The 110024-nt window shown below is 39.8% G+C and overlaps 5 protein-coding genes across 5 annotated transcripts; 2 read left to right on the top strand and 3 right to left on the bottom strand.

The window, feature by feature from the left end:
- The first annotated feature begins 19606 nt into the window (after nucleotides 1-19606).
- Nucleotides 19607-44967, top strand: LOC128354329 (heparan-sulfate 6-O-sulfotransferase 3-B-like). Its single transcript, XM_053314566.1, has 2 exons — nucleotides 19607-20278; nucleotides 43610-44967. Exons 1-2 carry the CDS (start codon nucleotides 19734-19736, stop codon nucleotides 44379-44381), a joined length of 1317 nt encoding a protein of 438 aa, XP_053170541.1. The 5' UTR covers nucleotides 19607-19733; the 3' UTR covers nucleotides 44382-44967.
- Nucleotides 44968-47319: 2352 nt separating this feature from the next.
- On the bottom strand, nucleotides 47320-50563 carry LOC128354357 (2-oxoglutarate receptor 1-like). Its single transcript, XM_053314594.1, has 3 exons — nucleotides 50469-50563; nucleotides 49052-49126; nucleotides 47320-48842 (listed from the first exon to the last, which is right to left on the bottom strand). Exons 2-3 carry the CDS (start codon nucleotides 49088-49090, stop codon nucleotides 47838-47840), a joined length of 1044 nt encoding a protein of 347 aa, XP_053170569.1. The 5' UTR covers nucleotides 49091-49126; nucleotides 50469-50563; the 3' UTR covers nucleotides 47320-47837.
- A 2255-nt stretch (nucleotides 50564-52818) lies between these two features.
- Nucleotides 52819-58990, bottom strand: LOC128354192 (kelch-like protein 41b). Its single transcript, XM_053314458.1, has 6 exons — nucleotides 57802-58990; nucleotides 56732-56889; nucleotides 56229-56336; nucleotides 53734-53919; nucleotides 53065-53211; nucleotides 52819-52976 (listed from the first exon to the last, which is right to left on the bottom strand). Exons 1-6 carry the CDS (start codon nucleotides 58912-58914, stop codon nucleotides 52865-52867), a joined length of 1824 nt encoding a protein of 607 aa, XP_053170433.1. The 5' UTR covers nucleotides 58915-58990; the 3' UTR covers nucleotides 52819-52864.
- A 4019-nt stretch (nucleotides 58991-63009) lies between these two features.
- LOC128354319 (collagen alpha-1(XXVIII) chain-like) lies at nucleotides 63010-96540 on the bottom strand. The gene is made up of 36 exons (XM_053314556.1): nucleotides 96251-96540; nucleotides 95948-96105; nucleotides 93959-94533; nucleotides 92122-92142; nucleotides 91968-92030; nucleotides 89534-89587; nucleotides 89400-89444; nucleotides 89274-89300; nucleotides 88911-88955; nucleotides 88605-88649; nucleotides 87776-87829; nucleotides 86484-86552; nucleotides 86315-86383; nucleotides 84581-84649; nucleotides 78874-78942; nucleotides 78031-78099; nucleotides 76793-76861; nucleotides 76614-76682; nucleotides 76411-76482; nucleotides 76254-76322; nucleotides 76046-76117; nucleotides 75859-75927; nucleotides 74797-74865; nucleotides 74189-74257; nucleotides 73769-73837; nucleotides 72601-72669; nucleotides 69812-69880; nucleotides 69622-69690; nucleotides 69437-69517; nucleotides 69273-69308; nucleotides 69149-69185; nucleotides 68392-68949; nucleotides 67274-67470; nucleotides 66314-66533; nucleotides 63384-63578; nucleotides 63010-63217 (listed from the first exon to the last, which is right to left on the bottom strand). The coding sequence occupies exons 2-35, from the start codon at nucleotides 96096-96098 to the stop codon at nucleotides 63391-63393; spliced, it is 3576 nt and encodes a 1191-aa protein (XP_053170531.1). The 5' UTR covers nucleotides 96099-96105; nucleotides 96251-96540; the 3' UTR covers nucleotides 63010-63217; nucleotides 63384-63390.
- Nucleotides 96541-104279: 7739 nt separating this feature from the next.
- On the top strand, nucleotides 104280-108907 carry LOC128354092 (ATP synthase subunit beta, mitochondrial). The gene is made up of 10 exons (XM_053314340.1): nucleotides 104280-104430; nucleotides 105782-105955; nucleotides 106064-106238; nucleotides 106450-106571; nucleotides 106681-106865; nucleotides 106975-107133; nucleotides 107750-107872; nucleotides 108002-108214; nucleotides 108311-108512; nucleotides 108631-108907. Exons 1-10 carry the CDS (start codon nucleotides 104328-104330, stop codon nucleotides 108726-108728), a joined length of 1554 nt encoding a protein of 517 aa, XP_053170315.1. The 5' UTR covers nucleotides 104280-104327; the 3' UTR covers nucleotides 108729-108907.
- Nucleotides 108908-110024: the final 1117 nt, after the last annotated feature.

Here is a 110024-nt window from a genome sequence, read left to right as displayed (position 1 = left end):
GACATTTTCAATATTAAACTGCAAACCAGCATCATTAATAGAATATGTTTACTCAATGTACTAATAACATACTGATAAAACTAGTGGTAATTCTCTATATTGCCCATGTTATTTGAAGAGGTATATTTATATTTATAGTTGTTCACTAACATAAAGATAATTTTCTATTCAAGAATTGTACCATTAAAATTACATTTAGATTGTAGATGTAGATGTAGAAGATGTAGATGTAGATGTAGATGTAGAAGATGTAGATGTAGAAGATGTAGAAGATGTAGATGTAGATGTAGAAGATGTAGATGTAGATGTAGATGGCCTTTGGCAGATTTCTTATACAGGGTGTTCTTGTATCAATGTTTCATGCATGTGTATTTTATTTAAGAATGGACAATGCACATTAATAAACATGAGCACCTGGGTCCATAATGTAAATATGTCAGATTTATCCAGGCTAATCTTCATCTGCAGTCCCTGACAGGATGATTGCCTACACAGTGTTACATTTTCACAGTTCATACAGTACGTACTGGACTGAGCCTGCGAAGGTAGTTAGAGTTATTTAAAGCTTTGAACGGGTGGATTGGGTTCTGGAGGTGTGGTTACTGCAACTGCACAGGGTTGGAGTGACTTGTGACTTTGGGGCCAATGTGATATCTTTTAATGGGGCCTGCTGGGAACATAGAAGTTTGAGAGAGAGCACATGTGTAGAAATGGGGAACATCGGACCCTTTGTCACATTCACATTATGTTCCATATAAATCTGGGGAGTATAGCATGCTGGGAACAAAGGAATGACTCCATAAGCATCCTGAGATATTTTGAAGAATGGGATCATAGAAAGGTGAAAGTAGGTCTGCTTCTGTGCGAGTGTATACACGCAATTTATAAATCAGGGACAGATGCATTCAAATATAGTCGCTTTTATCCTTCAAAACAGTTTAAGGAGATGCAACTTCAGAGGAGGGGTGCAGAGTCAAAGGTTGCCGCTGCGTCTCGGATCACAAGAACAACTTTCTCAAAAGTGTTTTGAGCACGTCTGTAAGCAAAGCAAAGGTCTGACAGGCTGCTGTTTGTTGATGCTGGCAGATGTGGGTGCGTGGCAGTGCCAGCCTCGCTCCCTTTCACACGCCGAGAATCCAGACAAATGGAAGTGTCAGCTCGCTCGACACCGCTCGACCAACTTAGAGCCAGGCGGTGATTCTAGCCTACAACTGCCCGCTGGTTCTCATCTCGTCTTTGTTGTCTATTTTCAACGAAGCAGCCGCAGGGGTCACAAGTGGTGAATCAGCCTTGTGGGAAGGAGAGATGAAAGAGCGCCATGGTGGGGAGGGGAGAAAGAGAGAAGCATCCCACCGTTTGCTTTCATTGTCCCTTATGAATGTTGCTCAGGCCAGGTGAGGTAGCAACACTAAAGAATTTTATATATAGCAGACAAATGACGAGGTTTGCACTCTTTTTTTCTTCTTATCCTCCCACTGAGCGAGGAGGCCCAGGCTCTATAGGGCAAAACAGCAGCAGCAGAAGTAGCAGATCCTTTAGAGGTAACATAGGTAATGGAGATTGACTATATGGAGGGAGTAATGTGTGATGAATGTGCCTATGGGTATAAAACTAAACTCAGGCTTCATTGGAACACAGTATGAAATCCTGCCTGTGTCTGCTGCATTTCCAGACCCTGCACATTTCTTCCAATTACTCAGTATTTGTAATATATTTTTAAAACTTGAGACCAGGATATACGCTATATGCTGGAAACAAACTATTCCTGAAGGCGAAGATGATCATAAAAAACATCTTTTGAACCTTCTTTAGATGATCTTACAAGTGCCGTCTGCCCACTCACAGGTGGATTAGAGCATCTTAGGAACCAACAGGAGATACCAAAAACATATTTCATATAAGTTCTGATTGTTTTTGCTCATGATTTTGGTGATGATATTGCTTAAATTAGAAAGTCTAAAAGTTTAAAACATATATTTGTGTCCTAACCCTAACGCATGTATGATTTTTTCCCTCATTTTGACAAATCGATGGAATCAAACTGTGGACATTGTAGTCTCTGGAGGTAGAGTGAATCTTCAACTAAACAGAAGATTGGTTGCTTAAGGCTATGTCATCTGTCGCTGTGACTCTTAATTACTGCTTTGGTAAAGAAACTGTGGAGCATTCATGAAAACAATCATCACTCTATTATGTCTGCATCCTCTTATTTATTACCTTCGTAGCATAACTATTTCTTTCTTTGTTTTCCCCACACACATTTAATAAGTACAAACATGTTGTTACCTTGCACAACATATTTCCTACCACTGTAACTATTATTACTATTTTTTTATTAATTATTGGAGGAATGTGCCCTCATTTCTTTTGTTTTGTTATGCCAAGTTTTGACATATGGATCTCTGAGGTTTCTGGTATAACAAAAATACAATTATGAAATTCAACAGAATCATTGTAGCCTGCCAATTAGTCTTTGACACAACACAGACAACAAACCTTCAGCTCAATTTAGGTCTATACACATACAGAAATGTGCAACAAGTTATGTTTTATGGGGAGTTATGTTTCCTGCCCTGCTAATTGTTTCCAGCTGCTTCCAGTGTTTATGGTAAGCTAAGGTAATTGTCTCCTGGCTGATGTGTAGACGCCATATCCTGATTGTGATCAAATTGGGATAAGCCTCATAATTGATATACTCAAGTCCATGTAACGCACCCACCTTCTCAGCCTCACCTACCTCAAACTGGAACGTACCATCTACTCTGTTAAATTGACCTTTTTGGTCTTCCAACCATTTGAAGTGCTTTAACAACACAAACCACATCCAGCCATTAACACACACACACACACATTGATGGCGGCAAGCTACCGTGGAGGGTGTTTGCCATCAGCATCTGGTCTAAAGACACTTCCAACATGTGGCTAAGTGGACAACATGCTGTACCTCCTGAGCCACAGCCACCCTCAGCTACACTGATACCACGATTTGAAAACACAAAGGGCAACACTGACGTAGAATTTCTGCTACTACTGACAATCACAATTTCCAATGATTACACACATACATCTGTGAGTGCACCAAATTATACTGAGTGTCATTTATTACAGAACAGTTTTATCCTTCCTTTCTCAACCTGCCAGAGCCCAGTGACTCACTGCTGAGTGCAGTTGATGATGCACACCTGTTGTCACTATCACTGATTACGGATGATCTGCCCACCATCGCAACTCTAAAAGAACAAACTGGAACCTGTATTGCATTCGTACATCATGACTGATAATTTAACAGGAACACTGGACTGAAATCAGTGACTTAAAACAAACATACTAGTAATATTGGGAATTGGGACTTAGTGAAAGAGGAGAGAAGCAACCTTCTCCCTTCTTCCCTTTTGCTTTTTGTGATTATCTGTTATTTGTATACTGTTATGATGTCAGATTTATGTTAAACATGATCAAACCTTGAGGTGAATGGATATAAAATGTCCCTGCAAATCAAAAGCCAGAGCTTCAGCTGCTCTGATTGCTTTGTTTGTGAGGTTACTTCTCCCTTGTCCTCTTGATGACATCAGATTTTTCGTGCATGCCCACATGGGAAAAGGAAGTAAAATCGGACTACAACTATATTTCATTTCTGTAGCCTCCCAAACCACTGAAAGAGAGCAGGGTGGGTTAGATTATGTTTATATGGCATTAACATGTATTTTGGGTGATCCAATCATGGTAAATGGACTGTACTTATATAGCAAAGCGCTTTACATGACATGTCATTCACCCATTCACACACATTCATACACTGATGGCAGGAGCTACCACGCAGGTTGCCAACCTGCTCATCAGGGGAATTTTACCATTCATTCACATTCATATATCGTTTGCGCAGCAAATTGGGGTTAAGTGTCTTGCCCAAGGACACATCGACATGTGGACTGGAGGAGCCGGGAATCGAACCGATTCCAATTGGAGGACGACCGCTCTACCTCCTGAGCCACAGCCATCCCATCATAAGTGGACAGCAGAGACACATTGTGGTTTACACCTGTCTATATTACGTGTCTTGAGTGGTCTCGAGCTGATGACTTGTGTCCAGCCAGACAAGTGTGCCAGATTAGTTGTTAGTGTGAGCTAATAAAGAGCTAATAAAAGTGTTTCAAGAACTAATATACATGTACAAACTATTCCAATTGTTCAGATTACTCCACGTACATCTGTGCTCCTCTCCATTCTTTCCTTTTACCAAAATAACCACCATGTCCTGCATTGATGCATATTTTCCTGTTATGTCCTTGCCAGGGATGCAGGACACAAGTATTTACACTACAAAAGATGTGTGATCAGATGCGTTCCAGACCACCTCGGCAAGTGGTTAGAGCGATCGGATCATTGTGTGTCTCGGAGGTCGTTTACACTTGTATTTAGTCTTATCCACTTGTGATTGGATCAACCACCAAGGATGTTAACCCCGTGTGTAAACAGGGTTCTGGACAGAAAGAAGCTAAAAGGCCTGTTTCAGACAGTGGCTGAACTGAAGGGCTGCATAAAGAATCAGTAAGAGATAACTAAGGAGTTTTTTTGAACTGTAAATCATACAAAGATATAGCACAGTCCCAGAATATAATTATAGACCTGGAAACGTACATTACGTTTGTGTGCAACATCTTTGTGTTCTGTTAGGTCACCGCTTATAGTTTTAATTGCTGATTTTCAAGGTGCACTTTCCAACCTTTGTGTTCAAATTTGCCTGCAAGTGAATGAAGACAAAAACAGCACTGTGGAAGCTGCTATTATTAGGAAACCAACACTGAGAAATCCATTTTCTGTCTCACCTTGCCTTGTTCAGGCACAGCTCCAGGCAGCAAAAATTGCACCTTGTTATGACATTAACATTTCAAGGAGTCATAATTTCTACACCACTGCTTTTCCGATTTTATACCTGGAGGATCTAATTATGTTCTCCTTCGTAGTATTGAGTTACAGGACAATTAGTGCAATGCTTGTGCTCTTGCTGCTTTTAAACAGACCTGCACTACAGGATGGAGTGTATTAATTGGAGGTATATGGACTATAATGTTCATACCAACAATCCAAGCAGCCATGACTTGTGTTTTATGAATGTGGTGTAGCACTCTAATTTTGTTGGGATCATGAGTAAAAGTCTTTGCCGTCCTTTGGGTAGCCCTATTAGAGACTAAATGTTACTTTTGACAGTTTGAACAAATGAGGGAGAGAGCAGGAAAGAGGAGAGAAGATAACCGTCGCTCTCTTTGAGCTATGGCAGACATCCAGTATAGGCCTTCTTTGTATTCAGAAAGCACCTCGTTTTTGTGTCAGTGCGGGACAAGAGAAGCACTTAATGTGACATTTAGAGATGCTTAGAGATTCTCTCTGGAGGCCAGAGGGAGGGAGAAAAGAACCAATGATGTTATCGCAGACATGTGTTTTAAATGCCAGGAGGGGTGCTTTGCCAGAGAGCTTTGGCCACAAAGATAAGAGAATAACCCGGCCTCTGGTCTTGCACCTCGTGCACCGGTTCTGGGGCTCACGCTAAGCTTTGTCTGAAATGGTTTCATCTCTTTTCTATCAGATATGATCTTTTAAGGCTTAGAGAACAATCTTCTTAGATTGTACATTAGGGCTGCTGTTATCCTTAGAAGAAATCCACACATGCAGGGTGCATTTTAAATAGTCAGCCACAGGATAGGACACACAGAGCTTTATGAGTGGGCAACAGGAGCTCTCTGGGATTCTGAATCTTAACCAGATGGTCATAATACACATCTTAACTGTGAATCACAGTCATTTTTTAAAGACTCTCCATCCACTGAATAATGTAGAAAATCCCCTTTCAATTAATACCAAACTAAATATCTCTTATTGATGTGGCTTTATCCTGAAGGGACCTCCACAACAGGACAACATAAATATTTAACAGGTAAGGAAAGGTCGCTCTTCTGGTAAAGCTATTGAGATTGATCTAATCAATCATCATTCCTGTGTGAAATGTGTTCCAATTAAAGGAAACCTTGCGTATGCTGCTGGGCCACATGCCAGACATTTTTCTTCAGAGATGCCATCATAATTTTTTTTTAAAACAAACAAATCCATGTAAATCCTTCAAATGAGCATCTGAATATTTTTGCAATTCTAATGGACTCCCTTCATCTATCTCACAAATATACCTTTCTACAGTGTGCAAGCATTTATATTTGTGCACAAAATGCCTCAGAGTCTGATGCAAGGTCTAGCGACTCTGCTTTACTCTCCGATAAATCAGGCCTGGAGTTAGATGTATGAAGATAGAGCTGCATAGTGATGAAGCTGCAGCACAGGAACAGGAGTTTAGGAAACAAGGTTTGCTATTCATCACAAGACATCCTACCCCATACATCTGCTGCTCCAGAGAACTTCCACCGACTCATTTTTCCATTCGTCTCTGATATGGCGACTTGTTCCTGCGGGCTAGGGGTTTATGCTCCATCACAGCCTCACACGCCTTGTCGAGCAGAGTTTCCTTAGAGATGCCACCTGATGTAGGAGGAGGTCACAACAGAAGCGCCACAATATCAATACTGTCAGTGGTGACAGCCGGATATTGTGAGAAGCAGAATTGGTTTTAGTGGTATGAGCTGTTGAAAAAGGTTTTAGATTCTGTTTGATCTGTGATAATACAACCTCTTGTCTCGGAAACACGTTTGCCTTTTTTGATTTATTCTCATTACCATTTTCCATCATCTTGAACCACTGCAATTTGTCAAATATTCCCTTGCAGACCCCCTTTTCTCTCACTTCACCATTTGCTCATATCCTATGTGTGTTTACTCGAGGAGGAATAATCCATTTGTACATTTCTCGCCATCTCAGGGCTCCTTGAATATTTAAGGCTTTGATGTTTGGTTGTCTAATGCAGTTACCTAAGCAGCTTGCCATAACCAGCCTCTCGGAGATTCTCTCTGCACGCTTCTCCTATTTTCTGCAATGTCTGGATTGCGACAATAAAGTATCCTTTTGAAGCCTCTCCTAGCTGCCTCTCGGGAAGGTGTTTCTGTAGATAATGACTTATTTCAATTCACACCTCACCCGAAGAGTGCTGCACAAATCTGTTTTTTTTCGTCTCTTCTTACTTGCTAAAAGTACGTGAAAATGTTGTGGTATAAATTTAATCATGACCCACTGGCATGAGCACACATGGCACAGTTTGGCTAGACACTAATTATTCCATCTCTATGGTTAATACAAAAAAAAAAAAAAAGAGGTCCAGCTGCCAGGTAACTGGCATGGACACAATTTGGAAAAATGGACGCATAAACAAAAGCTCAAGAACGGGACAATTTCCAGGATATGTGTGCCTGGATTGTGTGATGATTCGAATTCATGCAGCATGCAGTCTTAAGCAATGTTGCTGTAAATTGGCAGTAAAAGTAGTGAACTGTTGACTGCCAGAGTTATTTGGCCCGTGGCCCAGAAAGTCCCTGACTCAGCTCAAAGGCATGGTCAACCTGGCACAGACACACACCAGCTGGATGGACCATTAACTGCCATAATCGGACAAAACCTCATCAGAGTGAACTGACATGCTTGTGTCTATATCCACTGTTCATCATCGTTATCATTTTTATTAATAAGGACATTAAATCTTAGGTTAGTGGGTTTACAAGAGTATAATCTGTATTTTTTAGCACAATAAATATAATAATATATATTAATTATATATTATATTATTATGATATTAATACTTTCACCTGTTGAGGGGAAACAATCTACCACAACTAAAACAATATGTTGTGTTAATATGCTTTTCATTCCGAGGTAAGGCCACACCAGATGCTAATACATTTAATTTAAAAAAGGGGCATATCATGTACTACGTATTTACAAGTCTATATTTTAAATCTGGGCTCTACTGGAATATCTGTATGTTTTACAGTTAAAAAAAAATCCATATTTAACTCATAATGATCCTTAATACAGCCACTCAGTTCAGCTTCTGTCTGAAACAGGCTGTTTTAGCGCCTGTCTCTTTATATTTACGTTAGCTAGGTGTTGAAAGCTGCCCTGGAGTTAGGGAGACAGGTAATATGGCCCCTGTGAAGTTAATATACATTTTGCATTTTGTAGCTATTATACAGGCAAGGCTAAACTGAGAAGATTGATACCACTCACTCATTTTGTGCACTAAATATGAAGCTCAAGCTAGTTTAGGTTAGCATAAAGAGAAGAATTAACAGGAAACCGTTAAAATTAAAAATCAACATGTTTACATTTAGATTTTGTACAAATTAAACAAACAAGATATAACATTTTAATTAGTGAGCTGTAGAGATGCTGGTTGATTTTTAATTTTTCTTTTATCTTTGAACAGAGCTAGGCTAGCCATTATCTTTCTGCTTAGGAGCTAACTGCCTGCTAGCTGTAGCTTTATATTATAGTGTACCGACATGAGAGTGGTGTAAATCTTGTCACTTACGCTCAGCAGGAAAGCATGTAAGTGTATTTCCTTAAACTATTCCCCCTTTAGGTAACAAGCACTTTCTACACTAATCACATTTAGTGTAGAAGGTTTTTTGGATAGTAAGCTGATAGGGTTGTGCCACAGCAGAAAAAAAGGACCTGAAAAGCAGAACTCACAAAAATGAAAACTCTATAAGAGCGATACCGTGACTACAATATTCTCAACTTTTCTTTTTCAATAATTGGGATTTCTCTCTTCCTTTCCTTTTCCTTCTTGCTTACTTTTCAATTTCAGCTCTGAATTTTTTTACTTCTAGCACAAGCTCTCATGTTGGTGTGTGTTACAGTGCTGGGTCCACTTTGACCAATTACTTTTGAAGGAACAGCTCAAGGGACTTAAATTATATTTCTTCACTAACTCTTTCTGTTTCTCATAACTGGCCCTGCTGGCTCTTCTTACCTTTTCTTAGGTTTTTATTAATAATTATAAATAACCACATAAATACATTAGCCTCTGCATTTATATGAATGTGATGCAATAACAGTACCGCAATTGGCTGCAGGCTGAAGATATGTACTATACAGCCAGTATTGCAGGAAACATGCTACCAGACAGAATGGCAAAGTAGGTTTGGCATTTCTGCTAGAAAAATGACTTGAATAATGAATCAATTATCACAATAGTTGCCAATTAGTTTTATGCCAATCATTACATTGGAGACTGTTTTTCGGGGGGGGGGGAGCTTATAAACTGTGTTGAGATTTAAATATGTAGGCCTGATTAGAGGTATGATTAGAGACAGCGTCAAGTTGCATTATGGGAAATGTAGTATCTAGTGTTTTTGGAGCTTGACCCATTCTAAAAGTCAGGATAGTCCTGCCTGTGCTACTCCGATATAGACCACTCTCTTTTAAATCTGCCTCTCACAAGTTGCCTTACATCATCAGAGTGCCATGCTAAAATATCTGAATGCTTCTTTAAGTCTAGATAGGACTCATCATACATACAATACATGACTGTTATTTCAGTGTTTCACACCAATAATATAATACTAATTAAATGGAAATATGCGCATACAACGAAGGGCTTAAAAGGTACATGCTCTGCTCAGAGTCAGAACACTGAATCCAGATGGTATTTCATAGAAACAGTGGTATTAATGTGACATTTAAACAAGCGCAAAAACACAATTTAAAAAAAAAAAAAATCTTCTAAAGAAGGCATCACACCACAGTCGCAGGATTAGGATTTTTAAGATGAAAAAGTGTTTTGACACAATTAAGTTCAAAGCGAAAAACACCATTCAAAGACATCCTCAGAACACATTGACCTAATTAAACTTTTTGATGCAGTATTACACGACTGTGTGGTAGATATGCAAGTTGTTGGAGAGGTACTATATTAGTTAACAAAGGCTGGAAGAAGCAATGAAGTTAAAAGTATTAGTATCTGTCATGTATGCCATATGATTTTTTTCTTTATTTGACCACAGCTCTACTTCACACACATCAATAATCACATTTCACTGCAGGGACTCACTTTGATCATAATTATATCACTCAACAAGAGAAACTTCTGTGGACTGTTTTTTCTAAGAAGGAATGAATGTTAATTAGAAGATTTTTACTGGTGAGCTCTTAATGGTTTGTTTATTCCATTATTTCAAATCTGATTATTTTCCCATTTGTTCCCCTTTTAAATCTAACGCGGTACATTTATTCCATCCTTGGGACAGTCAGCATTAAAGCCTCCTCCTGAATCAGCCGGTACATTTATTTTAATGGACGTGAGCAATGAATCACTTTCAATAAATGTCTCTAGTTGAGAAGGTAGAGCTGAAAAATGCTTTTGAATATTGTGTATCTTACTTTGAAATGTGTCAGGGCCTGCCAGCAATTCAAACATTTTGAAGACTAATTATTATCATTACCATTACCATTATATCTTCACTTGTTTGTTAACAGTGCAGCTTTTCATTGGACTGGCGCAATGGGAGTGTGAAATTAACCTTAGGTTTAGAGCCTGACCAATATATCGGTCAGCTGATATTGTCTGCCGATATTGACCCATCACAGATATATCAGTACCAGTGAATATGTTGTCCAATATATTTTGTTATTCATAGCCAATTATAATTATTAAATTCCCAATGAAATGTGCTATATCATGGGCTCCATTACATATCTTTGTGTAATAAATGTGTTTATCTATGTATTTTGTGCATAATATTGTCAGCCAATATATCAATATCAGAATTGTTTAAATCCCTAATATTAATATCGGCATCAGCCCCAAAAATCGAGTATGGTTCGGGCTCTACTTAGGTTTGACATCCATTGCACCGTGATCTGAAAGAAAAGTGTAAAAATGTGTTCCTCAGCCAGAGGACACTGCAAGTACAGATACACTAATGCTGCAATTTGACAGGAGGGTAGAAATGTACAACCAATTACTCTAACGTGTTCTCCAGTTGCTAATTAGCCATGAATATTAGAAGAAACCAAGAGACAATGTAAAGAAAGAAGCACCCTCGCAAGTAAAATCAAATGGCAGAGAAATTGTACAGCAGTGTCTAAACGAATCAGTGGAGCCAGAAAGAGGTGACCTTAATATTGGGGTGCATACTTCAATAAAAGCTTGATGAGTGAAATTACAGTAATTTTCCTCTGACATTCATTCAGCAGAGCGAATCATCTTCTGCAGGGAAGTGACATGCAGACCCTGTTTTTGAGGAGACGATAAACATCCATCAGCAGTGACGGTAAAGACAAGAAGGCTGATTAGGCCACGGCAGGACACATCACCATCAACCATGTCCCCAAAACCTCAATCACCTGCCAGAAAATGCAGATTGTATCCCAGGCCTCCCTCTCCAATGTCCTCGCAGTGTAGCGTAGTGTATAGTGGACCAATCTGGGTTATTTTCTGTCTGGCTGCCAAGCTACACAGCATGGGCCAACAGCTTCCTTTTCATGCGGGACCAAGTGGGGGAGAGTGTCCCTTTTGATTAAGCGTTTTGGATGAGTCTGTGGTGGGAGCCCGGTACAGATTGGCATGGTGCCGTCGCTGCGCTGCAGGTCTGCGGGCCTGCTGGTGGATCCCCGCGGTGGAGAATTCACACATCCTCAGTCACTCGTACCACATGCAGCTGAGGCAAACAGCCGCAGATGACAATCCACTGAAACCAAAGATGCTGTATTGCATCTCATAACATGATTTACAATCAAAATATCCAAATAAAGACAGTAGATTTCTTCCAAGAGTGCAGAGCAAATAACTGCCAAGATGTTACTTTTTAATATGCAGAATTACTGGATGAAGGTCAGTGACAAATACACAGCTGCTCTGCCCTGATGTATTTGCTGGATACACTATTTGTAAAAAGGAAAAAAAAGAAAGAACTTGAAAATAAGTTCTTCGAGAATTTATCTTTTTGGTTTTTTTAGGGATGTACTTATTTGGTCAAGATAAATATAGTAATATAGTATGCTGTTTAAATAATTTGCTTATATTAACCGAGTAGTCCACTGAGAGTGTTCGTTTTGGGTCTTTCCTTACAAGACACCATATGGAAAAAAGTTCCATCCATGGGTATTTTTTTCCTCCTACGTTAAACAGCTACCTCCAAGTTTATGACAATAAAAGAGGGGAGGGTCCACAGAAAGATCACCCCTCTCTTGGTCTGTTCTGCCACTGAGGAAAAGGCAATCAGATAGTATTCTACAATAAAAATAAAGAAATCAATGATAATAATCAGACATGATCACTGTACTTCACTGTATCCTTCTCCAGTTTCTTCATCTCCAAATGAAACTTCTGAATTTTTAACTTTCAATGATACAAAAATAGAACAGCTATCTTACAAAAGAGAAAATATGCCAAAGAGTAGCTGATTAGGTAGGCTGGTTGGTAATGGTAAATTGGTAAGTTGGTCCTTCTAAGCTTCCGACAATCAACCCAGTCTCAAAGCAGTTTGTGAAATCATTATAAAATTGAACCTATTGTTTAAATTGAGTCTGGTGAGCAGACCAGGAGACCCATCGCCCAAAGGTTGGCATCACCTTAACACAATCATTGTGTAATTAATATTACTACTAACTATTAACTATTACTTGTAGTTAGCTTTTCTTGTTTTTGTATTATGCTTCTGCTGAGTGGAACATGTTTTATGTTCTCTGAAACAATATACCAAGATCATTTGCTGATTCCGTTTTGGGTTAGAAATGATCTCAAATGATCTCAAAGACCTAATTATGTCATTTTAATTATTGTTTTATTGTATTATTTTTTATTTAGCAATTACAACCAAAATAAAAAAAAAAATTGAACAGAATGCACACAGCTACCATGGCAACCACAGTGAGCGATTCATGACATCATTCTTGGCTTCCATGTCTATGACATCACACATGACAGCTTTTGGAATCCCAAGGATTGATATAGGGGTAGTGATCCTGTTTTCTAGCCATCAAAACCATATTGTGAAGCTAAGCAAATGGATAGCAGAGCATACCAGAGAGATTCTCAACCAAACCCAACATACATCCCAGCCCAGCAAAACACCATGCAAAGGCAAGTTGGTAAACCAAATAAATATATAGAGGGCATGCAAAACGCCATGCAAGAGACCTGGGTACCAAGAGGACCACCGAACCCTTGGCATCTTAATCGCTTCAGACCACAGGAGAACGATGAACAGTGTGATCCATGGCAGAAGATTTCATACCTGAAACTCCAGCTACAGGACTGTCAAGCCAGGGAGCAAATGACTCAGGAGAAATATGTAGCTGCTGAGAAAAAGGTCTCTGACTTAAACAAACAGGTGTCAGACCTTCACAGCGAAAGCTCCAACGCTGCTGCAAAAGCCCAGAGTCACATCGAGGAGATCGGTGAACACTTACATTGGGCTGCCTGCCAGGAGACCAAGAACTTTTTGGAGCAGATTCAAGAGCTCAAAGGTCAGCTCAGTGAGGCCAACATCAAGCTGCAGCAGCAAGACAAGTCTGCTGCAGTAGCTCAGAGAACCATGAAGGATCTCCAAGACCAACTCGAGGTGGATGGCAGCATGGACAAGTCTTTGAAAGTCGAGGTCCACAAACTTAAAATTGAGCTGAGCAGGGCTAAAAAAGCTTGTCTTCTGAGCAAGTTAACAAAGAACAGTGCTGCTTGTAAGGAGCCTAAAGCCAAGGACCAGGAAGAGCTCCAGCAAAAACTAGAGAAGGCAGAAAAAGACTTAGAAGATGCGGTTGCTGAACACAGGGACATGCAAACGGCTCTCCACTGTGAGATTAAAGAACTCACAGCAAAAGTGAGCTCTGAGGAGACCCTCAGAGCACAGAGTCATGTAAAGGCTTTGGAGTTGGAGGTGCAGTTACAAACAGCTAAACTCCGCACAGAACAACTGGAGCAGGAGACGGAAAACAAAAAGGTCGAGGCTGCACTGACAAAAGCAGAAGAGGATAACACCTTACTTAAGAGTACTCTGCAAGAAAGGGAACAGGAGTGGGCTCAGAGGCAAGTTACCCTGGAAACCAGACTGGTTGACCTCGAGTCCGGGATACAAGAGGCCAAACTCCGCACACAACAACTGGAGCGGGAGGCCAAAGAAAACCAAAAGGTGAAGGCTGCATTAAAGATAGCAGAGGAAGAGAAGGCCATTCTTCAAAAGACTCTGCAACAAAAAGAGGAGGAGTGGGCTCAGAGGGAAGCTAACCTGGAGTCCAGGCTGGTAGACCTCGAGTCCAGAATGGTGGCAGTCTTTGAGCAGAAGTCCAAAAAGAAAAAGAGGAACTGGCTGGTCAGGCTATTTACCTGAGACGTGGAGGAGGAGGAGGAGCAGGAGGAGGAAGAGAGGAGGAGGAGGAGGAGGAGGAGGAAGAGGAGGAGAGGAGGAAATATATTTATACTAATTAATGTTAATAAGAAAACATAATATATTTATACCACATAATATAAATAAGAACTAAATAATATAAATAAGAAAATATATATTTATACTAAATAATGTAAATAAGAAAATATATATTTATACTAAATAATGTAAATAAGAAAATATATATATTAATAATAAATCATGTAAATAAAATCAAACTAAATATAAGGTGAAGTTTCAGTGTTTCATTGAGTATCTGTTGATAAGAGATGATTGATACAGAGGAGGTTGAAGGTCACACTGTTTCTGTACGTTTCCACTAAATCAATTCAAATACTGGATTGAATTATGAATTATTCTTTTTTCTTTTGGTCTCAACTGTTATTTTATTATTTCTAAGCATGTTTCCAGAGGTGTGAGAAACAAAGCAGGCCACATTTAGTCAATGAGTTAAACTATTGGTGCTATTTTAATGTATTACTGAATCTTTTAGTAGTTACTGTAGTTGTGAGTTCTAATAATAACTTGCATACATTCTTTTTATGGATCCAGCATATCATTTCTGCTTTTAATCTATTTTGAGAGAATATTAGAGGATTATGGCAGAAATGACCCCACTATAACAGCATGTAGTGGCTATAAAATGAAAGAATTTAAATGTGAACTAGATCATGTTTTTTTAATCTGACAATGTTCTTTAAATTTAAATAATAATAATAATGATAATTACATGAATATAGCAACAAAATGTGCCTGTTTATTCTTTATATTGTGACATAAGCGTCATGTTATCAATAATCCACAAATAAAATAGGAAATAGATTTTTTAAAAGTTGAAGTTATTTCAAGCATAACAAACTAATCCAGAAGTAAACAGCAAACCATTAAAAAACAGAAGGTAGTCACAACACATACATGAACCATCAGGCAGGTAACTGAAGCAACACCTTACAAACAACAGCAGGTAATCAGCCCATTATATACACAGGGACTAATGAGGTGATGCACAGCAGCTGAGCAGTCAGATGAGTGCATCAGGTGATCAGTGACAGCAGCTAGTGGGTATGTGAGACAAGACAGGGGGTCTGACATGACAGGATGGATGGGGAAGCACCCAAAAAACACAAGAGGAGCTGGAGGCAGGGGAGGCAGGGGAGGCAGGGGAGAACTGAGCAGCAGCTGTCGCCATGACAGCATACGCCATCTGTACATTTTCCAAAGTGACAGTTTACAGAACATTCGTGACTTCAGTTTTTGGCATATGCACAGACTCTACCTGTAGATCTGATAACATGAACAGATTAGGGTGCTGGTTTTTGTCACATTTCACATTTGTACACCTGGTAATATGAAAGGTGAGAGGTGAAGATGATGTAACTGCCTCTTTATTACATTACTTTCAGTATGCTTGTTAAAATGATACATCTTATTATCTTTCACACTTTCTCATTATATCCTGTTATATAACCAAGAGACTAGTTGCAAGGGGCAGATATTATTGTTGCTATGGGCTGTTCATAGATCAGGGGTATCAAACATGCGGCCCGTGGGCCAGATTCAGCCCGCCAAGGGGTCCAATCCGGCCCACTTTCCTTCCAGAGTTCTTTTCCTTCCTACCTTCCTTTATCCTTTTTTCGTTCCTTCCTTCCTTTTATCTGTCCTTCCTACCTTCCTGTTTTCTTTCTTCGTTCCTTCGTTCCTTTCTTTCTTCCTTCTGTCCTTCCTCCCTTTCTTCCTTCCTTCTTTCCTTCCATGTGTCTTTCCTACATTTCTTCCCTCCTTCCTTTTGCCTGTCTTTCCTTCCTTCCCTTCTTATTTCCTTCATTCCATCCTTCCTTCCCTCCATCTTTTTAATGATCCGGCCCACATGAGATCAAATTGGTCTGTATGTGGCCCTTTAATGAAAATGAGTTTGACACCTCTGTCATAGATTGTCCATAATTTTTCATACTTCTGGCAGCAGTCATACCCCACACTTCTTTTCTTTTATTCCCCCTTTTCCTGTGCAGCAGTTTTACATTCCATTTGCTCTCCATTAATAACGTCTCATGCTGCTCATCTGCCAGAAAAAGGGCCTGGAAGCAAGAGTCCAAAAGTGAACTTTCTCACTGCCTCGCTAACATCATTTTAAAATCAATACTAATTCCAGCGGATACAAAACACATACACATCTGTGGTTGCATCAGTGCGGCCTCGCTGAAAACGAAAAAGACACAAAAACCCCCCCCAGAAATCTAAAACCAATCCAATCATAATTTCCAGGAAGCTTCAGTTCCATTATTGGTGAGTCCTGTACATTGCTGCAGCCGGCTGAATCAGCACTTTCTGGGGGTTATTTCTCATAAGGCTCGGGTAGTGATCGTCAGGGAACCTCGTAAATATCCCAGCTGCACAGCCAGAACAACACAAGTCTCACTTCGCTGTGCAAAAAAACATGAATGCAGATTCCTTCCCCCATCAGCTATTCTGCTCAGATTTTAATCAGCATGCCATTTGTAGCGAAAAGGTTTCTTTTGCAGGATCTGGAAGAGGCCTACAGGTAAAGAGCATACTGACACAGGATGTTATCATCACTGAAGTGAAAAAAAGAAAAACCAATGTCCAGCAGTTCACTTCTGCATGACCTTTAGAAAATGAGATATTTCTTGTCTTGACACTTTCCATAACAGATTCCTTTCATTCCCTCCCTCCCTCCTTCCTCCTCCTCCACTCCTCCACTCCCTTAAACCATGTCTCTTTCTCTTGGGTTGAGGAATGATAGATTCTTCTCAGACACAAAGCAGAGTTAAACCACTGACTAAACTCTCATACAGATTAAGTCAATGTCAGAGCAAGAGTGCAAAGTGCATCCAGTGCGGGCAGAGGATTGAATAGACTACATACCAAAGTGCATCCTGGTTAAATCCTTTGATGGACAGCATCTTAGGCCAAATAACAAAAGCTTTTGATCAGTGTGGGCTTAAAGGAAATCCATTACTGAGGGTAAAATGCCTGTTGTGTCCATACATCGCTGTAAATGCAACTGTACTGCAGCACGTGTTCCTGTCAGTCGGTGATCAAGAGGTGAAACGTGGAGGGAAACCTATGTGGGATGATGATGAAAAGGCGGGCACACACACACACACACACACACAAACACACATACACACATTTCTCTCACACAAGTTGCCAATTATTGACTTGACATGTTGGAAACTGTCCATGGTGCTGAAACGCTCGCCTGAGGATTTAACTATTTCCTGTTGCCTGCACGGAAACGTGTATGATAGAAAAACCAGAGATGTGATTTTTATGTCAAATGCTTCAATTTACAATGTCTATATTAATCTTACTAACAAATATTAATATATCAAGACAGCAGCTTCTCTAACAGACCACAAACCTCACATCCTCAGTGAATATAATAATGTAATAATAGCATTATTAGTATATATAAATAAATAAAGATACCACTGAGTATTTATATTTATATTTTAAACTCACTATACCACAGGTTCACATAACTAAATATATTACAGTCAGTGAAATAAACTATTAAAATCACTATTGTGTGCATAATTTACACTGTTAGTTCCCACATGTATATTATTGGAATTCTAGTGATTTTTCCGCCAGCAGTTCTAGGCCACTCAGATTGCCTGTGCGTGTGTGTGTGCGCGCGCGTGTTTGATTAGAGATCGGTTGCGTCACCGGCTCGGCAGCCGGGACAGATGACTGGCGCAGATGTAGAGTCAAGACAGCCAGATCAAAACCGGAAAGGCCGCGTACTGGTCTTCAAAATAAAATCGACCCTGAATTTGGAGTGAATGACTAACTGTATAAACTTTTTCACTCAGTAAGTAGTTTGTCCGCTGTGGTTGGATGTCTTGTGATGATGGCCACAGTCCTGCCTATCCTTGGTATGTTACATGACAGTGATAAGGACATTTAAGATGGACAGTATGGAGCTGGAGTCTCATTCAAAATAATGAAGTCAATGCTGGATGTTATATTAGTTCCTGGGCATCAAGACTGCTCTCTACTCTTCCTCTGTCAAAAGTAGCAGCAATTTTTAATAAATCCCCCCAAAACTTGGCTGAGATCTAAAAGCATTCATAGAACCTTCAGATTAAGAGCTTTTTTACACTTACACAGTCCTGGCACATTCTAAAGTGGGCTAACCCCGACTTTAGCCCAGGGCTTGCTGGCCCTGCTATGGAGAATGATTAGGAATTCACGAGGTTATCCTCTGATAATTGACTTAACACAGGGCTCAAACAGCTTTAAGGTAAACAATGGAGTAGTCATGTGTCATTCTAGGATAACGTTTGCCACCTGTTTCTACAGACATTTAATCCAGAAGTAGAAGTGCAGTGTGAATTGTATAGTCCTGGGCTTTTTTTTTTTTTTTTAACCCTGACATAACCATGTGTGTGAAAAGGGGCCAAGTTATCCCAGGTTCAACTCTTTGCTTTTACATACTGTTCATATTCTGACTCATAATTAGTCTGTACACCAATTCACATTCATAATCCCCCATCCGTCATTAATAAATGTTTGATTAGTCCTTCTGTTTGATTAAAACACATTCACATTCACAATCACTATTTTATGATCCAGGAGAACATTTGACACAACATCAATACAACAACATGTTTGAATGCAGATTTTTGATTTTTTTTTAAAAACACACATTAAATTTGCACATTTGCATCCACAAATGTGTATCAGCTGCACAAAAACTTAAAACATGATGAATTGCATTTCAATTTTTTTTTTACACTGTGGGTCACATTAGGAAAAGTCTAACTAAAATAAATGTGTATGGTGTTTTTACAGCTCTTCTGGGTCACATTTGACCCTGAACAATAGGCTATGTAAGGGTTAATAATATGCTGTGTGAAAAGCCCATGACCAAAATAGTCATTTTATTACATATGAATTAAATTATAGTGAAAATAAATGATTCCCCTAAATACTAGTGTAATTAGACCTGCCCCTAATTGTTTTTTATATCACCTTTATTACGATTAAACGCTTGCCAATTAAGATTTTATTTTGAAAGTCCTAACCGGAAACGCTTATGTTAATTGTCTCTCGCTTGTCGCTCTTGCTCCTGGCTCAGATAGCGATCAGCAGTTGGCTTTGGCAGGACAGCCGGGACCGAGCACCGAGTTATACCCCACTGTGACACACTGACGGGAAACTGCGTGAATGTGAGAAGGATAGTGAAGGATAGTGTTAGTGTGAAGGCTTTAAGTTGGAGAAGTGGAGCCTCTCTTCTACCGGACAGTCCTAATGTTCTTACCTGCTGGCGGGACTTGAAACTCCAGCTTTATCTCACCACCGCGCAGGATGAGACGTGGAGAGGAGGAACACCACTCGGACATCACGTTACGGTTTGTGCCGTGATATTTAATTTTTGATTTGACCATGGAGGAGAAGTTCAACAGACTCATCTTCGTCCCCATCGCGGCAGTGCTGTTCTTAATGATCGGCTACCAGTACGTGTGCCCGGCGGACAGCAACACCTGCTACTTCTCAGGTGAAGAGAAAGAAGGGCTCTCCCAGCGGTACTCTGCGGGGTTCGAGTTACTTTACACGGAGCCGGAGGTGGATGAGGACCTTCCCTCCAAAATCACATCCAAATTTAACTTCACGGAGCGGGACCTTGACAGACACGCAGAGTTCAACATCCGAGGAGATGATGTGATGGTGTTCCTCCACATCCAGAAGACAGGCGGGACAACGTTTGGTCGCCACCTGGTTAAAAACATCCAACTGGAGCAGCCCTGTGATTGCATGCCCGGCCAGAGGAAATGCACCTGTCACCGGCCCGGGAAAGCTGAGTCGTGGCTCTTCTCTCGGTTCTCCACCGGCTGGAGTTGCGGCTTGCACGCGGACTGGACCGAGCTCACGAGCTGTGTACCTGTGGTGATGAACAAGAGGGACAAGAAGAGTGCGCCAAAGAGCAAAAGGTGAGATGTGCAGGACAGGTGTGGTCCATACATTAAAAAAAAAAAAAGGAGAGAGAAAAACAATAAAAGCATCACTAATTCACTCATTCATTTTCCCCCCACAGAGCCAGTCAGTTTCATCCTTTCATCCATATAACTCACTTCTTCATACAACCATTTATTAACTTATTCATTCACTCACTCACTCACTCATTCATATTAATAACTGGTTAAGTGGGTTGCTCACAGACTCACTTTCAGACTAATCTATTTGTTAATTTACTCATTTCCTCACTTATTAATTAATTAATTGATTGATCGTGTTGCTCACACTTATTTCTACATATAAAATCTAATGTATTGATTCACTCATTCATTTACTCATTCACTCACTCGCAGACTCACATTGCTATTTATTAAGAAGCCAGTAAGCCAGTAGATGCAGCAGACAGTTAATGAAGTGGATAAATGAATGAAAAGTGAATGAATGAGCAAATAAATGAATGAATGAGTGAGTGAGTGTGTGTGTGTGTGTGTGTGTGTGGGGGGGGGGGGGGCATATTAACTCACATTCTTCATTTCATTGATTCACTCTTTCATTTACTTAATATGATAATATGATGTCACTCATTCATTTACTCACTCGCTCCTTTAATAAGCCAATAAGTGAAATTAGCCCAAGGTAAAGGAATGAATGAATGAGAGAATGAATGAGTGATTCAATTATTCACTCACTCACTCACAATTTACATTTCACTAATTCACTCTTTTACTTAATATGGTTGCTCATTTCTTCACATAATGAATTCATTTATTAACTGACTCCTTCAATAAGCCAGTAAATGGAAGGGAATAAGGTTAAAGTGAATGAATGAATGAGCGAGTAAATGAGTGAGTGAATGAGTAAAGTAAACTAAGAGTAGAAATAACTCTCTCTCATATACTAATTCACCCATTCATTCATTCATTTCTACAAGTGTGTCAACTAAAGAACAGACACACAAGTTAATGAAGGAATAAAAGGAGTGAGTGAGTGACTTAGCATTGAGTGGGTGAGTGTAAATGTCTCATTCACTCACTCATTTCACTGATTCACTTGATCACACACTGATTTACTCAATATTGTCACTTGTTCACTTTCCTAACTCTTATATTCTAACTCATTGTGCCACTTGCTGCTTGAGACTGACACTGTTGAGCGAGGAGTGTATGAATGAATGAATGAATGAATAAATGAATGAACAAGCAAACCAGTCAAATGAGCCACATTAGCAAAAGAGCAAATTAAAAGTGAAAGAAAGTAACACACAAGTACAAAATACGTGTTAATCAATTAGAAACTCTTTAATTTATTTATGAATAAATTGTGAGAGTGAACAAACACAATGTTGTGTGTAATAGAAATGATGAGTTAATTCATTGATTAGTTAATTGGAAATTAATTGATAACAGACATTTTTTTAAGCATTGTGTGATTGTCTGAGCATTTATTGACCAAAAAAAAACCCAAAGCAAAAACAGTATTTTATAGTATTTATATAATTATAAATCAGTTTTGGCTATTGGTTGGATAAAACAAGCAATTTAAAGAAAGCACTCTGACAATGTAGAGCCAGCTTTTACTCAAAAATAATCATTATTAACCGCCTGATGGATGTTTTTGAGCCTGCATCAGTAGACTGAGGTTGCTTACCTAGAGGCACTAAGTCAAAGGTAATCACTTTTTTTTTTTTTATCTCTTTAGGTTGCGACACCAATTCCCCCCAGAGCTTCACTTGCCTAACATGTGCCCTTATTGGCACGTATAACATAGGGCATAGGACTGCTACAGCTGTGGTGTTAACATGCACACCACACGGTATGTCAACACCAGCAGCAGCAGCACTTTGAGGCAGACAGGCCGTTTCCTCGTCGGAAGGTCTGTTTCAATTTCCTGTAATTACAGCAGCAACACAGCAAAGCTTAAGGGAGTAAATCACTTAAGCTGGTCAGGGTCCTCTGAGGTGTGCTACCTGCGTGTTGAAGCCAATTTGCAGAAGGTTCAGAGAGCAAATCTCCATATGTTACTGAAAGCGTTAAAGAGGGTGGACAAGGATGAGGGGGGTGGTTGGGGGGGCTTCAAGAATCCAATCCATTTAAGTCAGTTAAATGTTTGCAGAAAGATGTGTTTTCGCATTCATCTGCTGAAGGAAGAAAGTCTCTTTGTGCTTAATAAAAATTCGATCTTTTAAAAAGGTGGGCCTACAATGTTTCCCTCATACTTGTACAGACCTGAGGGGGGCGCCAGACAAATGAGAACAGCTGCCAAGGCAATAAAATATTTTTTTAAGGCACAAAATAACACTAAATATCCATGAATTCAGAAATCAATAGTGTTTAGGTGCGAATGAATGAATGAATGAATGAATGAACAAGCAAACCAGTCAAATAAGCCACATTAGCAAAGGAGCAAATTAAAAGTGAAAGAAAGTAACACACAAGTACAAAATAAGTGTTAAATTCAATCACAAAATAACACTTTATCCATGTATTCAGAAATCAATAGTGTTTAGGTGCGTTTCTATGCAGCAATGTTTCGAAACCTTGTGTGTCTTTGCTTTGGAAACTGTTTGTAGTGCTCCTTTAAGGAATAGTGTGCACAGTGAGTTTGTGGTTGAACGAGCAGCAGGAAAGTGACGGTGAGTGTGAGTAATCAGTCTGGCAGTAAATGTGCAGTACAGACTAATGTGTGTGTCTTTTAATAAAAGCTACAGCTTCTCAAGACAGAGAAAAGTCTCATCTGTCTCTTACGTTAGCAATAAAACGTTAGCCTAACACGACCAAGCTAACGTGAAGTGGGCTGACCATGAAGGTGGACCAGCTATTCTCATTTTAGTGTCAATCTCACTTGCTTTTAAACACTGAAATCCCTCACCCCGCCCTTCTTACTACCACCACCTTCCACCTCCACCTCCACCCAAAACAGTCAACCTAGCATAACACTGAACTTATTGTGTTCAGCAGTTACACTTTTAAAATTAAACAGATCTGCATATTCAAAGATTCTGCAATTTTTTAATAAGAGAGAAGCAGCTGATGTAATTTTAAGGGTTTTAACAACATAATTGTAGTTTTTTTTGTGTGGGGAAAAACACACTAGACACCAAAATTTTTAATAACAGTATTTTATATATACAACTCAAAAAAATGTCTGGGGGGGTCTTTAACTGTCCTCTTTGACAGCCGTCAGACTTAATTTAAGGCTTTTAAATAGTTTTGTAAAGGCGCCTCAGAGCCATATCAGTGTGCATCAACAACACTCCAGTCAACACTTGTCAACTCAATATAATAGTCACTGAAAAATCAGCACTCATTAACATTGGCACTTTGCTCTGTATGAGGCTGATTGCAGACATGGCTCCTTTTAAAAAAAAATATGGCTCCAAATCTGGCACATGCAGAAATTTCCCTGCTATTAAGTGCTGTTTCTTTTTTAAATTAACAATTATTTCGACAAGGAAAGTGTTGATTGGAGTGTCAGGTTTCCACTCAAAGAGCTAATGAGTGGTGAATTAACCCCTTGTGGGTGCTGACTTGCAGAATGAGTGTAGTGTAGTTCACCAGACCAGCATCAGACATGTTATGGATGATACCGCATCCGAGCTGTCTTGAGAAGCGCTCAGTGATAATGCAGTGTTTCATTGATCCCCATGGCGAAATACTCTGTGTGCTCGTCCCTTCGGCGCAGGGAGGTCAGAGGTCACCGCATCTCCTGAGCAACTGGGATTTCGAGTGTCTCGCTCAAGGACAAATCTGTATCTGCAATTTTAATAGCGCTGATGGCAATGTTGCTCCTGAAGGTTGTTTTCTGTAGGTTATAAAGCTTTTATAAGAGAAGTCGTGCGTGTACAGCCGTCACTTATGACCAGATGTCGTTTATTTATTTATTTTTTCATTTGTTTACAGGGGAGGTATCAAGTTTGAGCTAAATGCACCGTGACTCATAACTCGTTTTATACCCGTGAATTTGGTTAACTTATGAGTCATAACTCATACGACAGCCGCAAATCTGTCACATGAAGTTCTCATTTCCTGGAGGATAATGCCTGCTTGATTTTCTGTCCACACACTTCCCAAAAAAATATATATATATCGGGGGGGAACCATTACTCAGCAGCGACCAGCCTTGAAATAGACGAACAATTAAGCGAATCCTTGCTGTCATTTTGAATTAAAACCGCTGAATAAAGATTACACAGAGCTCGTTCTGCACTGGATGATATGTTACCCCCGAGGTTTCATGTTGCGGTTTTTTATCAGACCTGAAAGGCTCGTGTTTTGTCACTTTGGGCGATGTTACCATCCTATGATGGACGGCAGCGGAGGGAGCGGGAGCTGAGTTTGTCCGTGCGTGCCTTTGTGTTATCCTAGCTAGATTTATTTCTATTCAACCTTGATCCTGTGGTTCTTAAGAGAGGTTGAGAGAGGTTAAAGAGTATTAAAGTTATTCCAATACATATATAATTAATCCCCAATGCTTTCAACTGTACTCTCTACCTGTTCAGACATTGATTGTGAGAGTATTTCATAAAGCTGCACTCATTTCAGCACTCAAAACACTTATTCCAAGCCTGAGTGCAAAAGACAATCCAACTTAACGTTAGCATGTTGATATTAGAAAGAGTAATTCTCATCTTATACAAGTCACATATAGCAGTGGGAGTGCAAAACCGACAGGGATCAAACATCACGGGAACAGATGATGCCCACGCTTATCTTAAGGCTACATCCGGGTGTGATGTAGTTTGCGGAGAGACTCTTATCTCATCCTTTTCAGACCACATACTGTTTTATTCTTTTACTCCTGAGCACAAGATAGAACATATGGCAGTTCTACATATCCCTCCCCAAAGCAATGGTGGGAAGTGCATTATTTAGTACTTATTGCTCTTAAGCAGAATTTCGAGGTATTTGTACTTAGATGCTACTTTATACTTACATTTCAGATGTCAAATTAGTACTTTTTACTGCACTACATTTATCTGACAGCTGCTGTTACTAGTTATTTTTCGGATGATGTTACATGATGATAAGATTATAAAATACAATTTATTGCTAGGGATTAAACCGGTTCTTCCCCCCTAGATTTTTAAGCCTCTCATCACATTTCAGGTGTGTCTATGTGTTAGAAAAAATTCCTCTCTAAACTTATCACATGGTTTTATTTACAGTTCAAGGCACAGAGAAGTCAAAGGATGTAATATTTCATGAAAAAAAAGCAATGACAGAAAAAAACACCCCCAAAAAAATGAAAGCAGCTGAACTTTCATCTACTATTAATCATCTCACGACCTGTCAGATTTATCTTGCGACCCTGTGTAGGGCGCCCGACCCCTAAGTTGGGAACCACTGGTCTAAAACATAACAGTTAATACTGATGCATCAGTGTGTTTCACTATCTAATAATGTCATAAATAATAACAGCCATCTTCCTGCAGGAGTACTTAATAAGATAGAGTGTATCTGTGTTCACTGCCTGCTGCTGCCTCATTCCCCTACTTTCTGTCTCCTGTTAAATAAATTCGGGTCTCAGGGGGAAAGTGAAATGAGGTGAAGTGTGACTAAAAATTGTACGTTGAATATACAGAAATATTTCAAGGATTTTTCACAATCTAGAATCACTATCTCATGTCAGATTCTGCTCTCCTCCAAATAATGACTTCTTCCTGCATTCACCTTACTACTGTACTTCAGGAAATCATTAAGTGTCATTAATATTTGGCACATTTGGTGCATGTTGGCTTGCTGGTCTGCTCTGAATACAGAGGCACCATCTGTCTGCTTCTGAGCGCTTGGTAGTCACCTTGGAATCACCTCTCTCCTACACATCCCCATCAGTACAACAACTAACAAACACCGGCGAATGCATAAACTCGAGCGTGATATTACAAAAAAAAAAAATGTTCTCACATTATCTGGGCTGTAATTGCAGGTTTGTGACATATGTGCACCGTATTAAAAAAGTTTCCTCAAAGTAGAAACATGCACAAGAACATGAAGTAAGAATATAAGAAAAATGAGCACTAATTCATTCTTTAGTTACCAGGAGAGTTGGCATAGCAACCGGTACCAGCAGCATCTTTAGAATATATTTATAAAATATGAGCAACATTTATCAGGAGGAGCATATTGAGTTTATATAATTCACCTCCTGTACCTTTTTTCCCCTTTTACTTGCTTCTTTTTTTACCACTCCACCTGCATCCGTGCATCCGCCCTCCAATTTCCCCTTCTGACACATAAACTTCACTCACTAATACACAAGCAGTTTGAGTAGTTTTTGATGGGCAACTCCGCTGGTCAAAGGCTCCTGCGGGGCTTTGCTCACAGCGTGTGGCTACAGCACTCACATCGCATCGGGCTACAATAAACTGCTGTAAGGCCAGACGTCACAGCCGATCCCCCCGCCCCCCCCCCTCGTTCGTCCTCGGCAGCCGGGCTCACACTGTGCAGTCAGAGAGTGTAACCTTATTACTGACCTCATTATTTCAGATTAGAGCAAAGAAAGCAGGCTGGCTATAACGCAGAGCAGCCTGTGTCTAATTAGCCCAGTTCATTCTGGACACAGTTAAGGTGGCTTTAGCTATTAATTTGGCAATGGCACCCTTAACACTGATGAGGATAGTGGCACTATAGGTTTGAAAATGTGTAGGGAGTTAACAGGGTTTAGTTGCCAAGAAGGGAGGTGGAGAAAAAAGAGGAAATCAACCTTTATGTTAATTTTCTAGATACAGATTGGAGTTTTTTTGGATTTCTTCTAAACCGTGTTTCATTTTAAATACCCAGACTATATAAGGAAAAACATCTGGTAGCAAGTTTTTTGACATTAATCTCCCCTTGCAGTTACAGCGATTCAGTTTAAATCCTCAGCTAAAGAGAGCCATATGCAGAGAGATTTCACAGAGGCATGTACAGTATATTATTGAGGGGGGAAAAAAAGTGTTAGAGTTTGAAGCAGAGTGTTTCTTAAATGCTTTCGGCGTAATGCTGCCCTTTAACTGTCAACATTGCTTTTGACTGTAATGTCAGTCTTGAAGCTTACACATCAAGTTATTTCAAGCTGCTGACAACTGCACATTGTTGTTGAAATTCAATGTGACAAGAACGCTGATTGTCAAAAAAAAAGAAAGATGTGTGACCTTCAGTATCCAGGAATCATACCAAATGCACTCAGTGGATCTGTGAGGCCTTAAAAGGAAGCTGAAAACAGGGTTTGAGCCAGAGTGTGCTATTGCGACAAATGTTCCATCACTGTGACCTTCTACGACCAATTGTCAGCCATAAAATCAACTGCTGAGGCTTCTAGTTTAGATTTAGAAGGCTGTATTAACATTCAATTTTTGAATTAGACAAACTACAAAATTAAACTATTATCTGGTAGACCTGCCGCAAGCCAGTTTCAATCTATATTCCAGTCATGATCTGTTTTAAACATAGACTGTATATAAGAAATGGACGTAACATCCGTGGCGTCACCCATTGGTTTGTGGACTGCTGCTCGGAAGCCAATAGTATCGAATCTAGGCAGCGCCATCTTGAACATTTCAGGTGCATGCTGGGAAAAAAAGAACATGGATTCTACTTATATTGGCATGAGGCGGAGTCATGGACGGCTGTATGGGCGGGACCAACAGCGGAGCGGGGAGGCTGCGATTGGTTGCGAGGGCTGGATCTCAAGGACATTGGTCAATCACCCTGTCAATCACAACGTAGCCACGTAGCCTGCTTTATCGTCAAATATAAAATCAGGGAGGCCAAAATTTCACAAATGAACATCATACTGCATTGAAGAAGGCTTTAAACTAGCGATTGAGACCATAAACACATTTTGAAAACGTTTATTGAGGTTAGAAATCAAGTGAGAAGTTGGTGAATTCTCCATTGACTTGTATAGAGCCGGACGTCTTTTTGAACACAAAACGGTCGCCCCCTGGTGGCCTTTTGATAGAATGCAGCTCTAAGTTACTTCCGCATTGGCTTCTTTTCAGAGGACATGAACTCCCCGCCTGGTTTTAAACCTGCAGTGCCGAATTATTGTCCCCCTTCTGGCACTGGGAGTAATTACGCAAACGCTCTTAACGTTAACGCCTAATGCATTTTACGTGAACTGGTCCCCACCCTGGTGACACGATGCAGTCGGGGTGAACTGAGGACAAGACCATGGTCACCAGTCCAAACCAATCATTGCTGGTTGACATAAAACACCAGCTCAGGACAGTCACAACAGACACTAGATTAAAAAACTCTGACATCAATTCAATTCAATTCTGTTTCTTATCATACAGAGCAGAGCAACATATAATGAAATTAGCAGTGGCATCAAAGCAGTACAGTACAAAAAGTGGAATTTAAAAAAGACAAGAATAAAAGTTTAAAAAAAGACATTATATAGTAAGTAAGTTAAGTAAGTAAGTAAGTTAGTGCACCCAACCTCCCCACCCACACATGCAGCAGTTTTGGAGACAGTCCATTCATTGTTTATTAGAGATTAACTGGTGTTGATATAAGTCCCAAACTGCAGCTTTAAGACATATAAAAATCCTCTGCATTGAGTCATAAATTGTGTATTTTAATTTAAAAAAGTTCACCTTAAAAAATCCTTCACATTACATCATCTCTCTCTATGAAAAAACTGAATCTATTTGTCAGTATTGGTTATTTAAAAAGTCCAATCATCAAGTTTCCAAATAGCGCTTGTATAAGTTTTGACCACAATCATCTCCAAAATAGTTGTCACAAATCATGATCGTAGGTACTCGACTTAAACTCAGTTTCAAACTGTCAAACTCTGCACATGCTGTGCATCATTGTGCACAGTGAAGAACAGGAAGAAAAACACATTCTTTGATTGGAGAGGGAGTGATGGCATGTTTTTGCAGTTTATAGACGGAGCCTGCTAGTTAGCTGTCTGCACATGTCATTTTTTCAGTCCTGTACATCATAGCTAGATTACTGTCACATACTGACTGATAGCTAATGCAGATAGTAATCACATATCTGATATCAATAATTCAGTTGTCAGATATGTCCTATCAGAAGTAGGTATCACAGTAGAGAAGTGATGGTCTGCTTTTCTAGATATAGTCTAGATGTATGACAGATTTATACTGCAACTGATATGTCAGTGGTGCAGTTAAGCCATGATGAAAGAGCACACTATTTTCCATCCGTTCCAAGTTATTATAACCAACATTAGTTATACTGCATGTCTTCTGAACATGAATTCTTGTTTTTCAGTATTTTGTAGGACTCTGTACGTGTGTAGCTCTCATAGGGTAGCTTATGGTCTCTTTTGGTTGGAGCAGCATCTCCCTCGACAAATACGCGCTTTTGACCTCCACCTAGACAATGACGGCACAAAAGCACAAAAGGCAAAAGATCTATTCGTGAGCTGGATTCTCACTCATTGTTTTGTTTAGGAGACAGATTAGTCAGTTGATGTGGGTGGAAAGGTATGTACTATACCTAACACCTGAGTTTATTCTTGGTATAAAGAGGGTAAATATACAGGGTCCTGTGGAAGATCCTAGGCTGCAGTTCGGTGTCGTGATGTGGACTGACGAAGCAAGAGGTGCACTCATTTGAAGGTACACGTTACAGTCTTTTCACACGTATGACAACAGACCCTCGCCAGCCTGCCGATGACGTCTGGATGAATTAAAAATACCACCTTTTGCGTGACTAGGCATATGGTAATATACGCCACAGTCCGCAGTGACAAACCGTGACCAACTTGATCATATGCTTCACAGCACAATTGTGATAATATTAGCAATTAGGCCCGACTGAGAGCTGAATGACCTCCGACCTCCCTGTGGAGGGAGGCAAGCAAAAGAGGGAATTTGTGGTTTATGAAAGATTAATGGTGAGAGAAAAGTGACTCTGACCCACAGGCTATAAAGAAAGCAATTTTTTCTCTTTTTGATTTGGAGCCTGATTTTCATCGTTTTTATACCACCAGTACTAAGTTTTGTTTATCTCATATCTCAAGTAAAACATCATTAAAACATCCATATTTAAAAGTATGCATTTCAACTTAAAACATAACTAGTGTGTGTGGCTTCCATGGTGCCTCATTTGTACGTGACATTGGACAAAAGTATCTGCCAAATGAATAAATGTAAAAATGTAAATGTAACCCAAATACAGCAGATTCATGGCTGTGCAGATTAAAGTACTTGTGTGATGAATGATAATAAACTGATAATCATTTCTAATACCTACGTTTTGCTGGCACTAGTGGATTCTGATGTCATGTTTACTGCATGTGATGACACACTTTCACAGTTGGTGGGGAAATTCCCCCCAAAAAGATTCCTGCTAGTAATTATCACAGGCAGGTTGATGTGAACACATTCTGTAGTGGGTTGTTTATCTGAGCATACAGACAACATTTATGAGCGAAATTACATATGAGGAAAACACATGAGGCTCTTTTGAGTTCAAATTAATACCCAGGATGCCCTTCATGGAGTCAGATCTGTCATTCTGATTTTCCATAGTCTGATTTTCCAATAATTTCTATTCTGTTCACACATCTAATGCATGTCTATCTATCATGGAAGAAGGATTCCTCCCTAGTTTCTTTTTCCTTTTCTCCTTCTGAGGTGTCTTCCTTTTTATTATATTTTAAAAGTTTTTTAAAGACAGATTCAGATTCAAAACAGAAGTCCTTTGAGGTAAATTTCTAATTCGGGACTTTTGGCTTTATAAATAAAATCTACTTGACTTAACTAGTGTTAGGTAGTGGCAAATAAAACACTGTGAAATGCCTATAGAGGCCCATTTACACCACATGGGGAAAAAAAACCACCACTCAAGTTTTTTCATTATCACAGATTTTTTTTCCCTCATTATTATTTTGACACTATTTGATAATGATGAGATACTCGGAAGTATTATATCATTATGACTAGTTGAGTAATTCAGTATTGTCTCAGAATTATTACATAGTAGTTATTGTTTTCTTTACGTCATTTGTTCCTTGTAACTCAGTATGTCATATTTATGAAAAATGTCATACCAATGTGAAATAAGATATTAAATCATAATAAAAAACTAAAATATCTGCAGGTTATAGAGAAAAATGCTTCATATTTTTCTAATGGGCTCCCTAAAGAGAGGTGCTAGTTATATACACATAATTATATTATATTCCATATCTGCCAAGTCTGTTCCACTATTCACCACTAAATTCTCTGTGGAGCTACATGAAGTTATAAAGTCAAGCAAGTGAAAATATATTGAAAGCATCTATTGACAAAATGATTGAATAAAAATAAGGTGGCCAGGTTAATGATCACCATGTATCCTAGTTTCATACATAATTACATCTTGAGTTTAAAAAACAATATTAGAATATAGGATCACCTTAAATAAATAAATCCTGCTGTTTCTCTTAAATCAAAGCCCTCAGTAAACTCCCTTTATGACAGTGAACACCGTCTTGTATTCTTGTGAGAAATGTGAGATATTCAGAGGATCTTGGTAATCTCCACACTCCTTAGGGGGATTAGGGGCAGTCGAAGACAGGTTTTATTATACGGGGGGGAGGAGGAAGGAGGGGGGCTTAATCCAGAAGTCCAGATTTATAGAGGAACCTGTCGACTGGATTGAGGATTTCTTCTTTCCAAAACAATGTGTGTGGATTTTTGTTCCAAGATGAGGAAAAAAAAAATCACAGCCAGGAAGTCTCTGGTTGACAGATCATTATGTGCTATCCATCAAAATGCCTCACAGTTTCTATTTTGTGCCGTCAGACTTTATGTAGGATGGATGACAGATAAATCATTATGGAATGATACTGTTCAGTTGTATGGAAGCAACAAATTCAACAAAATCCTGTATCTCTCCTTATTTCTAGGTGAGCATAATCTAACTGTGTGATCTAACATATTCTCATGAATTTAAATCTTCTCTTTTTCTTTTTTTTTTTTAGAGAGCAAACATTTATGGAAAGGTATATCTGTAATTCACTCTTTCGAAAACTGATGCTGCAAGAAAACATACAGCACGATGTCGGAAGCTGTCTCCACATATTGCTAAAAAGTGCTTTTAAGAAATTTCTCGGTTGTTTTGTGTGGGTAGATGTGACCTTTGCAGAGTGCATTCGCCCATTTATCCCTTCCATATCTACAAGCTCATAGAGGACGGGCTGACACCTCACAAAGCTGCAAAGAATTAAGATGTCAAGCAAAGGTTAAGGTTAAGACGCTAAAGCTACTAAAGCTGCACACGCCAGGTTGTTGTGTGCACAGATGTCCTCAACACTGTGCTTGTCGTGGGTGTTGTTTAAAAACCAAATGAACTCTGGGAACTCTGCTGAAATGTAGCTACCTGAAATGCAGCCAAATTTTCGAATAAATACAGATGGATGATTCCGTCCCCAGAACAAGATTTTCTCGATGCAAAGATGACAACTCGTTCCATATTTTCATTTAGTGTCCAACCCTGAAATATTCTGCATAATTTAATTTGTGTTAGTGTATGTTGGCTGCATCTCCTCACATAGTCTATCACCTAGTTTTCAGCAAAACCACATCTTAACACCCTCGCTTGTCCGGACACCTCATCTTTCTAGAAGTATAATCGGTTCCCTTCGTCTCCACACCAGCATCCCTGGGGCTTTCGCCTTATCGCCCAAAATAGCATCTCATATCTGGGACCAATGAAGATCACAGTGCCGCAATAGTCTTTCCTAGCTCATCGTTTCTCTCCTCACCCTCTCCTCCTCAATATCTACCTCTGAGGGTAGATAATCAAGTCATGTTACCTGCCAATATTCCCTAAAACTGGGTTATGTTTTGGAGGGGTGCATTTGATGGACCCTTTAGGGCTGAAGTGAATTGAATTGTGTTGTAGTTTGCGTGTGTGTCACAGACATTTCAGACTTAAGACCATTTAATTGGGGACAGCTTGTCCAATTGGGGAGAAAAGCTGTGTTCCCAAATGGGAAAAAGCTGATTTTGGGGTCAGTGGTTAAGACTAGAGTTAGGGTAAGTCTCCGGGAAATTAATGTAAGTCTATGTCCCCAAAAGTGGCCTAGGATAATGGGTGTATGTGTGTGTGTGTGTTTTTTTGTTACTTCATTGGTATAAACACCATCCATGTCCCCTGTCTTCTTATGGGCCAAAGTCTGGTCTTAATGCAGCTAAACGTCATTTCTGAGGTCCTGGTTAAAGTTATAGGGTTAGGTTTGAAGTGGTTATGGTTAGGTGTGAATTGGTTATCGGTAGGGTTAGGTTTGAAGTGGTTATGGTTAGGTTTTAAGTGGTTATGGTTAGGTGTGAATTGGTTATTGGTAGGGTTAGGTTTGAATTGATTATAGTTAAGGTTAGGTTTGAATTGGTTATGGTTATTGGTTAAGGTTAGGGTTAGGCGTGAATTGGTTTCGGTAGGGTTAGGGTTTGGGTTAGACTGTCCACTATAAATGGAAGTCATTGCAATGGCTTAACAAGGATAGCCCTGCAAACTTGTGTGTGTGTGTGTGTGTGCGTTCGCGTGTTGGATGGCAAACCCGCTGTGCACAGATGGGGACTGAGATCATTTTGCCAGTAATTGACACACAAAGATTAAATTAGTACAAGAGAGAGAATCAGATGAGTGAAAACGGATCCCGCTTGACCTCTTGGTCTGGAGTCTGATGTGATGAGACTCTCCTGGTTTCTATGCAACTGAGCAGCGCCGCTCAGTCATCTAGATAGCATCCCTGTTAACATGCAGACCTGCTGCGGCTGAATCTGTAGCCTCTGACACTCCTTTTTCATCCAGTCTCATTTTGGACTGTGTGTCCCTATGCTATGTTTTATAAATCTTACCATTTGTTACCCCTACTCCTCTGTAGTCATCCATTCACCCACAGTCAAGTTGGCAAAACTGAAAATTGAGTCTGGCTAATATTTTATCTGCTTCAGCAAGTGCAGTGTTCTTCCTGGTGTAAAGGCTGGATGTTCTCCCAGAGGAGAGACTCATTCACTATTTCCCCTGTCACTGCAAAAATATATTGAAGATATTTTAGTTTCCTTTCCAGCCATATTTTGATTAATTTTTTTCCCTCGTTCTGTTAAAGCCCCTGAATGTTCCAAAATGTTAAATATTTGTGACCAAATTGAAGATTAAAAGAAAACATTTTTAGTTACTAATAACTAGATTTGATATTTCAGAAATCAAAAACTCTACTAATCTGTTTCATCAGGACTGTGTGGATGTGGTGTTATCGCAGTGCTCTGGCAACATTAGCAAACCAAGCCACTGTCTATCTTCACATTTTGACATTTGACGTTGACATTTTGAAATATTTCAAAATTCTGACTGGTGCACAGAAATGTGACACCCTTGAGGCATACCTACCTCAAACCAGAGAAAAGAGCAGAACAACAAACAAACAATCTCATATGAAATAACATTTCTCATAAGAAGCTGGTAAAAATATATATGTTTTTCATCTTTAACGTCTGTGTAAAGTAAGAATAAATATGTGTTCCGAGTTTGACATACCACAGAAAAGTGTGTTGTTAACCACTCTCAAATATATGAAAATTAGGCTTCAAAGTTGTGTAAAAATCAGCCTCTTTCTCTGCTCCCAAACGCTGTGGGCCCACCGAGTCCGCTGAAACCCTGCCCCCTACCAAGCGTCACCTGTCAATCAAATTCACCACCTCTACCCGAAACATGGACGCTACTTTATGTAAATACATAAATGTAGACATATCATTTTGCTTTATATAATTTTTTGGCCAGTTGAAGGCAGCACTAAAGGCTGTAAACGCAACACGTATAACATTAGGTGACTAAGGTTAGCAAGTGGCTAACGTGTTAGCAAAGAGTCACCTCTTTACACATCCAGCTGATAGCTGTAGCAACATTAGCATTCAGTTGGAGTTATGTTTGCTTCCACCTGATAAATGTACAGCTAATATTCACTTTCCATTTAGCTCTGTTTTTCCCCTCCACCAGCTCCTGAGAAAAGAAGAAAATCCACAGTAGCTCTTTAGCTGCTAATTGCTATATTATGTTCATTAGCAGGTTGCTAGATCAGTCTGCCTGGTGTTTGTGGTCAGGTAGAGGTTTTTCTTTTGGTCAAAAGTAGTTGCTTGCTGTGGCTGGAAAACAGGTTGAAGATAACATAGAGAATGAACCAAAAGAGTAAAGTTGTTGTCAGTAAAATGAAAACAATGAACTGAAAAACAAAAAATAGGGGTCTGCAGATAACTATAATATCTCAGTGCTATGAATACAATACTTTTCATACACACAGACAGTCATTGCTGCAATGTTAATATGGAAATATGAATGAGAATCTAAAAACTGCTTTATGTTTAAAATATAATTATATAAAGCTTTTTTTTAAATATTCATTCAAACTGATGAGGGAGAGGTGTGTATGGTTGTAAACAGAAACAGATGATATTCACATCTGGAAGGTGGGATGATTACTAATTAGACAATCAGCAACATATGCAGGCTGCTTCAAACACAGCAAATCACAAAAATACTTTCCAGCGGAAACTTTGAATAACAACAAAAAGGATCTAACATATCTGCAGTTGAAAGCCAAGGCTGCATTAGTACTCCCAGGGGCTCCTGCGCGATTAAGTTCATGTCCTCCAAACAGCTTTTATTTTATTCTGATTGGATAAGACTGCTGTGGAGCCTTGTAACTCCATATTTTCTTCCGATAGTGATTATCACCATCATTTTCAACTTCAAGAGAATTTGTTAATCCTTGTGTCATATTTCTGTGGAGAAAAAAAAGTGCACACATTTTTTTCATCCCATCCTTGAGGGCTCTTTCTGCTCAAGGGCCCCTGGGCACCTGCTCATATTGCCTATATAGATCCAACCATGTTGAAAACAATCACTTAGAATATTTCTTTTTAATCAGATTAAATGTAAGATGGATATTTTTAGTGTTCTTGAAGCTACTCTTGTTCCTCCAAGAGACAGAGTTCACTCCCCTCTGTTCAATGTGAGAAACAAAGTGTAACTCACACCACGGAAATCTTCCTGTAGCCGTCATCACAACCAAAGGGGAATTTAAAAGTGATTTTAGGAAGATAAAATTGAACTGTTAGAAACAGCATGTGATGCGAGCCCGAGATTTCTCCCCTCTTGTCAGGCAGACAATCAGTCCCTTTTGTAAGCAGTGGTTAAGAGATCCCTTGTGGGTGCTGAAACACCTTTAAAATGGATTTGCTCCAACGGTGTGAGTTATCAACACTCTGACTTCAGTGTGAAATTGATGTACAGCCCTGTGCTTGTTTTCAAAGTCGTTCCTTTTCCCCAATCGTGGCCGATAGAAACGGTTTTGAAATTCCACTTCATTGACATCGCTCATACAGCGGAGCGGTGTGAGGTTGAGTTGGAGCAGTGAAAACATTCTTCACAAAAGCCCGGGCTAAAAAGCAGCATGATGTGTTTTCACTTCCTTAAAAATAGACTAAAAAAATAATATTATTGTCGATCCGCATACTTTTTGTATCGGCTGCTTCTTCAGCGGCATAAATACTTTCCATCAAGGCTTTTATCATGAGACTGACGGTGTCCTTGATGGTAGTGAGTGAATTAACAAGGCAGATATCGATCTTTTGCTGTGAGTTTCCTCTGTAGCTTTTTGATGGTGATTTAGCCGGCGAGAGAGAGAGAGAGACAATCAGGCAGAGGGACTGAGAGAAGCCGATCAATAGTGTTTGCAGGTTTGCTGTGTGGAGAAAAGGTGACGGGGCTGCGAGAAGGGCACGAACGAGGAGGCGTTAGATTGATCGGTAGCAAAAAAGCGACAGGCTGATTTAACTTTACCTTTAAAGAACAACCACGCATGATCACACACGCAATTGTGTTGAGTCAGCAATGATAGAGTAGCTTCAGCGCCTTGTAGATTCACTCACATCTCTCTGAGAATATTAGATTTTATCTCAATCAATTGGGTATCCTACAGCACAGAAAATGTTCCCACATGGTCCTGTTAAGGCCTTAAAGACTGGAAAGACATTGAACACATTAGTAGAGAGCTTCAACACCAGTATGCAATTAGCCAAACTGGATGACAGATGAAGTTTGAGAGAGATGGATGAAGATGAGTTGTTTTAGCTCAGGAACAGTTTGAGGCAAAGATGGTCTCAGCTCTGTTTCCTCTTTTAGCATGCGGTTATTTCACTGGAGAATTTAGAAACACAAGCTGCTCTAATCAATATATTTTATATGCAACACTGATTAAATGTTGCTCTCCTATAACTAGGGCTGGGTATCGTTTAAAAAATGACGATACCAGTACCAATCCAAGTACCTTAAAGTGATAGTGATACCAGCTGAGTACTCCATTCTATACCCATTACACATTTAGTACACTGTCTTTTATATAGTGTAACAGGCGTGTAGTGTAGACACACTTCAGAGTGTTTAGGTGATATCTTGGCTGCTAAACTGCTAAGCCCATTAACTCAAATTCACCACGACTTCACCACCACAGACGGGTTGTAGTTGCTGTGGCAGTGGGCCAATCACATGTCGCATTACATCGAAGAATTCTTGCGTTGATTGGCTGTGAGCAAGTCCATACAAATATTCATATTTTCTAGCTCTGGGTGCTAAAAGGTTGGAGGTATCGTTTGATGTTTCGATACTACCTGGTATCGATTTATTTTGGTTGATATCTTAAAAAAATGTATCAAGTACCGATACCTAACCCTACCAATAACAGTGTCAGAGTCATGGTGGGCAGTTTAAAAGAGAAAGGACCAAAAATTGATTACGCATTTTTGCATTCTAGGCATTCTTCCTTGTCAAAACCTGTTGCCTACATTACTTATGTTGCAGCTTGACTCGATTGACTCCACACCCCAGATTCTTTTTTAAACTTGTAGTCTTCAGGCGACATCTCATTTGTCAGATTTTGCCCTCTTCCTCTGGAGGCGCATCACTACTCCCCAAGACCTCTAAACAGATTCTCAGCCCCTCTCTCAGGAGTTGGCGCAGTCCAAATAGAGCGAAAAAGAAAGGTGAATATTGGACTTCCATTCATTGAGTAGACAGGAACACGCCTTCAAATGAATGCTAATGTTGCTACTAAAACAAGGAAACAAGGGTTAAGAAGCTGATGCCTTTCATTTCTTGGGTGAAATGTCTCTACTTAAGGCACTTTTAGAGATTTGGATCAAAATGTACCTGCAGAGAACCTCCTACTGTCTGCTTTCTACTTTTCATAAATGTTCGTGACAAATAAAGTGACGCTCTCCGTTTCCTCCATGAGAAAAACCTCAGCCGTTCATCCAGCAAGTAATTATTCTTGACCTTCATAATCTAACCCTGCCTCTTTCCCTGACACGAGTAAGAGGAGATCTTTGACATTTGCTGCTCTTTGTCAATAGGTCAGGATGAAAGCGTAGATGCAAAAAGGCGGAGTTGCATGGACATTTATTGATCTGGCTGTCTAGCGGTTAGCTGTACAGATAGATGATAGGCACAGGAGGAGGAAAAGACTGAGCTGTTTTCCAGGAAGTACAACAAAAGGGGGCCGCTTTGTGAGGCGCTCGTGTGTGTCCATCCATCTGGTGCTGTCCGTTCAACCCGGCGAAGATGGCAGGGTAATTCACTTAGCTTCCACTGTGGATGGCCATTATCTCTGGGTGGTGTGCCTTGTCTGTGAGTGTGTGCTGCCATGATATCACCATGACACTCACTTAAGTATATATCACAGCTGATTGATATCTGCCGTCTAGCAATAATTGCTAAATTGTGGAGCTTTTAAGGCTTCTGGCTGTGCACCCTTTGTCCTGTAATACAACTTCTCTCTCAATTAATCAAATTTCTCAGTTTAGCAGTGTACTCTGAGCAATTACAGCTGCACAGATGGTCTCATTGCAGAGCTCCAGTTTTTACATGCACTGCCTTTTATATCTAAAATAAAGCATTTTAACAGAATGTACCATGTTAGTGTCACAAACCTTTTAGCATTGTTGGATTTATATCACCCAACAAAAGTCTGGGCGTATTTGCAGCATGGAAATATTACGCCTGAATGCAAAATTAAATGTTCAGTTGCTTTTTCCTGTCAGAAAGTGAAAGATTCTGCTTGCAGAGAAGACACATCTCTAGCTTCAATTCTGCTGTATCGGTTTCTTTCAAGGCATTGCTGCAGTCTTATGAAATCTTTAGTTGTGAGTGAAGGCTTCCATGACAGCCTATACTTCTCCTTTTTAGACACTATCCTTTGTACGAATTCAGGAAGGTGATTTTTTTTTTTTTGAGCGATGAAGGGCCAAAAAGTTAAATGCATAAGGGCTTCAGTAAAACAGAACTCACAACTTGAAGACAATACAAGATAAGGTAGTAGTAAAATGTTGTGGAAAAAGAGGCAGGAAGGAGAAACTAGTTTGACTGAGGTGGAGCAATAGAGGATCTGGTTTGGAACAATGAATACAAGGAAAGTGTATATACTGAGGAGCTAATGAGGTCATTTGGAGAAGGTGTGCCGGTGGGTGTGGAGATCAGGTGATGTGGAAAGGCAGGGACAGACTGGGGACAACTGGGAGAAAGGGAGAAAATGGCAAGTTCTGAAATGTAATTATTTTTTGAGGTGTTTGAGTTATTTATTGAGGTGAAACATGACACATGAAACATTATTAATATGATGTCTGCATACACATCCATTTGAGCTCTGACTAAATTGAGAGATATATACCAAGTATTCAACATTTGGCAAGATATCAATTATTTGCTTGTAAGTATTGTTTTTAAAAAATAATAATTGAAAGAAAATGCCATTGTTCAAATCTGTTTTAACAGTCTATCTGATCCCCAGAAGCAATGTATGAGTGAAGAAGTACTCATAGGCAGAGTTCAGCATTGGCATTTCTATGAGATCAATAATAACATATTGATCTTGATTACGAGGCATTCACTTTGGCCATGTTTAACTCCAACTGAGTAAGACTATTATGAACAGAGTGGATGTAGATAGTGTTGATAAGAATGTTAATACTGAGGTAAAAGCAGCTCATTAAAACCCTTGTTTGATTAATTTAACATTCTAATAATTGGTTTTCAGCAATGTTCCCTCTAATTTTCAAAACTCCTGAGCAGGCATTCAACACCCCTGATGACCTGCTTGAGTGACTGTGGGCGACATCTCAAGTGTACACACTATGTCTACATGGCGGTGCTATGACCTCACCTCTCCAACTCCAAATATCATTACAACCTATTACTATAATGATTATTTTGACAACATGACCTACTGCATATCTAGGTCAGTTACAGTTAATGAAAACTAAAAACTGTATTGTTTTGGCAAAATAGATTCAGCATTTATTGCCATATGAACAATTATGTCAAAATACCTAACATCAACTCTTAGCACAGAAGCATATGAACAATAATAATAATTCTCAAGCAAAAACTTAAATTGTAGTTACTACAGACCACAGTGTGTCTGTGTGTGTGTATATGTGTATGTGTGTGTGCTTGCAGAATTGTAATGAACTGTAACTGTAACATATATGAGCAATTATGTCAAAGTAACTAACATCAACTCTTAGCATAGAAGCATGTGAACAATAATAATTCTCAACCAAAAACTTAAATTGTTGTTACTATAGACCACAGTGTGTGTGTGTGTGTGTGTGTGTGTGTGTGTGTATGTGTATGTGTATGTGTATGTGTGTGTGTGTGTGTGTCTGTCTGTCTGTCTGTCTGTCTGTCTGTGTGTATGTGTGTGTGTGCTTGCAGAATTGTAATGAACTGTAACTGTAACGTTTTGCCAATGGGCTCCAAAGAATGAAAGAGAGAGATGGAAATATTGTCCAATGTCTATAGAGTTGTACTGTGTACAGGCATGCTGTGTGCCGGTAAAACACAACACAGCTGATCAATTAACACAACGCACTATGATTAAAAAGTGCAAGCTTGTTCTTCTGAGTCATGCCTGTGTAGTATACAGTCAATGCTATTTCATTCACAAAAACAATAGAGCTGCCGGACAGCTGCTTTTTTTCTTCCTTCATGGGCCCCTGATGGCGTCTGGGCCCCGGTGCAGCTACACTGGTTGCACCATCGATATTTACACCACTGAGTCAAATGAATAAGTTAACTGGTGTTGATGGTGAAAGAAAAAGGTGACAAATGATGATTTATTTATTAGCACTGATATAACACCTCAGACAAAAGTTAACTGTCTATTTAATCTTCATTTAAGTAAATTAAATAATATTATTTTATCAGTTTCTTTCAAATACTAGTATAGAATTAGTAGTAGTAATTCTCCAGGTGAAATGTATCAGGGTACATCTTGGCTCTGCCTTTGTCACCACTAGTCCAAACCCTCCCTCACCAAATCACACACTCAGGTCCTCACAGTGTGTGTATGTGTATGTAGACAAAGAAAAACCCACAAACCATACGGGACTTGATTTTGGGAGCTCATCCAGCTCCTCATAGCAGCCTTTGCTCATCTTGGCCAAACTCAGTCCACAGAGAGTTACTCACGAGTACAAAAATTCAAATGGAAAGAGTGTGTGCCAGCAGGGCAACAGGTAGTCAAAGAGGAGGTATCAACAAGTAAGGAAACTCTATACAGAGACAAGGAATGCATACACGTATTGAAAACTGAACATTCATGCTACAAGGTTTTTAAAAAGAGAACCTTCTCAAGCAGCATGTCAATAAAACGTCCTTGAATATAAATTCTTGGTATTAACTCCTGACAGAAAGCTTCAGGAAGTAAACGGCAGCCCTGCAGAATGAAAGAAATAACACGTTCAGCTTTTCACTCGGGTTTTCTATTTGTTGTCAGTCTCTGACACCTAAAAGGTCATGGCGATCTTTGTGCGCAAGATGAACGCTTTCAATTTCCCCTTTTTATCTATGTTGTTTTCATTTTTGAAACAAACTTTTGGAAAAAAAATGGCAGAAATTCTCCTCACGCCGACTCCTTCAGTCACCTCGCTGTTACGCCGGTCATCAATGAACTGAATAGATAAGAAACAGGGGAGCTGTGTTTGGTGGTTGAAAGGTTTTCGTGCTGCAATTTTTTATTTATTTTTTTTTAAGCTATTTGTGGCAGATCAGAGCGATCTAGAAAGGTGCCGGGGACGAAAAAACTCATTATGTGAGGTAGGCAGGAGCAAATTGGTGTGACAAAAACAAAAATAATTTCACATCTGCAGGATATTAAATGCTATACATGCTCGGTTTGCATTTGTTTCCTGTGATTACTCTCTAACATCGTCAGACACACTCGATGATGTTCTTCCTATAAACCCTAATCACACCTTCATTGCACTTTATACACTTGCAGCGCTGTTAGTTCTTCACGCTTATTCTTTTTTTAACTGCAGCAGGATATCAAAACTATGATGTATAGTTTCATCCTCTCTCACTGTGCTGAAAGTGTACCCGCCTTTGCAAACTTTGTATCTTTTGACTACATTTTACATTTGTTGGCTGAAATGAAATCTGTATTATTAATGCAAAGGAGCAAACAGTGAATTAATTGTGTCTTTGTGAGTCTCTAATGCCAGGTTTAGCCCCCAACTCACTGTTTTTGTCAGTTGTGCATGAAAACACATGTTGATGGGAGGATTTTAGATATGCACAAGCCTCATACTGAGACTATTTACAAGTATTTTATTTGACAGAGTTGCAGACTGTCCTGACATAATCTTGGCATGGGTACCAAAGCAAAGTGAATCTCAAAAAAACAAGCTTGCTAGTAAGTGTGTTGATGCAGGAGGGGGAAAACTCAGATGTTGAATGGTTGAATGGGAAATACAGTGTGAAGGAAGAGAAGAGACATTTTGGGAATCCTTGTCAAATATTAAATAAAGAGATCGATACTGCTTTCATGTCAGGCCTGCAGGTCTTTAGCTTAGCTTAGCATTAAAAAGTAAGAGGGGTTAAAGGGGGATATCTGCTAGTCTGTTTGTTGCCTGACTGCAGCAAGTTCCTGGGTCAACCAGACTGCACCAGAGTGAGAAATAATCCAGCACACACCCTCCAGGAAACTACAACATGTCTGTCTTGGCTTGCAGACAGATTTTTTTAACCTTTTGAGCCATGCCAGCTGTTTCCCCCTGATTCTAGTCTTTATGCTAAATTAAGCTAACATCTCCTGGCTATAGCTTCATATTTAGTGCACATAAGACTACTATTGATTCTCTAACCGAACTCTAAGTGAATAAATGTATTTTCAGAATCAACTCTCATTCTACTATCATCAAACCATTCCTTAAAGTCACAGAGAAGTTTAATAGACAAGTTAAGACTGTCAACATAGATGCTGGAAAACTCATCGTGTGTCTCTTTTATCGCCCCCTGCAGGAATTTCTACTACATCACCATGCTACGCGACCCTGTGTCACGCTACCTCAGCGAGTGGAAGCACGTGCAGCGCGGCGCCACTTGGAAAACCGCCCTCCACATGTGCGACGGCCGCCCTCCCACTCAGGACGAGCTGCCCGCCTGCTACAGCGGTGAGGACTGGACGGGCGTGTCCCTGGCAAACTTCATGAACTGCCCCTCTAACCTCGCCAACAACCGGCAGGTGCGCATGCTGGCCGACCTCAGCCTCGTCGGTTGCTACAACATGTCCTCCATGAGCGAGCTGGAGCGAGGCCACGTGCTGCTCGCCAGCGCCAAGGCCAATCTACGCAACATGGCTTTCTACGGCCTGACGGAGTTCCAGCGCAAGACGCAGTACCTGTTTGAGCGGACATTCGGCCTGCGCTTCATCCGGGCCTTCACGCAGATCAATAGCACACGCGCTGCCAGCGTCGGCATCAGCGAGAAGGTGCGGTGGCGCATCGAGGGGTTGAACGCCCTCGACGTGGAGCTGTACGAGTACGCCAAGGAGCTGTTCCTGCGGCGCTACCAGTACAACCGACAAAGGCAGCACCAGGAGGAGCGGCTGAGGAGGCGGCAGGAGAGGCAGCAGAGGCAGCGGATGCACAGGACCTATCTGGCTGAGCTGTGGAGACTAGGAGGAGGAGGAGGAGGAGAAGACGAGGAAGACGATGAGGAAGAGGAGGAGGTGAAGGTGCTAGAGGTTGTAGCCACCACAGAGGACTACAGCAGCCAGGTGGTGCGGTGGTGAGGAGAAACACAGGAACTAAGAACTCCAATGCACTGACTGACCGCTGTTTGATTCATTGTGCTTTACTCTCCTCCATCCGTCTCCCTCTGTCTCGCCTCCGCTGTGGATCTGCCAAAACCTCCTGCCCTCATCGCCTCATCGCGCTTCGTTGGACTGCCGAATGATGTCTTAATATTTATGATGGATGTAATTGTCATGGCAACCTAAACATTTTGTATTTATGTTTGTTTTTTTTCTTCTTAAGGCTAATTTTGGCACTGCAGTTGTGAAATGCATTAATTTATTCATTAGTAAGTGCTTTGAATGTTCTCAAAGCAGTGGAAATGTTTCTTAAATTTCGCAAAAAAAAAAGAGTAGACCTAAAAAAAAAAAAAACTTCCACGATGAAGGCCAATTTTAGGATATTTCCAAAATCCTCTGTGTCATTTTTTGTGATCTAGCGCTGTATTGATCAGTGAAATATTGTAGTTACTCTGTGATGTTTGGCTTCATAAGAATATCAAAGCACAACCTCGGCAATAGTCTGCAGTGTGTTTTCTTTCTGACTGATTAAGCTGCGATATACAGAAACAATCAAGGCAATTTCTTGAAAGGAATGTGTTCAATAAAAATATGCAGCATCCAGTGATGTAAATTTGTCCCCTGATGGACTCTTCTCTGCTAATGCATGTGTCCGCGCACGTGTTCTGATATTGCTCCTTTTTCTCACAGCATGTTCTCACCATAAAAAATCTGAAATCTTCAAGCAGTGTGTGCCAACTTCTCCCATGTCCACGCACGCACCGACACACTGACGTACACCGGTGAGCCTTTTTCTCTCAAGATAGAGAGACAGAGAGAGAGAGAGAGAGAGAGAGAGAGTAGAGTTACAGGCTTGAACGACAGGCTGTCAGAGGCAGTTTCAGCACTCTTACATCACAGTGAGAGAACATTGGTATTTCCACCATTAGGGCATTGATCACTGGCTCTTTGCTTCCAAATTGATCATTTAAAGTTCAATTGACCATGACTCCGGCGCAGCAGAAAATAGAAGCTTGATGAATGCTTACATTGCAACATACAGTACTCATCTCTGTGCTCCATTTGCACCACAGTAGCAAAACAATCTATTTTAACACATTTCCGCAGACAGCAGGCCTTTGAAATGTTATGTGCCGGGATGATTGCTTAATATTAATATCCTGTTTCTGGAAAATTGAGGCTGTAATAAGCACTTCCCGGCCTCGGCACGCAGGCGTTTTGTTCACAAGAAAGAGGAAAATGAGGATGAGGAGATCAGTCAGGAGGCAGAAAAGGAAATGGCTATGTCCACAGACTAAAATAGCCTTTCCATCTCCAGCTGCAGTCTCTGTTCTTGCACAGCATGTAACAGAGAACGATTAGAATTACATAAGCCTGCGATAATGACGGATCTTATTTTACTTCTGTGTGTACACACGCACAAAAGAAAAGTGCCAGAAAACTTCAGCTTCAGCTTTAAATCTTACATGAATTAATTCTAAAGTCATACGATTCTGACTCTGCATCGACACAGCTCAATAATTGTTTTGAAATGTGATCTCAGCTGTAAAGCTGTGATGGGCATCGTAGCAGAATGACATATGGTGTCCAGTTTACAGGCACTGATAGACAAATAATGTAACAGCTTCCTTTATCTACAGAGAATGTCTCTCTGTTGACAGGAGGACTTAGTTCCGGGTGGTTTTTTTTAGATGAAGATAAACAGATGTTTGGTGGGAGGTTTTTTTAATTTGCTCTCACTGATGTCTTCTAGTGAAACACTTTTGTGCGATGAGTGTTATGTAGTATTAATGAGCTCTTTGAATAACTCCAGGAACTCTTTAGCTCTTTTGTCATCAGCAATACAGAGAGCAGTATCCAGGCTTTCAAAATGAAGACTGTGATGCCTACCTGCCTTGTTAGCTCAAGAGGAAGGTGAATGCATCAGCAAAGAAAAACCCAGCTAAGTGCTTAGATACAACCCCAGTGTCATTCACAGATCAGTAGCTGCAGGATACCACACTGTTTGGGAGAGAAATTCAGCAAACCGTGATGATAGATGAAGTCTGTTTCCTTTTCTTTCATATTTTAATTTTCATCAATTTCCAAAGTATTGTGAGCAAAGCAGTTCCAAAAAAATATATGAATGTGTCAAATGATAAATACAAAATAATATCTCTTTAAACACTTTTTTTTTAAACTGGAAAATGACTTCAATCATAGTCTCAAACTTTTAAATGTATCACTCATCACTGCATTACAAACTCAGTAAGAAGCACAGACTTTTTATAGGTAATAATACAAAATGAGACAAACAAAAAAGCTAATGCTAGGCTAGAATGAGCTAACTGGCAATTCTCTTAAAGTGTCCATAAGTCAACTTCTCTTTCAGTTTCTTGCAACAACAACAAAAAAGCACTTCACATACATTCATATACAGTCATATATTCAGAGGCATAATGTACAGCATTTTTTGGAAGCCACTGACCCTATTATCTGTATCAATCAAAAAGGGAAACGTCTGTAGCTATATTAGCGGCTCTATGAGGGTGTTGGCAAAACAGTACTTTGAGCTAAATGCAAATGTCATTATGCTAACATGCTCACAATGACAATGCCAAGCAGAAATGTAAGGGGGTCACCAAATTTCATATAAAATGTTCATATAGAGATGCACAGAATTAATGACAATGCATGTACTACATCTTAAGATATTTCAGTTTGGGGGTTGAGCATAGCTCAGCGGGTAGCGCACCCGCCCCATGTGTTGAGGCTATAGTCCTCGTTGCAGGTGACCCCGGTTCGAATCCCGAGCCGAGCGGTCTTATCCTGCGTGTCATTCCCCTCTCTCTGCCTCCTGTTTCCTGTCTCTCTACACTGTCCTGAACATTAAAGGCATAAAAAGCCCAAAAAATATACTTTAAAAAAAAAAAAGATATTTCAGTTTGGATTAAAGTGGCACACTGACCCACAGACACATATATATAGCCATTTATTAACTATCTATTATCATAACTAGGTTTTAGGACGGATACACAGAGATCATAATCGGCAAACAAAGCAATTTACGGTGTTGGTAAAATGTACTCTGAAAAAAGTGATTTTAGATAGTATATATTCATGTGATGTCAGACAGAAGAAGAAAAAGGTGTAACCTAACATATAAGCTTAGTCATTTACATTTCAGGGGTTGGTACATAGTTTGGAGGTACACAATGAAGAATTAACAGCTTTTTTTTCTTTAAAGATTTATTTCTGGGCTGTTTGCCTTTATTTAATTAGTAACTGGCAGAGATGCCGATAGGAATTGGAGAGAGAGAGAGAGGGGAATGACCTGCAGCATAAGTCGTTGGCCGGATTCGAAGCAGGGCCCGCTGCAATCATATGGCATGGGCTCTAACATCATATCTGAGTGAGTGAGCTTAGAATATGTCCACATCAGATGTTGGATTGTTCTCATTTAGCAGGCATGTCATTGTTTTGATTTCTGATGATGGCCACTTGGAGCAGTGACCTGGCCTTGGGCAGCCAACGTTCAATGTTAAAAGTACTGAAAAAGGCCCTCCTGAAATTATCACCTGAAAGAGTGTAAAGAGCCAGGTTGAAAAACGTGTTGAAGCCAGCCAAAGGCCTGGAGATGATGTACACTGCATGGATTATGCGGTCAACTTCGCATGTCACATTATTGCTTCGGGTTTCTATCCGCAATGCACGCAAGATGTGATATGGCAGGAAACACACGATGAACACAACCAGGATCAGCACAGACACTCGGCGTGCTCTTAATCGACAGGGACTGGTTGTGTTGGGCCCTTTTTTCAATTGTCTCACTATACCCATGTAACACATGAACACCACCCCTAGGGGAAGGAGAAACCCAAACACAGTGAGCAGCCAGCTGTATACCTGGATTTTTTCAACACATTTGCTGCTGGCAAAGTCCGGGCAGTTGCCGTCTTCCGAACTTATCATGTTCAACATGGGACCAATTTCAGCAGCAGCAATGGCCCAGACAGCTAAGCATGCAACTATACCCCAAATCTTCTGCTGCACCTGTGCTGCCTTCAAAGGCTGGATCACCACCACATAGCGGAAAATTGCCAGGCATGTCAGGAAGAGGATGCTCCCATACAGGTTAAAATGAAACCCGAAGCGAACAAAGCGGCACATGAAGTCACCTAGTGTCCAGGAATCCCCGTTGCTATAGTAGTAGACCAGGAAAGGCATGCTGAGGACATAGAGAAGGTCGGCCAGCGCCAGGTTGACCATGATGATGCTGTTGCTCTTCCAGGGACGCAGTTTCGTCAGGTAAATGCTGATGGAAGTTAAGTTGCCCACCAGGCCCACTGTGAAGATGATGCCGTAGGAGACAGGCAGGTAATAGTGTTTTACTAGTTGGTCCACATCGGTGGAGCAACAAGTGCAGTTGGGATTTTCTCCGACGCAGGCCATGGCTGAGTCCTGTCGAGTATGAAAAATTATTTTAAGAACCAAATTTTAAAATTTTTTTGAGGGATTGCAGGATTTCACATTTTACACTTATTTTTTGATGCAACATATTTTAATATGATTTAATGGCAAAACACGGTACATTTCAGTAAAATATTTTTTCTAATAGAATTATACACCTTAAGTTGATAAGGCAAAAGTGTTGCCAAAAAGCAACTTACATTGGCAGTCTCGCAGATCTCACTCTTTGACAGCTCCATGTGGCGATGCGCAGGAACTGCAAGTGTGTTCTTTTTCTTTCAGATGACATTAATAAATACTGTTAGTGACTTTTTACTCACAAAACTTTTACTGCTCTTACAGTAATATAATAAGTGCAGTTTGTCAATGTGAGTTCTACACCTGATTCATTGTGTGTGCAGCCCTTACTGAGAACAGTGGAGCGAAGCCAATAAAAGAAAGCTTTTGAAAAAATAAATCACTTCACACATAAGCGAATAAAGAGTAAGTCTGTTGCGTTTAGCTCTGCTGATTTGAATGCATGCAAAGTTGCTATCAACCCCCAGTTCATAATCATCACTCAATGGCTTTGAGCATTGGCTTATCATTGTGTTATCTCATTGGGCGACAGCAACTTAAGACTTAATATAAATTAAAATCTTCAGAGATCTTTGAGATTGTCACTTTAGGTATTTATTTGGAAATGTGTTCCTGCTGCCTTGACAAATTTAAGTCCAATATTTATTCCCTTTTTAGCTCTGTTTTGGTCTCCACCAAGTGCTGTTGGCACATACAGTATATAAACTGTCTATGGTAAATATCTGGCTGTTAAATGGCCCATGACCAGTGTTCACCAATTAATTGCTAACCTTATCTGTCTGCTGTTTGGTGGGCAGGTATAAACTTTTTTCTGCAGAGTTGGGTGATAGTTCACTGTGGGTTTGACTTTAAAAGTGCGACCTTTCACATTATACATTTTTGATGCATTGTAAATGTAGAAATATTGGTTGGTGCATCTTTTAATGTTTTCAAATGCTGAATGTTTTGTCAAATCCTGGATGGATTGTCAAATCCTGTTAAATGTTCCTATTCTTAATTTAAGTGAATACACAGTCCATTATATGCTGTTAGGTGAGGGAAAAATAGGCTACAAGGAAATCATGATTCCCTTTTCCCTCAGCTGTCATATTATTGTCAGTGGCAATTACTGCTCGAGAACGGGAGGAGAGAGCAGGGTAAGAAGCCCAGAGGCGAGCAGACGAGGAAAGAAACAAACAATCAAGCAAACTCAGTTGGAAAGAAGCAAACAAAATCTTCTCCCCTCATCAGCAGTCTGGTTCCTGAAAGCCTCTCAGGATATGACAGCGCCTATGGCATCCAAGCTTGATGGCAGCTTCCTATAATGCTGTCAGTGCAATCTGCTCTCATTATGGATGTGAAGAGATGTGCGAGGTGTCTTTTACACATCACATGTACACTCAGATTTCAAGGCAGGAACTTGTACTCATTAGAGTGATCATATTTTAAATATGGAAAGATACAAACTATCCAATAGTCATTTTCTTCTAGCTGAGAGTTGAAATGCAAAGAGAAGATTACTCCTAGAGATATAGCTTGAAAACCTTTTTATCTACTCACTTTGAGTTACTGTGTCCTCATCAGTGTTCACTCCAAGCCTTCAGCGTCTCATCTCTCTTCTCACATTTATTCCTCTCTCACCCCTCCTACTACTCCCTCCTTGTCTTTCCAGTCTTCCACACCAAGGGGGAAACTCCAGTATATTTATCTCTGAAAGCCCAGTGTTGTGTGCTTCCCCTTCAGCCATATGCACTTACTTCCTGATGTCATACTTGAGCTGATAAAGCTGGAGAGACACTATTTACACAGATCAGGTTTCAAGTGAATTTGTGGAGAATGAAAGGCAAAGCAAATCCTTCAAAGCGTTCATTGCTTGTTGATGAGTTTAACTTTCCAGTGCACCTTTTCTTGAGAAAAAAAGAACTCTTTGACATGTGATTACCCATTAATTTGTGATCACAACTGTGTGAAACTGCAGAGCTAAGTTTAGTACACTAACCATGGTTTCTGATTAAAGGAGGACCAATAAGGAAGTTAAGAAGAATGTGGGAATTAAACAGAACAAAGTCACAGTGTCATTCATTAATGTGTCACCAAACACTAAATCTGAAAGCATACCTGTACTACACAAGGACAGTAAGTGTTTCAAATTAAATCAATCCAAAATGAGAGGTAAAGATACATTTTGAACAGCTGCTACAGATTCACACCAATGCATATATATTCAGATTTAAGTGTTGTAATAATTTTAAAGAAGACATATTTTGCAAATTTACTGGTCTAAATGTTTAATTTGTTATTCTACTGGAATATCTTTGCATCATTTACAATTCAAAAAACTCCTTATTTCTCTTAAACTGGCCCTTAATGCAGCCCCCTCGTCTCTTTATGGACCCCTCCCAAGGAGTCCACTCTGTATTCATTGGCCAGCTCTTAGATTCCGCTCCTCAGCAGATTTCCACCGGCTCAGAAAGCTAGAAGTAGAATGAACTTCTTTATCTTCTTTAACTTAACTTGAAATGTCAACTTCTCATAATACATCCATACATATTGAAAAAGGTTAACAACCTTAGCATCAAAGGTTAATGGATAGTCATAAATGAGTATTGTCGCAATACCTGCAATTGATCCTTTTTGACTATTTGTATGGACTTGGTCACAGCCAATCAACATAAGAGTTCTTTGATTTAATGTGGTGGTGGTCTGTGGTGGTGAAGTCGTGGTGGATTTGAGGTAGCGTGCTTAGCAGTTTAGCAGCCAAGATGTCACCTAAACGCTCTGAAGTGTGTCTACTCTACACGCCTGTTACACTGGATAAAAGACAGTGTACTAAATGTGTAATGGGTATAGAATGGAGTACTCAGCTGGTATCACTATCACTTTAAGGTACTTGGATTGGTACTGGTATCATCATTTTTTTAATGATACCCAGCCCTAGAACTAATAGAAACCCCCAAAACGTCCAACCACCAATGGAACCAAATGTCCAAAAGCAGTCCAGCCCATTCAGGAGGATTTAAATGTGTTACTTGGACAAGAATGCTTTATGTATTGTGTTTAAACTAACTTTCCAACAAGGAGAGCTGTAATACATGTAAAATGTTTCTGCACTAAGCCTCAATGTTAGATAGAAGTGTATTTTGACATTATAGGTTGTCGCTCTTTCTTAACTCTAATTATTCATTTTATGTGTTAATGAGCGTAATCACCAACGTTTACACATCCATACTGACGACATCATTGATTTAAATGTGCTGTTATTTCCACTAACTCATCCTGTAAGTGTATTCAGTGTGAGTTTGGGATTTTTTCAGCATAAAGAGCAAACTGCGTGGATGTAACTCAACTTTTCCAGTTATGTCTGACAGGTATTTACATTTCTTGACCTTGTGGTTGACACACACGTGAATGTGTGACACGTATTTGAGGATCATGACGGTTTATGTTTAAATTTTAAGCCCACACCTGTCTTTAACCCGGCTCCTCTTCCTTGTTTACCGGCAAGTACAAAGAAGGTACAAATATATATCTTTTCTCCCTCGGCTGCCCTCGACATGCAGATACGCTCTCTGTGATGTCACTTTTTTTTTGTAGATCACACGAATCAGTAAAAGAAAAAGAAGTTTACAAATGTTTATTTTACAAAAGACGAGCTAGAAATGATGTAAACAGAACTTTATAGATCAATCTAAATCGTGGCTTCTTTTTTTTTTCTTTCTAATACTGCAGGGACGGTGCTGTCTTTGAAGAGGCAGCAGAACCGAGCGTTTATAGTACAGATAAAAATCATCTGAGTTCAGAGAAAAATTAATGTCAAAGATCAACTCGACACACAGAAATCCGAGTACAGAGTGTGAGACGCCTCAGAGGCAGCTCGCTGGGGGGAGGAGTGTAGGGGGGAGGAGGGGTCGTCATGAGGTGTTGTTATGTGGGGTTAAGAAAGAAAAAGGTTCTGTCTACAGTTTAGGCATCCTGGCAGCGTTGAGGCGCATGGACACACAGGAGGAACCGGCAGCGTAACGCATTTCCCTCAGCATGCCACTCCACTGCTTCTTATCAGCTTCATACCTAACAAGAGTGAGGGGAGAGTTAAATGTTAGGGAAACAAAAGATAACCAAAGATAACCCTGAACATCTCAGTGCCAAGATGACTTACTGCCAGACGTCGGTGACCTCTGTGGGAGCCACCTCCTTGTTCTCCATCTGAATCATGGCGAAGCCGCCCACAGCGTACAGGGTGCCACCGTTGCTCACCAAGTTGACAGAGCTCCTCTCCTGAGGGAAGTCTGTGAAGGGCTCCCACCTGAGGAGATGATGAGGGAACGTTTAGGATGGAGCACTCATTTTAGATGTCTTTTGTATGGAAGCCTAAAGTGTTCAATATTACATAAATGTATAATTAGAATGTAAATCACATGAGTAAAATTCATCAAATATATAAATGACACAATTCATAAAAACAATAAAAACGTGTATTTGTTGTTGTTGTCGTTCTTGTTGTTTGAGCTATTTGTTGTTCTTGTAAGGGCTAATAATTAAACATTCATTTATGTTTTGTTGTTGTTTGTTGAACTAGTTTGATTATAATATTAGTATCACTTTGGTTCATTTGAAAAAAAACTTACAAAATTAAGAGTATTGATTATTTCTTATTTCCCTTCATTTAGAATTTTACACAAATGTATTTTTCTTTTCTTGATGTTTAAATTTATGTTTATATTTAACACTTTTGGGCTTCCATATGTGTTGAGATTAATGATGTCTAAGCTGAGTGTAGTTGAAAATGAGATGTTTCACACGAATCACCAACTCAAAGTGATCATACTTGTTTGTTGCCAGGTCGAAGGTTTCACATGCAGCACTGAGGCCTTCCTCGTTAACTCCGCCGGCCACCACGATCTTGCCGTTGTGGACGATGGCTCCGAACATGGCTCTGGGTGTCTTCATGGCTGCCAGCTCCCTCCATTCAGCTTGCTTGTGGTTGTACACGAACACCTTGTTGAGGGCTTTGCTGTGGAGAAGTTTAAAAAATGCATTGTTTGTATCAAAAGATTGTTTGTAGTGTCCATATTAATGAATGTATGGTTCATCTGTTCAAGAGTAATTGTTACACAAGGAATGAAATACATAAATAGAAGATAAAAGAAAAATCATGCATACTGATTGCTTTGCATAAGTAAAGTGTGTGACGCCAAGTGCTGCTCATGTGGGAATGTTGGGTCTCTTTAAAATGAAACCTGAAGAGTAAGGTTTAGACCTGCTCTGTGTGTAAAGTGCCTTGAGATGACTTTTGTTGTGATTTGGCACTATACAAATAAAGATTGATTGAGAGAAAGATCCACCAAAAATGATTCTTTCCGGAGACACTGATGGCAGATAAGGATGATATAATTTAAAATTGCATAGCCTGAATATCAAATAATGCAACATGTACACTTTATTTGAGATGTTTTGGTCTAACAGCTGATTTTGCACGTTTTTAGTGAATTCTGTGAAAAAGTGGTTGAAACTAAATGTACCAACACTGGAGCACTGGAAGCATGATTGCAAGGAGACTATTACAGTTCATTTACACATTATATATAATGAATCCTGTTACACATTTCATTTCACTTAATATCAAACGTTAATTATAGATCCACTTCATCATAAACTTTTTTTGCACCAGTAGGTGTAGCTTACACTATGTAGCTTACACTATCTTTATATTAAGGCCTAATTTAGCCAGAAGAAAGAAACTCTAAATAATGGTTAGTGAGATCACTAAAATCTGATTTATAAAGAAGTAATGAAGTCAGTTTAAATTATAATACTCTTTATATTACAGGTTATTCTAGGTCACGTGCAGCCCAAATCAGAAGCTCATTCACAGCAGTAGTGCTCTGCTTGTGCCAAGTGAGCTCTAACCCATAAGACACTCTTAATTTCAAAAGATACTAGCCAACCCAAATCTTGCCCGATTACATCTGCAATGTATTATTGAACCGTTCATGAAAAATTGAACGCAAAGCGCTGTCTCTCTATCACAATCCCAGCCCTGAAGCGCAGAGGACGGGGCCAGGCTGTATGCTCGCACTGGGTCAGCTGGAGGATGTAGCAGGGGGCAGGATTCAAAAGAGTCTGGCTTGATTTTCCCAGATATTAAGCATGAATGCACTGAGTCTTTTTTTCCTTCTTTTTTTTTACCTCACCACATGGGGTACCAAAAAATAAAAATTCTCTTAGAGTTTTATAGCTGATGTATTTTGAATATTAATCTCACTTTCCTCACATTTATATTTTTTTAGATTTAACATTCAGATTAGCATTTAGCATTAGCATTTAACATCTATATTCATATTTTTGAAACACATTTTTAACAATTATATATAACATGTAGTTTTACATGAATTCCTGTCTCCAATGAAAGACAACTGAGCTAAATGTGAGGACCCTAACCCTAATCCTAACCCTAACCCTCTACCAGCTATAAAACTTTACACCCCATACAACCACGTTAACTAACTGAAGCACTTATCATCATTGCAGAAATCCAAGATTACATCAATAGTTTTAAAGAAGTGCAGAATAGTGCATATACATCAAGTACAATTTTAGTTTTTGTCTGTAAAATTGCTGCATTGAATACAACTTAACACACACACTCTCTAATTAACACAGTTGATACAGACTCTAGGCGATGAGGGTGCACAGGTGAGGTGACAAACAGCTGTATGCTGAATTATTGGAGTAAATATGTGTTTAATGTATTTTAAATATTGAGTGTGTGTGATCTCATCAGTCATGCATGTGTCTACAGACAGATCCAGTTCTTGGCATCCACCTCTATGTCCTTCCACTTTTTTTGCTTCATTTGTTGGATTGACTGCATTAACAGCTGCTGCAGCCTCTCATGCTTTCCTCTGTTTTTAATACTGCAGCTTTTCTCCACGGGAACAACATGTACATCAATATTCACAAAGGTTTTTGCATTGACCATATATGGTTAATTATGGGAGTGTATGGGTGGGATATGAGATTCAGACAAGTATGCACATGTTGAAGTTGATTGTGATTTATGAAGGGGGAAATATGTGCATTGGTGCGTGCACAAAGATAGAAATCTGATTATGTTTTGGCGCATTTTCGGCACACTTTTGGTTTGGTTTCTGGTTTATAAATGAGACTCTTGGACTGTAGTAGTGAAATTGTTGCTTGTGACGTGTAGCACTGCTGTCTGGCAGAATGATAGACCACAAACAGCTGCAGCTCACAGCGTAAGGTCACTCACAGTGTCTCTCTCTCTTTCACACACACATGCACACACACCCATTTACTCACTTGTCATCTGTCTTTCCTCCAATGCAGTAGACCAGTCCTTTGTGGGAGACTACAGCGTGTCCATGGATCTTTAGAGGAAGCTTTTTGGTCTCACTCCACTTCATCTTCCTGAATAATGAACATAGAAGAGATACTGTAGTTCTAAACTTGACCCCCTTGGTGTTATTTTCAAATGTACTTCCTTGAATTTGTTGCTGTTGTCCTGCTCAGGACTTTTATAAATACTTAAATTGTGAAGGAAATCCAAATCTAGCTGAATGTCTGATAACTACATCTCAGTAAATGCAGAGAAACAGCTTCAAGAAACAACCAGAGCATATTTAGAAAGTGAGATCACATTAAAACATTACTAATTATACTTTAACATCACATATTCTTTTTCAAAAGGAAGCAATTTTTTAATTTCCTGAGGTTAATTATCACCTGAAAAGTTTATAAGAGGTGTGAGACAGCAAAGAAAGAGAGGGGTAGGGGTGAGCTATGACATAAATAAAATCACTAACTCAGTATCATAGCTCATGACAGTATCCAGGGACTCATTGGTCTGGAGGTCCTTTCCAGCCACAGCGAACAGCACGTTCTCACACTCTCCGATGTTGAAGAGACATCTCGGGGAAGGCATGGGCGGCAGGGCGAGCCATTCAGAAGAGAGTGGATCCAACTGTGTACATAAAAAGATAAATGGTTAGGGGAGTATTGAACATTAAAACACTAAGCAGAGCAGAGAACGCACCCTCTTAGCACCCATTAGCTCTTTGTCTTTACCTCCACATGAAGAAGAGAGTGAATGGTTGTATTGATTATGCTGTAAAATATAGTTATTCAAAGCCTTCATCACTTTCATTCACTGTCTGTGTTACTTCAAGCTTTGATGGGCAACATGGGAAACATTATCTATTGATTGATTGGAGATTTTACTGGCAAGATTTTAGAAAAATTGTCATTTAAATGTTTATGAAAAATGTAATGTGTGTCCCATTTTTCTCTAGTTTCTATGTGGTACGATTGCCATTAAAGGACCAGTGTGTGGGATTTAGTGACATCTAGTGGTGAGGTTGTAGATTGCAACCAACTAAATACCCCCTTTCCAAGCATGTAGGAGAACCCACGATGGCAGCTAAACCCAAATGGCCCATTTTTTAGTCTGTGTTTGGATTGTCCATTCTCACGCCCCCTATGTAAATATAAATGGCTCATTTTAAAGTAACAAAAACACAATAATTCTTATTTTTGGTGATTATACACTGATAATAACATACTAAAGAATATTTCATTCAATTTCTGCCAAGTCAGTTCCACTATATGCCATTAAATTCTACACACTGCACCTTTAATGTATTGAAATGACAAATGAAGGCATTACTTTCCCAAATAATTGCAAACATTTAAACTGCAAATGCTGTTTTTGATGAAGAAATAGTTTGACATATTTTAACTCACTGTCTTGCTGAGTGGTATCAATCCTCTCGTCTAACTCTCAGCAAGAAATATTTCCCAAAATGTCCAACATTTCTTTAAGCAGCATTTTATGCAGCATTTCGTAGTTAAAGAGATGGTGTGTGAAATGACTTACTAAATAGAAGTAACATTGCAGTGGCATGCTCTTGTTTTCCTCATCCATAAACAGTCCCCCAATGATGTAGAGCTTGTTCTTCTGTGACACCAGGCTGACGTGGTTACGTGGCACCTGATCCGACATGGCCGCCAGGAAGCACTCATTTTCATTGACATCATATGCCACTGCCGCCGTGTCATTGATCATGAGGATAAAGTCACGTGCATACATGCCGTGTCTACGGTTGTCATTCAGGAAGCCGGGGAAAGGACTCTCCTCCTCCTCACCTCCTTCCTCCCCTGCCCCCTCTGTTCCTTCTTTCTTCTTGGGTATCTCTGGAAGTTTCCCCTTGAAGGCGTCCCTGATGGTCTGGATTGTCTTTTGGAGCTCCGGGTCGGCCTTGATGATGTCATCGGTCTCTACTTTCTCTTTGAAGTACTTCTCCGGCAGCAGGCGGAAGCGGATGCAGTTAAAAGCATCTTTCAAGACCTTGATGCGACTCTCCTTCTCATGGCGGACCCAGGCCATGACTGCCTCAAACACCAGCTCCTCCTTCTCCACATTCAGCGAGTCTCCTCCGATGACGGCGAACAGTTCATGGGCCGCGAGCTTGAGGAACTCCTCGTCCTTGTAGAGGAACTCAAATCGGTCGGCAACGTAGTTGCGTGCAGCCACAGCGAGCCTGGGACAGCTGATCATGAGACCCAACCTGAAAATGGCCAGGCAGTTGCCCAGGGTAAGCTTCTTCTGAAGGTAGTTGACGCAGACAGTGAAGACAGAAGGGATCTGGAATCTGTTCGCCACTGCAATTATATCCTGTACATTGTCATCGGTGAGATCAATTTCGGCCGAGTAGAGGTACTGGATGATCATATCCAGGATGGAGGGGTTGACGTCCTCCAGGACCACCTCCTTTGTGTTCTCCACCTCCTTCCCATCCTCTGTGAAGAAGATGTCCCTGAAGTACGGGCTGCAGGCGGCCATGATCAGCCGATGGCAGGGGAAGCTGCGGTCGCCCACCTTCAGGGTGCAGTCCACAAATTTGTTCTCATTCAAGAGCTCCTTCAGTCCATCCTGGAGCAGGGTGCTCTGAAACAGGCGCAGCTCCTCCTTAATAGCATTGGGGTCCATGGCGAGTCAGGAGGGGAAACGGCGGGTGAACAAGGGGATCCAAGAAGAGAGGAAGGAGACGGTGGCCACAGGTCCTTTTGGCAGTCGGTCCTGGCTGGAAAAGGCAGAGTAGAGAAAAGGTTCCCGGTGTGAAGACCCTGCAATTTAATCCTGCCCCACTCTAAATATAGCTCCCTCTACCCCCTGCCTGCTTCAGCCCCAGTGGAATCTGACTGGGCCAAATCACAGACCAGCACAGCACAGGCCCTGGTTCAAGCAGCTGCTGTCACAGACTGAAAGAAGCAACTGGCTGCTCAGGCTGAGGATATGCCATCATGATTCAGCTCCCAAAGTGTCATATGGCCGTCTAACAGTGGAGACAATGCTGTCAAAGCCCCCAAATAGCTCTCCTCAAGCTGAACGTATTACTGGGAGGGTATTTACAGCAGTTCCTGTCAACTATATATGTATTCTTTTAGCTTTAGACAGATCATCTTTTTATTTATATCTGATTTCCATTTCCATTTCATTTATTATTCTAGTCTATTATAGCCAAATTAAATGTACTAATTTGGCCTTATGCTTACATATACACCAATTTCTTTACATTAATAAAAAGGCCATCAAATTGTCTGAGCCCAAAATGACATCTTTAAAGTTTTCAACAGTCCAAAAACCAGAAAATATTAAACTTATAATCATATATGAAGAAATATGATCAGATTTCAATAAAAGAAAGAAACCAAAAACAGTAAATTCTCACAGTTGGGAAGCTGGAACCAGTACATATTCATTTCTGCTTGAAAAATAATTATTCTCATGCTGATCAACTGATGACTGATTGATACATTTACTAATCCCTTTAGTTATTGAGACAATATAAGCTATTTCTGTAATATCTTTGTTGGTTGGTTGGTTATTATAAGAGTTCATAGTTATTTTTATACTTTTATTTTAGCACTACAATGTTTTTTCCTTTCATTAAAGTAACCGCCAAGGCCAATACAGAATCTCATTAGTATATAAATATATCTTAGTATGAGTCTCATCACAGCAGTATATTATTTCAGTGAAATTTAACAAAGAAACTTTGTGCTTAAAATGGAGCAGAAAAGTTTTGGTGCAACAGCTGTGCAGAAACAGGTGAGAGCCACACACACACGCTGTTCTGTCCACCAATCATTCTCCCTGCTGGGTATATTATTGTCCAAGTGGTAGGATCAGCTGCTTGTGTGTGTGTGTGTGTGTGTGTGTGTGTGTGTGATGTTGCTAATGAACCATTTAAAGCACATTTCAGTCACTCAGATAATTTCAGGGCTGGAAACATTTTTTCTCTGCCCTTTCAATCTTTCTTTTTAAACATAAATGGTGTCAATTGGCTCACAGAAATGTATTCTACAGCAAAACATTAAAACTGGCAATTAAAGGAGGCCATCTGTCCATCAATGTCCATCCTTATTTAACAGAAACATCTGGCTTCAAATATCCAACCTGCAGCTGTTTGTGATATCTGACAGTTACCATTCATTTGAACATCTTGGTTGGATTACAATAATTCATAGTATTCAGAATTAAGGCAAAAATCATCTCACACCTTCAGCTGGTGCAAAACACAGCTGCTCAGATTTTGACAAAGACAAGGACAACGTCACATCAGCCCCATTTTAGCCTTTTTTTTCACTGGTTACAGTTTCAGAATTGATTCTAAGATTTCACTGATCACATTTAAAGAACTTAAAGGTTCCGCTTCCAGCTACATTGCTAAATTGTTGCTCCCTTATATGAGCCAGAACACGGCCTGAGATCCTCAGGCAAGGCTCTGCTGGTTCAAGACATATCTTATTAAAAAGCCTTTTATTCTAGCACACCAGCTTACCTGTTTTAATATTACTGCTCGTCTTTTATTTTACTATTTTGATCTTTATTGTTAGAGATTTTATTCCATTTCAATTTTGTATTATCTTAATTCCCTGATTTTACTGCTTTTACTGAAATACTTTAATCCTGGTTCAACCACACAAAGCACTTAACTTAGATATGAAGAGTGCTGTATAAATAAACTTTATTTTTATTGTCATTATTATTACTGATGTGACTGAATCCATAGTATCCTACATTGTTACGTCTTCTTTCTGTGGCTTGATAGAGTGTAAGGAGTGTGTAGAGTTAGGTAACATTTCTCTCGTGGGCAGCACTAAAGATAGATCAGACTATGCCACTTGTCGAGGAGTGTCTGGCATGTAATTTAAGCAGAAGGGGGAGAACGGATTCTGCGTATGAAAGCTGTGCCACTTCCATAAAGCCGTGGCAGATTTAAGCTCTAAAAACACAAATATAATAGTTATGTATCAATGTCTGTAAGATTTTAGGGACTGGATTCAAATGAGTGGGGCAGGGAGGGGTGATAAACCGCATGTTTCAGGGTTTGTTTGGTTTTTTTTGGTTTTTTTAAAGCTAGGCTCTCACCAGTATCATTAATATTTTCTTTGGACCCACCCTTGACTAGAAAAAAAAGACTGCAACACCTCCCCACTTCCCCAAAAATCTTAAAAATTAATAACTAAAAGAGGCAAAACAAATAATTCAAGACATACTTCAACATCTAATATCCTTAATTTTTACAATGTAGACCATCAACACTAGAGAAGTGAAATTAGCAAATGCCATTTTATTTTTATGACAAATGATGTGTCACTTCTACCAAATATTCATTTGAATTTGACTGAAACCAGCTGATGGTGTCCTTTACGACTCAGCTTGTTTAATTCACCAGTGGTTGGTTTTAGATCGTAAAGCGCATAACCTGTTTGAACAGTCAATCAACTTGTAGCAAAGTCAGCTGGTCAAGTCAGCAAACTTTCGGCTGATCAAAATGGTTTTGGACTGAGGGTAAAGAGCCTCAATCCTGTTTTGTTTTTAAATTTTTATATGTGTTCGCATTTTATCAATAATAGAAGTGCAACTGTAGCAAGTAACTCACAATGGCCATCTTCATTCATATTTTAATACGTTAGAAATTATATCCAGCTACAAAAAAAAAAGGCCAGAAAATCAGACAGAGATTAGTTGCTATGGATACACCATCTTGTCTGGTTGCCTTGGTGTAAACTGGCAGGTTTTGCAGACCGGGGCATTGCAAGTAGTTGCAAGTTTCAACCTGCCTGGTTGTGAATCTTGTGGTCTGAACTGAGTTCCAAGTTTCAGTATAAATGAGGCTTTTAGTGTCAATGTTACACTTCAGTTGACTGTCAAATGGCTAATGGACCGAAAATATGTGTGCACTTTTTATACAGTCCCTTAACATAATTCTGACTCCTTCGCACATATTGTATTAGTTTAGATCAGATTTATTAAAAAATGACATCAAATGTTGACCATGGAATAATCAGTACAGTATGAAGTATACAGTCAGTACAGCTGGGTGACATAATCACATAGTAAAATGAAAAGTAAGTAAAATTCTGCTCTTAAAGGATCTTATACTGAAACACCAACCTCTGTGACATCGGCATGTGTCACCCAGTAGAGGGCAGTGTGTGTGTATATGTGTGTCTGTCCATCAGTGTGGCAGCATTACTGCTTAACTAAATGTAGATAGAGTTAGTGGAGACAGAGATGTGAAACAATGTAAACACCAAACATCACATTTCATTCAGAAAATCTAAAAAAACAAAAACAAACAAAAAAAAAAACACATTCAAATGCACAAAATAATTATGTTACAGAGCATCCAGTCATTTTATTTATAAAAAAGAACAAACTATATTTTATTGATATAGGTGATGAAAGGCTTAATGTCTGCTGCCTGTTATTGGCTCTTGTGATTATGCATATATACCAACATACCCTACAGTGACTGTGTGAGCTAAGAAATGAATCGCTACAGTTAATTTTGAGCAAAGAGTTAATATTTTTTTACAATCATTGCAGCGCTCACAGACTGTGTATGAAAAAAATGATCATGTCCCATGGGTGTGGGAGTCTCAGAAGAACTGGAGACACACTGTGGGAGTGCTCATCTGTATTCCTGAGTAGGAGCGATGGAGTATCTCCAGCTTTAGATACTGATATAAAATAAAGAGGTATATATGAAGTTCTCTTTCACTGCAATTAGAGGAGGATAATGTTACAATAAGTGCTAGAGGAGAGGGCACAAAGTTGGGGAGTGAAATTAAACCGTTTCTACCCAAAGCAAATCCTGACAGTGTAAATGCCTGAGAATTATGCACAAACTTGACATAACCCTGTGGAAAGTTGCTGATATTAGCTGCCCCTCCTTGAAGTATCTACAGCAGATGTATGGCAGATGCCTTCACTCAGCCTCCTGTAAAAAGAAAACATATGAGAAAGTCAATACTCTGAAGCATTTGGAAGCAATAACATTGTTACAGCCTCGTTTCAGTTGAGGAAACTTCCCCAAAAAAAATTGCAAGTTGACAGGTGAGATGTGAATGATATGAATATTGTCGGGATAAATCATGAGAGCGTACCAGAAGGTCAGGCCATCACACACGTCCTCTTGCACTCATCCTCCGTATCGAAGCGGTTCTGGTTGCCGTTACAGCCTCCGTACCAGAACTGAGCACAGGCGTTGGCCTGTTTGTCGTAGTACCAGCGGATGTTATAGTCCCGACATGTTCCCTGATCCAGAATCAAGTTGCAGCGAGGGTCCAAGGGCACGGTTTCTGCATGGAGAGGGGGGGGGGGGTCATGAAAAATGATTCGTCATCTCCCTTCCTTTGATGCCCTGCCCACCTAATCACACCTGAAAGCAGTGACTTCTGAGGAAACATCTGTTTCTTTAACAGGCTCTCAGGAAGGAGCAGATTCCATCAAATCATCCACACTGCATAGAAAATAATTGGCCTCCCTGCTCCTCATTGACATGACCTCATTCCTGAGCCTGTCAATCATAGAGCACTTATCATAACCTCAGAGTCAGGCCATCACCGCCTCACATTGCTCCATGTTGTATCCCTCTAAACACACTAGACTCTGACTTTATCAAGTTTTATCACAATAGATCCGATACAGCTCGTTTGATTTTAACTTTCAAGCTAAAACATCAAAGTTCTTCAGGTTACAATGTTAGCAATGCTACTGAGGTGGCAGCTCCTCGTCAGATGGAGAGTTGTAAATAGCCTGTTTTTGTTTGTTGTTGGCAGTTAGGGACAGTACATTGATTTTTATGGCTCCATTGAACCGTGGCATTGTTGTTTTAGTGTTTTGCTCTGTGGCCTGTGGGCACCAAACCTGCCACCATGTCAAAACAGACTCAGACACGAGGAAATGTAAAACAAAATCAAAAATGAGAGCTGAAAGCAAAGGCAAACGATCTCCAATGGAGCAAAGAAATGATCAGAGAATGCAAATCTGTTCAAGCTTAAATGATTAAATGACTGGAGCACTGGATGTAACTGTCATTGATCGGGTTTTTAAATTCTGGTTTCCATTCACTGAATTGCTGTTCCTGCTCACAGTTTTAGGCTCCCGTTCATGATTTCGATAATCCATGAACAGAAGTACTTTTTTATGTTGTTTTACAGTGTAATGCTGCAGTGATATGAAACACAACTCGGATTATAGTATGAAATTAAAGGTGCACTATGCAGGATTTGTCAGTTGGTGTTTGTAAACACAGCATTTAAAGTTGGCCCCTCCACCCAGCTCATCAACACCAGATCGAGCTGAGAGAAAGAGAAAGAGAAAGAGAGAGAGAGAGAGAGAGAGAGAGAGAGAGAGAGAGAGAGAGAGAGAGAGAGAGAGAGAGAGCAGCAGTAGTCAAGTGAGCTAGAGAGTGAATGAATGAGTGAGTGGGTGGTGCTGGCGAGAACATAGCTGTGAATCAGATAAATAAAACGTTATATTCTGTTTGTTAGGTTCTAAAGCACAAATAAAAAGACGCCCACAGCTCTGCGCAACCCTGCAGGAAGGTTCCACATTGGTGGATTTTGTGTAAATGGAGAGCTTCATCCTGTCCACTATGGCCTCTCTGCTCTCTGTACGTCCTCAGTCAAACAGACACACAGGCCTGCTGCTCTTTATACATTCATGACACAGAGACAGAGAGCAGAGGAGAGAGAGACAGTGATGCAACCTGGTCGCTACACTCTGAGTCCTGACCTCACATCCTGCTGCGTACCATCATCGGCTGGGGGCTACACACCCACTGCCCAAAGGTTGACGCTCAGTAATGTCCCGAACACAACAGAATAATAAGAAAACACAGGCAGAGAGCAGACTATCTGTAGATAAATACACCACCACACATGGTCATACATGATGATTGACAGGGATTATTTTTGTATGAGTCTATAGAGGAACACCACAGAATAGCATAGAAATTGTGACTTTGGAAAATAGTTTCTGCTGGGAAAAGAAGTTAGAAACACCACAGTATGCAGTGTGTATAGTATAGGTGTTCAGGTGGCTTACAGGTTACAGTGCAGATCATGAACCACAATGTGCCTGATTCACATCCAGCTGGGACCTGTCATTCCCCAGCTCTCATTCCCCTCATTTCCTGACTAATGATGTCATACAGACAATACAACCCAATACAAATGAAAATCATATTATAGAACGTTTTACCCTTACAATAACAATTCTCTTGCATCAATCTATCAAATATATCGCTACATGGAAATTGCAGTGTCTTTCTTATACTTTTATGATTCTTTCTTTTCTGGGACTTACAGCCTAAGGTGAGAGATTAATTTGCAGGTGTGTCACCTGGCTACATTACACACTAACATTCCTCTCAAACTTACCTCATGGCCACCTGGCAGGTATTAATACATGTTTGCTGTAATGTAATTTGACAGTTTCCTTCACACTTACTATACATTTGCCTTCATAGGATTGTAACACATATCAAAGGAATGTGTGTTTTGATTCTCATAGTGTTTAAAATGATACTATTAATGACTATTAATAGTTACTAATAGTATGCTGGTCCAAACCTGACAGAACATTCCTGCTTCATAAATCTAGCTTTAAAAAAAGACATTCATTAGATAAGGACAAATGTGTCTCAGACAATACGATTTTGATGAAGGATGCATTTAGGTAATGTTGAAGATTTTTGAAAACATTACACAGCTTCATGTGAGTGCTGTAATAAAATTCAGTCTTTCAAAGGATAAAAAGGTAAAACTGTTACTTCAGTTATAATAGAAAATACATTTTCTGCTTTATTTTATTTCTGTTGCATGCATCATGTACAAAAAATATGAGTCACTTATATTTGCTTTTGTTGATAGGGTTTCTCTGTAATTACCATCAAAGCTCTGTTTTTTCTGAATGAACATGTAGGAACATAGCTGCCAAGTTCCATCATGTTCTGGCTATTACATATCATTTCTTCTGGAGAAAAATATAGTAAATATTAAAGTTTAGGAGTGGGATAGATGTTCTCTACCTTTGGGAAGAGCTGGCCGTGGTGCAGGTACATAATATGTAGAATTTGTCGAAGATGAGGTAGAGCCTCCGCCACTGGATGAGGTAGAGCCTCCGCCACTGGATGAGGTAGAGCCTCCGCCACTGGATGAGGTAGAGCCTCCGCCGCTGGATGGGACATCTGGAGTGTTGCGATTGAATGTGTCCCCACGCTCTGTCCCAGTCCCTGGGTTCCTTCCTCCCTAATGGTGACAAAACCAGCAACCAGTGAATTTACTCTATTAGTCTGCATGTATATGGGTCAGTGACAAATACAGGTTGGCAAGATGAGCAATTAAAAAATGCCTTAAAAGCAGCATGAGGGTTGTTAAAATGTACATTTTGTATTGTATGTGTTTGTGTTTTTGTTGGTTTTATGTCATTTGAAATGACATTTGCACCATTTTTTAACAAAAGTAAGACTGAACACTCCTGAAAATGTCAAATGGTGTAACCACAAACGAATGATAAATATTAAATATTTTATTCATCTACAGTGTGTTTAAGTGGACTTATACTAATAATTACTTCATTTAAAAATAACTGAAATGGTTCCTGATCTCCATGATTCTCCAGATTAAATGTAATATTTAGAACAATTGTATTCCATTACCTTTATTTAATATAAAAAGTTATAATGTAACATTATGCCAAACTAGTTGATATGGTGTTTTATTGAGAATTTGGTGTTTCTAAGCAAGTTGAATTACAGTTTTTATGGTTACACCACTTTTTTGCCATAATCCTCCAATATTTTTTCTCAAAATGGATTAAAAGCAGAAATTTTATGCTGAGTCCACAAAAAAAGAATGTGTGCAAGTTATTCATATGTTTAATTGCACATTTTAACCCTTTTAAATTTGACTAAACCACATGGACACAGAAAAAATGTCAGTGACCCATATATGTTTAATATTATGTAAATGTGAATTTGCTCTCATACATGTCCTGGGTTGTTGTCCCCCCGGCCTCCATGGCCATGATTGTTGGTGCCAGTTCCGATGGTATTGTGCCCATTGTAGCCATTCCTGTTGCCGTTGCCACCGTAGCCATTGTATCCGTAGCCGTTAGTTACTTTGTTATAAATCAGGGCTCCATTCTCGTCCTCACAGAACTGGCTGACCAACTTGGATTCCAAAGCTGAGACCAAGAGACAGAAAGCAGAAGTGAGATACGATTTGACCCTTACTGCACTGTCTCGAAAGACTGCCCAAACACCCACTGTGAGATGCTGACCTCGTTAGATTGTCCACCACTTTGGTCCAGACTGAAATATCCCAACAACTATTGGATGAATTGCCATGAAATTTTGTACAGATTTTCATGCCCGCTGATGAATATCATGACCCTTTGACTTGTCTTCTAACCACACCATGACGTTGATAATTGTGGTTTTGAATGAAATGTCTCTACATAAATGTGTGGGGGGGTTTTTAAGTTATTGCTGAATATTTTCCAATGTATATCATCTGGTTTCCTGGTTGAATTGCAAGGCTTGGATATTAGTTAGTATTCTATTTGAACACATTGGCAAGAGAGAGTTTTCAATGACTCCCTGCTGATAACATCATTACCAGGAAATGATAATGATTATAAAAATAAGTGTTTACTGTCATATATAAACTATCTGAATCAATTTTCCCTCCCCTGAACTTTCATTTTCCAACTATAATGATTAGAAATGAAAGGTTATACTCTGGAAAATGGTCATTTAAATGTACCGGTATATATATATATACACGTTAGTGATAGTGCTGTCTGTTCCATGTTCCTTATCTACCTGAACATCTTTAGCAATTCTGAACTGCATTTGCTGTTACTGTAGTCATAGGCTACTTTTGGTGGCAAACCTCAGGCTAAAGACCAACTGACCAAATTGGGGACAAAAGCCATGTCCAAGGTTTGAAAACACTGATTTTGGGGTCATTGGTTAAAGTTAGGATAAGGGTTAGGTTTAGGCAAACAGAGGTTAAGGCTAGGGTCCAGGAAATGTATGAGGTATATGTAAGGTCCCCAAAAGTAGGATAAAATGTGCTCATAGATTAAGAAACTTAGTCTTACCTGGCAGGGTGTTGAAGTCATCAATGAGGAACATGTGCTCAGTATCTGGGTCGGAGGCGATGAGATTCAGCTCTCTGCGGAACTCAGCCTGTGTTGGGTCTGAAGTATTCACGATGCCCAGAGCAAACATCTCAATATTGGCAGCATGAGCTTCCCGTACGGCTAAATCCAGCTTTACCGGCTCTCGTTTGTCCGTCTGCCCGTCAGTGATCACGATGGCCACTTTGCTGACTCCCACACGGGAGCTGTAGAAGGCTTCCTGGGTAGCTTTGCGGATGGCTGTACCTGTGTAGGTGCCCTCTCCCATGTATGGGATGTTCCTAATGGCCTGTTTGATGTCTTCTTTGTTCACGTAGCGGGCCAGGTTGAACACCAGCTTCACCTCCAGGCTGTAAAGCACCAGACCAATTCTGGTGGCGTTGCGGCCCACAGTGACCCGGTCAACTAATGCATTGACAAAGTCCTTGATAATCTCGTAGTTTTCTGGGCCCACACTCTCTGAACTGTCAATGACAAACACCAGCTCCATAGGCCTCTCCTTACATTTGATCCCACATCCTAGAATCAGATCACATCAGTATATCAGATCATGGCTGAAATGTCAGTTTGACAAGGTTCAGTCTATGGAATCTGATCTAATGATTTACAGATAAGAAGGGACAGTGGCTCATAGATTCAGAAACTAAATCTTCTCATATCATTTGTTGACCTAAGTCAATAATGGAATGAATATTTCAAGGATCAAAAGATACTTCACCACAAATCTCTTTGATCATCCGAATGATGTCTTCTCTCTGTAATGAATACACCAACAGTGTGAGCACATAAATTAATAAGAGTAGTATCTGATGAAAAATGTATCAAAAAGCGAGAAGACTCACAGTGAGGCCTGCTTCACCTTTAACACCGGGTCGACCCTAAGATAAGAATATATGAAAAAGAAAGTAAACATGAGAACAATGACTAGAGCATAACTGTGCCATTTTCAAAACCTGTTCCTGTTGTACACAACTTAGCCTATAAAAGTATCTTAAGTGTGACTCACAGGTTGGCCCGAGGATCCAGGGTCTCCCAAATCTCCTTTGATTCCCTTCAGTCCCCTCTCCCCTCCTGCGCCACGGTCGCCCTGGCACACATTGCACGACAAAAGTTTAGCGATCAGAGCAAAATGCAGCATAAGACGTGCACCCAACCCTGTATTCAAAAGTTCAAGATATCATGGTGACTCACTTTAGCTCCAGGGAAGCCTTCTCCTGGTTGCCCCCTTGGTCCTGTCACACCCTGTGCCCCCTGTTCACCCTGAATCAAACACATGAATATACTGTTTTCCATGTGCAGGGCAGTAGACATCTCAGAGTGTATGCAGATACCTTAATTAAAATATGTATTTAAAAAAGTAAGACCATAAATCATAGCCTACCTTAGGCCCTTGAACTCCTTGTCCTGGAGGCCCTGTTGGCCCCAGTGGGCCTGGTCGCCCGGGGTTACCCTGAAGTACAGAGGATACAGAAAGCCTCAGCTTAGAATGAACTATATAAAATTTTAAAAATTTCATATACTCTTAATCAAGTTACCATCTAAATTCCTCAAAGAAAGTATTAGACACCATTGACCATCCCTTTCTCTCAATTGTGAATAATTCCTTTTTCTCTGGGCGTGTCCCAAGTCACTATTTGCCTCTGTTCAAACCTATCTTAAAAAAACAGGACTTGCATTTATCAGGTAGGCAATCTATCTGTCTTTTAGGATTTTGAGTAAAAGCATCTTATCAACTTCTTACAACCTTAGCATAAGAAATGTCTCCTATCCTCTTTCCTTGGTTGTACTAAAACATGTATTGTGTTATATTATTAGACTTTCTATAAGAAAAACGCAGTGACCATACAGTCAATGGCATCAGTGATAGCACCTCACCATCCTGTTTTAACATGGAGGTTGCTTAATACAAGACCAGCTTAATTAATGATAGCATCTCATCCATAACCCTAACCCTAACCCTAACCCTTGTTACCATTACTATCCTGATGATATCCAACTTTATGCATTTGTGAAATTTGGGGAACTCAAGGAGAACATTGTATATCACCACCGAACTAAAGTCCTGTCCTTTTTCCCGAAATCAGAACTTAGAAATTGTACATCAGCACTTTCTTTCCTGGATTTTAACTGAAAGCTGTTCACAGGGTTCATCTCTGACTCCCAACTGAACTCTCAGCAGTAGGTTATTAGTGGCTACTTGTAGGACTATTGGAACTAGGTAAACATTGATGGTAGTGGGACAACTGAGCGGCCCATGGCATTCATGTGAAATTGCTGATCAGGTCAGGTGGGCTAGACACTGTAATTTAACCTAGGCAGATACACGGTTCAGTATCTGCTGTTTGCTTGGGTTTCCAGAACAGTTTAAAGCTATGTTACATCAGAAAAAGGTGTGAAAAGGTTTTGGATGCCAGAATGGAAACATAAACATCACCTATTGAGAAACTGCCTTTTAAGCCGGCAGGGCCAGCCAGTGTAGTTTAACCTAAGCAGATACAGTGTGGATATATGGCCTGATTAAAGAGCAGAGTGTCTGCTATCTGCTTGGGTGAGGACATTTTAAAAGTACATTAAGATCAGGATTAGAGAATGATGTCACCTTTCAGAGGGTGCAGCTAGATACTTGCTGCAGGGCATAATCATAAGTCAAAACAGCATTTAACGTGATTAATGAACTTCTCCCAACCACTGGCACATTTCAACATAAGTATTGTTTCATGTTAACTCCTGTTATTTTCAGTTTCATTGCCAAACTACTGCTGTTCTTATCTTTACATTGGCTACAACAAATCATTCATTGTTTGTGTATGATACATTGTATTCTTGTTTAAACCAAGAAGCTGTTGTATGATTACAACCACAGTAGGTGTACTAGGCCTCTCAGGTTATCAGCACAACCGATTGTGTCTTGATCAAAGTCCAAGACCGTGTTTTTGCTGTCCTGGTTTCACGTTATGAAACAGTTTTCCTCTGGAGAAGAGGCCAGGAAACTCTGATGAGTGTTTTAAATCTTATCTCAAGACCTTTTTATTCTCAAATGTATTTTATTCATGCTCCTTCGCTCCGATTTGCTCTTATTCTTCTGGCAGTTCTTGCTTGTCTTTTAAATATTTATTCAAATGCTTTTTATCATTGTTTTATTTATTTTAAACTGTGAAGTGTGCTGTATCTCTGGTCACAATCCATTGGCATAAAACTCTGCACATTAGGGATTAAACTTTATTATTTATTCTGTGTGATCTGAGTTCAAACTGTGAGAAGAATTTTTAAATCGTCCAAAAATACAATCAAAGACGTTGTCACGGTTCCATCCAGACAGATCGGCCATGTGTAATCAATAATTTCCCTTTTGTGAACAGATGTAAAATGAATGTGAAACATACTATGAATCAATCTGGTGTTTTTTGGTTCAGATTATCCCTGTTTTAGAATACTGAGTAATTTATGACACCACCATTTCCTCAACATTGATAAAGGCTGAAGTATGCCAACATGATCTGCTCTCTCATTTTCCCTCATTTGACAGCTTTAGTTGAGCCCTCAATTAAATCTTGCCTACCGCTGCAAGGCTGTGACAGTGCTCGGACCTGCACAAACGCTGGTCTGAAGCCTGCAGGGAATCCGGATGTGATATTTGAGAACATATGGGTGCTGGGTGTCGCTTCAGTCGGGCCTGTTAGGCCAAGTGCTTCTCATCAGACACATATGTCTGTGGAGATTCACACTCTGCACCGATGTGTCACACTCTACACAAATGTGTCAGAGTGCTGTGGGGAAAATCGTGATAAATACCCCGAACAAATGAACTGGCAGCCTTTGAATATAAGACCCCTGTGGCGGGCACATTCACACACAAGATGAAGCACTTTTTTTTTTAAACATGGAACTCTCTGAATGCAGCTAAGATGCAATTCTTCAGAGAAAATGACTCATTCACAACCATCTGGTTCTATATCAAATTTAAAAAAAAAAAAGGCCTCCTGCATAAGTTAACACAACACATTATAATGCTGTCCTTGACTCATGTTTGCAGAAACTCGACACAAAACCTGTTTTTTCACGAGTTTAGAAGTGTAAATGAAAAATGGCTTAAGGTATTCAAGATAAAAATCAGAGCCGTTTTAGTGTGGGAGTTATCTAAAGTCTTAAAAAAAGAATGTTATCAATTACCGGAGGTCCATGGAGACCTTCTCCTGGAGGTCCAGGTAAACCAGGTAACCCTCGGAAACCAACATCCCCCTGGAAAGATGGAAAGCGAAGATATATGAACACTTGCAACAGAGCAATTTACAATCCATCAAACAAATTAACTCCCGCTCAGAGAAAAACCTCATTTCCTTTAATTAACTTCCTTAAAACAAATGACCAAATCTTTCACTGGGGAGATACTTTCACTAATCTCTAATGCAGATTCAAGCTTTGAAATTGATCTAACAGTATTTTACTGCTCCTTTGTCTCAATTTTCGTAGCAGATTTTCATTTTGGGAAACACAAAATGCCTAATTGGTCTCAAAATGTCACACAGCAAACACAATGGAAACATCTGTATCAAATTAGGTAATACATCAAGCAGTAATGAATTACCTAATTTCACAACACTGCACAGTATAGGTTCATTATTGAATATTCAATCATTGGTGCGTTTAAGAAAACATTAAATAATGCTGTCAAACTCTAACTAATTCTCATTAAAACAGAGTCTGCAAGTCTTTTCCTCATTAATATAACGCTTCTGTTCATTATTAGGAATAAAGTTTTTATTCAAGGTACCAAACTTTAGACATTAATATCAATTGTAAGTCAATTAGATATGCTGTTGCTTGCTGCTACACAACTCTTCACCTCCACCCCTACCTCCACCTGTTAGCTATGAGTCACCCTTGGGGGACAGTTAGTGTGGTTGCTCCCATCTTCCTGCTGAGTTGAGCTTGACATTTCTCAACCCTGAACATTAATGCTTTACATAATGATCTATTCCATGCTACAATCATACAGTAATGTATGTTGGAAAGCACATTAAACCATAATTCACATTGCTTCACTGTTGTTAGAATAAGGAGAAATGCTTGAAAACACATGCAACATGAATTATTGATGGGCTTATCAATAACGATTAAAATATGCAAATATGAGAAAGACTTGGCGTTAGACTAAATACATAACCAATGTCAATATTTTTGAGGAAAAGAATGCAAAATGAACTCACACATTTAAGTACATTGGTGTGTAAACAAACAAACTGGAACTCTTTGATTTTACCATCTTTTCTCATGTACCGCCAACATTCACTCACCTGACATGCGTTACTTTTTCTACCTGACAGATGCAATATCTCACCTTTGGTCCTGGGATGCCCAATCCTTCTTGGCCGGGTTCTCCTGGAAGTCCGGGCAGACCTGGAGGGCCCTAAATGAAACATGACATGGAGGTAGAATACGTTTTCAAAGATACTACACTGAATAAATCTCTTCTTCAGTGACTACATGTACCACTAAATCATCTGTAGTGATCCCTGCTGTGTCACCTTTGCGCACTGTTTTGTGAGATATAAAAGGGCTAGCAACTTTTGGTTATAAATGTCTTACTGATGGATGGATGGATGGATGGATGGATGGATGGATAGAACTTATGGGTATAATTAGGAAGACAAAAGACAGACAGATGGAGGACTTGACGTAAATGTATATATGGTAGGTATGAATGTACAGATTTATGGGTGGTTAGATGAGCATGTCGGTGTCTTAATCAGTTCCTCACCGTGGGGCCAGGGTAGCCGTCTCCTTTGGGACCGAGTGGACCTGCAGAGCCTGAATCTCCTCGGTCACCCTTCACCACACAGATACATATCAGTCAATAATTCACTCACACAATGGATACAACATGATTTACAGATACATTTTCAAAGGAGACTCCAGTGGAATGTGGATGTAACTGGACACATGTGCTTTCTGCTCCTTTGCGTGCTCCTATATATTGTTAGTAATGTGCAATGCATTTAAAAGAAAATGTGAAGACATGCTGTAATGTTTTATTAGCTGAAAATCTGAACAAATGTTGGAGCAAAGACAAGCGTGACAGGATGCAGATTTGTATTTCTCTTCCCATTTTCTGACATCTCCTCTGTTCTCGCTGGATGCCGGGGAAACGGTCTTCATGATGAAAGAGATCAGCGTGCTCGTGTGCTGCCAGATCTGCCTCTCATTACGCTCATTTCATAATTGATTTTCCAAACATAGACTGTTCAGCTGTGACAACAAGCTTGCACTTGCTGATTTAAAACTTCCAGTTTGTGTCTACAGGCAGAGATCAGGCAGGATTATACACATAATTGTTTTTTTAGAGAAGAGGTTTATACTGAGCGTCACCTTTGGACCTGGAAGCCCGTAGCCAGTCTCCCCAATTGGACCAGGAGGACCACTTGGGCCAGGATCACCCTAGAAGACAGTTTAGGTTCATTAACAGTACATGTCCACAACACAGTACTGCAAGTAAAGCCCCTAACATAGTATAGACCACAAATATTGTAGTTTTTACTCTACTGCACTACTTACTTTAATGAGCTTCTGAAATATGATGCAATGGAGCCCCCATGCAAAAGTGGGGTAATGGTAATAGTTTAATTAAATAGAAATAGTTATCTTAAAATATCCACCATGTAAGTTTAATATGAACTGAAATATTAGAGGAAGTAAAAGCCTCATAATGTTGTCTTTGTTGAAATATAAATACAATTAAATCACATTAAAAGCTGAATTCATAATAAAACATGCCATTGCTTCAATCAGTACACGTTTTGCTGCTACAGCCTTATTAGTCTGCTGTGATCAGTAGCTTATGGTGGCTAATGCAAGCTAATGTAAGTAACCATGTCTTATCTCTGATACTGGTGTGTGATAACTGTGGTTACTGGGTCAGTTCACTGACTTTATGACTCTCCATTAGTGTTGACTATGTTTTATCATTTTAACATATCACTTGTAATTGCTTTTGACCACAGTGAGAGCTCCTCACAATTTAATTTAGATTGCAACAATGCCAAAATACAGCCTAAATGGTAATGCATTGTTATGAATCCATAGTAACGTGTGACAATAATGACAATATAACAATGACAAGAAGAACTTTTGATAGCTTAAGTTCATTTGTAATTTGTAATGGATGGGTCTTTGAGTTAAGTAAAGAATCTGAATACTTCTTTCACCACTGCTGATATTACATTAATGTGAAACAAGTAAAAACACTGTCACCAGTGTCATTAAATACGAATTGCATCAATTCCATAGTGTGTGCACGGAACAGTTGTGTATCTATGACAATCAAGAAAATCTGGAAATACTTAACAGCCTTTGATCAAAATCACTTTCACATTCTATGACCATATGCAGGGAACATAACAGGCCTCCACTTCTAATGCTACCAGTAGTTACCTTGGGTCCGACAACGAATCGGCCTGGTGGACCAGGTGAGCCCCCCCTGCCCTGCGCCCCTGGTTCTCCCTAAAGATTTGAATGCAAGAGGTTAAAATCATTGACTTGTAATTGATCTTTTCTCATCATTCTTTGCCATGTATGCAATTAAATACACTTCCAGAAGACCATGAACAGGTAACCTCACCTTTGGTCCCGAGGGTCCAGCAATGCCAGGTGGACCAGTCAAGCCTCTGATTCCCCTTTGGCCTTGGTCACCCTTAAAAAGTCACATTGGGAATACAGTTATGTGCTAATCTTATAGCTGTGGCATTACTTATAATACACAGAGTTAAGCAAAGTCTTAGTGCAACATATACAAAACAGTGACCAGGGAAAATGTCACTTTGTTTTACCTTTTCACCCTGGGTGCCAATACCAGGTATTCCCTCTGGCCCCCTTACACCTACAGGTCCTAGCTCACCCTGAAAACATGAACACATAAATATGCATACACTCATAATATACGACTGAAATGATTACTAATGGAGGCTTTATATTGAAGCAAACTACCTTCTGCCCAGGGGCTCCATCCTCTCCTGGCAGGCCTGGCAAACCGGACAATCCTGGTGATCCTGGCTCACCCTGAGGACAGATATATATATATATATCAGTTTATGAGACTTTAAGCAATGTAAGAATACAAATGATATATGTTATATATATATATATATGATATATGCTTATGTGGTTTTCACTACAGGGGTGTGACCCACCTTAGCTCCAGGGTCTCCAGCACCTCTTTCTCCTGGGGCACCAACCTCGCCTGGTAACCCTTGGTCTCCCTGTGAGATAAAACAAAATTCTTATTATTGCCCTATTGTTAGTGGCTCTTTATGGCACTAAACTGCATCATCATCAAACTTAGCATTGTGAATGCATTTGCCATACAAACCTTGGATCCAGGTAAACCTTCTCCTGGTTGGCCTCTTCCCCCTGGTGGACCCCTTGGTCCTTCCACGCCCTGTAAGGATCAATGCAAGAAGTAACAAGAGAAGTCTACTGGAATGTCACACAAATTAGAATTAGCATGGTTAAGGGACTGTGCGTGTATTATCAGGGGGATTGAGGGAGGGATGTGAGCTCCCTTTTTTCCATATGTTGTGAGCAGTGGATCATCACCATTTTCTGACAGTAATTAACTGCGTTTTGATAAAAGCAGAGTGATCTTTGGCTGAGCTGTCTGTAGGAAACAAAATCATCCGAGTCTTCAGCTGTTGTTCCAAAACTTGTACGTTTATTTTATGTGTGCATCATGTTGGTTTAATTAAGATGGACTATGACGGAGTGTAACAGACCATATACATAGGCTATATCATCTGATTTAGTTCATCTTTGTAATACTATTGTGGCAAAAATATTAAGATGCTTAAGCCTGTAAATCATACTGTAGATGGTGATTCTTCTAAGTTCCTTCATTCAGTGGCAGCTATTACCATTTGGATAGACAGATAGATATAGTACTTTAATAATCCCAAAAGGGAAATTAAATATTTTATTTATTTATTGGTAACTCAAGAATAACGGCCAGGCCAGCAAAGAAAGCAGTACAATGCTTACCGTGTTCACCATCTTACATTTTCTAATTATGTCGATGTGAATGTCATTAGTTTAGCAGGTAAGTATCGGACAAAAAACACTCATAAAACACCATCACTGTATAAAACATCATGGCAGTCCATCTAATAGTTGAGATGTTTCAGTCTACTGTAGATCAAAGTGGTAAACCGACAGACCAATATCACCATCTAATAGAGAGTGGATGGAATAGCTGCCATTTGTAGGGCGTTCAAAAATGATCATTTTCCAATTTCATTTCTATTGTGTGTATTTTGACATTTAGATAATTAGGTTTAGAGAGGCGTATACCAGATTATATGATGGTGCAATTTGATGTTTTGCCCCGTTTAGCAAGGAATGGATGAAAGTTGTACCAATTAAACACTGTGTTCATTTTTGACATGTTGGGAGAGGGTGTTGCAGTTTCTTTCAAATGAAGAGGAAAGGAGGAAAGGGTCTTGCTTTTCTTTTTTTAAATGTAAAAGGTTCAGGAATTAAGAAATAACATGCAAAACTGTCATTTCATGGCAGAATATACCACAGCAGAAGTATTTTTCTTGATAAGGTACTTGCCTTCTCACCCTGTATGCCCATTCCTGGGAGGCCAATATGCCCCTGAAGACCTTGGGGGCCAAACTCCCCCTATGGATTCAAATAAGAATGTAGTTTAATGACAACAACATGTAAATAATAGTATGCATTGCACTGAAATGTCTTCCTTTACATTTCACGGTTTATTACAAGTGGAAAGCACCCAACATTTGGTTCTGTAATAAAAATATTGTGTTTATTGCATTGCATGAGTACAGTAGTGCCCCACAGGCACTGGTTTGTCATTACCACATGAAAACATTACAATTATCTGTGATGAACAACACCACAAGGCTTCAGTAAAACTGTCAGCACAATATGTAAAAAATATTTATGTTTTGCTTTAGTGTTTTTTTTGGGGGGGGGGGGGGGTATCATTCATTCTTAACAGTGGATGTCATAGACTAGTGACATAAAAGGAATTAAAACACATTTTTAATCAACTCAGAGTTTCACATCCTTGCCTGTGAACTAAAAGATTGCCAGATGGCTGAAAAAATATGCAAACACATTCTGAAAAGTAAACTTACTATATACCTACTTAATACCTTTATGTTGTCTGACTGTGTTAGTGAAGAGCTAACTTTCCCACATTCATCAGCCCAAAACCCTGAAGCCTCTCTCCTCCTACACTATCCAAGCTTTAACCTTGATTCATCATCTGTAGACTGTGACCTCCTATATAACACCGAGCTGAATACATTCATCGGTGACTCTGCCAACTCGTGGCCTTCTTCGCAACAGGACTCTGGCTTTATTTTCTTGCCTGTGTGAAAGCTGTGTAGCCAGCCGTCTTATTTACAGCCTCTCTGTACCCTACTGTACCTTGTCTCCTTTGATACCGGCGCCTGGCTGTCCTCTGGGCCCCCGTGGCCCCTCCAAGCCTCGTTCTCCCTGTGAGGAGAGACGGAGAAGGGATTGCATTTTGCCTCTTGAAATAGCAGTTTAATATAGTATATGCATGTAAGAGGAACATGTACATAAAACATGGCAGACCTATAGTGATGAAATCTTTAATTTCCTCACTGTCACAATATCTGATCATGAAGCAACAAGTACTAATGTACATTTCTGCTTTCTGATGTTAGGTTTGGGAGAAAATTCCAGTTCCTGTTTATGTTGATGTCTGCATGTCAGTTTTGTCCTGATGTTAATGAAAGACAGGAATGTTTACAGAGACAGTTACCAGACAGATTGTCACACAGTGTTGGCACCATATGAAAATAGAATGTCATCACGAAAACCAAAACAGGACCTTCTGAAGACCTTGTAATTTAATATTAATTTATAGTACCCATTCATTCCAGATGTTTTTTCCTGTTGGGTATCCCCCCTCTTGTACGTTTCACATGACTACTATACACAGTAAACTGATGAACTGTATTGTAAGAAGACTTCTCTGTACCTCTCCCATGTAAATTATGTGATGTGTGGGTGCAAGTATGAGTTGTGACATCACAAATAGGGGAAGTCAGCCCCCCAAAAAAGTGTAATGTGCAGCTGGGGTGACAGCTGGCTGAACTAGACTTGATAGATTGTGTTGTTTTCCACATCGGAGCTATAAACATGCGTTCCTTCTGTGCTGTATTTTATGTTTTTACTGAAAGCTAGGCGTGATATTGTGTAAGCACTTCATGTTGGCCAACCAGCAGCCATACTCCATTTCTTAAGTGGCATTTTGGCAGTGTTAGCATTGGCAGTCAGTGCCTATATAGCTGTTGATGCATGTAGTTACATGAAACATAACGCGTAACCCAAAGTACAGCTTGTAGCGAATTTGACCTCAGTTAATAATGTGGGTTGCCAGTCAGAGTCAGGTTTGACAAATAATAAATGAAGAAATAAGCCAATGACCAATGGGAATGTCATATTTTTGCCGGTAGGTAGGGGAAAATTTAAGGGATCAGCAACGTTATAAAATTAATCAATAGCTGTTAAAACATTTCACTCAAAACCATAAAGGTCAACCTCATAGTGGCTCTATAAGAAAAGTCAGGGGATAAGCACAGTCATCCAAGAGCCATGCCTGCATTCCTAGTTAATCTATCCAGTAGATGTTGAGATACACCATATTGCCAGAAGTATTGGCTCACTTGCCTTGACTCGCATATGAACTTAAGTAAGATCCCATTCTTAATCCATTGGGTTTATGTATAATGTAAAATGATGGCCTGGCTCTCAGTCTCCACCCTAATACATCCCAAAGGTGTTCTAATGGGTTGAGGTCAGGACTCTGTGCAGGCCAGTCAACTTCATCCACACCAAACTCTCTCATCCATGTCATTATGGACCTTGCTTTGTGCACTGGTGCACAGTCATGTTGGAACAGGAAGGGGCCATCCCCAAACTGTTCCCACAAAGTTGGGGGCATGGAATTGTCCAAAATCTCTTGGTATGCTGAAGCATTCAGAGTTCCTTTCACTGGAACTAAGGGGCCAAGCCCAGCTCCTGAAAAACAACCCCACACCAAACTTTACACTTGGCACAATGCAGTCAGACATGTACCATTCTCCTGGCAACCGCCAAACCCAGACTCGTCCATCAGATCACAAGATGGTGGAGTGCAATTCGTCACTCCAGAGAACGTGTCTCCACTGCTCTAGAGTCCAGTGACAGCATGCTTTACACCACTGCATCCAACGCTTTGCATTGCACTTGGTGATGGCTTGGATGTGGCTGCTCGGCCATGGAAACCCATTCCATGAAGCTCTCTACGCACTGTTCAGATAATCAGATAATCTGAAGGCCGCAGTTTGGAGGTCTGTAGCGATTGACTCTGCAGAAAGTTGCCGACCTCTGCGCACTATGAGCCTCAGCATCCGCTGACCCTGCTCCGTCATTTTATGTGGCCTACCACTTCGTGGCTGAGTTGCTGTCGCCCCAATCGCTTCCACTTTGTTATAATACCACTGACAGTTGACTGAGGAATATTTAGACACTGCGCTCATGAGAGTGATCCATTCTTTCACAAATGTTTGTAGAAACAGTCTGCATGCCTTGGTGCTTGATTTTATACATCTGTGGCCATGGAAGTGATTGAAACACTTGATTTCAATTATTTGGATGGGTGAGTGAATACTTTTGGCATTGTGTATTTTACTGAATACATTTTAAAAAATTGAGCTGCTGATGGTGTCACAAGAAAAGCCAGAGCAGGTTTCATCCTCTTGGAACCATGAATGTCTAAAAATTCTCTTGACAATCCATCCAAAACTGTATGAGATATTCATCAGCCAGTCTAAAGTAAATATCATTCATTTCTGTGTCGATAACTTACAATGTTACTCCTTTTAAATGTGATTAAGTCCCAAAGTCACAACCCTCACCCAACTCATCTTGTTAGGATCAGCTCATTGTTCCAGATAACATGATGTTTCCATGCTGACTGAGAAAATAAAAACCAATGCAAGTGTTTTCCAGCCAGTTTTATGACAGCTACGGTACGCTTCCAAAATCAGACTCATGAAACACACATGGTTAAAATCTGCTTGGCTTAATTTAAAGACAGACTGACTTTATAAGTGTGAGACAGCTACGTGACAATTATGAGAGAATGGTGAGTGCTAAAACATAGTGAATGACCTGAGAAAAGAGCAGTGATCAATTGAGAGAGCTGGCGCTTAGTAATATCTGTTATAGATATTGGTTATACATCTATTAGCTACACAAGCTACAAGTCATATCAGACCAAGTAAGGCTGTAGCTGCTTTTATTTGTAAGTGGAAGAACGTGTTATTCTTTCAAACAACAATATCACTTAAAATGTGTGGTCTGCACTGTGTTAGCTTTTCATTGTGTTTAATTGGACGATTAGCGGTGGGTGGGGCCGGAGCCTGCCCTGAGGCATTTTTATATTTGCATACTGATTGTTTCTGTAAATCGTAGAGAGGGAGAAGAAGAAGGTGTGCCTTTAACTTACATCTCAGAAATAGCTATTTTATGTGAAAAAAAAAAAGTATACACATACACTAGACAGAAATATATTTCAAAGCAGAGCATTTTGTGTCTGAAAATGTGTCTGGAGGGATATTAAAAACAAAAGAAGCAGTGAGGGATTAGACCAATAATCCAAGTTGACAGTAAGTACAATGGTAATAGTGCAGAATAATGTCTGGCTGTATATGACTCTGCTAAAAAGTCATATATCCCTCGAGAACACTTCCCTGTCTTCCAAGGCCATCCAAGGACAACAGACATACAGTGACAGACTCAGAAGTGCATCGATTAGCATGGTGATAATACATTTGCATGTCAGCTATAGTATAGAATTATTGTCATAACTCTACGACGGCAGCTCGTTTTGGCACGCATGCTGAGGCGCTAATGATGTGGAAAAAAGGGTAATGCTGCTGCTGAGCTGCTGTGAATCTGGAGCTTGTCGAGACACGTCGTGTGAAGAACGCTTGCTTTAAAACATGAACACCATCTGCGAGGCCGCGGTCAAATGTGCTGTTGGGGCTGGGGTGTGGGGTGGGGGGGGGGGGGGGCGTGAGCACCCTCGAGGTCGATCTCAAACGATGGATACACCTCCTCCTGTTCTGGGGTGGAAAACTCACTGTCACCATCTCAGATGAAAGTCCACAAATGATACACTGGATGAAGGTCAGGGGAAGTGGAGAACATATGATATTGGGTTGAATTACAGAGGCTGCACCCTCTGATGTAAAGCGCTTAGTGTTGTAACGCTGCCAAAAAGTTAAACACATTCCACCAACTTAATAACTCTTAATTCACCTGTCCCATTTATCAAAACAACAAAAGGTGTATATACCCACAATTTCAAAGGCAGTCTTCCCATTTGTGAAATTGATATAGCGTTTGGGCATATGTTCAAAAATAGCATGATAAGTGTCAAATTACATCTGGGGGCTGTTCAGAACTTTAAAAGTATTAAATAAATTGTATGTTTAACATCTGAGTCTGATGATACTACATTAAAATGAACACTGACACATTGAATTTGTACAGATATCAATTTCATGTTTCATCCTGGCTTTACATAATAACTGTATGCAATGTTATATAACACTGAAGTCATGAGTCTAAGTCCCCCCACTGTAAAATGTCTCTCGACAGCAAACATTTTGACTTGTCAAAGCAGGAAGAGCACAGGTCTAAGTAATAATATTAATGATGGCTCCATTCCATTCAGTGTCCCATGGAGCATGTGCAACACCGGAGCCTGGAAGTGGCTCACCAAAGTGGAACACACTAGCCATTATTAATGTTAATCATTAATTCCACCTGTGCTTCTCCTGCTTTGACAAGTCATACACTTGCACACTACTTGCCAGCAGACATGACCTGGGGCCTGCACTACAAAGCAAGTTCAACCTCAGTCTGGCTCTCTTTGGGTAAGCTAGCTTCACTGAGCCTGACACTGGCGCTGGATAATCAGGAGGCTGGCTATCAGTTAGCTAATTGATGATCTAATGCTCTGTCTCAAATCACATACTTCTGTTAGTACACTGTGTAAGCTCTGTGTACACACAAGCAAAATCTTAAAAGTTCTGTTTTCAGATGTAACCTCCTTTGTAATTATCAACATTTTCATAAATAACTGTAATTTAATGACACATTTTGACACGCAACTATAACGGATTACAGTTAGATTTATTTTGTAATTAAATGATGTAACGCCATTACATGTAACTAGTTACAACCCAACACTGCTTGTGTACTGCATTTTCCCATACCTCTCAGTGTGAACACACTTATGCACTCAATAAGTGTAAGTACAGAAGTACAAGATTTGAGACACTGTATAAGTGTTAGAATCTTCTCCACAGAAATTCTGGTGGGGAAACACTGAATCTTATTATATGGCTGGCTTAAAAATAGTACTTTTTAGTGATATTAGCGCTAAAGCACATTAAATCCACCTTTAAAAAAATCTGACGTGTAATTTATAATTTATAGAATGGAAACTGGACCTCAGACCACCTGGAACCTGACCAAAAATACAAATGATTCTTATTAGAATATAAAAAAAATACAAGATGAATGAAACAAAGTTGTAAGCTGCTGTCAGGAACATGTTTAATCTTTCTAACACATGTGTGAACCTGTGTGTGTGTGTTTGTGTTTATCGGGAAGAGAGAAGACAGACGCAGCAGCGGACACATTCTTTCCCTTCATGCTGAGTCACTCACTCTGTCATGTATCAAGGTGTCCTGGCTATTTTCTTGTATCATCTGTGCATCTAGTGGGGATGATCAACGGCTGATCATACAATGAGGTAATGAGACCCAAGCCGCAACGCTGTACTGGAATTTATGGAACTTCTGTGTTGTGTTATCGTCTCTTGTAACCGTACACGTTGTCAATTTCCTGTCATTACACCATGGAATCTGGAGCCCAGACGGGGCCTTTGCACAGGCTGGTGGGTAGGGAAGGTGATTTGAAGATGAATGCATCAAATGGGGGTCATGGGGGTTCAAAGCTTTTTAAATGTCTTGAGTGAGTGAGGCTCCCAGGGAAAAACTGTGAGCCCCAAGAGCCTGAGACATAAAAGACATGAACACTAACTCACCTTTGGTCCGGGGAGACCTTCTCCTATCTGTCCTCTCTCTCCTTGGACTCCCTGGTGCCCTTGAGGCCCCTGGATAAAACAAAAACAATATAAATAACAGTTGGGAGACATAAAAAAAATGACCATTTTCAATAAATGACTGTTCTTTAAACCCCTCCCTCCCCTCTCACAGTCTTTAAATTAATTTATAACATCCTACCTTTTGTCAGTTGCTTGTAAAGCACTTTGAATTGCATTTTTTATTTGTTTAAAAGGTGCTATATAAATAAAGTTTGACTGATTTATTGTCCAATCACAGGATAGGACATTGAGCTTGGGGTTTCTCCACATGGAGCTCTATTAAAAGGACCTAATAACTAACTTTCTCAATTAGCCTTTTACATGAACACACAAGTTTCTGTCAGTGTTAAAACACTTTTGGATATTTCACACGAGAGATTTTTGAGTGAAAAACTCTTAATATTATAAATTATTTAGAATTAACTGACACTGCCCCCCCCTCCCCCCCCAACTTTACTTTAATAGTTTTTTAAATTTATATGTAATTCATTTAAACCATTTTTGAGGAATTTTAAGTTTTCTTAAAAACAAAATATCTGGAGGCGTATCTGCACTTTTATTCAAATAGCAATGCAGTCTTCAAAATGGCAATTTTTTAACCAAAGTTATGAATTAAAATTTGATTAATTAAATTTCATAATTGCCCTTGTATTCTTGCACTTTAGTCAAATGGCAATTAATTTTTCCAAATGGCAATTCAATGTGCAATTTAATCATGCAGTTTGAAAATGTATTTACAAATTGACAATTCAATACGCAAAGTGGCAATGCAATCCTTTCATCACTTTGTAATTTTTTGGTTAAAAAATACAATGAAGTACAATAGGACGCTTATAGGATGGCATTTTGACACATGCTTTATCTGCACCAAAATTCAATCTGTCAGTTGTCTCATCAAGGCGGGTCTTCCTTAACGACGTCACTTCTGTGACTTCTCAGCTGTGTCCAGGTATTGGGTAATAGAGGTAGACAGATACCCATGTAACCAATAAGGGACCTAGAATAGGAAGCTAGTCGGAATCTTAAGAACCAGAGCAATCTCACCAGAGCTACGGCAAGATAAGTGTCGAGTCACTTGTCTATCATTATGAGCTACAGAATGTCACAACTTTTTTCTGCTTTCCTCACATATTTCCTCAGTAAATTATGCCAGCATCCAGGTATCCAAACAACTGGTTACCCTGGGCTTACCTTGATAATACCCGAACATGTTTACCAATGTTTCAATATCTTTTTCCTCTAGGCTACAAACATATTTAGCACAACATTACAGCCCCCTCAACGCTACACGTTATGACAAAGAGAGAGACTGAGACTTTTATTAATTCAGGTGCAGATATGCTTCCATAAATTATAAAGTCAGCTGGAGATTTCAGCCATCTCACTGAGTTAACTTTAATTAGCTACAGTTGATAAAAATCTGCCAGGGACAGACGTTTCAGCCGACAAATTGACTGCTGCTGGCTAGAAATCAGCATCCTGCTTTTTGGTTTATTTCTGCGCATAAATAAACAGCGAGTCTGTCAAAGTCCCACTGTTTCAAAAATGAGAATGAATACCACCTGTAAGCCTTGGCGTGAAGTATGTGTGTGTGTGTGTGTGTGTGTGTGTGTGTGTGTGCGTGTGTGCGTGTGTGTGTGTGTGTGTGTGTGTGCGTGCTTGTTTCTTACTCACCGGTGGTCCGGGCTCGCCAACTCCTGGAGGACCCGGTGGCCCCAGTTGCCCCTGGAAACCAACATCACCCTACACATTGCGAGACAGGGAGACAGTGAGAGTTAGGCGCAGGTGGAAGATTATGTTCTTGTGACTTCATTTTCCAAAACAATAGAGCGGCAGACTTCACCTTGGGTCCCGGAAGACCGATTCCAGTTTCCCCTTGGACTCCAGGTGGCCCAGGAAGTCCCCGTTCCCCCTATAAAAAGACAGGTGGTGATAGACATGTGCAAAGACACGCACACAGATGCACAAGCAGTTGCTGATTCGTCGTTTCGACATGATCAGTAGAGCCGTCCACATTTTCCATTTGACCAAGAACATCTACTTTCTCCACCTTCACACTTCCCCTATTATTTAGCAAAGTTAAAAGGGGGTTCAAACATGTACTTTGGGGTCCCTCACTCCCTTCAGTAAATACTTTATTGGTAAAGAATGCAATTATTCACTCAGGAGCTGTAAATCACATCCATAGTGTGCAGCAGGAGGGAACAAAAGAGGCGTGAAGAAGGCGTGGAAATGTTAGTAGGTGCATACCGGCACCCCTCCCCCCACCCCCTCCTTTCCCCTACCCTTTAAGACAAGTTGGGACAATGATTAAACCCAGACATTTGTCTGCCATTCAGGTGATATAGGATGACAGCCAGACAATCAACATGAACATTCTTCTAAAATAATTAAGGAGGGAACACTTGGTGGGGAGTGTGGGTTCATGGCAGAATTGGCAGCTATAACACAAAAGGGGGGCTTTAAAAGTAGGAACAGACAAATAAGCTGACAAGGTAATAACAGACGAGATACTTCAGAGGGGTTTTCAAATGTTCCACTGGTCATGGATCATAATTCACAAACAAGTGTTCAGATATACGGCCACCCGATCAGTAGATCTGTTTGTAGGTTGATTTGACATTCGTGCTGTTATTTATGCCCGTGATGAATTGATTTAGTCCGAATGTATTTTAAATGTCAGCTTTAAATGTTCTTTATGGACAATTTCTCTGGAACAAAGAAAACACTTTATATGTCACGTTCATTTTCCCACTTTCTTTCTTTCATACGCAGCTGGCGCATTACATTTTTCACCTATTCCTCACCACAGGTAACAAGTTGATCCATTTTCTTTGTGTTGACATTGAACTATGAAAGAAACTTAATTCAAACCAGACTGTAAAAGAGTAAAGGAACCCAGTTATTACTTCATCTGGTTTTAAGACCATGGGGTGGGTCAACCTTTGACATTTGCACTGGAAAAGACAAAAGGCCAGTGTGGCTTAAAAAGTGAGGTCACACACATATATATAAAGGACAGATCAATCAGAGGAGAAGTTTAATTTACTTCTACCTTCGCTTTCCTTTTGTACTTCAACACTTTGAACATGTGCAGCATCGATTTCGAAAGCATCAAGATTGAGGAATACTTACTTTTCTTCCCATCACACCTTCAGGTCCAGAATCACCATGTGGACCGGGCAAACCCTGAATGGTGAATAAGCATTATATATTATGGATTGCAAATTAGCACAGCAAGTTATTCTAGATTATTAAGAATCAGACTGATCCTGAACAATCAAAAAGGCATGACTGACAGTTCCCTAAACCCCTCCCCTGAACAGTAGTTATCCAGTTGTAGCTTAGCAACCATAACTTGGTGTGTCAGGCCTGTCAAGGTTTAAATTTCTTCACACCATGTTTATTTTAGGCTTTCCAAAACCAAAGCCATCAAAAGAGTAAAGTGTAAGAAGCTAAATAAACTTTGTGTTTGTCAGCTCTAATATAAAGTTAAAGCTGAGTAGCATTTTACTGTATAATACTGTACATATTCAATATAATACATTTTGATGTATAATACTGCACCTGTGAGGCAATGGCAAACATTTTTCCACTTTTTCTTCAGTATTATAGCATTATATCACATGCATCATAAGCCAGCTTACAGCTTTCTTCTTTAAAACAAGAAATAAATGAGCTGCAGGCTGAGTTTCAGTCAATGTTAATTAGCGGGCAGCTACAGGTGCTAACATCTGTTATCAACAGTGAACCTGCTTTGAATGAGAAAACGTGCTTTTTTTGCTTGTGTGTGTAACTGAAGACCCATCATTTCAAAAAAACTATCACTTTTGAACGGTAAATCTGCCACTATAAAATGTCTATGTGCTCTGCTGAAATGGATAGCTTGACAGGTGAAGAGAACATAAGTGAAGGGATGATTTCATGATAAAAAATTAACAGCAAAAAAGGAAAAGAATGCTACCTGAAGTCCACGATTTCCTTTTGGGCCAATAGGACCTTCAGGACCCTGGAATAGAATAGAGGATGCTTAAAATGCATAATCCATAGTAACCACAAACAATACTGTCATCTTAATGTGGTTATGTTAGAATCTGTGATATGAAGAATGAATTTCATTGTCATTAACATAACACAAAACTATCACTTTATAAAGGTCAGTAATTATAATTTTACTCAGATATAACTGTGTAAGAACTGAGGGAATGACAATAAAATAGCAACAGATAATTATATGTGACTTTGGTTACGATATTAAAGGTCAACATACTCTGTCTCCTTTAATTCCAGGCGTGCCACACTCCCCCCTCTCTCCCTGTAAGACAATAAAAAAGCAGTTTAGTGCAATATATGCGAGAACAATTTATTTAGGAACAATGTGTTATAATATCCCAGTGAGGAGTGAGTTTGTTTGCAGACTAGTGACATTGGGATTGATCTAATCAAGAACTTTGGGATCTTTGAAAAGTTATGTAACTAAAGATGCATGCACATAAGCTTGACATTAAATACAGATGAAAATGTCACAATGCGTCTCTTTTCTGTGTGTATTCTCTTTCACAGGTCTGGAAAACATCTTCTGTTTCCCTCACTGATGCAGATTTTCCACATGATGGTAGAATCCATACAATACCTTCTCTCCTTTGTATCCTGATTTCCCCTGTGTGTACAAAACAGTGTCATTAAGTCAGGAGAAGACAGGCAACATTTTTCCATTTAATTTAATCATCAACCATTTGATTTTAGACCCTTAGCTCACCTCCGATCCCTCCCGACCAGGAAGTCCACTGAGCCCACTCTCACCCTGGCGGAAAGAGGGATTTTAGTTAGTACATCTGCATCATGTGGTTTTATTAGTTAAAAACAACTGGTGATTAAACGGGTAGGCAGCACCTTTGTTCCCTTTTGGCCGGGGACCCCATCATCTCCTGGACGCCCCTTCTTACCCTGTAGAGAAAGACAGGGAACCAATATTAGGCAGAATACATGCATAATAACTTCCAAAGAAAGCATGAGTAATCCCTATATCCCACCCCACAACCCTATATCATTCAATTCTATACATTTTATATGGTAAACTTACTCCATTACTTTGTTATGCAGAAAAGCTTTGAGTTTTAGCTAGCTAGAGTTCACCTGAGCTATGAGAGTATAAATCTGTGCAAGAACATTTTAAGCACATATATTGTATCTCAGTTTGTAACTAGACAATATGAAAATCAGACAATTCAATTCAACGAAAGAAAAGTTATTAAATTAGATAATTGGAAAAACCAAATGAAGAGTCAGTGCATGTTATTAAAAAGGGCAAGCAATTAAAATCTACTATGGCTTCTAAGGCTTGGTTAATCTTTAGAAAGGACACATTTTATGTTACCCAGGCACCTCTTATTCTAATAATTAACTTAATAACTTGAGAATAGTTACACATCTACCAGAAACTACAATGCCATATATTAAAAGGAGTATACAGCACCAGTTTAAGGTTTGGAAATATGTTCACATTCAAGGGAATATGTGTGTTCAAATTTTACCATAAAGACCGTAAGCAGTTAGCCTGGTTCTGTCCAAAGATTTTTTTTAAAGAGCCTACAAGAATCTCCGAAGGTCACTGAAGTGTGAAAATCACATGTTGACTATTTGTTGACTTCATATTTAATATATGCAGTGACTTCTGGCAGTAATTGTTTGGCTAGTAGTCTCAAGGTGGCTATCTTAGCTTATGCCAAACTAAGCTAAGTGTCTACTAGCTCCAGCGTCAAATTTAGGATTAATAGTTAAAAGAGTGGTATGAATCCTCTCATCTATCTGTAGGCAAGAAAGTGACTAAGCACATTTCCCTACATGTTGATGTATTAATTCTACATACAAAAATATTTGGTAAAATATAGCTAAGACAACAGCAAGACAAACCGTCTAAAATGTGAGGAGCAGTAATGCGTTAGCTGTAGCTTCATATTCCATGTATATAGTGAGTTTCTGCAGTAATTGTTTGACTAGTAGCCTCAAGGTGAAGATTTTAGCTTATATGCTAAACTAAGATGCTAGCTCTAGCTTCATATTTACAATTAACAGATAAGAGAGTGGTATAAATCTTCTCATTTGCTTTTTAGGTAAGAAAGTGAATGAGTGTATTTTCAATGTATTACTTTTACATACAAAAAAATATAAACCATGAGGAGCATAGATTACAACCAGTAATCTATGCTAACATACCACAACCAGTAGTATGTTAGCTGTAGCTTTATATTTAATTGGCAAACAGTGCTGTAATTGATCTTCTTATCTAATTTTCTGCAAGAAAGCTTATAAATAAGTGCATTTCTGAGAAAACTGTTGCTTTAAGTCTGGCAATAACATCTCCACCACTAAGAGATACTTTCACATGTTTAATAGTTATTATAGTATAGCTGCTGATCTGTGCTTTACTTTCATGTAATGACAGCTGATTACATAGACTTCCTGCTTATGATTAGCAATGTGAAATACAAGAGCTCTTTTTGTTTGTGCTGTGCTTCATGAAAGCAACATGCTTGTAGTACATTATGGATGAAAGCCACTGAGTTTTGGGAGCAGATGAGTCAGAGGGGTCTGTGAGTTGTGTGCATATGTGCGTGTGGACTTAACTGAGCAACTCTCTGGCTCCTCTCTCTGTTCTCATGCATGTTCATATTCTTATCTTTCAAGTGTCTCTCTCTCTTGCTCCCTCTGTCTGCTCACTCTGCTTCTGTCGCTGCATGCCTGCAGCCCGTGATGTGAAACAGCTTTTGTTCGGAGCATTAAGTTTAAGAGAGTAATTACTCTGTTCTCATCCTGTGAAAATACATCAAAGCAAAGACCCTATGTCTAATTGTGGCTGGCCTCTGTGTAAGAAAAAGGAGTGTTCACATCACGACATGGCTTTAGCAGGCAAAAAAAACTTACTCGGGTAACATCTCATCTCCCGAGCAAGTATCCTCAGACAATCCCAAGTGGTTGAATTCTTTCTAAAGACATGATTCTGATTTCCCATGCAAAAATCTGTTTAGGCCTGTTTTCAATAAACTGTTAAAGGAATGTAAAGCATTCACTTTACTCTCATTGCTGCAGGAAAAACAAAGACCTCAAAACCACACGAATCACTAAACCCCCCATAACCCTGTAATTATGTAGCCTGTTAGCATCAAGGGTGTCTTTGTCAGCTGTGTCGTCCTCTGCAGTACTTCAAAAAGAAGCCAGTTTGGGAGTAAAACAAAAGTCTGGAAATACATCTGGATTTCAAAAAGAGGAATTTGATCTTATTGTGTGCAGCAGAGGAGGGCCGATGGTGGGAAAGAAGAATACTTACAGGAGGGCCACCGGGTCCCCTCTCACCCTTGTCACACATACATGGGGTCCGGACCAGGGGACACTTCAAACACAGGGAACACAGAGTCAGATGTGCCATTCTCTAGGAAAACAAATCAACAAATTTGTGTAGAGACCGCAGTCTCGAGACTTACCCCATCTTCTGCCAGTGTTGTCTGTGGAGTAAGAAACACAAAAATGTCAAATCAAAATTTCTCCATATGGCTGATCTTTATATAATCCAGCAGACATTTGAGAGATCTACGCAAATGAATGAACAGAGTTTAATTCAAAATATAAAGTATGACTGGAACCTCAAACACCTGCTCCTCAAACACCCAATTAAACGGGTTTCACTGCTGGCTCTCATATGGCCTTTAAACCTCCTCCACCTGATTCTATGAGTGGACTCTCACATTGCACTTCCTCTTGTTACACACTCATCTTGCCAGAACCATTACTTTCACCCCGCCGGTCGCGGTTGCTTTACTCTTCAAAGCTGACCACATTCTCCACAATGTTCGAAATTCCGCAAAGAGACTAAATACAAACCACATGCATTGATCAGTAAAATAACCTCGCTAAGCATCCAGGGGATGTTTCCGTAGTGGGGAGGGGTGTCTGAGGGTAGCGCAGACAGTCTGTCCATTCTTGGAGGACAGAGCAGTACAGCCAAATGACGAGACTAAAGATAAAAGACAGTTTCTCAGCTGGGACAGAGGCATATGTTTATGACATACAGATGCTCGACTGTATGGAGCGATGAGATGAAAGTCCTATTGTAGCTGCTGCTGCTGCTGCTTCTGGCGTCTTGCATGCCAGCAGAAATTATCCAGGAGCTTCAGTGCAAGTTTTTTATAAAGTTCTCTCTTATCATATTTGGATGTGTTGCACCTGTGTCAACAGTAAGCCAGAGTTTGAATTGCTTTTTGAGGATCTTGCTCAGTGATGTAGCGTGCATGCATGTCTTCACTGGGTTCCTGATCTCACTGTACCCACACAAGAGTTTTAATGCAGAGCATATGTTACAGGCTGGTTGTGTCTGCAGGATGATGCTGTGCAACACATGTTAATTATCAGTTTATAAACAGCAACCTGAACCACACAGGTCAAGAAAAAACATTGAAAATAAAGACAAATGTGTCTTATTCTTGTTAACTCCTAACACATGTATGGCTGAAGAAGAAGCAAATAGTTTTATACTTTTCAGGCCAACTGCTGATTTCAGAGAGGATGTCAGAGTGAAATTTATTATCCAGGGAAGACTTGGGTGATGACAGCAGACTGTTACTATGGTAGCAGGTGTACAGGGATGCAATAAGCCAAGAAATCATAGCAATAGGTAGTGTCAAAGATAGCACTGAGAATGTGCCTTCTGGGTAAATTGAGATGTTAAAGATCCTAATATTTGATTCCTTTGGCGAAAGTCGGTCTCTCTAATGGATTTTTGAGGCTTGGGTTCAGTCATAAATGTCTGCCCTCTGGCAATAAGCAATTATCAAACATACATGCAATTTCACTAAATGTAAGTGCCTAAGAAATGGTGGAAGGTTACAGCTGGAAACGTGATCGTACGCAAGTCAAAGCATGTTATGTCAGCCAAAAATATATATTTATATAACTTCTGTCAAATCTTTTTAATCTCTCTTTGATGAAAATGAGTTTAGAGAGCCGACTTTGAGGGATTTCCAACCATCTTGCAAGTTAAATTTGTTATTCCTGTAAATGTCAGAGATCTCTGCTTCAAAAAAGGTTAATCTAATAAATCTACTCATTCACTTTTTTGGGGAAGTTTTCCCTTATCTGAACCAAGGATGTAAGAATAGAGGGTGTACACATTGTGCTGCCCTTCTGAGGCAAAATTGTGACTTTGGACCACACAAATAAAATTGACTTCACACTTCAATAGGTTCCGGTAGAGAACACTGAATGAAATAAGTAAAATTTAAACTATAATCCATGCGTGTAATCTGAAATAAAGTTTTTACTCACAATCTCCTTGATGACTTTATCCACAATGCCTTTGTCCTGCAGGTTGTGAAGATAGCGTGAAGCTGGGGAATTAGCAATAAGCCTCAGCTGAGCTACATTGGCAGGCTCATTGGCTTCAGGTGTGATACCTATGGTGAAGAAACGGACTCCCTGGTTCTTGGCATCAGCCACAGCTGCAAATATATCTGGATTTCTGGGGTGCGAGATGCCATCGAAGAGCAGGACGGCCACCTTGATGCTGCTAGGCTCCGACTCTGCCAGGTAGATGCTGGTTAGGTTGGTGATGGCATAGGTTGTGTAGGTGCCGTGGCCGATGTACACTATAGGAGTCACTTTGGCCTTGAAGTTGTCGGCGCCCCTCCAGTCTTTGAAGGTCTGCTCTGTGATGACCTGGCTGCTGTACTGGAGGAGTGCTGCACGGGAGCTGATGCCCCGGCCGGTCTGCAGGCGGAGGCCCTGCATTCGGTCCACCACTTCTGTGACGAAGCGCTTCTCCTGGGCATGGTTCTCTTTGGCGCTCTCTGAGCTGTCGATCAGGAAGGCTATCTCCACGCTGCAGTCTTCATCAACTAATGCTGAGAGGAAAGAGGAGTTTACGAACTATTAGATAATAAACATTAAAGGAATATAAAACCACTTTTTTTTTCAAGGACACACACTTATTTGCTTTCTTGTTGAGAGTTTGATGAGAAGATTGATACCACAGTCATGTGTGCATGCTAAATATGTAGCTAAAGCCAGCTGCTGGTTATCTTAGCTTAGCATAGAAAAAGTCCTTAGTATAGACATTTGAAATGGGGAGAATGATTTGGGCAATCTATACGAAAACTACACACTGTGGTTTTACTAGCAGTTTTGTGTTACTTTTTGGCTGAGACAAGTAGCTAGGCAACCAACGGAGACTCTTGGAAGTTACTGCCCTGGGCAACAAGAAAAAAAAAGTCTGGCACATAATCACCCATAAAACTGTCAATCGGTATCTTCACACTCACACCAACTGTTACTTGAATTTTGTTTCGGTTGCAGTTTTTGTGCTAAGCTAAGCTAACCAGCAGCTATCTCTACCTTCATGTTCAGCGTAAGTGATGTAATTGGTCTCAATCCTCAAATCTAACTCTTTTTAAAAGTGAGAATAACAGAATTTTTGAAAAATGGGAAACTGTTTCTTTAAATCAATTCATACCCAGACAACACAACTTTTCCATGCCTTAATATTTAGCATTTTATCATTAGACATTAGCTGTTATCGGCTTCATAAGCACCACCAAGTTATCTGTTTGCTCTTGCCAGGCTGTTGTCAAGAGTCTCTCCATCAAGTGTATGTATCATTCATTACTTTCATATCCAGCTAAATATAAAGACTAAACTGATCACAGCTAAATTGATTTCAGTCAGGAGGGAAAATGTTATCTGTGAAGCCTTCAGAAAGGGGTTAAGGTGATTTATTGACCACTTAGGCTCTAAAGGGGTGATACCTTTTCAAGAATAGTGTGATAAGTTCATGAATGTGACATATAATTTTGAAAAGGAAATAAAAGTAACTCCACTTGCGGCGGCAACCTTCAGCAATGGAAGGAGGTCACAGATCTAATATAGGCTGAGGATAAATCACATTAATCTTCACGGAAATATGTCACAGAGAGAATGTGCCTGGGGAAACAGGATTCTCAGCGAATAAAACATTTGGGTAACAGAGCACTGAACGGTCACACAGGAGATGGATGGCAGTAGAAAGCCTGAGAGATATGATCAATCCAAGTGGATTGCATCCTCCAGCAATGTCCTTGTTGAGTATCATGTTCCATTTTTTCGCCTGTGGCACCTTTTTTTTCTCCTAGTGATGAAAGAAATGAAACATGTGCCACCTGCACAAATTCCACCCTACCTGAGTGGAAACAGCAGGAAAAGAACCAATAAACTCACTCTATAGTGCACCCATCATGGAAAATAGACAACACTATCTAAACAATAATGCTACTTTAGACTTACCTTTGGCATTTTGTGGTATGAAATTGGATGAATATACTTTGCTCCTCTTCCTGGTAGTCACCACCTGTTCACGAGAGTCTTCGTCATAGTCCTGTGCCCAAAGACCCTGAAGTCCCCACAATAGCAGGAACCAGTGCAGTGAGGGGACCATGACTTCCCTGAAACAGGCAAGAGATGGATAAAAAGAAAGACCCACACACGCCCTCACATTTTAATACCTCCCAAAGAACGTGCACACACTCATAGAACAAGCTTTAACAAGTAATGCATGTTTGAGAGTCAGCCTTCAAATGCAAAACTCACAATGCTGCTGACTTAGGTTTCCAATGTATTCAGCTCTGCAAAGCTTTCCCTGCAAGTGAAGAAAGTGCAAACAGGGCAAAGGACAGATTCTTCATTCAGTTAGTTTGGCTTCATGTCCTGAGCATCAAGTTGAGTGTCCTCTTCCAGGGTTGGATCTCAGTGTTGGGGAGTCTGCAGGTCAAGACCATGGAATGACACCACCAGCAGCAGCTTGTTGCCAGACGTTTAGACTGTATTCAGGCTCTCATGAGATTCACATTTGAGCCATTCTGAGGTGCAGTCAATGAAAGAAAGGCCAGCCCTTTTCAAACTCACTCACTTCCATTTTAGGGAAAAGGTGGGAGGGGTAGCCAGGGAGGCAGCTAAAGACACTCCAGAAATCCCCCCTTTTTTGTTTTTTTTAGATAGAATGTCATTTTCACTTGGTTAGCCATTATATTAAAAACAGGACCAGAAAAGAATAAACACCCAGGGAATAACAACAATTAGGCTTTTTTTTTTTTTTTTTTTTTACTGAGACAGCTCATTGAAATCAAAACAGGGCTTTATCAATTCTGTGCCATTGTGTTGCCTGGTAGCAGGGCCAGAGTGATAACAATGTCATGTCCATGGTAATAACTCACATAAAGACATTTTCAGTGTCGTTTTTAAAGGGGATTCTACTACTTGTAGACATAATTAGACAGTTAAGAAAACATGAGTTACATTTTAAAAGCAATAAAAAGTCACCCTTGATTAATTCAGTACACAGTACACTGGTATGACCAGTAGTTTAAGTTGGGTATAATGTTTGCAAACATCATGTAGCTTTAGATGGATATTGCTGGCATTACTGAGTGAGTTTGCTGACTTTACTGCTCTTTACTTGTGCTACTGCATTTACCATGATCCCCTCATTGTCACTTGTGGCCATATCGATGCCATTACATAGCCACGAGGGTAAGAATAAAACTTACATAGCCTTACTTTAAATTAAGGAATTAGATACCTCGTCAGAATTAATGTCTTGCACAGTTAGCTAGTCAAAAATCTCTTTGATGGGGTTCTGCTAAGTAAATTTGGACCTGTGGCTTCAGTTTTTATAAAATCCTGGCCCTGCTGGGTTGATAGCAGTCTCGTTAACTCAAATTTTACTTAAATAACCAGTGTGTAGGATTTAGTGCCATCTAGAGGCGAGGTTTCAGATTGCAACCTACTAAATACCCCTCTCCCTCCACTTCCAAAAGTGTAGGGGAACCTACAGTAGCCACAAAACTTGTAAAAAAGTTGTAGAAACATGGTAGTGGAACATTACGGGCTCTGTGGAAGAGGATTAGCTCTCTATCTAGCTAAAGAGCTCATTCTAAAGGTAATAAAAAAACAACAGTGCTTATTTTAAGCTGATTAGACACTCATTAAAACATAATCGTGAGTATTATTTTCCATTTCTAAAAAGTCCATTAGATGCCTCTAAATTTACACTGCACCTTTAAACCTGCAAGAGCTGATTTTTTTTCCCTCTTAGAGGCAATTTTAACAAAAGTGATACGATGAACTTGTCAGTAAACACCTTTACACATCCAGCAGGCATGGTGCTACATTAACATTCATTTACAGCTGTGTTTCTGGTCATTTGGTGAATGTAAGTCTATTAATTCTCGTTTTAGCTCTAGAAGTCCTGAGTAAATTAACTAGATGAACTAGAGAACTGTGTCTGTTGTTTGGTGCAAGGCAGGGAGCATACTGTGGGATTTTAGTGCTTCTCTCTTTAAAACAGCTGCCTGCTGCTGCTGCTTAATGTGACACTGAGAGGTGAGATTGAAATAAATCAGTACAAAAACACTCTTAAGCTCAGCAAGCATAGTCATTTGACCTATTATTGTTATAAAAATATCGACTACAACTGCTTTAAAGTTAAAAATATTTTATTCTGTAATTGTGCCTCCAGAGGGCTTGCCCTTTGAATAATCCAGAAAGCTAGAGAAGTCTGAATAGAGGACTTATACCTTAAGGCAACACACCTTGCAAGAGCAGCGTACCATGATTCACCTGTGAAAACACCCAAAGCGGTCATTTGTTAGTCTTTCTCTTGGCATGATTTACTATGAACGTACATTTCCAGAGGTCAGACAGAAGAAGATTAGCATGAAGGGTAGTGCCGGTGGAGCATTTACAACAAAATTACATTACATTTTTTGTGTCCAACTACATATCACATAAGTGAATGGAGTGACTTCACATCATTCACTCATTAATGCCTTTCAGATATAATCAAAATGGGAAAAAAACCCAGTGTGCATGCATTTCTTTTATATCTTATACCCAAGAGTCAGCTTCTGTGCAGGAAGAAGTCTCTTTTCTGGCAGGGGTCTCTTCAAAGCTAGATGTAAAAGGCTGCTACAACTCCAGTTTTTATTGAAAGCCAATGTGTGTCCATTTCAGCACCAAAGTCAAGTCTCACAACTGCTTTAATCTTATTACCATTCCTATGTAGTCCTGGATCAGAGGAATCCCATGAAACTGTTTTAACACATAACTCCACAACAGGGGATGACGGTGTGTGTTTTTACTACCTACTGTATGACTGAAAGCAAGGAAAGGTGAGCTGTCACTCAAGAATGCTGTCCTGAAAAGATGGACCTCCTTAAATCAGGTTCAGCTGCCTTTCCTTCATGTGCAGAGCTGATTAAGCAAAGTGAGGATTTATGAGAATTATTTTGTCATTTTAATATTGTGTCTGCTTGGAACTACTTTGCAGTGAGGGATAGGAAGAAGCTGACGTAAAAGTCTTTAGTAAAAGCTGCTGCTTTGGCTATTTCATGTGAGTGAATGAAACTTTTATAGCCAGGGACACTTGTTTTGTTGCATAACACAAAATGTGGCAAAACTAGGACACAGCATATCTCTGAATTTCAATATGATACATCCTATAAAAATGGAAACCCGCAGAATATCCACTAACGGTGAGAGACAGAATTCTTAGTATTTGGAATACTGAAAAAGACATCTACAAATCCACATGCCCCCATTTTGACTTTTTTTTTTTTTTTTTAACAAAAGCCGTTGGTTTCAAAGTTAACTTTTATGATTTCTTTCACAGCAGGAATTCTGAAATAATGAGCCTACACATTCATCTTCCTGCATTTAAAAGTGTGCATTAACTTTGCTAAAAGGCTTTCCACAAGCAGACCCCACAGTGTCTCTATACTTCTCAGCAATTAGTTGACATTAATTTTAAGAGTATATGGAAATAAATGTATAGAGATATAAAAGAGCACAGTGACAGACATAAATAAGGGTTAGGGTTAGGGTTAGGGTTAGGGCATCAACAAAGAGCAGGCCAAAGCTTTTTAATGCCACACGTTTGAATTTTAATGAGAAAATTGTTTCCTAGGAAAAGGTGACACATGAAGACAGGAAGCCACCACTTAGCTGTTTGCAACCCCTGCAGGTATCTGCACTGGCACATTTAGCTTAACCACTGTTTTTACAAGATAATGCATGTTCCTAACCATATTACAGCCCCGAAGAGAACGTGACTGGCATTAGTGAGTGTTTGTGGGTGAAAATCACATTCATTCACATATTTCTATTCTTCAAGTGAGGCAACAAAACAAGTATGTATGTCCTGACAAGTTTTCATATCTGTCTGATCTAATGGGGAGCTGCCGTCCACAAACAACCACAAATAAGTCTCAGTATGAAACAGAGGAGTCTAGTCAGAAACAATCAAATACAGTCATGCAAGCTGTAACTCATATAAACACATATTTGGCTTCAAACATATTTTACATTGAACTTCTTGTCCTTTCTTATGACCCTCCATCTGTATATACCCAGTAGGTCATTGTTATGTCATAATTTTGTATAAGTGACCTAATCACAGACAATCAGCTTGACTGAAACCTGGTTGGAAATGAATGCTACAGCAACACTTAAAAGAAGCCTATCCATCAAACTATGTGTTCTCCCACCCCTGAAGAGAAGGTAGGGTTTATGGTAAAGATCTGCAGCTTCTGTAGGGTTTGGGTTAGTTTTAAAAAGCAGCTTAAGATTCACCTGTTTAAATGGGCCTTTCTCTCACCTTAAATTGTTTTAGTGCTTGTTTCTCTTGTATGTTTTAAGTTTTAATTTAGTTTGAATTGCTTTTCTTGATTCTTTATTATATAACACTTTATTATATAATAATCATTATTATCATTATTATTATTATTATTATAGTAAAATGAAGAGTCTATAGCCACGCTAAAGCCTCTTTAGGCTGTACTGTAATTCAACCCAGTCTCATAACAAAATAGTCACAAGATTTAATCTATAGATTTATGTATATGGACATTAATTTTCCAATTAAAAGCATTGGCAAACGCTACTTCCTTCTACCACAATGACCAGATTCTTTCTAACTTTGCAAAAATTGAGATTGTTTGGAAAGGGAAACATTTGGCCACGTTTGAATAGAGGTTCAGTGATGCTCTGAGCACATCTAGACACTAATTAGGGGCCTCAACAAAGGGCAGACCATGGGTTTTTATATGTAGTGCCACTAGTTTGAATTTAATGAGCAAGTCATTTCTTAGGAAAATGTGTGAAGAGAGTAGGAACAACAAAGCAATTCTTTCTTTTTATCACCCTACGGAAGCCACAACTTAGCTCTTTGATACTCTCCAACCCCTCCAGGTATATTCACTGTCACACTTGACTTAACCACTGTTTTTACAAGACAGTGCACGCAGTTACAGTTATATTTACAGCTACTAAACAATGGCAAACATACAAAACAGATATTTACAGTTATTATTTTAGAATCACACACAGTGCATGTTCCACAGATCACTATGATATAGGTCATTAAACATTTCATGTGTTGGATAAAGCACACCTGTTTAAACTAGGATCACATTGGCCTCCACTGCATTGGATTGTGAGAAGAAACATGTCCATTCTTGTATCACCACTCTTGCATTATTGTGAACTCACGCAGCCTTGATTATTGTAGCTACAGTAACAATACCTGAACACAAGCACAGTCTATCTCAACATTGAGAAATATGTGGAATGTTTTTGGCGAAACACGTGTCTCAACATTTCTCCACAGGCTACATAGCAACTTTGCCACAAGATATTTAAAAAATGGTTTTTATATTGGCTTTTAGGGTGATGATCATCTGCTCCTGCATGTGCCGGTAATAGAGCACAGCCACAAAAGCCTGGCAATACAAAGTATTCCCACTTATCTCTCATCAGGCTTTACTTTGTGGCATGCGCAGGATGCTTAATTCAAATATGTGGCATGCTGTCACGGACAAATACAGACTAGTAGAGCTGTATCAATGCATGCAAATAAGCAGAGAGACATCTGTAGGTAGTGGTGATGCCAGGTCTTGTTCAATCAGTTACAATGATATCCAAAACATCTGTAGGCATGGTCTTGAAACACTTTTAAATGAAATCCAAAAGGGGTATCAAGGCTATCTTTGATATACTACAAACACTGAACTCGATTAACTTTACATAGAATATAGTGCTTTTTCTGTCTGTGGAGTCTTTACAGTTGAGAATAATCAGAGAACATCTAGTATATATTTCAATAAAGGATGACTACCATCTTTGACATTTGTAATTTGTAAACAAGTAAATATAACTGATGCCTTTCCATTTGGAGTTAATATGAGTTAGATGGTTGACTTTTCTCTGGAGAAAACTAAAAATATTAACAGTTAATGTGAGAATTTCAGAGAATCTTGTGAATATGTATGCTAAGATAGAGTGTCTTTTAAATGTTGAACAATCTCATACACAGCCTGAAAGACCAAAGCATTGAATTTATTACAATGTGACCACATTGACTATTCTACCAGAAATCATTGTTAGTTCGGAATATGTGAACAAAAAACTGATAGTACATTATGCTTTAAAAAGGACTGATTTGAGCCTCTTATATTTCAATTAAAGCATTACATTTGTCAAACACACACACTTGCATAAACCTGCACAAAACCTTCCTCTGCACACATTCTGCCTATATTAGGGCAACAGCACCATCTAGTGTCAAAATGGTGGACTCACCTCACTGTCTGGACATTCCTGCTCATGCCAGTGTACTCTCCTATCTTCTGTACATGGAATTACAGTGACACACATTATCCCATTTCCATGCTTAATATAAAAACATGCAGTCAAGAGTCCCACATGAAATTCTGCTTTTCTATTTTAATTCCATGGTGAAAAGGTATCATACTGGGAAATCTCATGGTAACTATTGTCTAAGGTTAGATCAGGTCTATGTGGATGTTCAACAGGACCAAAATATGTTTTATTTGTCAACTGTTATGTGTTCTGCTGTTTATTTTTGATTTTTCAATTTAGTTTGTACCTATGGTGTCTTATATGTAACAAAGGAAAGTTGGAGGTATTTAAAGATATATTTGTAAATACATATAATTGTCAATAAAGATTTGGTTCAAAAAAAGGTGTAGGTCGGCAGCCTTAGTGCTTGGTTAACTTTGTGATTGACAAGTCACTACTATGGCGACAGTGTTGGTTATGTAACGTAGCCACGATGTAACCACAGATTCACAGAGTTATTTCAGTGTGTTTTCGGTTCATGAAAGTTAATTGTAGCATTTTGGTCACCTAAAAATCTTGCTTAGCATCTGGTTGTACTAAGTCCTTCTCAGTGGTTCTCAATCTTTGTCATACCAAGGACCCCTAAACTGACTCAAATTAGGCCTCAGACCCCCATCTAATGAGATGTTTTTCTTTTTAGATATTTTATTATAGAAAGTGTATGAAACCCATCACCAATATAGTCATAGAGTCTGTCATTGTGTTACTTTCAAATGGTATTGAAAATAAATTATTCCCCTTTTCATTGCGGACACCCTCAAGGACCCTTGGGGGTCCCTGGACCCCACTTAAAGAACCACTGCTCTAAGGAGTAAGATGTTCAATTTCTCCAGTAGGTTTTGTTTAAATGGTTTAAACCCTGTTTTTCACTTAAAAGCACCTAGCGTTAGGGTCAGCTACACCCTCTGATTCAAATATGGTCAGTTCCCGTCATTTTTCGCTCCAAAAATCCAAGATTGCAACAGTCAAACTGGCAAACTTGAGCCTTCAGTTCAGAATCCCCCATTCATTTCTATGAAGGTTGGTTGTGAAGCTAAAAAAGTTTGACTTCAGAGTAAAAAAAGCTACCTAATCTTTTGGATCATTGGGCCTATACAGGAGGCGTTCTTGAATTAGGATAAATCATACAGCTCTTGTAGCCAAATGTGATTGGACCGAATGGATCAAATTCTGATAGTGAAATTAGTCATTTTGAAGGAGTTGTGATGCACAAGAAAATGTATCTACTTATTTACACACTTCTCTTTCACAATGCAAGTCAATTGGACCCAATTGTGTCATGTGATGTTGTAATTACACAGTTTGGCCACTATGTGTCAAGTTGGCTTCAAAACCAAAACCTGTATAAATAAACAATATTTGTATGTTTATTGTCTGAAAATTTTAATGAGGGAGAAGGAACTAACCACATAATTTAACTTTTTTTTTGGGGGGGGGGGGGGGGGGGTACCAAATCAGACACAAATTATTAGACACAAATAGAGTATTTTATATACATCTTAAAGCATGTCCAGAGGGGGCCTTTAAGTTTAGAAAGGTTGGCACATACTGTCAGCAACAACCCACAACTGTGGAAGTATTTGCCATATTTCTGGGGGATGAGGGTGCTGTCAGTGACCTAAGCAAATAGTGTCTGCACTGAACACAAAGTTAATCAGGGGGTGCAGCACTTCCCTTGATATGGGACGTTGTGTACTTGTGGAACCATGACACCAAAAAAGGGTGCTGCTCCTATCTATGTCTACATTAGTTGAAGAACAGGCAGATTTTAAAGAGGACTTGCATTGTGTTTAACCTTTAACAGTCACATTTACTGACAAATGGGGCAGACTGTGGAGGACAGAGTGTCAGCTGGTCTACGCATGCTCAGTACAGCCCTTTTACGTTGCACGCAGGCGCAGTAGCGCTCACCGGTCATTCATTATAAAGCGCTGATTTCCTCTGTCTCTTTCCACCTTCAGCCATTTTGACCATGTTAGGAGCTGTGGGACGCTGTTGCACCGGGGCTCTGCAGGCTCTCAAGCCTGGGGTCCAGCCCCTGAAGGCTCTTGTTGGATCTCCAGCAGTCCTCTCACGTAAGTATTTCATGCACGGTGCTTTTTGGAGTGAAATCTTGTTAAGAAAAGACGCATTTAGGCGCTTGTCAGTGGACTGCATAGGGCTAACGTCATGCTAGGCTAGCAACACGCTGAAGGCGTTAGCAGGCCTTGAAGCTGAAATGTCAAAATTGCAATGTATTGGAGCTATTCCAAAATATCAAATGGATACACATGCACATATTTACCCCCACTGATAGGTTTCATGTGTCAGAAAATGAGCAGGTTGTGTTTTTCATGTGGAAGCAGCAATGACCTTTGTGTAATGACATGAGGCGGTGCGAGGCTAGCAGATTAGCAAGGTTAGACGTCATTTAGTAGTAGTAAAGACACGTTAAATTTACACAGCCATACTAATGACGCTTGTAAAACATTAAAGACTATACTCTTATGTCGTGTAGCTGTTGTGTAACCCGAAATGCGTTACACTTCATTCAGTAGTCAGTCTTTGTATCATAACCTTATATTAAAAGAGTTGCTATCAACGAAAGTCAACCAATATTTAACATAAGTTCATTCACTGTTTCGTTTGTAGGGCGTCGCTCGAGCATTAGAATTGTTTTAAAAAAGCTGAATCACAGTTAATGGTAGGCCAACAACATTCATTTGACATTGAAACACGCAGTTGCTAGTGCTTTAAATAATATTTAGCAGTTGGTTCTTTGTTTTAACCTGTTATGATTAAGTGTCAAGCAAAAGCCTTAATGTTGTTTAAACCTCAATGTCAGATCAGTGAAACCTCTATTTTGAATATCAAGAGATAAACCCATGTGTGATTTGTCTCAACCCAGGTCCAGCTTAGAAACTACTATACCTACACCTGTCAAATCGGGGTTAGATTAACAAGGAGACTGCAGAGACTCATTAAGACACACTTCTACTCCTATCTATGAAAACTGAAAGGTTGAGTTTCAATTTTTTCACATCTTGACAATATTGGACCAGGTCCAGATTAAAAACCACTATGCTTTGAGAAATCAAAATAATATAATGTAGTTTTGGTTTGACAAGTCTAAGTCTAGTGGTGTTTTAGCTGGACCTGGTCTAATGTGGTCTGGGTGTGGTGAAATCATCCTCTTCTCAGTTTTCATAAGCAAGGTAAAGGATACACAAATCTGAAAGTTGGTAAAACATTGTTAATGCTTTTTCTTCTATATGTAAGTGGTTGAGAAACACAAATTCTACAGCTGAATATAATTATTGGTGTTTTCTGTAACCCCAAATTGGAGGCTAACTAGAGCATCTCACAGGGTGGTAAATATTGGAGACAAAACTCCAGGGGGCACATCAAGGTCATGACTGTAGCACACTTGTATGCATTACTTTACAGGCAGAGACTATGTCGCACCTGCCGCCGCTGCTGCCACTGCCAACGGGCGCATTGTGGCTGTCATCGGTGCCGTTGTGGACGTCCAGTTCGATGAGGGCCTCCCACCCATCCTCAACGCCCTGGAAGTCGCTGGCCGTGAGGCCAGGCTCGTCCTGGAGGTAGCACAGCATCTTGGTGAGCAAGCTGGATTACAGTCCTCAGTCATGTTCCCTTTTTACACATAGACAGAAGACAAGAAATTGTTAAAATAGAAAATTAACCCAAGTTACTTCGTGTCTTCAGGGGAGAACACAGTGCGTACCATTGCTATGGATGGTACTGAAGGTTTGGTCCGTGGACAGAAAGTTCTGGACACCGGTGCCCCCATCAGAATCCCAGTGGGTCCCGAGACTCTGGGCAGGATTATGAATGTCATTGGCGAGCCCATTGATGAGAGAGGCCCCATCTCCACCAAGCAGTAAGCTCAAAGTCAAAATAACATTATTGATTTAATGTAATGACTTCCACAATGAGCAAAACACATCTTTTAATATAATTAAATTATGAGGTCAGTATTCAGCTAGGAGCTTGTCACACGAAGCATAAAGGAGCATTCAGAATGAGTTTAAAGGTCTTTTGCACTTTGATTAATGAAGTTACCTGAATATTTTTCTTTCTTTCCCCCACAGGACTGCACCCATCCACGCTGAAGCCCCTGAATTCACTGACATGAGTGTGGAGCAGGAGATTCTGGTTACTGGCATCAAGGTTGTGGACCTGCTTGCCCCCTACGCCAAGGGAGGAAAGATTGGTATGTGAAAAAGAACTAGTGACTGCTCATGATAGACTTGGGCATGCAACTTTGTAATATCATGAAATCAGTTTTTGTCATGCTTACCTGACTCTCTGCTTGCTCACAGGTCTGTTCGGTGGTGCTGGTGTGGGCAAGACTGTGTTGATCATGGAGCTGATTAACAATGTGGCCAAGGCCCATGGTGGTTACTCCGTGTTTGCCGGTGTGGGAGAGCGTACCCGTGAGGGAAATGACTTGTACCATGAAATGATTGAGTCTGGTGTCATCAACCTGAAGGACACCACCTCCAAGGTGAGAATTGTGGACAGCTCTAGAATAAATTACAACTTCGATTTGTGAGATTTTAAAGGGGGGACCGTATTCATCATGGCATCTAACACTGACCTCTCTTCCTTGCTAGGTGGCGCTGGTGTACGGACAGATGAACGAGCCCCCCGGTGCCCGTGCCAGAGTGGCTCTGACTGGACTGACTGTGGCTGAGTACTTCCGTGACCAGGAGGGTCAGGATGTGCTGCTCTTCATCGACAACATCTTCCGTTTCACACAGGCTGGCTCTGAGGTTAGTATTGTCGTTCAAGGGCAGCAGGTGTTTCCCTGAGAATCATAAGATAAATGCAAAATAACAGTTAAATCTTAAAGGGAACAACATTGACTTTCAAATGTAGATTTTCTTAAATATTGCAAGGCAGTTTTATTTATAGTGCATTTCATACACAATGGCAACTCAATGTGCTTTACATAAAACAGAAAAACATGTAATTTGAGAAACATTAAAACATACAATTAACCCCCCACCCCCACACTAATAATAAAAACAAAGTACAGAAAAATAGAGAGAAATAAAATGCTAGAAAAGAGCATTAAATATAAGATTGAAGCATAAAATAATTAGCTTTAGAATCATTAAAAGGACATAGTGCAAATGAAAAATAAATAAAATTTCAAATAAAATTTAAAGTGCTCTTAAAAAAAAAAGCTCAATCGCAGTAACTAAGCACAGGAAAAGAGAAGTGTTTTTAACCTGGGTTTAAAAATGTTCACAGTTGGGCTGATTTCAGTTCTGCTGGTAGTTTGTTCCAGTTGTGTGCAGCATAACAATAAAACAACTTAACTTGATTTGAATAATCAGATTTAGCTGAGACTTGAGGTTGACTAAAGTCATGTTTATTTCTCAGGTGTCTGCTCTGCTGGGTCGTATCCCCTCTGCTGTGGGTTACCAGCCCACTCTGGCCACTGACATGGGTACCATGCAGGAGAGAATCACCACAACCAAGAAGGGTTCAATCACATCTGTGCAGGTAAATAGTGAGTTTAAAAAGTATAACTGACTTAAGCAGCATTGTGCCAGTACACTGGTTCAGTATCTACATAGTCACAAGTCTAGTATTAGTACTTACAGTGACTAAAGTCCAAGTTTTCCCCACCAGGCCATCTATGTGCCCGCTGACGATTTGACTGACCCTGCCCCCGCCACCACCTTTGCTCACTTGGACGCCACCACTGTGTTGTCCCGTGCCATCGCTGAGCTGGGTATCTACCCCGCTGTCGACCCCCTGGACTCAACCTCCCGTATCATGGACCCCAACATTGTCGGATCTGAGCACTACGATGTTGCTCGTGGCGTGCAGAAAATCCTTCAGGTGCAGAACTTGACAATTCATATTTTCTTTTTTTTTTTTGACAGATTCATTAAGCGTTTCTCAAGCTAATCCATTCTGATTACCTTCCTCTTATAGGACTACAAATCCCTGCAGGATATCATTGCCATTTTGGGTATGGATGAGTTGTCTGAGGAGGACAAGCTGACTGTGGCCCGTGCCCGTAAGATCCAGCGTTTCCTGTCCCAGCCCTTCCAGGTGGCTGAGGTCTTCACCGGTCACATGGGCAAACTTGTGCCCCTCAAGGAAACCATCAAGGGCTTCCAGAGCATCCTTGGCGGTGAGTGTATTAGTAACCGATGAGATATTCACATTGCTCTTGACTTGCTTGTAACCCTACCATCTATTTCAATCTATTCTTTAATACTAAAATATTTTATTCTATTTCCCTTTTTTAGGTGAGTACGATGCTCTGCCTGAGCAGGCTTTCTACATGGTCGGCCCCATCGAGGAAGTCATCCAGAAGGCTGAGAAGCTGGCAGAGGAGCACTCATAAACATCTTTAACATCTAACTGTTGTTAGTAGAAGAGAAATCAAAGGAAAAGGGGTCCTGCAGTTAGGAGCACTTGGTTTGTAACATGTCGAGAAAACAAATGTACCTGTCATCCTGAATAAAGTTCTATTTAATGTTTCCATTGAAAGAAAGGTGGAATAAATGCTGTCTTTACACAAAACCAACTTGTCAACTGTATATTTCTGAGGCTTTAATATGTTGTAGTTGAGAATCTTATTCCAAATGAGGATTTTCATGAAATGGCTGTCCTCATCCACTTTGACCACGTGATGGCAGTATTGAGCCATGTTGAGCTATCTGACCTGTTGTTGCAGTTTGTCATATACTGAAATAAAACAGTGGACAAATACTGGGTGTGTGTTTGTTTAAACTTAGAGGCTAACATACTCATGATCTGTCTACCACAAGAACAACAAATAGTAATTACATTTTATTAGTTTGTAAACATACAAGGGCTAGATAATCCACTTGAAGGTTTTATACATTGAGTTCCTTTTTATAATACAAGCATATTTTAGCAACCAGACTTTTAAATTGCACTTTATTTAATCTAAAATATTCTGATAAATAGCTCACATTGTTTTTGAAATTGCATAACTTTGAATGTGACATTCAGAAAGCTGGTTTACAAATTCAAATATTTCAGTGTAACAGTGACACACTTATTTCTACACTTAGTATTTAGTTGTGATTCAACTTCAAAATGAGTTTCTCAATCTCAAATCATTTGTATAGGGCCAAATCACAAAGTCATCTCAAGGCACTTTACACAGAGCAGATCTAAACCGTACTCTTCGGGTTTTAATTTGAAAGAGACCCAACATTCCTCATGGCACTGATGCTTCATATTAACACTAGAACCACCCAGTGTGGAAAAACAAGACTTTCCAATTATGCACAATTACTAATAACTCATACCTAGGAGTGGTGATTGACAACAGACTGGACTGGAAATCTAACACTGAGGCTGTGTACAAGAAGGGGATGAGCAGACTCTACTTCCTGTGGAAGCTGAGATCCTTCAACGTGTGCAGCAAGATGTTGGAGATCTACCAGTCTGTTGCCAGAGCCATTTTCTTTGCTGTTGTGTGTTGGGGCAGCAGCATCAGAACCAGCAACACTAAGACTTGATAAGATCATCAAGAAGGCTGGGTCTTTTGAGACCGTGGTGGAGAAGAGGACGTTGAATAAACTGTTATCCATCATGGACAATGACCAGCATCCTCTCCATCACACAGTGGATGGACAGCGGAGCACCTTCTCACACAGGCTGCTAC

Source organism: Scomber japonicus, chromosome 24 (assembly GCF_027409825.1).
Source record: "Scomber japonicus isolate fScoJap1 chromosome 24, fScoJap1.pri, whole genome shotgun sequence".
In the NCBI taxonomy this organism is placed as follows: Eukaryota; Metazoa; Chordata; class Actinopteri; order Scombriformes; family Scombridae; genus Scomber; species Scomber japonicus.
This window is presented reverse-complemented; position numbering and strand designations above follow the sequence as displayed.

What these genes read in the sequence shown, in the direction of transcription:
- LOC128354357 (XM_053314594.1), bottom strand. Translation starts at nt 49,090, where the DNA reads ATGGAGCTGTCAAAGAGTGAGATCTGCGAGACTGCCAAT. An exon ending in AGATCTGCGAGACTGCCAAT is followed by an intron (nt 48,843 to 49,051) that starts GTAAGTTGCTTT and finishes CATACTCGACAG; the next exon opens with GACTCAGCCATGGCCTGCGT.
- LOC128354329 (XM_053314566.1), top strand. Translation starts at nt 19,734, where the DNA reads ATGGAGGAGAAGTTCAACAGACTCATCTTCGTCCCCATCGCGGCAGTG. An exon ending in AGTGCGCCAAAGAGCAAAAG is followed by an intron (nt 20,279 to 43,609) that starts GTGAGATGTGCA and finishes CGCCCCCTGCAG; the next exon opens with GAATTTCTACTACATCACCA.
- LOC128354092 (XM_053314340.1), top strand. Translation starts at nt 104,328, where the DNA reads ATGTTAGGAGCTGTGGGACGCTGTTGCACCGGGGCTCTGCAGGCTCTC. An exon ending in GCGTGCAGAAAATCCTTCAG is followed by an intron (nt 108,215 to 108,310) that starts GTGCAGAACTTG and finishes TTCCTCTTATAG; the next exon opens with GACTACAAATCCCTGCAGGA. An exon ending in CTTCCAGAGCATCCTTGGCG is followed by an intron (nt 108,513 to 108,630) that starts GTGAGTGTATTA and finishes TCCCTTTTTTAG; the next exon opens with GTGAGTACGATGCTCTGCCT.
- LOC128354192 (XM_053314458.1), bottom strand. Translation starts at nt 58,914, where the DNA reads ATGGACCCCAATGCTATTAAGGAGGAGCTGCGCCTGTTTCAGAGCACC. An exon ending in TGCAATGTTACTTCTATTTA is followed by an intron (nt 56,890 to 57,801) that starts GTAAGTCATTTC and finishes TTATGTACACAG; the next exon opens with TTGGATCCACTCTCTTCTGA. An exon ending in GGAGGAAAGACAGATGACAA is followed by an intron (nt 53,920 to 56,228) that starts GTGAGTAAATGG and finishes ACTTCTCCACAG; the next exon opens with CAAAGCCCTCAACAAGGTGT.
- LOC128354319 (XM_053314556.1), bottom strand. Translation starts at nt 96,098, where the DNA reads ATGGTCCCCTCACTGCACTGGTTCCTGCTATTGTGGGGACTTCAGGGT. An exon ending in CAGGATACAAAGGAGAGAAG is followed by an intron (nt 88,956 to 89,273) that starts GTATTGTATGGA and finishes ATTGTCTTACAG; the next exon opens with GGAGAGAGGGGGGAGTGTGG. An exon ending in AAGGTCTCCCCGGACCAAAG is followed by an intron (nt 78,943 to 84,580) that starts GTGAGTTAGTGT and finishes CTCTCCTCACAG; the next exon opens with GGAGAACGAGGCTTGGAGGG.